The sequence below is a fragment of the Malus domestica genome, chromosome 11 (assembly GCF_042453785.1).
Source record: "Malus domestica chromosome 11, GDT2T_hap1".
In the NCBI taxonomy this organism is placed as follows: Eukaryota; Viridiplantae; Streptophyta; class Magnoliopsida; order Rosales; family Rosaceae; genus Malus; species Malus domestica.
In genome coordinates, this window is record NC_091671.1 from 29,175,804 (window position 1) to 29,319,046 (window position 143,243).

General features: G+C 37.4%; 11 protein-coding genes and 3 long non-coding RNA genes across 14 annotated transcripts in view; 4 read left to right on the plus strand and 10 right to left on the minus strand.

Annotated features, from left to right (window-relative positions):
* Positions 1-10,858: 10,858 nt before the first annotated feature.
* LOC114819610 (GDSL esterase/lipase At4g26790-like) lies at positions 10,859-12,517 on the plus strand. The gene is made up of 3 exons (XM_029088883.2): positions 10,859-11,281; positions 11,630-12,119; positions 12,223-12,517. Exons 1-3 carry the CDS (start codon positions 10,916-10,918, stop codon positions 12,414-12,416), a joined length of 1,050 nt encoding a protein of 349 aa, XP_028944716.1. The 5' UTR covers positions 10,859-10,915; the 3' UTR covers positions 12,417-12,517.
* An 8,492-nt stretch (positions 12,518-21,009) lies between these two features.
* LOC103422966 (EH domain-containing protein 1) lies at positions 21,010-26,442 on the minus strand. Its single transcript, XM_029088884.2, has 16 exons — positions 26,198-26,442; positions 25,985-26,064; positions 25,412-25,480; positions 25,263-25,320; positions 25,017-25,075; positions 24,854-24,896; positions 24,712-24,773; positions 24,156-24,269; positions 23,894-23,996; positions 23,743-23,792; positions 22,745-22,873; positions 22,411-22,662; positions 22,215-22,294; positions 21,965-22,091; positions 21,634-21,777; positions 21,010-21,558 (listed from the first exon to the last, which is right to left on the minus strand). Exons 1-16 carry the CDS (start codon positions 26,280-26,282, stop codon positions 21,370-21,372), a joined length of 1,644 nt encoding a protein of 547 aa, XP_028944717.1. The 5' UTR covers positions 26,283-26,442; the 3' UTR covers positions 21,010-21,369.
* Positions 26,443-27,368: 926 nt separating this feature from the next.
* LOC114819611 (uncharacterized) lies at positions 27,369-31,315 on the minus strand. Its single transcript, XM_029088885.2, has 4 exons — positions 30,703-31,315; positions 29,697-30,152; positions 29,162-29,477; positions 27,369-28,775 (listed from the first exon to the last, which is right to left on the minus strand). Exons 1-4 carry the CDS (start codon positions 31,117-31,119, stop codon positions 28,639-28,641), a joined length of 1,326 nt encoding a protein of 441 aa, XP_028944718.1. The 5' UTR covers positions 31,120-31,315; the 3' UTR covers positions 27,369-28,638.
* A 7,466-nt stretch (positions 31,316-38,781) lies between these two features.
* Positions 38,782-41,996, minus strand: LOC139189642 (uncharacterized). Its single transcript, XR_011573462.1, has 4 exons — positions 41,815-41,996; positions 41,394-41,466; positions 39,640-39,974; positions 38,782-39,564 (listed from the first exon to the last, which is right to left on the minus strand). It is a non-coding gene; the product is annotated as an uncharacterized lncRNA (long non-coding RNA).
* A 2,216-nt stretch (positions 41,997-44,212) lies between these two features.
* Positions 44,213-47,246, minus strand: LOC103430105 (uncharacterized). Its single transcript, XM_008368236.4, has 4 exons — positions 46,833-47,246; positions 45,520-45,975; positions 44,822-45,125; positions 44,213-44,557 (listed from the first exon to the last, which is right to left on the minus strand). The coding sequence occupies exons 1-4, from the start codon at positions 47,244-47,246 to the stop codon at positions 44,421-44,423; spliced, it is 1,311 nt and encodes a 436-aa protein (XP_008366458.3). The 3' UTR covers positions 44,213-44,420.
* Positions 47,247-48,379: 1,133 nt separating this feature from the next.
* On the minus strand, positions 48,380-51,990 carry LOC103430082 (nascent polypeptide-associated complex subunit alpha-like protein). The gene is made up of 5 exons (XM_008368215.4): positions 51,788-51,990; positions 51,137-51,197; positions 49,659-49,740; positions 49,039-49,166; positions 48,380-48,929 (listed from the first exon to the last, which is right to left on the minus strand). The coding sequence occupies exons 2-5, from the start codon at positions 51,194-51,196 to the stop codon at positions 48,597-48,599; spliced, it is 603 nt and encodes a 200-aa protein (XP_008366437.2). The 5' UTR covers position 51,197; positions 51,788-51,990; the 3' UTR covers positions 48,380-48,596.
* A 1,068-nt stretch (positions 51,991-53,058) lies between these two features.
* LOC139189223 (uncharacterized) lies at positions 53,059-53,617 on the plus strand. The gene is made up of 2 exons (XR_011572929.1): positions 53,059-53,213; positions 53,315-53,617. It is a non-coding gene; the product is annotated as an uncharacterized lncRNA (long non-coding RNA).
* Positions 53,618-69,908: 16,291 nt separating this feature from the next.
* Positions 69,909-70,954, minus strand: LOC103448367 (ethylene-responsive transcription factor 3-like). Its single transcript, NM_001329002.1, is given in 1 exon segment — positions 69,909-70,954. A coding segment is annotated over 1 exon segment (693 nt). The 5' UTR covers positions 70,796-70,954; the 3' UTR covers positions 69,909-70,102.
* Positions 70,955-77,605: 6,651 nt separating this feature from the next.
* LOC103448369 (glucan endo-1,3-beta-glucosidase 7-like) lies at positions 77,606-79,692 on the minus strand. Its single transcript, XM_029088886.2, has 3 exons — positions 79,537-79,692; positions 78,049-79,335; positions 77,606-77,826 (listed from the first exon to the last, which is right to left on the minus strand). The coding sequence occupies exons 1-3, from the start codon at positions 79,604-79,606 to the stop codon at positions 77,792-77,794; spliced, it is 1,392 nt and encodes a 463-aa protein (XP_028944719.1). The 5' UTR covers positions 79,607-79,692; the 3' UTR covers positions 77,606-77,791.
* A 19,885-nt stretch (positions 79,693-99,577) lies between these two features.
* LOC139189515 (uncharacterized) lies at positions 99,578-100,815 on the minus strand. Its single transcript, XM_070808479.1, has 4 exons — positions 100,641-100,815; positions 100,201-100,344; positions 99,959-100,107; positions 99,578-99,826 (listed from the first exon to the last, which is right to left on the minus strand). Exons 1-4 carry the CDS (start codon positions 100,813-100,815, stop codon positions 99,578-99,580), a joined length of 717 nt encoding a protein of 238 aa, XP_070664580.1.
* Positions 100,816-106,954: 6,139 nt separating this feature from the next.
* On the minus strand, positions 106,955-107,541 carry LOC103448468 (putative EG45-like domain containing protein 1). The gene is made up of 2 exons (XM_029089404.1): positions 107,442-107,541; positions 106,955-107,226 (listed from the first exon to the last, which is right to left on the minus strand). The coding sequence occupies exons 1-2, from the start codon at positions 107,539-107,541 to the stop codon at positions 106,955-106,957; spliced, it is 372 nt and encodes a 123-aa protein (XP_028945237.1).
* Positions 107,542-108,443: 902 nt separating this feature from the next.
* LOC103448370 (small ubiquitin-related modifier 1) lies at positions 108,444-109,660 on the plus strand. Its single transcript, XM_008387623.4, has 3 exons — positions 108,444-108,766; positions 109,159-109,308; positions 109,393-109,660. Exons 1-3 carry the CDS (start codon positions 108,686-108,688, stop codon positions 109,456-109,458), a joined length of 297 nt encoding a protein of 98 aa, XP_008385845.1. The 5' UTR covers positions 108,444-108,685; the 3' UTR covers positions 109,459-109,660.
* Positions 109,661-118,138: 8,478 nt separating this feature from the next.
* LOC103422989 (endoglucanase 11-like) lies at positions 118,139-122,448 on the plus strand. The gene is made up of 5 exons (XM_070808165.1): positions 118,139-118,378; positions 118,575-118,787; positions 118,974-119,174; positions 119,372-119,626; positions 121,627-122,448. The coding sequence occupies exons 1-5, from the start codon at positions 118,172-118,174 to the stop codon at positions 122,281-122,283; spliced, it is 1,533 nt and encodes a 510-aa protein (XP_070664266.1). The 5' UTR covers positions 118,139-118,171; the 3' UTR covers positions 122,284-122,448.
* Positions 122,449-135,051: 12,603 nt separating this feature from the next.
* Positions 135,052-143,243, minus strand: part of LOC103413186 (uncharacterized) — an 11,589-nt gene continuing 3,397 nt past the window's right edge. Inside the window, exon 5 of the long non-coding RNA XR_003766439.2 lies at positions 135,052-135,433. This is a non-coding gene — a long non-coding RNA (uncharacterized lncRNA). The remainder of the gene's footprint in view (positions 135,434-143,243) is intronic.

Genomic DNA, 143,243 nt, shown 5'->3' on the forward strand with positions numbered 1-143,243 from the left:
TTTGGCCAAAAACCAAACTGAATCAAACCAACCTACCCCTAATTGAAATTATTTCAAATTTTTACTAGTTTTCAATTTTCAATTTTGACAAAAACTAAACCGAATGAAACCGAACTCACCCATAATTGAATTTATTTTGATTTATACTATGCAAGTGTATAGTACACACATGAATAGTGAAATAATTCTTTTTTTTATGTCTCCTGCGTGTACTTGGCGGGAACCCTAGAGCTATCCGTTTTCAGAATCTGGTGGTTGAAAAAGTAGACATTTCTTTCGAGAGGCCGTTGTCGAGAGTTAAGAATTTGTCCTTGCTTGTTGCGCACGCCAAGGTTAATACTTTTGTCATGGTTCAGTATGCATCCTCCTTGCTCGTCGCCTCAATGGTGTATCCTATGTGTAAACAAATATGGAACAAGTTGTTTACACACTTTTTCATTGCCCATTGAATTAGGGTTTGTGAGTGAAATTGGTAAAGATGTAAATTAGTTGAAGGGGCAAGACCAAGGTTATGTTTTCTTGACGTGAATAAGAAAATTGCGTTAAAAATTTTCAAAATTACGCCTAAACTTCTAAGTTCGTTTCTGTTCCCGTAATATCGTTTGTATAAAAAAAAACAAGTAAATTGCGGTTGTCTCACATGCACATTATTCATTTTAACACAAAACTACAAATCGCAAAACACCATCGAATGATAAAACAATAACACCACACTCATTAGTTAAATCGATCATTGCACAAAAAAAAAAAACAACATTCAAGGTAGGCAATTGAAAATACTCAGAATCCAAAATTTCAAGCTAAAGATGATAGAAACTACAACGGATGAACAATCTCGTCATATATTTCAAATTTCAGGTTCCAAGAGAAGAATTAAATCAAAATATAGAAAAGCTTGTAGCATGAACCCAATGTTGTTGAATATATGACCAAATTGTAGTGGACCTTTATTTATAAGCCTAGCAGCCCATTTAAAGGGCCTTTCTTCTTTGGCCCATGTGAAAAGCCACGACTGTGGCTAAGGTTTTAACTGGCAGCAGCAGCTGCCTTCATTTTTGAGCAATCGAAAAAGAAAAGAAGAAAGTGCCGCAACCCCTTTTTGGAGAGAAAAAGAAAGTGTGCACCTCTCAGTTGGTTAGTACTCATTCAATCAAAGTTGTATTTGTGTATTAGCTTTAAACTTTGTATAGAGAGGAAATTATTCATTATATTTCCTTATCTATTTGTTTCTTTGGAGAGTGAGAGTTATTAGGTGTATTGGGGTTTTGGGTTGTGAGATTGCCAACACTTTGTAAACTCCTATTTGGTTGAAGTGGATTATTGGGTGAGCTCCTACTGCTCCAATGACGTACTCTAGTTACACTGACTATTGAGGAACCTTATTAAAATCTTGGTGTCTTTTTTCTATTTTTGTTCTTGCATTTCATTTGATATATTTCTTGTGGGTTAGTTTGAGTTGGTTCCATTTGGTTTGGTGCTATCATAGCACAACAAATGTACCTACTGAATTGCTACAGCTGCTTCGATGTCGGAAAAGTAGTCATGCCTGTGAGTAGTAGGAAAGGCGATTAAAAGCATGAAAAGAACACAATTGTGAGCATGTTCTGATAATTTTGCAAGAAAATCTCCCTTTCCCTTTCCCAAATCATAAATGTTACTTTTCACCAAAGATAAATTTAATTCCCAAACCATATACTGAACATATGAATATATATATTTTAGTAGAATCCGGCTTACGTGATTTTGCAGGAAAGTTTTTGACAATAACGATCGATAGTATTCATCATTGGTTGGAAAACCCAATCTGGCTTTAGTTCAGGTAGTACATCAAGAGTTAACCAAAAAAACTTCAAAACTAAGAGGTTACATGCAATCCTCGACAAGAAGATTCAAAATAAAGTTCGGGGCCGGGGGGTTGCAGCCCACTCACATTGACTACCAATTGATAAGTTATAGCGGGCTAGCCGATGTGCTGCAGTGTTGGCTGGCTTGATGGCGGACATGGTTCACTAAGTCTTCAGTGACCGAGGGGAGAAATGCTTTCGTATCTTCCACTTGTCCGAGAACTGAACAATTGGGGGAAGTTGATACAAGCCTATCCCAGCCATTGCAACATTTAACACTAAACAAATATTCCAATTTTTCTGCAATTTCAAAATAATATTAAGGAAGCCTGTTTTGATACAAGCTTGGGTATTCCTACTCTCGTGGCTCGAAGTAAGAAGGCTTGATTTGATCATATTAAGGAACGAATATGGAAGAGGTTGCAGGGGTGGAAAGGCAAACTCCTTAACGCGGTCAGCCACATGCTTCTTGTTAAAGTTGTGGCACAAGCCATCCGCTATATACTATGCATTGCTTTCTTCTTCCCAATAATTTTTACAACGATCTAAACCGAATGGTGGCTGCATTCTGGTGGAACGGGGTTGATGATTCCAAGAAGATTCATTGGCTTTCTTGGGAGAAAATATGTGCTCCTAAGTGGGAGGGTGGCTTGGGTTTCAGAAATATGCATGCTTTTAACCTTAGTCTGTTGACGAAACAGGGGTGGAGATTGATTTATGAGCATCACTCCCTGGTGGCATGAACTTTGAAGGCAAAGTATTACCCCCAATGGATCTTTTATGAAGGCTAAGGTTAAAAATAATGCTTCGTATGGTTGGAGGAGCATTTGTGCAGCGAGACCAGTTATTGCTCGAGGCTCCCGTTGGCGGGTTGGTACTGGTAATGAGATTAAAATTTGGGAGGATCCTTGGATTCCAATTCCTTCTCGATTCAGGATATTCTCAACAAAACTAATGGGCTGCAACATTACTCTTGCCAACCGACTGATTTGCCAGCAGTCACACATCTGGAATTTCCTGATTCTGAAGTCCATATTTTCTGAATGGGAAGTTGATGCTATTGTGTCTATGCCATTGAGTATTCCCAAACCTGAGGACAAGCTTACTTGGCACTTTGATAAGAAGGGTAAATTTTCGGTTAAAAGTGCTTATCAGATTGCGTGGAGATGGCAAAGTAGTGGTGAAGTGGCGGCTTCTTCATCAGATCCCAACACATCCGCTGATCTCTGGAAGAAAATATGGGCAGCGAGGATCCCTCCCAAAGTAAAGCTATGTGCATGGAGGTTTTGCCGTGACATTATCCCTTCAAGGGCAAATCTGAATATGCACCATATCAATACCGAACTGTCATGTGTTCTATGAAATGGGCATGTGGAATCCTCCATTCATCTGATCAAGGATTGCTGCTATGCCTCTTGTGCGTGGTTATCTACTGCCATCGGGAAACCTCCCTCGGGAGGGCAGTGTTCATCTGTCATGGCCGAATGGGGTTTTTCTTGGCTTCCACCCTCAGCCCATCAAACTTTGATCTCTGCCTTTGTTGTGCTAGGATAGCACCAAACCTTATGGAACCAACTCAAGCTAACCCACAGGAAATATATCAAATGGAATGCAAGAACAAAATATAAAAGACACTAAGATTTTAACGAGGTTCCTCAACAATCAATGTAACTGGAGTATGTCCTCAATCAGTGTAATTGGAGTACGTCCTCGGAGCAGTAGGAGCTCACCTAATAATCCACTATCAACCAAATGGAAGTTTACAAAGTGTTGGCAATCTCACAACCCAAAAAACCCAATACAACCAATAGCTCTCACACACCAAAGAAACAAATAAAGAAAGAAATATAGTGATTAATTTCTTCTCTATACAAAACTCAAAGCTATTACAACAACAACTACCTTGGTGGATGATTACTAACCAAAGAAAAGATCACCTTTTTCTTCTCTTCAAAATGGGGTTGCTGCCTTTTATTTTTCTGCTTCTCTCTCGGTTTCTTTCATTACCAAATGCAACAAGTGGGAGCATAACAACCAATTCTCTCCCTTTCTTTATTTGCTACTCTATGTTTTTCTGCAGCCATTCCCGTGACTTTTTACATATGCCAAAGAAAAAAACTTTAGACAAAATGCCCTTTTTTTCTCCCCAAAACAAGGAAGAAACATAATCATGTTGTCTTTTTTTTTCTTTTGATTTGTTTAATAGCCAAAAGTTTTTTTTGTTTTGTTCTCCACTTGGCCACTTATTCAACAATCTCCACCTTGGCCAAGTTCCGAAAAACGCAATGATAAGCCAACCAACACAATTAACACACAACATCACTCCCAAACACTAGCAAGAGAACAACTCATGCCGAGCCAAATGCTCCAAAACTCCTACTGTTCAACGCATTCTTTATATAGGCAAAATGTGAGCCAAGTTCAAGCAATGAACAAGTTTGGCTACACCAACAACCTTAGTCAACATATCAGCGAGGTTGTCTTTAGTTGGAATCTTCTGGAGAATGATTTCCCCTTCACCAACAATTTCATGAACAAAGTGATAACGCACATCTATGTGCTTGGTCCTCGCATGATGAACCTGATACTTAGCCAAATAAATGGCACTCTAACTATCACAATGTACCTCCACCTGCTTCTGATGAACCCCCAAATCTCTAATCAGCCCATGTATCCAAATGGCCTCCTTTATAGCTTCAGCAACTGTCATATATTCAGCCTCTGTAGTAGATAAGGCAACATACGACTGCAAAATGGACCTCCAACAAACTGGCCCTTTAGCCATAGTAAACATATAGCCTGTAGTAGACTTCCTTCCATCTAGATCACTTGCATAATCTGAATCAACATAACCAACTGCAAAATGGCCAATGCTAGAGTCATCTCTCTCAAAGCATAAACCAACATCTCGAGTACCATGGAGATACCTCAATATCCACTTAGCTACTTGCCAATGCTCTTTACCTGGATTATGCATATATCGATTCACCATGCCAACTGCATGAGCAATATCCGGTCTAGAGCATACCATTGCATACATCAAACTACCAACCAAATTTGCATATGGTATATTTTTCATTTGCAGTTTCTTTTTATCAGTTTTAGAACATTGTAGAGAACTCAATTTAAAATGAGGAGCCAAAGGGGTACTAACCGGTTTGGTTGAATCATGAACTCCAAACTTCCGAATCAACTTCTCAAGGTATTGTCTTTGATTCAAATTGACCAAACCCTTCTCTCTATCTCTAGTGATCTCCATGCCAAGGATCTTCTTCGCTTCACCAAGATCCTTCATCTCAAACGCATTCTTCATTTGCTTCTTTAATTTTTCAATCTCTTCAACATTCTTTGATGCAATCAACATATCATCAACATATATCAACAAATAAATGAAAGACCCATCTTGCAACTTTTTGAAGTACACACTATGATCATATTGACTTCTAGAATAATTTTGGCCTTTCATAAATTTATCAAACCTCAAATACCATTGCCTTGGAGATTGCTTCAAGCCATAAAGTGATTTCTTCAATTTGCAAAACAAATTCTCCTTCCCTTTCACTATATACCCATCCGGTTGACACATATAAATCTCTTCATTCAAATCACCATGTAGGAAAGCCGTCTTCACATCAAGTTGCTCAAGTTCAAGATCATACTGTGCAATAAGAGCTAACATAATGCGAATTGAGGAGTGTTTCACAACCGGAGAAAAGATTTCATTGTAGTCAATGCCCTCATTTTGTACATACCCTTTAGCAACTAATCTTGCTTTGAATCTCACATTGCTTTTCTCATCAGCATCTTCCTTCTTGGCATACACCCATTTGCAACCGATAGCTTTCTTGCCCTTAGGCAATTTAGCTAACTCCCAAGTCTTGTTCTTCAAGAGAGAATTCATCTCATCACCCATGCCATTGCACCACCTCTCCTTTTCTTCACTCTCAATAGCTTCCTCAAAATTGGATGGAATCTCATCAGTGATAATAGGAAGAGCAAAAGAAACAGTCACTATACCGAGCTGGCTTGGTAATTTGTCTCTTTCCTCTGTTCTTGGCAATAGACTCTTGAGGTGAAACTTCCTCTTCAACTTGAATAGAATCTTCAAGTTCAACTTGTTCAACATCCTCATGGTCTCCAACTTCTTCACTTGTAGTGGCTTCAACATCAGCGAAAATAGGATTTGAAGTACCAAAGGCAACTTTCTCAAGCTCCACCTATTGGACATCTTTCACATTCTTCTCAGAGACTTTGTACATACTTTCTTCATCAAATGTCACATCTCTGCTGATTACAAGTTTTTTCATCTCTGGGCACCACAACCTGTAACCTTTGACACCACTACTAAAACCAAGAAAGATAGCCTTTTTGGCTCTAGGATCAAGTTTATTTTCAGTCACATGAAAATAAGCAGGTGAACCAAAAATACGGATATAGTCATAATCAGAAGAAGGTTTTCTAGTCCATACCTCCATTGGTGTCTTACCCTGAACAGCAGCTGAGGGTAACCGGTTGATGATGTGACATGCATAATTAACTGCCTCTGCCCAAAATGACTTGCTTAAACCCGACTGAGACAACATACATCTAACCTTCTCAAGCAAGGTTCGATTCAATCTTTCTGCAACTCCATTTTGTTGTGGAGTTCCCTTAACACTGAAATGTCTTACAATCCTTTCTTCTTTGCAAACTTTCAAGAAATGGTCGGATGTGTATTCACCACCATTATCCGATCTCAAAACCTTAATCTTTCTCCCAGTCTGGTTCTCAACCATTTTCTTCCAACCCAAGAAAATGCTTAATACCTCACTCTTGTGCTTCATAGTGTAGACCTAAGACATTCTTGAATAATCATTAACAAAGGTCACGAACCAATGTCTACCACTCAAAGAGGGAGTCTTGGTAGGACCCCAAACATCCAAATGCACATAATCAAGAATGCCATTCATCTGATGTACAACAGTACCAAACTTCACTCTAGTTTGTTTCCCCAAGACACAATGCTCGCAGAAATCAAGCTTACAAGTCGTGGCACATTTTAGAAGACCTTGTTTCACAAGCCCTTGTAGAGCTTTCTCACCGGCATGACCTAATCTCATATGCCATAGTCTAGTAGTATCAGAATCGGATGTGCCCATATTTTCTGAGACTACAGATGCTTCACCTATCACAGTGCTTCCTTGCAATAAATACAAATGGCCACATCGAGGAGCTTTCATCACAACAAGTGCACCATAAGTAACTTTCAATGTCTATCCATCTGAATGAAACCTGAAGCCCTTGGATTCCAAAGTACCCAAAGAAATAAGATTTTTCTTCAAATTCGGTACATATCAAACACCGGTCAACTCTTTAACCATGCCATCATGCAACTTCAAACGAACTGTACCAATCCCTTTTGTTGTGCAAGGATTGTCATCTCCCATGAACACAACGCCACCATCAAACTCTTTCAAGCTTGAAAACCAATCCTTGTGAGGAGTCATATGATAAGTAAAACCCGTATCCAACACCCACTTAGTAGCACAATCAAATGATGAGCAAGTGGTTAAAGCAAAATCAGAAAAATCTGTTTCAACCTCAGCAACATTAGCTTCAGAACTTTCTTTGCCCTTGGTCTTCAATCTAGGACAATCTTTCTTCCAATGGCCCTTATTACGACAAAAGGCACATTCATCCATTTCCAAAGGTTTTCTACCTTTAGAGTTTCCTCTAGGTCGAGACTGTGATTTTTTCCTACTAGAAGATGATCTTCTCTCCGATGATCTACCTCTAACAAATAAAGCTTCAGAGGTACTAACATGGTTCTTATCTCTATGCCTTATTTCATAATTCATCAAGGCATTTGACACATCTTCAAATTTTACAGTTTCTTTACCATGCATAATAGTGGTAACAAAATGCTCATAAGAGTCCGGTAAGGAATTCAACAATATTAAAGCCTTATCTTCATCCTTAGTATCCTCATCTAAATTTAACAAGTCGGCAATCAACTTATTAAAAGCATCAAGTGTCTAATCATTTTTGTACCTTCTTTGTATTGGAAGCGGTAGAGCTTTTTCTTCAAGTGTAGCCGATTCTCTGCACTCTTCGTCATATACTTGTCTTCCAATTTTTGCTACAACACACTTGCTAATGTCTCCCGCATCACAAAATACTTCTGAGTTTTTGCAAGGCATAACCGAATTGAAGAGCAAGCCCACAAATTTAATTTCTCCTATTCCGGCTTCGACATAACTTCCGGCTTCTCTCCCAAAGCGGCAAGTAGATCTTGTTGAGCCAGCACATCTTTGACCTCACATTGCTACATCCCGAAGTTGTTTGTGCCATCAAACTTTACCACTTTAAACTTTGCATTTTGCATCGTAGTTCTTGCAAACCCGGAGTTGCTTCCAAAAGGATTCTCATCTTGCCCGTCTAACATCTTTGGCAACTAGACAGTACCCAAGAGCAACCAGTGCTCTGATACCAATTGTTGTGCTAGGATAGCACCAAACCTTATGGAACCAACTCAAGCTAACCCACAGGAAATATATCAAATGGAATGCAAGAACAAAATATAAAAGACACCAAGATTTTAACGAGGTTCCTCAACAGTCAGTGTAACTGGAGTACGTCCTCAGTCAGTGTAACTGGAGTACGTCCTCGGAGCAGTAGGAGCTCACCCAATAATCCACTATCAACCAAATGGAAGTTTACAAAGTGTTGGCAATCTCACAACCCAAAAAACCCAATACAACCAATAGCTCTCACACACCAAAGAAACAAATAGAGAAAGAAATATAGTGATTAATTTCTTCTCTATACAAAGCTCAAAGCTATTACAACAACAACTACCTTGGTGGATGATTACTGACCAAAGAAAAGATCACCTTCTTCTTCTCTTCAAAATGGGGCTGCTGCCTTTTATTTTTCTGCTTCTCTCTCGGTTTCTTTCATTACCAAATGCAACAAGTGGGAGCACAACAACCAATTCTCTCCTTTTCTTTATTTCCTGCTCTATGTTTTTCTGCAGCCATTCCCGTGACTTTTCACATATGCCAAAGAAAAAAACTTTAGACAAAATACCCTTTTTTTCTCCTCAAAACAAGGAAGAAACATAATCATGTTGTTCTTTTTTTCTTTTGATTTGTTTAATAGCCAAAAGCTTTTTTTGTTTTGTTCTCCATTTGGCCACTTGGCCACTTATTCAACAGCCTTATGGTTTGGTGGGCCATCTGGGGGGCTTGGAATGCTATGCTTTGGAACGGAAAATCGAAAAAACCTGATCATGTTGTTGCCAGAGCTATTAGCTAGTGGATGGACTTTTAGGGATCGGTGGCAGCCACCAGCTATAGTTCCACCTCTCATATCGTTTCCCGTTGGATTAGACCCCAGCTGAACCATATCAAAATCAATGTCGATGGTGCGTGGAGGGAGTCTGTGAAATTGGGTGGTGTAGGAATTGTGATCCGGGACCATCGGGGTATGTTTGTAGCAGCAAGATTTGCTATTTTTAAGTACGTTTCCTTGCCCCTCTATATCGAAGCTCTTGCGGTAAGGGATGGGTTGTTGTTGGCAGTTCAAAGGCGATTTCTTAATATTGTTATTGAGAGTGATGCACTCCAGATTGTTTCAGTTCTTCATTGTGAGCTTCTAAATGACTCCCCCATCAGGATCATCGTGGAAGATTCAAAGGTCTTGCTGTCTTTGATCACTGGAGCAACTATGGCCCATACTCGCCCCCAAAACAATGAAGGTGCTCACCGTTTGGCACGTTATGTTGTTGCAAGTTTGGTTTCTTGTTCATGATTTGAAGAACCACCTGATATCATTTTGAATATTTTGTTTTCAGGCTGTAATTCTCGAGCTTGAAATGGCAGCTCATCACTTATAGTACTCATTTTATTATTCTATGAATTAATATCGTCTCTTAAAATAAAAAAAATAAAAAAATAAAGAATAATATTACGAAAGCCTTGGGTGCAAGTAAAGTTGCCAGAAGCATCATAAGTAGTTTTCATGAGCTTTTTAACATTTATAGGATGGTTAACAGGGTTCCCAACATATTCTAGACAACATGACCACTAGCATTTGGGCCTAATAATATACTCCAGTATGTGGGCCAGTATAGTATAAGCAATATGTGGATCCATGGTCCATAAATTTGGGCATGAAAAAGAAAAAATAAACCCAAAGAAATTCCATGACTCGAAAACACTTCTCAAGTTTTTAAGGGAACAACGTTGAAAGTATTTTTGGTTGGCAAATGATTGAAAAAGTCACTCTCGGAGAAGTTTACAATGAGTCAGTAGGTTTCAATCTTTTCACGTTCGTATCAATTTGTGTATTTTTTCTGTTTGACTTTATGATCCTTCGTTAAATTGATGACATGACAAGCGTGTGAATTATTTCTGAGTTGACGTGGAAGCTACACCCAAAGTACAACCAATCATACAATTTGGTCTCAATGGTGCAAAATTTGCTTGTATACAGCCTAGAAACAGATTCCACATCCACCAAATCATTACTTTAACGTACAATCATAACATTAAATAAACTGAAGACATAAATTAACAAGACTTTGAAACTTTATAGTGCAATTTGAGAAAATTAAAATCCTACTACTCATTTTGAAAATCTGAAAATCACCTAAAACGCAGAAAGCGTAAATACAACGACACCAACAAAATTGTTTTTCCTATATCTCTCTCTAGCCTTGTTTAATCCTTCAATCCTTTTACCTTTCTCATTGGGGTTTAAGAATTAAACAATTATGACAAGGCCAGAGTCATGATCTATATTCACCTTTTTGTACCATCCCTAAACCAGAATCTCCAACTCATGACTCAATTATCTATTAGGTTTCAGATTCAGCTACAAATTAGGTCATTCCTCCTATTTTCCTTACCAGTTCCTCTACCATTGACTCTCCCACATGCAACAACCCCAACAGAAGTTAAACCTCCAACAAACTTCATCAACCTCCACTTCTACGAGGTTCTTCCATTTCATATATATTCAAACCATCCCTACCAACAACCTGCACCATTTTTATACTCTAAACCGGTGAGTTCGAGAGAAGAGAAAATATGATAGTTAAGGCCACTCAATGGCTCCTCCTAGGTCATCTCCTAGTGCAGGTTTCTATGGTGTGTGCCAGAGTTCCAGCAATCATTGTGTTTGGAGACTCTACTGTGGATGCAGGGAACAACAACCAGATATCGACAGTCCTAAAGAGCAACTTTGAACCCTACGGTCACAATTTCTATGGAGGCTTGGCTACTGGCCGGTTTTCCAACGGTAGGCTTGCAACGGACTTCCTTTCTGAAGGTTTTATGATCAAGCCGACCATACCTGCATACTTGGATCCTGCCTATAGCATTTCGGATTTTGCCACCGGAGTTTGCTTTGCCTCTGCCGGAACTGGCTATGATAATGCTACTTCTGATGTGCTAGTAAGTCGCATTATGACTCAACCTAGTACGCCTAACATGCGGCAATGACCTTCGGGCCAAATAACATCTCCTTCCCCCCTCAGGTATGGGGTGGAATGGCGAGTTCGTAGGTTCAATACCTGATTGATGCATGAGTGAATCAACAAATTGAAAACAGAACAAGGAAAACTAATCTAAAAACATAAAATAGTTGTTTCCAACAATTTTCAGAAACTCAGTTAATTCTGAGTTCTAATCATTTCAATCATCTTATTGCTTTCGTGTCGTTTCAAATCAGAATAGTTATACAAAGTTAAAATAAAGACATACAGGCTTGTTTTGTTTACAGCTGCTAAACTAATCTTGCAGTCTGTGATACCTCTTTGGAAAGAACTGGAGTACTATAAGGAATACCAGAAGAAGCTGCGACGCTATCTAGGCAACGACAAAGCTAACGAGGTTCTGGGAGAAGCACTTTACCTGATTAGTATAGGAACTAATGATTTTCTAGAAAACTACTTTGTATTTTCACGCAGACGATCTCAGTTTTCCATTGAGGAGTACCAAAACTTTCTACTAGGAATTGCTGGAAATTTCATCAGAGAGCTTTACCAGCTTGGAGCTCGGAAGATGGTTATAAGCGGCCTTCCTCCAATGGGTTGCGTGCCACTGGAGAGAACTACAAATATCATTTCTGGGGGTGTTTGTAATGAGAAGTACAATGATGTGGCTAGGAGTTTCAACAAGAAGTTGCAGGGATTGGTTGAAAAGCTCAAGAAGGAACTGGTTAAATTTCAACTTGTTCTTTCAGACCCATACGATATTGTCTCAAAAATCATTCGAAACCCAGCCTTTTTTGGTGAGTTCTATGGTCTTGTCTTCACTATGATTCCAATTCTATTGTCACTTACAGATTTTGTGCATGACATAAAAAACAATCCGGTAAATTTCCTATTTTGCAGGATTTGAAAATGTAGCAAAAGCCTGCTGCGGCACAGGAATGTTCGAGATGAGCTATCTGTGTAATAAGATAAACCCGTTCACATGTTCAGATCCAAATAAATATGTATTCTGGGATGCCTTCCACCCCACAGAGAAAACAAATGCCATTGTTGCAGATCATGTATTTAAAACTGACCTGGTTCAATTTCTATGAGAAGTACAAAGTATAGAATGCGGTGTATGTAATTTATGTTCTAGTAGTCTTGTCTGTGGCACCATCCCATTATTTATATAAAAGATATGATCGTTCATTTTTCCCGAGTCTAAGTTTGACACCGACAGAGATGCCATACAGATGAGATGAGTATTTAAACAAAAACATATTACCTTATAAAACTACCATTAAGGTCTACAAAACCATATTGAATACCAAGTACAAAGGGCTGGACATGAAATAGAACATAACTTAAAACGGATGACTGAGGCTGCAATTACTCATGAAATGGTTTCTTACGACATACGGTACCAAGAATTATACAATGCTTCTTAGAGAAAAGATTACCGTGGGGTGAAACCTCAAGCCCAACAAAACACTCTTCAACTTTTCGTCACAATTGACCCAGTAAACTATTACACTATTCATATACACAACTTTCCCACCACTCGATTACCCAGTTCAAAGAGATGTCTATAATTTGAACATAAACTTCATATTGCACTAAACAGATAAAAAAATGCATAATTAAGTACCCATCTTTCTTGTGTCTACTTATCTAAGTTTGTGCAACTATGCGCATGAGATAAGTTCTCCAAAAAAGCGTTGCACATAAAAGTGCAACTTCCGTTCTCAGAACACCAACTCCCACAAGAACACACAATCTAAAGGTGTAGAGTTAAAAATAATAGTTTAACTCAAAATTGGTATTAAGGAGATCGCAAAGTTAAAAATAACAATGATCATGGCAGTGATTAATTTGGTGAGATTTGGTATGGAAAAATTGGAAGGTAATAATTTACCTAAACGTGCAGAGACAGACAGAGGATGTCTAGTCTAATTGCTTGCTGTCTCTAAATCCTTCACGCTAGGCAGTACCGTACCTTGACCTTAATCCAGCCAGGCTTGCAATTTATAGGTTTATTATTTGGGAACTTTATTGGAATGTATGAAGTTTCAAGTTCGTATGATCATATAAAGAGCAATGCTTGGGGTACTCAAGGATGAGCGGGAGACTTTACTCAAAAAATTTCGTGTTCGATTTACAGAACTTTGTGCTTCTAATGAAAACCGGTCATATTATAAATCATTTTGTAAATATTATCCCTATAAAAAATGAATTAAAACTAAGATCATTAAGTTGATCAATTGTAGTAAATAGACAAACGGTTCGTAATGTTTTTACCATTTCCGTCCATTTGTTCTTATACAATTCGATGACTAAACGACCTTAGTTCTAATTGAATTTTTGTAGACATGATCTTTATAGAGAAATTTATAATATGAATGATTCTAATCATAAACACGAAAGTCTATAAATAAAAAATGAAGAGTTTTAAGTATGAACTCCTACTCATCATTTAAGTGGTCAAGTATTATTCTCATATAAATACTTCTATTATTCTCCCTCGCTTTTCTCATCCTTTTCTTCGCAAGCTATATTAGAGAAAGGGTAGGGCTATTCACAAACACATTTCTATCTCTCACACATCTTTGTTAATTTTGTACATTGATTTTCTTCAAATCGTTCAATCTGACAGTCAAATCAAGAAAAATATGTAAGAGGTAAAAATGGATGTGTAAATAGCACAACTTTAGGAGAAATTTTTCAAAATACTTGGAATATATGTTGTGTGTGTGTATATATATATTCACTATATATTGTTATATATTATTATATTAATATAGCTTGAAGTGAGACATATTCATGGAAATGTAACATCATGTGACAAGTTTTTAATACACAGAACATATTTGTCGCAATATTTAGAGGGGTAATCAGGTAATGTGAATTCAAGACCTCAGGAGCAAGAAGGTGCTTAATGGCCCAACCTAACTAGACCTAAACCATTAAGATTGGCTTAATTGTGTTTTGTGCCAAAAAATCTTTGACCCAATTCGAGCCATGGTGCATGTCGTGCTTGTCCCAACCCACAAAAATTTAAACGGGTTGGGTTCATTTTGTGTTGGGTTAGCTCAACTTGTTGTACATCTCCATACAAGGGTTACAACTTGAATCTATGAAGTCCCAATTATAGCATACAAATGTGAGGCATATAGTGATCAACAAGTTTCTTTGGATTAAAATTGGCTTGTGATGAGTCAATATTATATTATACATTTTACCCTATTCTTAGTATAATTTGGTAATTATTTTGGTAGAATTTTGATACTTTGCTTTATATTTTCAATATAGGATATATGACTTCCTCTGGAGCAAAACATGATCAAACAGATGAATTTTGGAGCAATTCAAATTGGAGGACTTTCGTGTGTCTCTTGGCTTGTTTGTGTTAAAATTTGGGATTATCCTACCAGGTGGTTATTTTCTGGCGATTAAATGAAGGAGCAGTGCGCGTAGCTGAAAAGTAACGTTTCTGGACTTAAACTGCGTTTTTGGAGCCCAAGATGACATCAGATGGGTTCGTGGCCTACTGGAGAAGTGTTCAGAATAGTCCAAGCTCTAAATCCAGCTATTTTGGCCCAGTTTTGGAGCTGATACGGGTCCAGAACGTGGCTGTGTAGATTTATAGGCAAATTTACCAAGTCAATTTAGGATTATGTTTCCTATTTTATTTTAATTTATTTAGTTTCCTAGTCTTATTCTAAGACTTTTTATTTAGGAGGGTTTTATTTAGAGTAGTATAAATAAGCCTTTTGGCAGACCTAGGGTTTCTCGGGGAGAACATACGGAAGATTTGAGAAGAAGACTTTGGGAAAAACTTAGAGAATTCAAGACTTATACTTTCAGGTGTTTTCATTCTTTTTCTAGTTTAATATAATTATGAATATGTGTAGCTAATTTTCTTTTGCTAGGGTGAGGCCATGATCCTTAGCAAAAATATGTAGCCTCTTCTTAATTTTCTTATGAATTTATGCATGCAAGTTTTGGATTGTTAATCACTGTGCTTTAAACTATCTATTTGTCTTAGTGATTCGCGACCTTTAGGATAATTAGAAAAGTAATTTGATGCAATTTTGGCGGAGGGCTGTCCCTAAAATTGACTAAGGCTTCTTGTGGTTAACATGTGTAACTACTTAGGATAGACGACACGTCTTAGGAGTTATATGGTTTTTCAAAAGGTTTTCACAAAACTTAATGAGTCTTAAATGTTTACATTCGATTTGGACGCCACGGACGGATTGCATGATTAGATATACGTTATATGTTGGGGGTTCCAAGTAAGGCATACTTTAGGAAAATCTAACCTTCAAAGTATGCATGTGTAATTCATAAGGAATTAGAAGAATTACGTAGGATTGTTAGGATGACGGCGGAACCCTAGTGCTTTTCCAAATTTGTTTCTTAAAATCTCTTCTCTTGTTTTGTTTCCTTTTTAATTGGTTATTAGTTGCTTTCCCTAAATTACTTTTATTAAAAATTCGTTTTTATTATTTTTAAATTTAAAATCTACATTTTCCAATCTTTATTTTCAATGAATTAACTAGGATTAGGATTTTTCATAAATTGTTTAAAATAATCCCTACGAAAAATGACCTTACTTGAGCTGTTTATACTACGACTACTTTGTTCTCTTGCATGTATTTTTAAGTGTTTTTTATCCTTACTTTTGTAGGTGGTAAAATCCCTATCAGCTTGCAATGATTGAAATAAATATTGGCACTAAAAGCATGCTTGCTACATTAAGGACACCGGAATAAGGTTCTCGTACTTGAAAGACCTTAACGTACCAAGCATTGTTATAGGTGGATCTTGGCTTGGTTCTAAGTTGTCTTCACCAAATTGCTTCCATAGTTTCCAGGGTTCTGTCGTACCATAGAGATCGAACATTGAAATAAAGCTCCCGTACTTGAAAGGTCTTTGTATCGGCAAAAAAAGAACAGAAAAGAGAAAGGCCCTTGTAAAACCTTGTTAGGCAGGTAGTACCCAACAAGTCGGACTCTATAGGATGAAAGTAACAATCTGATAGGAAGATCAAGATGAGTTTGCAAAAGTAGAGATAGGGTTTCAAGTTTAAGGATTAGAGAGAGAGAGTGCGTGAGTGTTTAAAGAAACACATTAAACAATTTCGTAATGTCAGAGATCAATAATAGAGATTATTTTATTCAAATATATATTTCTCACTTTATATTGTGATGTGTGTGTGTATTAACATAGCTTGAAGTGAGATATATTCCAAAGTAACATTATGTGGCGGTGTTTTTAATACACAATATATTGAGAGACGGGTGATGTGAATTCAAGACCTCAGGAAGCAAGAAGGTGTGGAATGACCCAACCTGGACCATTAAGCCCCAGTTTGGGGTTGAGGTGATTTTAAAAAAAGCTCCTATGAAAAAAAGCTGGGAGTGTTTTTGGTGTTTGGTAAACTTAAAAAAAAGAGCTTATTTTGGAAGCTGCTGTGAGAATAAGCTGAAATCAAAGGAAAAAGCTGAAGCTGCAATTTGTAGCTTTGGAAAACTGGCTTTTTTTCAAAGCACATAGAACTACAGTGCTCCTTTAATGAAAAGATCCACTATCAGACTGCTTTTTTTTCCAAAAGCACTTTTACAAAAAAGTTTACCAAACACTCTGCTGATTTATTTCACAGCCGCTTATTCTCACAGCACAGCCGCTTATTCTCACAGCAGCTTTTTTTCAAAGCACAGCAATACCAAACCAGCCCTAAGATTGGCTCAACTATGTTTTGTGCCAAAAAACCTTGACCCAATCCAAACTACGATGCATGTCATGTTTGTTCTAACCCATAAAAATTTAAACAGGTCGGGTTGTTCTGTGTTGGGTTAGCTTGACCTGTTGTATATCTCTATGCAAGAATAACCACTTGAATCTATGAACTCCCAATTATGCATATGTCTATTTCCTTTCAAGGCATGAAAAAATATGGAGCTAAGAAGCTTTATTAAGATATACATAGTCCTCATTGTTATGATAATTAACCAATAAAGAACTCTCTTATTGTTTTGATTGTTTTGAGAGCCTTTTTATAGCCTAAGTTTTTTAGTATTAGAGTGATTCATTTATCAACATTGGTCACCTCCATTTTTTTCTCCTAGAATCTAAAAAAGAATATTGTTTTTGTAGTTTGACTATACATTTTCACTTCAAAATATCTCTAACATTCGTTAAAATACAGCTACCTCGAGTTGATTCAATCTGAGTTATGATTCATGTGGTGCTTGGTCCAACCCACAAAAAAAGAGCATTGTATAGTTATGGGATATCTTTAAACAGGTCGGACTCGTGATATGTTGGTTAGCTCGACTTGTTGTACATCGTTATTCAATGGTAATAACTTGAAAATAAGGTACCTTGAATCTATGAGGCCGAATTATAGCATGCAACTGTGAAGCATATAGCAATCATTAAGTTTCTTTGGGTTGGGGTTGTGCTGTGCAGGGCGTGCTCGGTGTTCATATGGGTTTGGGGGCTAGATAAGCATTAATGTTTCAAAAACTGACTATCAGTACTAAAGCAGGAAAACAACTTTATGCAGTTTCTAGTTTTACTAGTTTGGCTGAGGCATTTCCTTCAGTTAGTCCAAACTTTGTTGGTGGTGCATCAATGTTGTTGAAACCAAAAGATTACCTTCTAAATACCACTTATTCGAATGGTGTTACTTTGTTGGAGGCTGCTTTACCAGAAGCTTATAGAATGTACACAATTTTAGAGATATCGTTCTTAAAGATAAAATATCGAGTATGATTTAGTGCAGTAATGGTTGAGATGGGCCAATCGGGACAATTTGTTGCCTTTGAACATTAGTGTTACTTTTGACAAAGATGAAGGTCGTAAGAAGAGAAACCGGAACAAGGGGAAGTGGTTGCTAATGGGGAATGCTCCTGAAGATTTTTTTTCATATTTTTTTCATAATGTCGTCCACTCATATAATAACACATGAAAATATAACATTATGTGGTGGTGTTTCTAGTACACACAACAAATTGTTACAAATTGAGAGAGGAGCGATGTGAATTCAAGATCTCGAGAGCAAGGAGGTGTGTAATGGCCCAACTTAGCTCGACCTGGACCATTAAGATTGGCTCAATTGTGTTTCGGCCGAATTTTTTTGACCCAATCCGAGATATAGTGCATCCTGTGCTTGTCCCCATTGAAGAAAACCTAACAGTCACAACCCACAAAAATTTAAACAGGTCGGGGTCATGTTGGGTTGGGTTAGCTCGACCCATGGTACATCTCTATGCAGGGATACCACTTGAAAATTTGGTATCTATGAACTCCTAATTATAGCATGCAATTGTGAGGCGATTAATAATCAACAAATTTTTTTGGATTATAATTAGGAATGGGCAAAATATCCTGGGTATGGGTAGTTACAGTTATCCACCCTTTTAAACTTTACAATTATAGTTATGGAAACCGTTTAAATAAATACCGATTACGGGTAGACCCACTTACCCGTGAAACATAAATGAATATAAGTATTAGCCACCTATACAAACAAATACTTGTTTAACCTTTTTTTTTGTCAAATTAAAAACCCTAAAAATTGTTCGACCACCGAGATTTCTCCTATCGCCGCCCTTCTCTCTCATATCCATTTAACTTGGAATGATAATAGAATATTGTACAAAATTGCAAATAGTTTTCAACTTGCATTTCTATTTCTTTGTCGAACAATTTAAAATAGTTTTCATTTTTCCTTTTTTATGTACTCAGAAATTTGAAGGACAGATGACCAACAATTGGCAAGTTCCATTTCATCCCCAACCCATAAAAATTCAAACTCAATTTTAAGGTCAAGGGTGATCCTCCATGTCCCTAAAGCTTAGCTATCTCTGGTTTCTGACCATTGCAGACTCCCGAAAAATAATTTATATACTTGATGGAAGAAACTACATATACTTACCTTAGAATTTGACCTAGCTAAAAACCCCTTCTCAAGTAATCCTACATGTCTGACACACCGAAACCAAGGGGTAATTATGTGTTTTTCTATTGTCAACTTATTAAAAAAAAAGGAATAAATGGGTATGCCGTTACAGTTAAATGGGTACAGTTACCCGTTTATAATCGGTTATCTGTATAGGTATACTTGTTTATAGAACTACCAACGGATAAAAGTTAAACGGATAATGACTTGAAAAGTTATAAATAAATAACCGCGGTTATCCACCCGTCATAACTGTTGCTGATCTCTAATTAAAGTTGGCTTGCAATGAGTGAAATGGATATTGGCGTAAAAGCATCTCCCAAATTGCTTGCTACAGTAAGACCGTAACTTGTTGTCCCCCATTTTACATTTCAGAAGAATAACGGAATAGGGATCTCGTACTTGAAAAGCCTTACTCTAGCAAGCATTGTTGTAGATGGATCTTAGCCTAGTTCTAGGAGCATACACAATGGAGGCTTTATCCTTCATGAAGTTGCTACATTTGAAGCCCTAATGAGAAATTTTATTCCCAATGAATCGGAAAATGAGGCTAGATCCATCATTTGGGCTAACAACTTTTTTTATTGGGTAGCAAAAAATTAGGCTATATCCAACTCCAAAAATGAGTTGGGTCCACAAGAAAAGTAGCTATCCATGTGAGCCAAATTTTGTCTCTCTTTCCCCACTTACGAATACACATATACTCTCCTTTTATTCTTTTTTTAATTCTTTCTCTTTGCATATTTTTGTTCAAAATGTCCACCATTTTATTTGTATGTTTAATGCTTAAGACATAAAATGATATAAGATGTTCTACTAAAAGGGTTTACTTTTGTTATTTTCTAAATTAAAACACACTACAGATTAAAATGACATTGGAAGTTTAGAGACATAAACCGAAAACATAAACAAACAATACACCTAAATTGCAAGGGCATTACAATTTAGTTATGAGATAAAATCTGATCTTGTCTGATTTCAAAGAAACAAATCAACGGATAAGATTGAGATAAGAGAACGTAATCCAAAAGTTCATAAGTGATGAAATCTAATTTAGTCAGAATTTGAATTTTTTTAGCCCCATATAAAAACAACTCATTTAAAAATCAACTTAAGAAAAGTTTACACAATTTTTTTTTTATCTCGTAATCAAATTATTACATAAATAAATCTATAGAGTCAAAAGTAACAAGGCTCTCATTGGAAGAGATTCTGTTATAAAGTCCCAAAGATTTTTTGGAGCTCTAAATTGGGAGAATTTTTTAGGTGTTCCCGTCACCCCACATCACCATGGACACTTGTGTACCCATCCAATTAGGGGATGCCACGTTTCCCATTAAAGAATTTTTCTGATTTATTTTTTAGGAAAATCTTAACAAACACTTTAATGGAAAACATGACATCACCTGATTGGATGGGTACACCAAGTGTGATGGTGATGTGGGGTGACGGGAACACCTAAAAATTTCTCCTAAATTGGGCCCTCTCCCACAAATTGCTTCCATTTCCATGGTACCGTAGAGATCAAACACCGGAATAAAGCTCATGTACTTGAAAGGGCTTCGAAAACCCTTGTTAGGCAGATAGTAACCATCTAACTGAAAGATCAAGACGAGTTTGCAGAAGTAGAGAGAGGGTTTCAAGTCCAAGGCTTGGAGAGAGATTAAACCAATTCGAATCATAATCTACGTAGAACAGGAAGAAGATGAATTCACAGTTGCTCCATGAAACTACAATTGGACAAAGAATTCAACAAATACATAAATCCGCAACTGTGACAATAGAGTTCGTAAACCTCTCAGGGAATAATAGTGCACATAAAATTTTCATTCACTTTCGATCGTTTAGGCACTTTGATAATCGCCTGCCCTTGGTCCTAAATCATTCCCCAACAATATTAACATTATAAATAAGGAGCCCGCTCGCGAAACCTTCTATAGCGATTGGCACCATCTAAATCCCGGAAAAACTGTAATACGAGTTGAAACCATATTATGCTACAACAAACACTAGGATACTCAAGACGAGCAACGCTCCATCAACATGTGCACTTCAAAGCCACCGTAGTTCATGATACTTCTCAGAACTGTTTTTACCTATTGGTCGTATGGATTTCTGAAATTCTTCAAGAGTTCTGGGATATCATAACCCAGCATTTCATCGACGGCATCTATCATCTTAGGCTTTAACTTCTCGAAATTGTCAATGCTGTAACCACTCAAGATGTCCCTGAAGTGGTCTACGTCTGGGAAATCCCCTGGAGGTAGATGGTGCTCCCTCTGAACCTGTATAGTACGTCAAAGTGTGAGCATTATAGAGTAGAGAGTGTGCATACGACAGGGGGAGGGGGGAAATAGTACCTTTTTAAATTCATCTTCCAAATTATCAATAAGCCTCTGTTGAGCCTTAGCTTTCCCCAATATGGCAGGCATCTCCTTCTTTAAATGGCTAATTATGTAAGCATGTATCTTGGCAGCTCTGGCACGCTTCACAAATTCATTGATCTGCGAAAAACAAAGGTCATCAAAATTCCATTCCATATGAATCTCTGCAAGAAATATTCAGTTTCTAACAAGAAATAAATAAGGGGCCCAAACCTAATATCACCTCTACATAAAGCTTGCAAGTTTGCAAATAAAACCAGAGAGCAACTTGGTAAAGATTCAAGATACGTAAATATAACAAACTCACTCTGCGATCACAAGCCTTCTTTGGAATATCCTTTAAATCAGCCAGAAGATCCTCCTGTTCCTTTTCAAAGAGTTCTTTCCCAACTGGACCCGTAGCAGCCTCATTTACAGGTTTGTCATTGAAGGAGCTGCAAAAGAGAAAATTAGCTTGCAACGATCGAACCAAGGTATATGCAAGGAACATTGGAATATATTTGCAACTACAGGATTTGCTTCCAAGGAGTTAATGAATGCAAGGATGGAGAGGCTACCCAATATAAACTCGCATGACCTCAGGAGTATTAAGAACCTTCCCAAGTGACCACATCAATGCTCCATAAACCCTCATCAACTGCATACCAAGAATGAAAAATGACTTAAGCGCAGCATCCACTGACCTAATTAAGTTCCCACAAAAATATGTAGAAGGATAATAATCAAAGAGATCCATGTATTGCCTATGCTTACTTGTTGGGTATCAATTTGATCTGCCTTGTTCAGAACAACACGAATTTTATCGTCATGGCCATGTAAAGATGAAATAACGCGCTTGAACTCATCACTGACATCAAGTTTGTGAGGATCAAACAGAAGTAGAATGAGGTCACACTTTGCAGCAAACCACGAAGTTACCCCAGTAAAATCGTAGGCTCGTTGTGTCCGTTGCTTCTCTCCGGATAAAACTCCAGGAGTATCCACAAATGTAATGTGTTCTAGCAGCTTGGATATAAAAATGTGTAAGCTTTAGGTGTTTCAAAGGGCAACTCGGAGAATTTCAAGGTGATTCTGAAAAATAACTCACAGAATGTGGCATTTGAGAACACTCAAACTTTGACAAGAATGCTGTTCCAAAAGTTGTGAGACCGCTAAATGGCATGTCAGCTTGGACAGCAATGGTATTCCCAGGAACACTTCTTTCATCAGGTCCAGACTACATGCAAGAAGAATTAACTAGTAAACAATATTAATTTCAGAAACGTTAACAGAAAACAAAAAACAAAAGACAATACTGCAAATGGAATGTGGAAAAGTTTAATATCTACGAAAACCAACAGAGTATATAAGGGTAACAAGTGAAATATTGTTTTATTGACAATGACCAGAAACACAAAATGTCCCTCAATTTCTCTCCAAATTCCTAGAACTAGGCTAATAACAAGCTTAGTACCCTATCCATACCCTTGGCATTCTGCCACACTGCTCTGCAATCTGTCTTCCAATTCCAGACTCATGACTGGTATGAGAGACTATTTCAACCAATAGAAACCAGACAAAATACAACTGTCTTTTTTCTATTGAAATTTAAAATACAACAGTCTCTAATATATAGAACAAAACGCAAGATTACATTGTCAAAAGTGCCAATGCACCCTAGTTTTAATGAAATGTTAAAGGATATATACCCCTACTGAAAATTACCAAAAAGGGTGACACATAAACATAAAGAAAAAGTTTCTTTAAATTGAAAGCACAAAAATTTAAGGCAAGCCATGGATGGCTATCTGTTTAAGAAGTATAGGGATTTTTGGTATCCTTCTCGAATCCAACTTTTTGTTTTCGAAACTAATGAATGTCAAGTAATTTAGCTACATTTGTCATTTTTGAAAATAAAAAATTGGATCCAAGAAGGATAACAAACAGGCTCTTAGTTTCTACCTTCTTACTGAGTCCCTGTAAAGCCTAATTATATGGCTTTTTAACTTGCATGCAACCATATAAAACATTTAGTTTAACTTTGAATTGCTAAGCAATTCAGAACTGTCTTAATGACAACATAAAAGAAGATAAATTGGCAATTACCATAACAACAACAAATCTATCGGTTGTAGGCTCGGGACCAATGTGAGCTCCTGTCAAAAGTAAAATAAGATAAGGGATGAAATAGATGAACACACTTTCTGTGCAAGAAAAATAATTACACAAAGACACACTTTCCCAGAGGATAACTTGCCTGGATAACTACTTTTAAGCAAATGTTTAATGAATGTTGTTTTCCCAGTGGAGTATTGACCCAAAAGCATAACCATGGGTTTAGCATCAAAATCACTATTTGTCTGCAGAATAAAGCAAATAAATATCAATTGATAACTAATACATGCCACAATTAGATATATGTTTGAGAAGATCCAATAAAAAAAAATGAAATAAAACTATGAGGGACTGGGCATTAAATCTGATGAAAGAACTAGAAGCAAGGAATAATTCTCACTCACCAGTAAGGGGGACACAAAATCGTTGAACTTGTAAGTAACTTCTAATGGCTTCAGCTTCTGAACATACAGTCTCTTCAACCCATCAATAATTGATGTCACAGAAGAAAGCGGTACCTAAAAATATGCCAAAGATTTTTTTATAAGGTATTAAACGGAGTGAAAAACTCATGTCTACCCAACAGTATTGCAAATTTCATCACAGAAAATTGATAACCAACTCTGACATATCACGCATAAAAAACCTAAAACTGACGTATGCAAGGTTCTCTCTCCATTTTTTTCACTATGTAAAATGGCCCCTTCTAGCCTTTCTTGTGGACGCAGAGTCTTAATTGACTCAAAGCTTTTGCATGACCTTGATAAACTTAACCTAATAAAAACATAAGTATTTTGCAATCATAAATTTCTCACAAAAAATGAAAAAATAAACTCAACTTATCCAAATAAGAAAATTCAAGTTCGTATCCAATAGAAACAATTTTAGGATAAATCCCTTTTTCTGAATACCGTGAAAGCAAAAGGGCAAATGCCTCCAAAACTAAGAAACAACATATACCTTTTTTGCTGATTTTGAAGAAAACCAAAGCGCTGAAGGTGATTGTTGCACCACAGCAGTTCCTGCGTCACAGATTATATGTGAATCGACAGCCAAAACCAAAAGTAGCAGTACACATCTCATAGTTAGAGAAACTCCTCACCATTTACTTCGTTTTCATTTGACTTGAGCGTATGCTTTTTCTTCTGAATAAATTAAGTAAATGAAATCAAATTGCTTCAGCCATATACAATGAATCAATTAAAAATAAATAAATCCATAACAATGAGTAACACAAATAAGAAAGGTTTAAAAAGCATATGTACCGCTGATAATAATGAATCCAAACCCTCCATAACAGGAGGCTTCAGACTTTCCAAGTCAACTGAAACACAGCATTCAAAGTTTAAGTTACATGTGTTGCTAAACAAGAAATTAAAATTAATAAGTAAATAAAAAATACTTGTGCACTATTCATATTTATGAAGAAGCAGGCATTACAAGTCACCAACTTATACATGAGTATCTACCAAGCATGCATTCCAACACAAAGTTAAACAAACGAAACCCACCATTGCTATTCTGTAAACCGTGTGTAATGTCATGTCCAGCTTGTGCAAGAGAAACTAGCTAGAAACAAAACAGTAACATGTCAGATTCCTATCAATCCAATATTGATTTTTGATAAATGGAAAAGAAAAATAACAGTTTATAAAATAACCTGCATAGCGGCAACGAACTCACTAAAACCAAGATATCCCTGCCTCTTTGAATCGGCAATGGCCCAAACCTTAAGAAAAGTAACGAACTTAATAAATAAAAAAACCTCTATAAAGCAGGCTGGAAGCCACCAAAAGAAAAAAATGATATTTGACAAATGTATTGTAAACCCAATTCAAGCAACAAAGTTTAACCAAAGTATAAAAAAAGGTAGGGGCTTTGCTACAAATGCATTGTGATGTTTGGCATATAGATAATAATCTTAAGCTTGAATTAATCAAAGTAACCCAATCTGCAAAATCAGATGCCAACTTCAACGGCTCTACTCGCGTATTACATGTCACAATAAATCCGCATTGCTCAACGGAAATACAAACCCACCATCCTAACAAAATGTATTTCTGAAATGATACGACAACGCATTAACTGAGCTTACACTAACCCCTACATCAAAAACAAATTCACCAAATACTAATAGTATTGAATTACAGCAAAAACGACAAACAAATGAAAACGAGACGCACTAATTTGATAAAAGAAAATATCAGATAAACAAAATAAAACGCAAATTAACCTGCTTGAGATCCTGCCGATTCAGATTGGACATGCCGAAGAACTTTATAGCATCGCCCCCGGTAATGCGGCCATCACCGTCTGAACAAAACCACAGGAAAAAAAGAAACTCAATTACAGTTGCTCAATTTTATCGGGAACCAAACAGAAAACCAAGAAATTTTCCTGGAAAATGCGTGTTGACAGACTGACAGTGTAAAATGTAAGCACGCACCTGAATCAGCGAATCGAAACCATTCCTGGTAGATTTTCTGATGCTCTTTGGAGCACGAACTGATCGGAACTGAAGAAATTTCCATAAATCGTAACCCGAGAGAGAAAGAATCTGATTGAAAATTTGGGATTTTCCAGATTTAAATTTTCCAAACTTCCTAAAAACGGAGACGCTCTTTGATGGGTTTGTTTTTGTTTCTCTTTCCCCCAGGGTGTCCTACTCCTTCTTACCGACGTAAAGGCGTTAAATCTTGTCTCACACGGCGTCGTTTTGATGAGTTGACATGACGGGACGTTTTACTTTAATCGGATGTCATGTGGAGGTCAAGGCCTGAAACGGCGACGCATTCGTTTCGTTTTCGTAGTTGTGTGTAGGCCTGGCATTTTGGACCCAACCCGTTAACCCGACCCGACCCGATCCAACCCGTTAATATTTGTATTTGGGTGGATGCTTAACGGGTCGGGTCGCTAACGGGTGAACCCGTTAACAACCCGTTAAATAACGGGTCACTTTGGGTCAACCCGTTAGACCCGTTAACACCTGTTAGCACCTGTTAGTTGAGGATATTTTAGTAATTTTAGTAAAGTCTTGATAACAAAAAATAAACTTTATGCAAAAAAAAATAATAATAATTGTTAATGGGTGATAATGGGTGAAACGGGTGACCCGTTAGCTTAACGGGTCGGGTTCGGGTGACCTGTTAGCTTAACGGGTTGGGTTCGGATGACCCGTTAACTTAACGGGTCGGGTTGAACCCGATCCAAACCCAATAAACCCGACCTATTTACAGCTCTAATTGTGTGCATCACAAGTGGCACGCGAAATAATTGGCAAGTTGTCACTTCTTCTTGTCGTTGTGACTAAATTGCGAATGTAATGGAAATGGTGACTCCTTGTTGTCAATGTGTAACATCCAAATCTTACAACAGCGAAATTCTGCTACTAAATGTCTTTTTCTATTATTCGTATTGGTGGAAGCCGGCCCGAAAGCACAATGGAAACAGACTAATTACAAGACTCTCACGATGGAGATCTAGGAAAGAAAATGACAGATCTATACGACCATTTCGCAGATGGACACATGACTTTATACAGTTTGCGGCTGGAAAGAAAAATTCATGTGGTAAAAATAAGTTGGCAAACATTTATGACTGTAATCTTCAAGATACTGTTGATAACAAGCATTTTTATTGGTAAAAAATAATTAATTTCATTACAGTCCTATATAAACAAAACAGACATGAAAGAGTCAAAGGAGAGTGACAATCCAAAACAAAGAGGGAGACCCTCACAAAATTTAATCCTAGAAAAATTAGACAACAAACCATAACAAAAAAGAAACCCTAATTTCCAAAGAAAGATGCAAAAAGTAAATCTGATAGCCAAATAAAGTCATCAAGAGCTGCACCATCCACAGCCACATTTCCAAGGGAGATCAGATGAAGTAAAACACCCTTGTTATGACGTGAGTTGGGTACCACACTTGGCCTAATTTTGTTGACATGCCAATTCGGCAGTGAGTAGGGAGAGATGGATCTTGTTAGAGGGGTTACGTTGGGGATGGGGAATGGGGTTGGTGGGTAGGCATTTGGAAATTGAAATTAGGGCTTCGAGAGAGGGTGGAGTAGATGAGGAGATGGGGAGAAAAAGCAAAATAGTGGAAAGGGAGCGATGATGAACGTCGGAATATCATGTCATCGACTCTCAAACTGGCAACGGAGTCGGTGGTGGTGAGTGAGGCAAGGGAAAGTGAGTTTCTAGAGAAAAGGAGATGCTTTCTCTCTCGAAGCATCATCTCAGAAATAATACTTTTGTCAATACCAAGCTTGAAAAGTTCTTACATGATAAGCTTGTAACTATATGAATCCACGATGCACAGCTCGCTCAATGTGAAATAGTTCGTGAAAGTTTCTATTTCATAAGCGTGTAACAAGGGATTTAACACATTTACATTGCTATTTTTCCAATTTTCTCAACTAAGGATAAAATATTGTTTCTTACTTTTACAAGGATATGAACGACTGAAAAAGAGTTATGTTTCTCTTTACGTAGTGTTGTTGGTTTTCCACAGTGAGGTAAGTGTTGGCCTCAAATTTTTGAGTCGAATTCGACATAATTTCTCTTGATGGAGGCTCTCAATTCCCTGTTGACTTCTCTTCTAATCTACTTCCTCCTAGCTAATCATTCATTTATTCCACCCTGACTTCTTTTCCTCACTATTACAATACAATTATAATTACAACTTACAAATTAAAGAAAGTAAGAGAACAACTATAAGGGGAGAATTACATACAGTGGTGAAAACTAATGGAAATATTATATTAGACCAAATATATACGTCTCCTAAATGCACCCTTCAAATTCCAAAACCCTATATTTTCCAAAACTCCATTGGGTTGCAATAATACACATTCCTACACAGTTGCTGTTGGACTATTGTCTCAAGAAATTCCAACTGTTTTACCCAACAACCAAAGAATCAATGATAGCTCAAGCATAAATATGGTGTGGAGTGTAGTCCTGTCCAATGTAAATCCATATATAGTAATACCAGCTCTATTATTTTCCAAATATGTCACTGCAACAACAACAAATATTCTATATCAACAAATTAAGCGATACAAAAGACTAATGTGTGTATAACATGGGAGGAATTGCACATGACCACTTGCAAGGGAATAAAAAATGTGTCGATAACATGTTGTCGCATTTTGTTAACTACAATGTCATCAACACATTATCTACGACTTATCGACAGCTTGCTCTTTATTCAAGAACGACGCCCCTTCCATATATGGTCAAAATCTCTATGTAAACTATCCTAAAACATTATTTTCTCCATCCCATCATCTAGGGGATTATTGTGATTCCATTCTTGACTATAATTTATGATCAGTGCAAACTAATCAATGAATAAGAGTTGTTAATGACATGCATATGTGCTATTTAATTAGGCTGGCTTACCTAGAGCTTGTCTCTTTTGATAAGAGATTGTACTATATGCATATGATGGAACAAACTTGGCGTTTTCCAGTTCATCTTGATCATCACTTGCCAAATCACTGTCTGATTCTCTGTCACTACTGGCACCAGAAACCACTCGGCCATTCCCCGTCTCATCAGGCGGCGGAGAATCTCCTTCGTTCGCATCAAAGGATTCCAATGTGGCGCAAACGTGCCACTTTGTAGCAAGGCATGTGACTGCTTGGGCCTTGTGTGTGATTTTGGTTGCACTGCGCAGTAAGATGAGGACTCCAGTGACTAAAGTTATGGAGCATAACTGCACCAAAAAAATAAAACATCATCACTGAGATTAGTTTTTGTTCATAAAATGATTCTCTGAGGCTGGAAAGTAACCCAGTTGATTATCATCTCTCTCACTCATAACCAAAATAGTCCTTTTTCTTCTTGAAAAGGAACAGAAAAAACATTAAAACGGATCCTCTGCGGATTCTGAGCTATACAAATCAACACGTGAAAACTGGAAATGAAGGCATACCGCAAGTTCACCGGATCTATAAACATCAAGATTGGCAGTGGCACTAGACCTGGTTGTGATGAGCAACAAGGAAAATTGGCTGCCCGTGACCAAGATCAATGACCATAGGATGAAACCTCGGTATCTATGACTTATGATTGTTAAGTGCCTTCGGATCCTAAGGTGCTCGGACAACACTGACCCGACATCAGATTGCTCTTGGAACACAGTGGCAAAGTCTTGGAGCCGTAGGATTTGGAGGTAGCATATTAGACGGAACAGAACGCACACGAGAAAAAACACAGTTGTACGATACAACCACGAGCACAACTCTAGCGTGCATGCTACCACGTCACTCACGTAAACATTGCCCAGAAAAGGCATTTGCGAGGCTCTAGATGCGTACCACCAAATCTTATATGCACTCTCCGCGGCAAAGCATGGCATTACAAAGATGCAGAGAATCTTCAATGATCTCTACAAGGAACAACATATGTGTGAGTTCGAGAAACAGAGAAAGAAGATACAAGACGTACCTACCTTGTTGTCTACTTTTTGCATAGTGGAGTAAAATGTCAAAAGCATTATTCACATTTTACTCCACTATGCGAATAAAAACCCAACAACATGTATGTTCTACGTTCAACCGAGCTCATCGAGTCTGCCCAGCCCACATCTATGCAAAATCCTGGTTTCGCCCTAACCACGCTTATTAATTTGATTTCTACTCATTGTTTTACATTGAATCAAATTCTGTAGTTTCATAATGTTAAGTTTTGGTGTCATTCGATTCAGTGGTTAGTTTTGTTAGGGTTCCTTAATTATTATAGTGATGAATTTCTACATGGTTTCTATTAATATACTGCTTTTCAGATGAGGTGGTTTTGTATCAAATCGTTTTCTTCTAAAAAACTAAACCTAATTTAATTTCCATTCTAAGCACAATTCAAATTAGTAAAACAACTTGTGAAAAAAAATACCCATTAGAAAACAAAAATCAATGGAGAATTTGAATTAAATAACTCACATTGAGCTGTTGTGTGTATTCCCTCCTGACCGTCTCGCTCTCATTATAAAGCTTATCGAAAAACAAGAACCTCCGGAGCCCAAACTTCCTCACAAACCATGACAGGCACAAAAACGACACCGTCGCAACGCTGCTCAAAGACAATTGCACTACACTATCATAAGGCCTCTTGTGCTTGCCATCGCATGATGCACATGTGAACACAAAATGGGAAATGGCAGGAACAACGATTGCAAACAAGATGAATATGGACCAAGAAATGCATGCCCTCCATGCATTAGATTGGTCCACACACATCCATCGTACATACGATCTAAAACTCTTTAATTCATCTTGTATGTGTGAAACGCAGCGTCCTAACCCTGTGTTTGTCTTGTTGTTCTGGTTTAACAAGCCCTCCATGACATCGTTTCTCATATTGGGGGTTGATGAATTTGGTTTTTAGGTTTGAATTTGTTTTCCAGCTTGAGAAGAACATGATTGGTTTGAGCTATATTTAGAAAGTGTTTGTAGAGAAATGTGGAAACAATAGGTTTGTGTTTTGTGAGTGACATGATGTGGAACGATCCATTGTGGATTATATATTGCACGAGGTCAGTTGATTGTGCGATTTTTCTTTAGAATGTCTTAATTTGTTGGAAGTTTGAATGAAAATAAACTATAAGTTCTTTTGTCCCGCATTGACGAAACAAGGTTTTTCCAACACCAATTTATAAGGTTATGTAAATAAGATTTAGTAAATTGGATTACACAGAGAAGGTCGGGACTTGGGCTTAGCTATATATTAAACGTCAAAAGAGGGGCCTTGGGCTTAGGCGAGTTCAAATAAAACATGTTTGGTTTTTATCCTTTAACAGAAACAACATAAAACATAACAACGAAATACCTCATATTTTCTATATCCAGTGTTCTAAAAATCGGTTTAGGCGGCGCCTAGGCGCTAGACTGTGGTTTGTGATAGTGATTTTACCAGTTGTAAAACAAGGGTTAAACCATAGAAAATTCTTGTAAGAGAACAAGTGTTTGTAGTATAGAATGGCTCAAGTAAGATCAATCTCCTCAGGGACTGATATAAACAATTTACTAGTTTTTGTGTATTTAACTTAGTTAACTCTAAGAACTACACTAATTCGACAAAATTAAATACTAATGTACATGACTTAAACAAAAATTTAAAATGGGAATTGGCTTATAGGAATAGTGATCCAGCTAAACAACATAAGTAAATATAGAAACTCAAGATAATACAAATAATTGAAGAAAATTAGATTGACAAGGCGCTAGAGTTCAACCTTTACCAACAACACTCCTATGTAGCTTTTCCAATTGCTTAAGTAATCGAAAACACACATGCTTTGAAGGTTGGGTTTTCCTTGTGTATGTTTTACTTGTGACATTCAAGATAAAACGCATACCACTACATGCAATTTATCCATGACATTATATAAACATGAGTGATTCATTAATCTTGGTGAAAATCCTTATGTTAAACCATGTAATCCCTAAAAGTATGATATTTACCTTAGGAGAAATTACAATCCTCAATCACAAGAAGCATAACCAATTTTAACGTGACATTCATTCAAAATTGTATCCGATGACTTTTCTAAGTATCCTAATGGTGATTAAGCATCAAGGCACATAGATAATTTAATTCAGTGATTGAAAATATCAAAGCAAACATGTAACAACACTTAAGCAATTGAAAGAGAAATCTACGTAATCATGTTGAGGCTCATGGCCTCACTCTAGCAAAAGGAAATTAGTTACACATACTTGTTTTAATACATAACGATTATCCATTAAAAATCAAGGAAAGAAAGCAACCATTTTTTACAAGATGAGCTCTATGATCATCTTCTCCTCAAAGATAGGAGCATGCTTCTTCTTCTCTTCAAATTTGGAGTTGCGGCACCCCTTCTGTTTCCTGCTATGTGCTCTCCCTCTGTTTTCTCCCTCTGTTTTCTCCCCATTTTTCTTTTCTTTGCTCTCCCCTCTGCCGTGTTCTTCACTCTCTGCAAAAAACTCCAATCAGTTTATTCCTCTTCTACCCACCTCTCTATTGCCTTATATTATTAGTCAATGGAATGGGCAGTTGTGCTCTTCACTTTCTCCTCTCTGCTTTTCTTCTGCTCCAAAGTCCAATGAGTGGAATTAAAAACCCAATTTTCTGCCAATTGTTGATGACAAAGCATTTACTTTCTTATTTTATTAGCTAGAGTGGGCATAATTGGCCATAACGTTTGGTTGACCAAAAGTCCTTAGATTTATGAATGAGATGTCCTTAGAAAGCTTGAAACGTCTACTTTCTTCATTCTTAAACTGGGAACAATTGGCTGGGAATTCTTGAGCTAAAAACTTGATATGATCATCTTCAGTCTCTTGTGAATCAGCTCCAATTGGAATTACTTAAAACTTTCACTGTTTGCATACTTTTCCACCAAACTCGATCCTGCTGCTCCTAGAAACACAAAATGGTAAAACCATCACACAAACTTAAAACTTCCAACTAAACTAGACAAGAAAAGAAATATAAAAGTGAGGAAATATATAGTATAAATATTGGTTCATCAGTTTGCCACCGCAATTAAACCAAAATCGTTGAAGAAATCGGCAAGGGTATTAAGCGGCGCCTAGACGGGTGCTGGGCAGGCTAGGCGGTCACGCTTTGATAAGAAGTCGATTGCAATGTCTTTCTTCCATTGCGGTTTGGACGGCTCAACGACGGTCTCAACAATTTCGATCTATAACTGCAGGGTAAAAAAAAAGGCGATTTGCTGGGATGAGAGAGATAACCTCGATCTACAATTGCAGAGTTGAAGAAGAGGGACGGCTTGGTTGTGGGGAGAGAGAGAGAGAGGGGGTAACTACAATTGCAGAGAACAAATGGATCGACGGTAGGGTAACTAATTAGTTAGGGTTTTTTTTAGTTAGGAACTTAGGTGGCAGTTATTTAAAATTTAGGGACTATTTTTTCTTTAATAAGAAAACAAGCCCAATTCTTCTTTTAGTGAAAAACAAGGCCCAATAATGATTAAAACAAATGGGCTGACTAAATGTTACAAAATTAACATTAAACGTCCTAAAATTTTACACATATACTTAAATCCGCCTAGGCCGCCTAGGCACTAGGCCCCAGCCGACCGCCTAACTAGCGCCTAGCGTCTTTTAGAACCTTATAGACTATATCACTCTAATTTTTTATTTATTTATAAAGGATTGTTAACGCGAATTTCCTGCGACAAATGAGACAAGAACATGTATACAAAATAATTGTTTGTATTAATGTAAATTTAGGGTTATAATCTCTTTACAACTTAATCCTCTTATTCAATCTCCGAAATGTAAGGTGTGTAGTGTTGTTGATCCAAATGACTTGATCTTGGATGAATGGATATTGTAAGGTTTTGGCTCTTGGCAATGGAGGAACCGGCACGTGTAGGGGTGCTTAGTGGTTCTTCACGGGTTTTACGAAGAATGTGGAGAGCTATCCAAGTATTCTTGTGTGTTTGGGGAGTTTGAGTGCTTGAGAGCTTCAGAGTTTCAAAGCTTTAGCGTCTGGGCGTGAATGATTTTCCAGACCCTTTTCTTTATCTTGGAGCCTCCTATTTATAGACTTTCCAAGCCTTGACTACGGATGGATTTAGCCTTGATTGTGGGCTCGATTAATTGACGAAAGAACCAGTACTCGATTTATGGGCCGGTTCATGATTTGTCTCCATCAATTAATATTTGATTTAATTAAATTAAAATCAAATAATTTATTTCCGCCAAATGTTGACATGTGTCCTTCTTGATGACTTGTCCAATTTTGATGAGTCACATCCATGTGTACGATTTTGTGGGACACATGGCGCATGTCACATATGCCCTGGCCTATTAAAACTTTAATACGTTGGAGAGCATTTATTTCACCGAAATTTCGATGTCTACAAATGCCCCCATTTCAAGGCACGTCGTATGCATGTGTTTGTCAGGTGTAGAATATGTGTTTTGAAGTCTCTTTGCATAGTGAATGTACTTTGACCACTGTGATTTGAAGTCCTTCAATGTAGATGTCAATTCAAAAGCCGTTGAGGCTTGATCTTGAATTGGGCTAGAAATTTCTTCAAGGCCTGTAGAGGGTTGGTCTTAAATTAGGCTGAAAGTTTCTTCAAGAGCCATTGAGGCTTGATCTTGAATGAAATTGGACCACGAATAGCTTCACGTGGTGAGTGCTCTTCGGCTTTGTTGGAGTTGAATCGGCACATGTAGTTGTGCTTGTTGATTCTCCGCGAGCTTGGTGAAGAACATGAGTGTTTCTTCTTTGGCCAGAGAGCTTTCTGGTTTCCTCCAAAGGTTTAGCTTTGCTTCATTTCTTTGGAGTTGAATTTGATCCAAGGATGGTTGGCACTTGATCTTGAATCAGACTTGTCATTTCTTCAAGGGCCGTTGAAACTTAATCTTGAATGAAATGGGACCACGAGGAGTTTCACGCAGTGTGTGGTCTTCAGCTTTGTTGGGGATGAATCGGCACGTGTATTTGTTGTGCTTGTTGATTATCCACGAGCTTGATGAAGAGCACGATTATTTGAATTTGAATTTGGGTTTGGTTGTTGTTGTGTCTAGAATTTAGTACTAGACTACCTTCATACCTTTTGTGGGATCAAACCAACGTCCATTGGAGAATTTGAATTAAATAACTCACACTGAGCTGTTGTGTGTATTCCCTCCTGACCGTCTCGCTCTCATTATAAAGCTTATCGAAAAACAAGAACCTCCGGAGCCCAAACTTCCTCACAAACCATGACAGGCACAGGAACGATACCGTCGCGACGCTACTCAAAGATAATTGCACTACACTAGCATAAGGTCTCTTGTGCTTGCCATCGCATGATGCACATGTGAACACAAAGTGGAAATGGCAGGAACAACGATTGCAAACAAGATGAATATGGACCAAGAAATGCATGCCCTCCATGCATTAGATTGGTCCACACATATCCATAGTACGTAAGATCTAAAGCTCTTGTTGTTCGGGTTTAACAAGCCCTCCTTGACATTGTTTCTCATATCGGGGTTTGATGAATTTTGTTTTTAGGGTTGAATTTGGTTTCCAGTTTAAGAAGAACATGATTGGCTTGGGAGTTTTGAGTTATATTTAGAAAGTGTTTGCAGAGAAATGTGGAAACAATAGGTTTGTGTTTTGTGAGTGATATGATGTTGTGGAACGACCCATTGTGGATTATATATTGCACAAGGTCAGGTGATTGTGCGATTTTTCTTTAGAATGTCTTTGTTGTAAGTTTGAATGAAATTAAACCTAGTTCTTTTGTCCCCCATTGATTAAGGAAGGTTTGCCAACACTAATTTATAAGATTATGTGAATAAGATTTAGTAAATTGGATTGCACGTAGAGAAGTTCGGGACTTGGGCCTAGCTATATATTAAACGTCAAAAATGGCCTTCGGCTCAGGCGAGTTCAAATAAAACATGTTTGGTTTTCATCCTTTAACAAAAACGACACAAAACATAACAACGAAAAACCTCATCTTTTCTCTATCACTCTAATATATTTTTCTTGAGAGAAATACTTGTACATTCGCCAAATTCAAGTTCCTGGTGCTAAGAATTTGGATTGATAGAGTAGTTTTGGTGGACAGAGCCTAAAGGACTTCAAGAACCCGAATAGAGGTGAAATTCTATCTATAAGGTAGCGTTTGGTATGCAGATAGGACGAGACGGGACGGAACAGAGAGGGAGTAAAGATGCCCTCGGATGGAAACAAGGAGGAAGAAGAAGGAGACGGAGATGTTATAATTTTGTGTTCCACGGATGTAGAACAAGTCGTTCCAGGGGGTGAGGCGGAACAAAAATTCACCCAAAATTCGTCCCGTGGAACAGCACATTCCACCCGTTTTAGGCGCACCAAACGTGGGACGGAACGCCTCGTCCCACTCCGTTCCGTCCTATCCCACGTACCAAACGGCACCTAAAGGACATTGCAAAATTTGCAAGCCTCTATCACTTCATATTGTCAGTTCCCAAAATTTTTTTCTTTTTTATATTGTTGGTTTCATTTTTACTGTTATATACTGGTATACGATTTGTATATCTGAATATTTATGTTCGTAGAAGTTGTTTGAATTAGTTGTAAGTATTTGAAATTATATACTAAACCATATCAATTAGTTATTGTTGTACCAAACTTATTTTGTTATATCATTAATAAAGTTGTTATAATGTTTGTTTCGATTGTTATATTGAGTTACGATTAAATTCTGGTTCTTTTAACATACACATGGTAAGGAATCATGGGGGGTGGTTCCAGATCGGAGGAGGACACGGTGGATTGTTGGCGGCTTTTAGGGCTGGTTTGGTATTGCTATGCTTTGAAAAAAAAACTGCTGTGAGAATAAGCGGTTGTGTTGTGAAAATAAGTTGCTGTGAAATAAAGCAGCATAGTGTTTGGTAAACTTTTTTGTAAAAGTGCTTTTGGAAAAAAAAAAGCAGTATGATAGTGTTTGGTAAACTTTTATGTAAAACAGCTGTGACTATGTGAAATGACCAAAAATGGTATAATACTAGATGTGCTATTAATTTAATTTTCTTAACAAATAAAAGTAAATTACTAAATATATTTTATTTTTAGAAGAAAAATATTTATCAACTTTATCTTAAATATTAATTAGTATGACAAACTACTTCAATTGAAATATTTTAGACTGAATAACTAGGATTCATTAGTACAATATTGTTAATGTACTTGAAAGTAGTCTAATTAGATGCATTCATCAAACTTGTTGCTATTCTATTTCTTAATGCCTCTATCTCATGTGATCCTTCAACTTGATAATTTTGATATTCATCATTATCATCATCACTACTATCGCTCTCTTCACAAACGTCCCTGGGGTCATCAAAATGACGATCACGTTTAGAATATCTCCGTATGTAGTTATGAAGAGCCATTGTAGCAATGACAATCTTCACTTGCTTATTGAACAGGTAATTAGGCATATCCCTTAAAATTGCCCATCTTTTCTTCCATACCCGAAAAGTTTGTTCAATGATGCTCCTAAGAGAAGAATGTCTGTGGTTGAATACCTCTTTATGACCCGTTGGTTCGGTACCCCTACAAAAGTCCGGGAGATGATATCTTTCACCTTTATATGGTCCCAAATAACCTCTCATTTGTGGGTACCCCACATCTGACAATTGAAAATTTTGTTTTGTATTGTAATAATTATACAAAGCAAGTATGTAAAATGTTATAATAAAAGTATGAAGATTACCATTTGGAGGCTTAAAAAAGTTTAAATTTGGATTCCGTAGCACGGATAGAAAAACCCTTGTATCAAGTGCAGTGCCTTCCCATCTGGCACAAGCAAATGTGAATTGCATGTCAAAATTACATGCAGCCATAACATTTTGAGTTGGTATTCCTTTCCTACCAATGTATGGAACTTGATCCGGAGGTGGTATTGAAGCCTCAACATGCACTCCATCTATGGCACCAATACAATCCTAAAAATAATAACATAGAAGAAAACCGTCAACCTACACTTATAGTTTGCAAATAAGTTAGAAGATGAGTCAAACTTTACCTTAAAATAAGGCATGTATCTTGTATCTCTCCTTATTTATTGGGGAATGCCACGAAACTCTGAATCCATCGGTTTGATAATATCTATTGCCATCTTACATACGATATCCAACATAGCACCAAAATATCTACTAACAGTCTCACCATAATGTTGAAATCTCTCTTGAGCTAATATATTTTTCACACCATGTCCCAACATATGCAAGAACATTCCTAATATTTTAGTTGCATTCATTTTCCTTGAACCTTTCAATCCATAATTAGTTTGCAAGTTATTGGATAATCTACAAAAGATATCTTTGTTCATCTTAAACATTTTATATCATCGCACATCATTTCCTTGTAGTACTTCCATCAACCAAATATACATGGAGTTTTGTGAACATATTTTAAATAATATGTTTCAACAGCTCTCGCTACAGCGCATATAATTAGACCATCCTCCAACTCCTCAACATCATCATCAGAGGTGTTCATATTGAATATACATGTAACCTAACACATAATTCAACATTCCACAAGTCATAATCCAACAATCACTAAGAAGTCATAATCCGACATTCAAGAACAAGTCAATCCAACGTTGAACAAGAAATCATAATCCAACATTCAATAAACACAAAATACAAGCAGCATTCAACACATAGTCTTAATGCAAAGTACAAACCACACAAAGTCATAATTCATAGTTATAACTTCTTATTGTTCTTTGTTGAACATATATTTCAACCAAGTCAGTTGGACTTTAGAATCTTGCATCGTGGTAAACATCTCTCGCTTCTCTGCAGAACAAAATAAATATGTAGCAAACAACCATAACTCGCTAGGTGGCTCACAACCAGGCAATTGTGCAACAACCACTAACACTTCCAGAATACTACTACCTATATGTAGTGACCTCATCAATGAGTTTGCAGAACTCCTGGTTTCATAAGCTTCAACAAGACGGTTAATTTGACCACAAAGTTTTGCAGCACCTCCAATTTTTTTCCTTTTCTTATCAACTTTCTTCTTTAGCAATTCTCTTTGGTTAGCCGCTCTTTTTTTTCCCTTCCTACTTGCTTGCCTTAGATCCTGCATAGTCTCAGTTTCTTCCTCATCATATGAATCAATTTGTCCTACAGATTTCTCTCTTGACTCTAGTGGTAATACTCTAGATGAAGGTGCCTATGCATGTTTACCGGTAGCAACTATACTCGAGAACATCCTATCTAACTTGTCCTCCATCTCAGGACTAATGCCTTTTTTTTTTGCAATTTTCCATATTCTTTGTTTATCTACAAGTAAGAAAGAATATGGTTAATACATATTGCATGATATCAGAATACATATTAAAAGATAAATACACAAACCTGAATTTTATTATTCCACCACTCATCAGAGGCATCAACAGTACCCTTGCTCGAATTCCACCCTAGTAGTTTCTTTACCAACTAGCTCTTTCCACAACTTCCACTCATTTTTAAGTGAATCCCACTTATTTTTCAGTTGCTTTCTTTCATAATCATGCCCTGTCTCTACCTTGAAGTTAGCTCTAATATTTGCATATCCATCTTTGTCAAAGTGATTGCCCGGACGATGTCCGGCCTCAACCTCCTTGATCACAAAATATAGATATATTGTGGGCATTCCATGTAGCTACAGGATTTGACGAAGATGCCCCCTTCTTTGCCATCGATACCAACTACTGATTTGTGTATATATATATATATATATATATATATATATATATATATATATATATATATTAAAACAAGAACAAATGCTATTATAATATAACCAAGAAATAACCAATAAACGATCCACATACAACTACAAAAGATTACAGCACAATTTGGGTTCAAAAAGTTTGGCCTAGCCAGTCTCAAGACGGAATTCTACTGTCCACAATAGATCAGTTTCCAACCAAAGGTCATTATTAGTTTAAAACATGTAGACCTATATAGCATAAAGAGCAAGATTTTGCAGCATAATTCGTGAGAAATAACAGGTCTGTGTGAGAATGGGCAAAGACATTTTCTCCCTACTCAAAAGAAACTGGATCAAGCTAAAGGAAAGACAACACACTTTCTCCTACTAAACAAACAAAGAGATACAACAACAACAACAACAAAGCATTTTCCCACTAAGTGGGGTCGGCTAAATGCTATGGTACATGATGAAATCGAAATATACTAGTTAATGCTATTGAGAAATTACTTCATTATAATGATAAGTTACAACTACTATTTATATTTATAATTTAAAGAAGTCAAAATACAACTAAGGAAAGGTTCCATAGTATGAGAACGGTTCCATGTTCGAAAATGCATAGTTATTCTATAATCATAGCAAAACCCTGCAAGCAAATGGTACACCACATATGGTTCTGTTTAGGCATACATTCATTGCATTGCATTGCATTGTTTGAAAAGAAACCGAATGAAAACCACAAACGAAAACACAACCATGACTCAAAGATTTAAATAAAAATTAATCCCTAAATTCTATTTGTATGTGACATGCTAATTTAAGATAAAACCGCTATCTAAGCTTATGTTTACTTCTAAAGTACATATTAGTTTTCCTTGCATCTGCTGCCGAAGACATTTTGATAGCTAAACAGTACACAACTCATTAACATGACTTTACACTGGAAACTACGGTGTGCATCCATTTTCCAGGTACATTTATGTTTGTACCACAACTATATACTTCTACATTGGTGTATCTGTAGTAGCTACAACAGTGACATATACTTACTGGGTGCTAGGGTTGAGGAAAAAGATGCAATCTAAGCTTGGCCATCACCATTAAAGATAGAGCTCGACTGTGGGAGCAATGCTAGTTTTGTTCGCGGTAAACCAACAACACACACAGACCATAATAGACACATTTGGCAAAAGTGTAATCCTCACTATAATGGTGATCTGTTAGACAACTACCAAACCAAGTTTGCAGGAGAATTCAGAAACTCTCCATAACCAAGTTTCATGTAATGGTGGAATGAAGAATTCAGAAGAAAAAAAAAAGAAGACACATAGCATAAATGAAGAATTCAGAAAAAAAAAAAATATATATATATATAACACGATAGCAGAGAGAGAGATAAGATACAAGCACTGACCTGGAGGTTGGAGTTTCAAAAAAGACTGCGAGAGCTTGAAGAAGACGATGAAACTGCGTCGTAGAAGGGTGAGCTGAATCGCAAGAGACGCATGACAAATCAGAAGCACAGTTCACAGATCAGAAGCAGAGCAAAGCTTTATAAGAAATTATCCCTTACCTAAACCCAAATCAGATGCAGACCTTCTAAAAAAATGAATAGAGAAGTAATCAAGCTTCTCTCTTAATTTTTCTTGTTTCCTCCACAAACCCTAATTTTTTTCCCCAATTAATTTTTTCCCCACCCTTCATCCCCAGTTGTTCTTCCCGACACCCATACCCTCATCCCTTTGCTCTTCCCACCCCTTTTTCCCTTCAATCTCCCATCCCCAAATTGAAAAATCCAAACAAATAAATAACAAATTTTTACAAGAGAAGCTTACCAAAGGAACCTGGAGAAACCTGGAGAACGAGAGAACAAGAGAACGAGAGAGATCGCTGGTTTTTGGAATGAGAGAACGAGAGCGCTGAAGGCGAGAGGGAAAGGAGGGCAATTTTAGGTTATTGAAAAATTCATTAAACACACCATTGTTCACCCGTGTTTTCTAAAATAAGCTGTTTTTGGAAGCTGCTATTTGCAACTTCAGGTCAGCTTCAGGTTTTGGGCTTCTTTTCACCCCAAACTTTGAAATAAAGCTGCTTTTGAAAGTTTACCAAACACCAAAAACCCTTCCAGCTTTTTTTCATACCAGTTTTTTTTTAATCACCTCAATCCCAAACTGCACCTTAGTCTGGTTGTTGAAGTAGAGGCGATACGGGATGCTATGGTGGTTTGTGTGGAGGAGGGATATAAGAACGTGATCATTGAGATCAAGCATTCATGTGCTTAGTAAAGAGGTAGTAGCATTTGGGGTGACAATAATGAAATTTTCCGGGTAAGTCGGCACAGCTCTTGCTTACTGTCTATATGTAATAGGGTCTGGTCAACTGCCCGGCCACCTCTTTAGCACATCTCTTGTCAACACTAGCACTTTTTAATAAATAATGTCATTCCCGACTCGCGAAGTGAAGCTCAATTTCTATTCATTAGTTTAGCGCTACAACTATATCTTTTCTTTTTCTTTCTCTCCTCTATAGAAAAAGAGGATGATACGTGGCGTGGTATACTTGATCATTTTGTCAACAAGACGTACACAAGTTGACATAGCTCCATATATATGTTCTTTTGAGCTTGAATTCATAAATAGAATGAAATAATGGTGAGCCTAGTGGAGCGACGAACTCGGCTCAAGGGTTTCTATACAAAGTTGTTCTCTTCTTCACTCAAGGGGGCAATGCACTCTTTGTATGGTACTTTATTCATTAAGAATGAATCTTTTTTTTTTAGAAGTTATACGGACTTTATAAAAGTAAATGCCACGTTCCGTGTGTCAGATATGGGGCGTTCTAATTGAAGGGTCATACTTCTCGTCTTGGTCCTATTAGGGTAAGGCCAATGCACCATCCAGCCGGTGTGGTGGCGAACACGAAGTGCTGTAAGCTAAGCTATTCACCTTATAGACGGAGGAGATATAGAAAGTGTGCCGTGGGTGATTCATAAGATTATATAGTAACACCAGTATATTATTTTATTTCACTTAGCTTGCCTCTCCCATGATTTTGTGGACCAACCAACCTCTCGCGAGTCTCTCTGCATTTTGGGAGCAGAGCATGCAGTATGCAGCGGCGGCCAGCGGGGGAAGGGGGTGAAGAAAGATAACTCTAGCAATATAGACCGAGCCTGCTTCCCATTCATTCTTTTATAAGGATGGTCTTCGGTTGGTCAACAAGGCACATCCCTTTCGTTTGTGTAATAGAGGCATTGTAATGGGCGTACGGAAACAAAATCCAAGATGATGGTAAGGGACGGGGAGGCCCTCGAAACCAAACGAGACCAAAAGGAACATGGGAATTAGCACCATTCCTATGATTTGTCTCAAAAAGTCAATAAGCAGCCCTATCTCTATCTCGGTCTCGATTTAGCATCGTATATTAATCTAGAGAACATTTTTATTGATTTTAGTGCAGATTAAGGAACCCTTCCCCCATGCTTTGATTGCGGACGTAGGGGCTGCCCACTGCCGCCTCCCTTGGTTTTTGGTGGGAAGTACCCCAATTCTTTTTTACGAGCCTGCCGAATCCTGAAAAAGGGTTCTTGGGGAAGCGTGGTAGGGGAAGGTAGGGTATATCGCCGCCTGATAGAGGCAAACTCATCTACCTTGATATGTATGCTTCGTGGAGAGATAGAGAGACGTTGATGTGTCAATTGAATGCAATATTTTGTACATTCTACAATTAGCTACACAAATGGAGTCCGTTGAGTTTTCTTATGTCCTCGTCGATGCAACGAGCGCTGCATTTAATGGCTTCTTTTGTAAGTCAAAATATAAGTAGTCATAGATGAGGTTTGCTTTTCCCTGAATTTTTATTTAATATTATGGTGGATGATGTAAACATTTCATTACAAATTTAATAAAAAGCTCTGTCATTTGACAAAAAAAACCTCAATTATTACTATCTATTAGAAAATTGACCCAGACCTTTTTTTTCTCCTATGGAGCCATGAGAAAGTCACTGGCGTCAGGTTAGTACGGTTCTCATGCTGCTGATTTGGCCCCGCACTGATTTAGGAGCTTCTTCTTTAGTATAGAATTCAAAATAACAACAAAAAATAAAGAAGCGGTTGGGTGAGAACAAGAAGCGGTCGTCGTCCAGCGGCCGAAAACTCCGAATATAGGCCTAGATCGTTTGTACACCGGCCGAGGAATCCCTTGTTCGGCATTTCTCTGAAGTTTTAGTGAATATGTGGACACAATGATAGTAATAAATAGATAAAGGAAATAGAGGCTCACCAAGAAAAAAATATTCCAAACTATGAAACATAAAAATTATAAAAGAGAAAAACGAAAGAAAGAAAATTGAATGAATATACATCCCCAATTGCAGTGCAAAATTCCTCTCCCGGCATGGGCCTAGCAACACAAAGACAGTCTGATGTAGGACCCTTCTGTTAAGAAATTCCGACGGTCTTTCCCAATAACCAGAGAACCAATGATAACTCCAGCATAAATATGGTATGAAGTGTAGTCCGGTCCAGTGTAAACCCAAAAATTGTGATTCCCGCTCTATTATTCTCAAAATATGTAACTGCACAAGAAATATACACGAATACAAATGTCAACACCACGATTGATACATGTTTCAGTAATGTCACACGGATAAACGAGTTGTGTGTTTGTTCTATGTCACACATGTAAAAGTTATGTTGTGTTCTAGTTGAGAGATTCGACGTATGATTGTATCGTGTTTATGTTGATCCTAGTCACGTTTGAGTGTACCATCAATATGACACAATCATGAAGTTTTTAAATGTGTGTAAACCGATTTGATGCATTGAAGTAACTGGCTTACCGAGAGCTTGTCTTTTTTGGAAAGAGATGGTACTATATGCATATGACGGGATCAGCTTGGTGTTGTCCAATTCATCTTCATCGGCATCACCCTCCTCACTGTCTGATTCTCCACGTTCAGTACCAACGGCCTCAGCCAGCACTCGGCCGCTGGTAATCTCAGCTGCCGCTGCATCGAACGAGTCTAGTGTGGCGCAGACGTGCCACTTGGCTGCGAGACATGTGACGGCCTGCGCCTTGTGAGTGATTTTGGTTGCGCTGCGTAGTAGGATCAAGAGGCTGGTAACCAATGTTATGGAGCATAACTGTACCAAAACCAAATCAGAATATAAGCTTGATTTCAGTTTAAGGAAAGTTGTATAACAAATATTCCTGAAGGGAGTGTGAGGACAAGACACTTCAACTATATAACAAATATTTCTCTAGTTTTGGGGTCGATTAAGGGAGTATGAGGATGAGACACATCAACTCTATAACAGACACAAAACTCGCTCATATTCTATAAAAGGTGAACAACACCTATATTAAATAATAAATGAACAAACTTGTACCAACTAGCTATTGGTCTAGCAATACTTTCTTTTTCCAATGTTGGAAGATTTCAAGTTCAAATTTCTCGACTCGTAGATAAAAGACAAAATAGTTATATTAGTAAAACATATATCAATCAGAAAACATTAAAAGCGATATATAACATACCACAAGTTCACCAGCTCTGTAAACATCGAGATTTTCCTTGGCGCTTGACTTGGTAGTGATGAGCAACAAAGCAAACTGGCTCCCTGTGACCAAAATGAGAGACCATAATATGAACGCACGGCACCTGTGGCTTATGATCCTCAGATGCCTTCTGATCCTAAGGTGCTCAGACAACACTGATCCAACATCAGAGTCCACTTCAAACATTGTTGCAAAGTCTTGTAGCCGTAGGATTTGGAGGTAGCAGATCAGACGGAACAGAACGCAGACGAGGAAAATCATGGTGGTCCGGTAGAGCCACGAGCACAACTCCATGACGCAGACTACCGCGGCACTCGCGTATACACTACCCAGAAAAGGAATTTGTGTGGCTTCAGATGCGTACCACCATATCTTGTACACACTTTCAATGGCAAAGATTGGAATGACAAAGAAGCATAAAAGTTGCAATGATCTCTACAAGAAAATTACCACACCCTATATAAGTCCAAGAAATTAAATTGAGCCATTTCGTTTGATAAATTTGTTCATTGTCGAATTATGTTATAAAATGATATATAAAGAGCGTTGATAATTATTTCGTTTTCAATTTCTGTTTTCACTTTTCTTTAAAACTCAAAATTGAAAACCCGTTTGGTAACTATTTCAATTTTCAAAAGATTAAAATTGAATACCAAAAGTTAAAAAAATGAAACTACTTTCTTGAGTTTTCAAAATGGGTAGTGATAATATCTACGCACCAATTTTTACTTTTCACATACCCTTCTCAATTTCCAACCATCGGATTGCATGAATTGTAGAAGATCAGTGGCAAAAAATAGCAAGGGTATGTGGGAGGGAGTGTGTGAGTAGCACTATCCTTCAAATTTAGCTTTCAATTTTTAGTTTTTCATTTTCATTTTCTTTCTTGAAACCTGAAGATGGTTACAAAACGGGCTTTCAATTTAAAAAAAAAAATTAAAAATTAAAAAAAAAAACTAAATAGTTATCAAACATCCTTAAGTATTTCGTTTATTTAAGTGTGCTACAACTCTTAACAGCTCGCATAAGCAAGAAAAACGGCACAGTGGTTAAAAAACACAACATATAATAAAGGGTAATGTAAGGACAACCAATTATTTAAACTAAATTTACTAAATCGTATAACGTGTTTGTTGATGATTAGATTATTACTGAAATGTTTATTTCCTATTAGCGACACATCATGATTTGTAAATTTTGATCTAAAAAGTTGGTTTACCTGACATTAATCAATAATAAATTAAAACAAAAAAATAATTAATAATGTAGAAAATGAAGCTTGTAAAACTTACATTGAGCTGTGCTGTGTACCCCTTCCTTACCGTCTCGCTCTCATCATAAAGCTTATCAAAAAACAAGAACCTTCGCAATCCGAACTTCTTGACAAACCTTGAGAGGCAAACAAAGGACAAGCTCGCAACACTGCTCAATGACAATTGCACCACACTATCGTACGGCCTCTTGTGCTTGCTATCGCAGGCTGCACAACCGAACAGAAAATGGGACATGGCCGGGACAACAATCCCGAACAAGATGAACATGAACCAAGAAAGGCATGCCCTCCAAACACTGGATTGGTCCACGCACATCCATCGTAAGTATGACCTAAAGCTATGCAGTTCATCTCGTGCGTGTGAGACGCAGCGTCGGAACTTGTTCTTCGATCTGTTTAACAAGGCCTCATCGACCACGGTGTCGTCTTCCATGCGATGTCGAGTAAGTTCTTCAACGTGTTTGATTTGGTTTGAATGAATGTGTGTGAGTTTGAGAAAGGAGGGGGGCAGAAAATAACAGGGAGGGTGCGACAGAACATTTGTGTAAATAAATTTGTCATCTTTGGTTTTCAATTTGTTGGTTAATTTGTTAAGTTCGAGTTGTTTCGGGAGTTTTAAGTTATAAATAGAAACTATAAAGTGCTGCAGAGGAATGTAGAATATATATAGTACTAGTCTAGAAGGATTACGGTACAATGTAAACCCTAATAAAACCCTAATGGGGAAAAAGAATAATTGTTCCTTATTCTTTGATTTGTATAAACGAAAGGCAGCTCTGTTGTTCAATGGTCCATTCATCTAAACTACCTATTAACAAAACCGTCCTTGTAAACCAAAAGAGAGTTGAAAAGACAAGTTAGTTTTCGATCACAAAATAATTTCATGGGCAATAATGTAATTTCCTACAAACCAAGTTTTATTTTTTTATTTTAAACATCATCCACATGTAATCCTAACATATCTTGAATATTAAAAAATAAAAATTTCTCTTCCTACTCCCACGTTCTCTCTCTCATTTCCATCTTAAAAACAAAGATAAAAAATGTTCACACACACAGCGTGTTAAAATACGCTAGTATAAATTAAGGTATAATAAACTAAGGGGTTAATCACCAAAAGAACATGGACAATTTTTTGTTGAAAGGGAAACGAACATTTCATTAGGGGGAAAATTAGTGTTCGGTTAAAAAAAGAGGTTTATGATAACACGTGGAGAAATTTTTGAGTCCGGAATCCCGACCAACACAACCAGAGGCATGAAAATACACTTTGGTCCCACCCCCCTCTGTTTTGCACTACCCTATTTGATGAGCCTAGTCCAGAGCGCCGGACATGAGAGAGTCGTGTCTTGGCATCTAATTTTGAACATCTCCCCAACCATGGAGGCTGTAATTTTCCATGCTTGAAAATGACTCCAATTACAATCGGATCCAACCACTATCAAATACACATCGATGCATTCAATCCGACAATCCGTATTATGGTCAACGCATTCAATCCGACAATCCGAACAACGATAGTATGATTAGCAATGGATTTAAATTTGATCGAGGTGAAACCCAATCTGACCCAATCTAGTCCATTTACCATCCTACATCATGCAACATCATCCAAACCATTCATCACAACATAGTTATATCATACAAATACATTAAATACTTTATAAAAACCAAAAAACAAACCCGAAATTTGAACTTCAAAGGTCTCAAGAAGACACGACGACGACGATGCAAAAGAAAGAGAAAAATTCATCAAAAGTAAAGTTACATACTGCGAGGCGACTCAGTTTGTTAATTCCATAATGGCAGAAACAATGTCACCGTTTGCTGCTTTGAGTGCCTTAACTGCCCTTGATCTTGAAACCCCAGCTTGAGTCATCACCAACTCAATGTCCTTGGGTTCCACACCAGTTTCGTCTACATCTTCATCGTCTTGAGCCAAAGTTGATGGCTCAGGGTTTGCTGTCACAGCACTTACATTAGGAGCCTTGAACTGCTCCGCAGCCTGAGTTTGAAGTTGTGAGCTCAAGTCCTCAATCTTTGCTTCCCCAAAAATGACATATGTGTCGGATGCGGGGCTCTTAAAAACATCTGGCTTTGAGATGACGAAGAGAATCTGAAATAACAACCCTTACTAGATGAATTCCATAAATCAATCTCATGGAAGCTGACACAAAATGCGTGATAGCAATAAAATAATAAAAAAGCAACAAATCAACACTTACATTCTTGCTCTTCTTGACAGTCACACGGCTGACACCTGGAATTCCTTTCATTCCAAGTTTCAACATCGCTTTGCGACTCTTCTTTTCACTTCTGCTCTGCTTAGACCTACCAGTTGCATCTCCTTGTCCTGCCACAGTGGCATTTTGACAACAAATTACACCAGTGATGAGCAAAATAGAATGGCTATACAATAACGTACAACTTCCCGATTACTACCCACAATTTATATATAGCAGGAGGGGTAAGCCAAAATTATTTTATCAAGGTGGGCTTAACGGCAAAACAAAAGAATTCAGTTAAAAAGTTCTACTAAAATTGTCTCAGTATCTCATCTCTAACTTTTGACATTTTCAGCCACAAAACCAGACAATATATAGGCATATTGCTTCCCAGAAGGCACCAGAAAGAGAGACAAATGAGCTAAACTAAGAAGACAAAAGCACTGCATAATAAATTGAAGACAGAAACACCACCTTTTTCCTATGCCTTTTACGTCAGTCTAGAGATGGCATTCACTACGATATTCAACCAAACTATATGCTTGAAAGAGCGGGAGCATTTGAGGGGAAAATCATAAAACAGTTTAGCATCACATTTAAGTCTTCACAGTGCAATTTACCTTCAACATCTTCATCTTGGTCATCATCTTCATCATCATCGTCGTCATCGTCATCTTCGTCCTCGACTATTGGCTCATCATCCTACAACCATTTCACTCAAAAATTCATGCCCCATAAAAGAAAAAGGTGAAGCATCTTGAAGAATTTACTCACTATCCTCCACAAGTAAACATCAACTCACATGTAAGGAACAAATCATATTAAGGAAGGGCATAGCCTACGCACTTCCATTATATTGTGCATAAACTTGACAAAGTATGCAAACAAGTTAAAGATAGAACATTATGAACCTCCAAAGACTTGCCACATTCTTTCTCCACTAACCTCTAGTAGATAGGAAAATCAACTTAGATTAGTGAGTTGTTATGATATGTTTTGCAGTTCAGGATTGATTCCATAGTAGCAGGGCCCAAATTAAGTCAACATATTTGGTACTAAGTTACCAACCCAGCCAAAAGGTGACAATGCAAAATAAACACATCTAATTAAATGTAACCAAAAAACATCCTATATGCTTGAGGGCATGAGGCATGAACTAAAGTAAAATACTCCCATTAAGGGAATTAAGGCAAAGACGTAACAATGTCAAATGAGTGATCAAAGTTCAAAAAAGAGTAATGATGAAAGATTGTTTGATATGGTATCTGGTATCAGGATCATCCACACAAATTGATGAGATAGATATAGAAATACCGATTTGCAAGTGATCCAATAGGATAAAAACAGAATGATTACCAGGTTGGTACAAACTTAATGACAGGTGCAGAAATTAAAACAACGAAGAACCTTAAGAAAGAAATTCGGGTCAACTGCACCGATCAAACTGGTTCAATCTATAGCCAAAAACAAGTGTTGCAGTATTCCACCTGGGTATACCGCTCATTTAAGATGATATGAGAATTATCTGAAATACAAATAAATGAATAAAAAAACAAACCGTTGCCATCGCCAGCCAAACCAATATAGAAAGAATGACAAAGTTGATTTCTCCAATATTGTAAAGAAAGGTTTCCATTTAACCTAATAGCTACTAAATAACCAACAGAAGCAAAGTAAACTGGATATGACTCCATTAAAGATAGACACCATACTAAGTTTAAAAGGCTGACAACAAAATAGCCTTCATAAAAGCTAAACCCTTCTTGGGGTTACAGCTGACTTCACTTGGTAGATATCTATTTCACATTTGTTGGTCACTGGATACAAAAAATCAAACAGCATCCCAGCTAAAAAGCAAACACGCAACAAATAAAATCACACTTCAACCGTTAAATCTTTCCAATTTAACCTAATGCATAAGGCAAATAAGAAAAATATCACATAAAACATGCCTCTACTCAATTGAAACAGTTGGTAAACTGCGCACGAACCCCATTAAAAACAACGAGAAATGAATATACATATATATATGTGTGTGTGTGTGTGTGTGTGTGTGCGCGTGCGTGCGTGTGTGTTTGTAGAGAGAGAGAGAGATTACATGAACTTTTTGCTGTTCGAGTTGGGCAGCAAGGAGCTCTTCTTGAGTTTGGGCAGTCATGCTGTCACAATTTGATAATAAAATTTTAAAATGTGTAATTCCAGTAGAGAATTATTCTTATTCAGATCAAACAAAAAAAAGGGATGAATTTATAAGATCAATTAAAAATTTTAAATTGAAAACCATTCAAATTAAGTCCTCAAATTTCAGTGGAGAAACAGAAATTAGAATTCTAATCTACCAAACCTTTTCTATTCTAATCTATACATTAAGATAATCGATTCGGCACTTAACTTCATGTTATATAAATACATGAATACTGGAGTTGCAAAGTTTCGAAATGACAGAAATTCCCAATTTGAATGTAGAAACATAAATTAAATATAAACCCTAATTCGAATTAAAGCCAACATTCTGCAATCAATTAAACAATTCATGTAAAACAATAGATTTAATCAGATTCACTAAACAAATCAAGGAAGATAAGAAATGAATTTGCAAAAAGAAACGATACACTGAGAGAGAGAGAGACAGAGAGCGGTAGAGAGGGAGGGAGGGAGGGAAGGAGAAACAGAGAGCGGGAGATAAAGAGAGAGAGAGAGAGAGAGAGAGAGAGAGAGAGAGAGAGAGAAAGAGAGAGAGAAGAGTTACCTTGGAGTTGGGGCAGATGAAGTAGAAGCGTAAAGGGGAAGAGGAAGGAGGAGCCAAAGCAGCTGCGCAACACGAACGAAGTTTTCAGGGTTGAGCGTGTTTTTTAGGGTTTAGCGATTCAGATCTCACCCTGCACCGTTTAGTCCTGACCGTTCACGCTGATCGTGCGGCCAGGAATCCATTTTATATTTTTCCTTTTCTTTATTATTTTCATGTCAGTCTATTGTAAGTATAGTATAAAATATCGATAATATCAGAAATATTGGTAGTTCAAAAACATGGAAATTTGGATGGAAATATCGGGATATTATCGATATCGATAAAAATTGAATAAAAACCATGGAAATTGTAAAAAAAAAATTGGAAATTTTTATTGAAACTTTGGAGAATGTTTATTTAGTCAATTATCTATTAATTTATCAAAAAAATTAGAAGGAAATGCATTACATGGATTTAACTGATTTAAGTTGATTATACAGCGAGTTGGCAAACACTGTGAGTGTAGAAAATATGTAGTAATTAATGAAAAAAAAGATTAAACACACCATAATCATTTATATATAATGATTTACTACAATATTTTACACTTTATACATTGCATGGTAAGATACATGAGTGATTTAGTACCACATAAAGTTCCTATGAGGTTCAAAATTTTCACTATCTTCATCATCTCTATGTGTAGAGTAAGTTTATTGTGAAGAGTAGTCATAAAATGATAAATCTCCAAAATAGTTTTGCATGTAATTGTTAACATGTCACTCATATAAATATAAATATTTTAGCATATCATATATACTAAAACTCAAACCCCCTGGTCACTGTGGATGACCAGTGTGTCGACCGTTTTACCCCTCCATTTTTTCTCTGTTTTGGTGTTCTCTTCAGTTTTTCGCACAGTAAAAACCCTATTTTGCCCATTCTGGACAGGTGTTGGTCATCGGAGTCAGTTGGTCCACCTACTTTTCTTCTTTTTTTCTCCCTTTTGTTTTCAGAATGGTGGACAGGTGTTGGTCATCGGAGTCAGCTGGTCTACCTACTTTTCTTCTTCTTTTCTCCCTTTCGTCTTCAGATTTTTCATTGTTGTTTTCTCTCCTTCTCCCGCTCTTGCCAATCGCTTTCTTCCGTTTTTGAATCTTTCCCGATTTTCGTTTTAAGCCAGCCACTGCTTCTTCTTTGTGTCTAGTAGCGTGGTGTTAGTTTGTTGGGAAAAAACACTACTGGTGGTTTGCGCTCTTTCGGTTGTTTGGTTGGGTTCGAAGGTTTTTCTATCTGTAAAGGGTGGATTCTCCTGGTTAGTTGTTTGCCTTTCTCATATTAGGTATTTCTTTTTGTTCCTTACCGTTTTTCATTTTTGTGGATGGGTTTCCTGTTTGCAGCTGTGTTTTGGAAATTTGGGGGTTTTGCTACCATCTTGGGTTTTTGGGTATGGTTCTTCGTTCTGGTTGAGTCTGGAATTTTTCTCTTTTTTTTTTGTTTGGTTTCGTCCCAAACTAATTTTTAGTTGTTTGGTGCTTTTGTGTGCAGGTTTGCAAGCCGTGTTTGTTATTGGTGAGTGTTTTCCTTTCGTCCCTTCAAGGGTTTTGGAGAGATGAGTTTTGGTTTTTCCTGTGGTGTAAGAATTGTGTTATGCTGTATTTTGTTTGTGTTTAATGCTTTCATGTTTTCTTTGATTTAATTTGAAGGAAATTTGTGTTATTTCCAAGTTATGTAAAAACAAAAACTGAGTGATTGAAAAATGTAAAGATCGATTGACAGGCAAGAAAATGAAGTTAAATTTTGATTATCCAAAAATGAACCTGCAGAAAATTAAAAAAATTTGACAGTGAATTTGTTTTAATAGTTAAACACACTTTAATGGGTGATTGCAAAAATTTCAGATTGTGGACTCGATTGTGCCGGTGATGCTTGACCATTGTTCTCTTCTTTTTGCCACAACAGAGTGCAAGTTAATCTCATGTAGCCAATAACGGTGTTGGCATTTTGTGCTGAGATTGATTAATGTCTTGATTTCTTACCCATTGTTGAATCATTTTGAAACACAAAATGATTAACTTCTCTCAACGTGTAGTGTGTGTTATTATTAATACATTTTACAGGTTCTTTGAATGTGACATTAAAGTGTATTTCGTTTTAGGTGATGTCGCTATTTTCGTTTGTTTTATTTTTTTGGTTCTTCAGTTTGTTGTTTTGATCTTAGGTTAATATGCTTATACAAATGTTGAGCAATGGATGTAATAGATTGGATTAGGTAAACATTTTTGTGATGGTAATCATTCAGAAGTGATAAGGCAGTTAATAGATCAATAAGCTGTTTGAATAAGAGATGAAAATGTGTCTGTCGTGTTTGGCTGGAAATTACAAAAGGGATTGGATTTTAGAAAAATTTAATGTTTCCTAAAATTTGTTTATAATTTTTGGGAAAAAATCAGAGCACCAATTGGAGTATGTGTTGAAACTGTTTTTTATCCGTTTTTCTAATGAGCGTGGTTTCATCTGCTAGGTTAATTATGTATGATTTTTTATTCCAGTTGATGATGTTTGTCTTTTTGCACTGTTACATATTTTGCACAGATTCTTCGTTCATAATTTGTATCTCTTAATTCAGTTGTGTTTAGCTAAGTATGAACATAAATTATGTGTAGTTGGAAAAGTATTGGTGGAGCTAAAAAAAATTTGATGGATTTTGCAGCATGTTTAATAGCAGTTAAAAATGTGTTTTCTTTTAGCTGACGACATAGTTTTTCATTTCTTTGATTCTTTTGGTTGTTTTCTTTGCTGTTGTAACCTCAGGGTAAAATGTTTATACAGATAGTTAATGACAGACTTACTAGATTGGATTATAAGCGTTTGGATCATGGTTAATCTTGACAGTTAATTTTACAATGTGATAACTGCTACAATCAAATGGATAACTGTAATATCTATCTTAATGGTCTCCAAATTTAACCTTTTATGTATAATGATTTTCCAATGTCTTTACTATTATTGGTATTCCCCTTTTGTAACACAACTTTTCACAACCCGCGGCAACGCGCGGGCACTAAAAACTAGTTACCACTAAAACATAAGTGATATATGGTGATTACGATTTTGGATGAGTAAAATGGGAGGGGTTCAAATCCCCTTTGTGTTTTTTTTCCTCCCTTTTTTCTCTTTTTTTTTCTTTTTTTCTTTTTCCTTCCTTTACATCGATATTTTCGATATTTTTGATATTTTAGTGATATTACACCGATATTTTGACAAAATATTGCTGACGTATGAGCGAAATTATCAACATCGATATTTTTCAATATTATTGTCGATATTGTCGATATTTGTACGATATGTATATGGATATGTTCTGAAATATTCGTGATTCGAAAAAACCGAAATAAACTCGATATTTTGTCGATATTATCAATATTTTAGACTATGATTGTAAGCTTACGACAAAAAGAAAATTCATTTCAGCATTTTTTTGAGTAAATTGTAGCAATAGTAATTTAATGTTAACTCAATTTGAGTAATGATCCTTCAATTAAAAATTCATTACTATTGGTCCAATCAACTCATCAAAACGTGCAACTATGGTTCTTCAACTAAAAATATATTACCACATGTCCCTCAACTTCAATTCAACTAGAGAAATGGTCCTTCAACTTTAACTTAATTGTAGCAATGGTCCTTCTAACATAACTCACTTTGACAAAATTCTGACGAAAATGACCATAGCTACACGTTTTAATGAGTTGATAAACCCCAATTGTAGCAATGGTCATTCCAACATAACTTATTTTGACAAAATTATAACAAAGTTGGTGAAAATGACCATGGCTACACATTTTGATGAGTTGAGGGCCCAATGGTAATGGATTTTTAGTTAAGGGACCATTGCTCCAATTTAGTTAAAGTTGCGGGACCATTGGTACAATTCACTCGCCTTTTTTCTGGAGAGTAAATCGTACCAATGGTCTCTCAACTAAAAACCCAATACCATTTGTCACTCAACTCATTAAAACGTGTAGCAATGGTTCTTTTAGTCAACTCCATCAGAATTCTGTCAAAATGAGTTATGTTGGAATGATCATTGCTACAATTGGGTTAAAGTTGAGAGGTCATTGCTTCAATTGAGTTAAAGTTGTGGGACTGTTGCTCCAATTGAATTAAAGTTGAGAGACGATATAATTTTTCTTATGTAATTTTCCATATTTGTCTCTTGATTTGACACATGACTCATTTTGACCGAAGTTCTAAAGGAGTTGACGAAAATGACCATAACTGCACGTTTGGATGAGTTAAGAGACCAATGATAATAAAGTTTTAGTTAAGGGATTATTGCTACAATTTACTCTTTTATGATCAAAGTCAATTAGGCCATTAACGAGGAGATTATTTTCTTAAATTATATTTTGAAAACCACTCTAAAGAAGAAATTCAACTGTCAAATCATGTGGTCTACAAAAAAAGAAATTCAACTATCAAATCATGTGGTCTATAAAATATAATTTAAGTAAATAGTTTCTCTAGCATCAACTATAACACTAGTATAAAGAGTGCATTCATATGAAACTCTTTGATGGATGAATCTTCGCTTACGCATTTGGTAGTCTTGGTAGCTAGCTCATAGCTAACTCAATCAACCCATAACCACAAACCAACAAGCTTGAATAAATTACTATTAAATGATAATAAACCTATTCATTACATGTCTTTAGGAACATAGATAATTAGGTGAAGTTCATAATAAGAAAATTAAGCTCACAACATTCATTCATGCATTGAATCAAACACTCACACTCTAGGAAGAAAGAAAAACAAAATGAGAGAGAAAGAGAGCAATTAATCACCAAGCTAGAATAAATAGGAAAGAAAAGGGGTGGTAGTCATTTCTTATCATACAAGTTCTTTTTTTTTTTTAACAGAAAGTCAACTTTCATTAAAATACAAACTAGTACAAGGCCCAAAAATGATCAGGCAAACAACTATAAGGAAAGTAAAAGACCCAAGCAAAATGAGAGCAGTAATCCAAGATACAACGGGAGGCTCACATAAGTTTAGGCTCGAAGGTAGTAGAAAACAGAAAATAAAAAACCTAATCTCCAGCATAAAAGACCACATCGCCACCGCTGTGACATCCTCGGATGAAGCCAAACTCCGAACTGAGAAAATAGATGCCAGATCCAAATCCCCTTCACGAACCTCTGCAAATATATACAAACAAAGTATCATACAGGTAGAGGGTGAGGCTAAGGGGATATGTAAAACACCCAACACTTGGCCTCGAAGGGGATCCAACATAGGTATGCCAAATGGGGGCATGGAAAGTGAATGAGGGTAGTAGATTTGGTATCTTTCTCCCAATCGGAGCCCGCCTATCTGAGTACATGGTGGGTTAGGGATGTAGTATCACATCTAAAAAGAAGGGAGGACAAAAAGTAGTAAAATTAGGCAAAAGATGTCGGATAAGGGGCATAAAGCCCATATCTGAGACAAGCTTAGAGGATAGTTGAGACCCAACTCAAGGAAAACTGAGATAAACTCATAGAGAACCGGGGAAAAATGAAAGAATGAGACTGGAATAAGGAAAGGAAGAGATGGATCTAGGGAGGGGGGGATAGAGCAGAGGGAGTAAGGAAAAGTAGAAAAAAAGGCAGATGAGGTAATGAGAGAAAGAGAGAAGGATGAGGGAAGAAGGAGACTGGAAAGAGGAGGAGGTAGCGGGTTGCTGCCTACCCCGAGCAAGAGCAAGCGGCGGTGGCTGAAAGTTGCAGCTAGAGAAGAGGCTCTGAATTTGGGGTTCTAGAGAGAGAAACTAGGAGTAAGATAGAGAAAGAGAAAAAACGTGTTTGCTTTCTTTTCATACAAGTTAAATAGAGTGAGGACAATGTGAAAAAAGTAACTAAAAAGCGGTATAATTAAAATTCTGTTGTAAATAGTGGGTATGTATGCCCACATGCATACAGTAAAATTTTCATATGCTTAATAGTGTAATTTGTTTGTTTTCAAGGTAGTTGCTCTATAAATAGAGCATTACAAGTATTCAAAAGACACAGTAAGAAAAGAAAGAGAAAAATAACTAATAACAATAATATTCATCACTTCCTCTGCAATATTTTGTTAGTGTAATATTTTGCAACAACCTCGTTCTTGTCCCTAGCAAAGGTTATCTCTCTAAACTTTTGCCTATTTATAACAAATTCTTGAATAAGATCTAATTCTCATTAAAACCATATGTAAGATTGAATATTGATTTTGGTCCTTGGAATTTATATCCATCTCAGCAATTGTTACCTAATGATTTAACTAATTTCAAACGTAGTTTCATTAGTTCCTAAATTTCCCATGTCCTCCAATCTAGCTAGTAGCTACTAGTTGGTTTTCCTAAGTTACCCACATGCGGCATCTATCGGCAAGAACAGATCAGCAACTAATGTTGGTTGCTCAGTTGCACCTTCAACGCAGAGTATGCTAACTAGATAATCATCGAACTCAATTCAGTATAAGATCAGGCAGTAAAGTGGTAGACAACTTGGAGGAGATCAACATAAGGGATCCTAGAGCGGCAGAGCACTGCATGGCAATTCACATAGAGTTGCTAGAATTTGTGCACTTCCCGATTTAAGGGCTTAGGCGAAGCTTGACATGATCATAGGTACATTGGGTTTAGGGAACTAAACTGTTTTTAAGGGGGAAAGATGTGAAATTCCTTCATCATATTTCACTATTCCATTATCGTATGTCGTGTTTCTATGATTTTATTTTATTTTGTTAATTTTAGAGGTTTTGGTTTGTTATTTTAAGTTCAAATTTTTGTCACTAGCCAATAAAAATCTATAGACCTTTTAGGGTCATTATTGGACTTTTTAGACAGAGCTCAATTCCATGAGCATGTTGAAAAAAATTGTTTGCGAAACGAAGTTTTAGCAAATAAGTTATAAGCAATCAAAGTTAGGGCATTTATGTCATTTAACACCTTCATATATAGTACGCCCCAAAAGAGCTGGAGCAGCCTTTCCTCATTTAGAACCCTAGCTCGTGGGTTGACCAATTTAGCCCTCTCGACCAACGATTTGATCTTGTTTTTAGGCAGATATTCCGACGGATTTTTGGGGCATTTCTATCTCATTAGTTCCTAAATTTCCCATTTCCTCTAATCTAACTAGCTACTAGTTTACTTTCCTAAATTACCATAGGCCTACAAGCGGATTATCAACTAGTGTTAGTGGCTCAGTTGCACCTTTAGCGCAGAGTATGCTAACTAGATAATCATCGGACTTGATTCAGTATAGGATTGGGCAATAGAGTGGTAGACAACTTGGAGTAGGTCAACATAAAGGATCCCAGAGTAGCGAAGCACCGCAAGGCAGTTCATAGATAGTTACTAGAGTTTGTGCACTTTCCGCTTTGGGGGCCAATATAAAGCTTGACACGATCACAAGTACACCAAGTTTAGGGGACTAAACTGTTTTTAAGGGAGAATGATGTGAAATTCTGTCACCACACTTCATTATTCAGTTACAGATTTTGTGTTCCTACGATTTTATTTTATTTACATTAATTTTAGAGGCTTTTGTTAGTTATTTAAGTTCGACTTTTTGTCACTAGCAAATAAAAATCTATAGACCTTTTGGGGTCAGTCTTGGACTTTTTAGACAGAGCTCGATCCACAAGTGTGTAGATAAAAATCTTTCGCTGAACGGAATTTTAAAGAAAAAGTTATAAGAAATCAATGTTAAGGGCATTTATGTCATTTGACACCTTCATATATAGTAGGTCTCCATAGGGTTGAAGCAACTTTCCCCATTTAGAACCTCAGCTCGCGGGTTGACCGTTTAGCCTTCATTCACTAGCGATCTGACCCTGTTCCTGGGCAAATTTTCCGACCATTTTCTTAGCCAAATCCGGTCATTAATTCCTAAATTTCCCATTTCCTCCAATCTAACTTGTGAAATCCCGTTCTCGAATTTTACTATTTAATTTTACGTATTTATGCAAATTTATTTTTTTAATTTGAGAATTTTAGTTGACTAGTTACAAAGTTTTTTTTTTCTGTAAATAATCATTAAAAATTCGTAGATCTTTCGGAGTCAATATTAATACTTTCAAGTAGAGCTCGATTCCACAAATGCGTAAGCAAAAACCTTTTGCGAATCAAAGGTATAACGAATGAGAAATAAGCAAGCAAAGATAAGGCAAAATGATCATTTGCACCTCTATTTATCGAAGGCCCCAGAATCTAGGAAAGAACCCCCTCCCCCTGAATTGGCAACCTGGCAACCCGGTTCTCTGCAAATGACATGGTTGCATGGGTAATTTTTCGACATCATTTAAGTTCCGGCATAGCCAGTCATCATTGTAAGAGTATAAACAAACATAAAGATGAGAATCCAAGTGAAGGGAATTTAAGGGTCTAGATGATGACAAGGGTCACAAGATCCAAGGGAAGTTATAAGGCTGTTAGAATATGTTGGTTGTTAGAATATGTTGAAAGAATATTAGCTTATGCATTAAGCAATGTAATCATATAAAGAAATATAGCAAAGGTGTAGGTAATGTAACTTGACACTCAAGTAATATAAGAAAGTTTTTTTCTCTCTCTCTCTTCTTCTCTGCAAGTATGCATTTGTTAATTTTCTCCATTGAAGCTACTGCTTCAATCTTCACATGGTATCAGAGCCAAGCATCAATCTAGCGCTTCCGCATCAAAGCATTTCTTTCTCTTATTTACCCTCTAGTTTGCAATTTGTTATGTGATAAACAAAACAATTGGCTTCTTTCGATCTCCATAGAGCTTTAAGAAATTGCTCTTCTTTTTTGCATATCAACTGTTCAATAAATTGTCATAATGAAAGAATTCTACACGGCATCAACAATGGTTACTGCTGATCAGCTCAAGATTATTCAGTCTCCGATCACCAGTCTTATTTCCACCATCTCTACATCTGTTACAGTCAAACTCGATGATTCTAACTACCTCACATGGAGTTTTCAGATCACACTCCTCTTCAAAAGTCATGACATTATGGGGTTTGTGGACGGATCAAGAAAATGTCCTCCATGGTTTGATGATGATTCTACAAGTGAAGGGATTAAAAAAGATGACTACCTCATTTGGAAGATGCACAATCGTGCCCTTATACAATTAATCATTGCAACATTGCCTACAACTGCAATGTCCTGCATCATTAGGAGCCGAAGTTCTCATGAAATGTGGGTTAATCTTGCTGAAAGATTTTCAACAATTATAAAAGCTACAATCTTTTAGATGAAAACTGAACTCCAAAACATCAAGAAATGGTCTGAATCTATTTCTGTATATCTACAAAAGATCAAGGATGCAAGGGATCATATTGCAGCTGCAAGGGTTCACTTTGATGATGATGATATAATCATTCTTGCCCTGAAAGGTCTTCCTGCAGAATTCAATACCTTTAGATGTGTCATACGAAGAAGAGAGAATAGTATTTCATTTAAGGATTTCAGGTCTCAATTGTTGGCAGAATAGACTACAATTGGTCAATACTTTGAGTCTTTAACATCTTTTGGGTCTGTAATGGTGGCTGGTACTGCAATCAACAAAGGGAAAGCTTTGGTTCTTGATCAAAATTCCTCGCATTCTGTTGAAATTGGTTCAAGCTCTGGAATCAATGATCAAGACTATAAGAGCAATGGTAATGGGTTACCTTCTGGTCAATTTCACAACAATGGTGGTCATTACAACAATAATGTTCAATTTCACAACAATGGTGGTCATTACAACAATAATGTCAGTCAATTTCACAACAATGGTGGTCATTATCAAGGTTTCTCAAGTAATGGCGGTTACAAATGCAATAACTTCAGAGGCAAAGAAAGAAACAGATCATATTACTTTAGACCAAAGCCTTATAATCCTCCACCAAATGCAAGTCCTGGAATTCTTGGTACTCCACGACCATTTCAAGCTTATTATCAAGATCATCCTTATACAATTCCCACATGCCAAATTTGCAACAAAAAAGGGCATGTTGCAGTTGATTGCTTCCAGAGACATAATACACCAGTCATAGGTTCTCATCCTCCGATTCAATGCCAAATTTGCTGGAAATTTGGTCATTCAGTTATTCAGTGCTATCACAGAGGCAATTTTGCCTATCAAGGCAAGTCACCACCCTCGAATCTTTCAGCAATGCATGTCAATCATCAACCATCTGCACCTATATAATAGTTTTGGGTTGTAGATACTAGTGCAACCTCACACATGACTTCTGAACTAGCCAACTTGGAACTAGTGAATCCATATCAAGGAAGTGACGCAATAACCACAGCAAGTGGTGAAGGTTTGCAAATTTCTCACAATGGAACTTCCAAATTACACATTTCTACTCAGTCTTGCATTGAAGAATGTGTTACATGTTCCAAAAATACCTCAGCATCTATTATCAGTTTATCAGCTATGTAAGGATAGTAGATGTATGTTCATATGTGATGATGTTTCTTTTTGGGTTCAGGACAAATTCATAGGGACAATCATACTCAAGGGGCTGTGTAGGGCTGGCTATTACCTTATACATTTCCATATTAATCAGAAGCCATCATCTGCATCATCCCAATCATAAAAATGCTTCATTGCACGACATGTTAGCACAAGTTTATGGCATCAAAGGCTAGGACATCCATCTAATGCAATCACCTCTACAATGCTTCATCAAAATAAAGTCTGTGCATCTTTTGACACATGTAAATCAGTTGGTACATCATGTCTAGAAGGAAAATTCACCAAGTTACCTTTTGTTTTTCCTACAACCAAGTTTATACATCCACTAGATGTCATACATAGTGATGTATGGGGACCTGCCCTCTATTGTCATATGAAGGTTTTTGATACTATGTAACCTTCATAGATGAATGTACAAGATTTACATAGATTCTCCCATTGAATAATAAATCAGAAGTGTTTGCTCTATTTGTCAAATTTCATGTTTTTTTGTGTACTCAGTTCTCTGCCAAAGTAAAAGTTTTACAAAGTGATGGAGGTGGAGAGTATTCCAATTCTCAATTTCAACTTTTTCTAGCTCAAAATGGTATTATTCATCAAAAATCTTGTCCATACACCTGTGAACAAAATGGTTTAGCTGAGAGAAAGCATAGGCACATTGTAGAGACTGCAATTACCTTACTTCAAACTGCAAAATTACCTAATCTTTTTTGGTTTCATGCTTGTGCTACCGCAACATATCTAATCAATAAAATGCCATGTGAAACTTTGAAAATGCACTCTCCTTATCAACTGTTATATGGTCAAATTTCCAGTATTAATCATCTCAAAATCTTTGGTTGTGCTTGTTTTCCTCTCCTAAAACCATATAACACTAGTAAGTTACAACAAAAACAACAACATGTGTCTTTCTGGGTTATGCAAGGAATTACAAAGGCTTCATATCTTTAGACATTGATCAAAATAAGTTATACATATCTAGACATGTCTTATTTGATGAATCAGTTTTTCCATACAAACAGTTTTCAAGTTCTATCAAACCTTCCCAATATACAATCACTTCTCCTTCATTGTACTCTTGTCCATCTCTGCCATGCATTACATTAACAAATCGAGTCACATCACCACTTCATTGTCATGTATCTCTATCAAATATCACATATTCCATAACTACAAATGCATCTAGTGCCTTAGATTCATTGGCTGCATCTAGTGACTCAGATTCTTTGTCTGCATCTCGAGCCTCAGATTCCTTGGAAACACATGCATCTACTAACCCACTTTTCAATCATTCATCATCAAGTCCTATTTCCAATCATTCATTTCATCCTGAGATACCAGAGAATACACCTACACAGCATCCAGTCCCTGTGGATCCTGATTTCCAACATGAACAACTTCATATGGCTTTTCCAATACCCATGAATGTGCATCCTATGGTAACAAGATCCAAGAATGGTATTATCAAAATGAGAGCTTTATCTGCCAGTGTTAGTTCTCAGTCAGTTATCTCAAAGCCTAAAACATTCAAAGTTGCTTCTAAGGCACTAAAATGGAAAAATGCAATGCAGGAAGAGATAGATGCATTGCATTCTCAAAATACATGGTCTATTGTTCCACTTCCAAGTGGTAAAAACCTGGTTGGGTGTAAATGGGTGTATAGAATTAAAAAGAATGCATATGGTATTGTGGCAAGGTATAAGGCAAGGCTTGTAGCAAAGGGCTATAGTTAGGAGGAATGTGTATACTATGGAGAAACATTTAGTCATGTAGTTAAGCCTACAACTATCAGACTCATTTTTGCTTTAGCAGCTCAGTTCAAATGGCAACTAAGGCAATTAGATGTAAAAAAAATGCCTTCTTACATGGATTTTTACAAGAAGAAGTGTATATGGAGCAACCTCTAGGATTTCAAAGCACACAACATCCATCCACTTATGTCTGCAAGCTTCACAAATCACTCTATCTGCTTAAACAAGCTCTAAGAGCTTGGAATGACAGATTCACCAGTTTTCTACCTGCCCTGGGATTCAAACCTTCACAGCTGATCCATCTTTATTTGTTCAACATTCTAACCAAGGCATTGTAGTATTACTGCTCTATGTTGATGATGTTATCTTAACTGGAATCTCATCTAAGTTGATTTCTCAAGTCATCGAAGAACTTACTACAGAGTTTGAGATGAAGGATTTAGGTATCTGCATTATTTTCTGGGGCTGCAGATTAGTCACATAGATGAAGGGTTATTTGTTTCCCAGTCTAAATATATCAGTGAGTTGGTTAACAAAGTAAATTTGCAGGATTGCAAACCTTGTGATACTTCATGTCTGCCATATCATAGCCTTGATCAATACAAAAGTGTGGTTAAAGCTATTCAGTATCTCACATTTACAAGGCTGGATATAGCATTCTCTGTGAATCAAGCATGCCAATTCATGCATAATCCTATGGAGTCCTATGTCATTGCAGTCAAAAGGATTCTCAGGTATCTTAAGGGTACATCAAATTATGGAATTCGCTTTACACCAGGGCTCATACATCTTCAATCTTATAGTGATGCAGACTTGGCTGGGGATCCAAATGATAGAAGATCTACCTCAGGGTTTGTGATCTTTCTAGGGTCCAATCCTATATCTTGGGCATCGAAGAAACGGCACACTGTGCTGAGGTCATCCACAGAAGCTGAGTATCAGGCTCTAGCAATCATAGCAGCTGGAATAGCTTGGATAAGACAATTATTTTATGACTTACACATTCCTTTTTATCAAGCACCAATGATTTACTGTGACAACATCTCAGCTATATCTCTATCAGCCAATCATGTGTTTCATGCAAAGTCTAAACATATCGAGATTGACTATCACTTTGTTTGTGAGAGAGTTACAAGAGAAGATCTTCAAGTGCAACATATTTCATCTGGAGAACAATTTGCTGATATACTCACAAAGGGTTTATCTGTAGCCTTATTCCAGCAGCATTATAGCAATCTCATGCTTAGTTCACTCATGCATGCGATTGAGAGGGGATGTAAGAGTGTAAACAAACACAAAGATAAGAATCCAAGTGAAGGGAATTTAAGGGTCTAGATGATGACAAGGGTCACAAGATCCAAGGGAAGTTATAAGGTTGTTAGAATATGTTGGTTGTTAGAATATGTTGTTAGAATACTAGCTTATGCATTAAGCAATGTAATCATATAAAGAACTATAGCAAAGGTGTGAGTAATGTAACTTGACACTCAAGTAATACAAGAAAGCTTTTCTCTCTCTCTCTCTCTCTTCTTCTTTGCAAGTCTGCGTTTGTTAATTTTCTCCATTAAAGCTACTGCTTCAATCTTCATAATCATGACCGCCACCAACGTCTCGACCCCACCCTAGCTTCCTTTTCCACCCTAGCATCATTTCGTTTGGCCACCTGTCGTGGCAGAGCAAAGTTCCAATTTTCCCGAGCTTCTTTGACGGCGATTTCGTCGTTCCTATTCAATCGACGTCATCCACCACCACCAATCAACTCACTTCGGCCCCAACTACAAAACCCATAACTCAAATCAAGTGACAAAGCTACAGCGAGGCAAAGATGGGGGAGTGCGCCGTTTATGAAATCTGATTGTTTCTGACAAAATTCGAGGTCCTCCAGCCATTTCCAGTCCTTAACATAGGTTTAAAAACTTTTCGTCTTGTTGTGATTTGAATTGCGTTGATTTGCAAATCCAAACCCTTTCTACTTCCTTTTTTTAGGGTTAATGAATCGTTTTAACCTACAACCCGATTATCAAAAGAAAAAACATATTAAGCTAAATCAACAAATAAAAGCAATAAATTTACAGTTCAATTCGTTAAAAACATTTAAGTCATGCACTCGAAATTCCAAGCTCAATTCTTCTTTTCTTGACCTCGCTAGAATAAAAAAACAATAAAAAAATAAAAGAAAAATGCACAAGAAACGCTAGACCGAGAGCGGCGAGAGGCCCAAAGTTTATGCACAGCCCGCAATAAACATTGGGCTCGTTTGGATGTGCTTTTAAAATGGCTAAAAGAGCTTTTAGAGAAAATATTTTTGGGTTCCAAAAGCACTTTAAGTGCTTTATGCAAAAAGCACCAGTTATGTGCTTCTTCTAAGAAGCACTTTAAGTATTTTTCCTGGATTTATTTGCATTTTTATTAAAGATTGGTTTAAAAAACATTTTCACCAAAACGCTTTCAATTATTTTAAAAGTACGTCCAAACGAACCCATTGTTTGCTACTGCTTGTATTCTATTGCTAATTTGCATATCTATTCCCCAATCGCTGACTGCACTACCCACGAAATCTACATTACCCAGACTGAGATGGATGGCCTTGTGCCTGCATCCAAAGCAAAATTAAGTTGACGTTCAACATATCACACCAGTCATGTAATAATACAACTTGAAGTGAAGAACATATTTTTTGAGAAAATGATAAGTACAACCATTTTGTAGTTTCTTAAACATGCACTCCTGTTTAATTTTGACCGTCTTTTATTTGATTTAGTCAATTTGATGTCAAAAAAGTAAAAAAGTAAGTGAAAATAACTTCTTTATCTTTTAATGTCCTTTCACGTATATTATAGCACTTGGTATATCGTTTTTGTGTTCCAATTACATTAAAAAATCTCTAACCTAAGTCCAATTTGAAAGTGCAGGGAAGGGCGGTGCCATCTCTCTATGCAAAAACAAGCCTATATTCATGGAACTCTCTCTTTGAAGCTAAAGCAAGCTGAAACATCACAATCCCCTCTCTTCAGCTACATGCCTACAACCTCCAAATATGGCTTATTTAAGCTTACGGAACTCAATCTTCCTCTCACGTTGCCCTATAAATTTCAAAATGTGTCACTTATGTGAAAGTTAACCTTGCCTCACTTTGTCTTATTCCATCACTTCCGTTAAACGTTCTGTGACAAATATAAGGCCCATTGTTTGGCTGACATGTTAACCATGTCATCGCCACATTTAATAAAAAAAACGTGTAACACTTTGAAAACGTTAAAAGAGTAATGTTATTCTTATCACAATTTTATACTATATTTATTTACCATATTAGGTGGCAGATAAGTTGGACAAACTACATCATTTAATTTCAATCTTTTTATTAATTAAAACACTTAAATAATCTTATGTGAAAGAATGAGACTCCTAGTATACCACAATCATCATTTAATTAACAATCTTTTTATTAATTATTGATTAACATTTTGAAATTAAATGCTAATTAATTTAGATGATGTGATTGTCCACATCAGATGTCACCTAAGGGGTATATAATTATGGTACAAAAATATGGTAAGAATAGCATTATTGATGTTAAAAATACTTAAACAGAAAAAAAAATGGAAAGCCAGCAAACCAACCCTCGGCCCACTCCACTCATCTGCATCTCCCTCCTTTGTCGGAATCACATCTGAGGCGGGTATGGATGGGAGGCCTGGGTTGGGACGGCGGGAGTGGGGGTAAGGGTGGGTCAGCGGCATGAGGGATTTGGGAAGGGATTGTGCTGGTGTTTGGGGGAAGGGCGAGGCTTTAGGTTTCGTTTGGTGTGATTAATGAGATTGAGTTTTGGGGATATGATTGGATTAGGCTAGATAACATATTCTATTGTGAATTCATAACCTATCATATCCAGTCTTGTCTACTTACATTTTAATACAACAAACAACGAACTAGACTCAATATTTTAATTTATCACAACTTATCTTATCCAGTTCACCAAATAAAGCCTTCGGGTTTACAATCTTACTTTCTTCAGTTCTTGGATTTATAAATTGATTTATTTTCTTTTTCCACATGGCGTTATTTCAATGGATGTGTAGGTCACATACATGCCATGTCAGCAAACCAAACGAAAATTTTAACAAAATTGAATGGCATATGGACCAAGTGTAACTAAAATTAAGTTTCAAATATTATGGATACATTTTGAGTTCCATGGAGCAAAACGAGAGGATGATTGAGTTTTAGGGGCATAGGCATAAATAAGGTCCTTTCCTTTCCTCTTACTATTTGCGTATGAAAAATTCAAAGTCCAAGTTCAAAGGTCTTTGAATTTGTAAAAGTCCAAGTTCAAAGATAGCCTCCACTAATTTTGAGTGACTGCCGTGCAATTTTGTTGACCCCTTTTCCATGCCTTGCCCTCTTACTAAGCAACATGCTGAACTGCACTAATAACCCTCCAAGTTTACTCAAGTTTGTACCATCATCCTTTCCTTCTAATTTACTCAAGTTTCTACCATCATCATCATCATCCTCCTAGTTTTTCTGTTGTACTATTGTGTTTGTAGTTTCATTATGTTAGCATTGTTAGTCCAGTCTGTCAAATGAGGTTAAATTCCTTTTAGCTTGGGTTTTATAATGGGAAGATTAAAATTGGATAAAAAAAATCTGCCAAATTGACGGATTGAACTAAAGTGAAAACAAATTAATCTATTCGGACTAAAATGTAAAAAAAAAAAAAAAAATCTTATATTAACATACGTGAGAAGGGAGCTGCTATTGCTTGCCCCTTCACATTTTATAAAAGAGAATTTACAAAATTATTGAAGAACAAATGCATAATGATATTTTTAAAGTGTCAATATATAGTGCCCAAGTGAAAATTTTGAGTAAACTATAACATGAATAATGGGTTTTGCTTTACACTCCAAGACATGTCAACATGAAGATGCATTCAACGCAAGGTTAAATGGAGTATGATTATTTCCTCATCTATTCTCATCCGTTTCCTTTCTCTCCACCCACACTTTGTTTTTTGTTTTTTTCTCTCTATTAAAAATCAATATAAAATGTTGACATATCTTAATCGTAACGGTTCAAGTAAAAAGGGAATTAATGACAAAGATTAGGAGGAAAGAGAATGCTCCTCCTGCTTAAAATGAGCCCCAAATTTTCACATTTATGACATAATTGAACCGAAGATTAATTTCTTCTCAATGAACAAAATCGAGAAAATTAAAGCAATGATCCTGAACTTTGGCTCAATTGGAGCTTCTAGACTAAAAATTCATGAGTTTTGATTCCTAAACTTGTTATAATGTGAAGCAATAATAACTCCGTTAAAACTTGCATTCAAAATAAAGTTTAAGGGGGGCAAAAAAATAAATGAAAATTCTAACATAGTTAACTAAAAGAACTATTGCTCCGTGGTATTACAAGTTAGGAACCAACACTCACAAACTTTTAGTTCAGGAACGAAAACTTCAATTGAGCTAAAGTTAAGAGACTATTGCTTCAAATATCACACAAAATCACATCCATATGGAAAACTGAGTTAGGCCAATGATTCATTTTACTCCATTATAAACAAAACAAAACAAAAAAAGGTTATGAGGAAATGAGGTTTGTATAGAAATGGTGACACATCACGCATACCAAACGTACTTTGCCTTCTCTTTGCCTACCCCTTTCTAAACGTAGACAATGCAATCAAAACTAGACAAACAAACTACAAAATTAGCAACTCAATCATACATTAAATCTTTTCTACAACAATATCAACAGCTTGGTAAGACTCAAGAAACCCAGATCAAACGTCGCGTTCCGGATTGAAACTCTGTAACTTAGATTAGTAATATCGCTTTGTAATATATTAAAAAACCCAGAACAATAGTCGTGCACAAATCCTAATGAGGGTTACATAAAAACAAGATTCTCATAATTTTTTTTTTTTTTTTTGGTTTATAAAATGAGAAAATTAAAAAAGTAATTCTCATCAAACACCATGCTTGTTATCGTACAACAAAAATAAAAGGAGAAAATTTAGAATTTTAGAAGTGAAAAAATCGAATCATCGATCATCATGCTTCATCAAACGATCAACGGCATTAAAATAACAACGAACAATCAGAGGCATAGAGCCGTACATCGAAGATCCTGACCGTCCACCCCACCGCCCATCTCCCCATCCACATCCAACGGTGGGAAATTTAGATCGAAGGGCAGCGGGGCCTTGCGAAACGACGACGACGCGACGAAATCCCCGTCGTCTTCTACTACCGATGAAGACGAGTCGCAGTCGCTGTGGCAGTCCTCGGGAACCACGGGCGGCGTCCTCGGCTGTCGTTTCCGCCGCGTCAACTCGGCAGCGACCGTCGTCGATTGAAGCGGCGGGCGGGGCCCACTGAACGACTCCACGGTGGAGCTCAGGCTGCTGGATGCGGGTCTCTGCGGATCTACAGCCGGATGGTCCTGAAACCCGTAACCCGACCCAAAAAGCTTAGCCTCGATAGCCGGGTCGGTAGGGTTGTTGTAAAAGGTAGGGTAAGCACATGAGATCTGGAAGTTGGTCTTGGCCTTGGGGCCGCGAAGGATGCGAGCGGCGGCATCGTAGGCTCGGGCGGCGTCTTCAGCTGAGTCGAAGGTGCCGAGCCAGACCCGGGTCTTCTTCCACGGGTCACGGATCTCGGCAGCAAACCGGCCCCACGGTCTTTTCCGAACCCCTCGGTACCGGACCTCTTTTCCAATACAGGGTCTGGATCCGGTGGGTTCGGCCGGCGGCGCTGCGGGTCTCGTAGCGGCTCCTCTTCCCCTCCTCATGGCCAAGAATCGGGCTTTTTAGAGTCTGATGGTCATAGAAAGAATTGGGTGTTTGAGATATTTGGATTGGGAAAATTGAAAGATGGGTTTTGCAGAGATAGGAAGAGAAGAGAGAGAGAGAGAGAGATATGGGGGAAGGTTTGCTTAGAGGGATGGGTGGGAGAAGAACTGGATGGCACCAGCACCACCTTCCCTTCTACACAAAAAATATATAAATAATAATGATTTTTTTGGTTTTTGGTTTCTGGGATTATTTTTTTATTTATTTTTTGGGGTTTCTGGCTGGGATAAAATTGGCTTTTTTTTTTTGAACTTTGAACTTTTTTTCGGGTCAAAGAAAAGAAATAGGGTATTTTGGTTGTTTCTTTTTCTTTGGTTTCTTTGTTCCTTCCTTTCTCGATTGGTGTAGCTTCTGTTGCCCCACCCAAACCGACCGAACTCATTTCTTTGCTTCTTCCTTTATCATTCTCATCTCCCATTTTTTTTTTTTCAAGTTTCGTAAATTATGAATTTTCGTTTCTTCTCTTTTTGGCTTTTCCATCGCGTTCCAAACTAAAATGTTTTATGTTATTTAGCAAAACGATTATTTTTTGTTCTTTGTATTTTTAAGTCAAGTCAAACAGTGTCCTAAGTTCGGCATCAAATTATCACGAATTCAATATCAATTTTGTTTTGTTGGTTTTTTTATGTGTTCAAGTTTACATATTACGATTGAATGATAATCGTCTTTATTTGTAAGTTAATAAAGTCTTAAATTGAACGTTAATTTATCACAAATTTTATACTAAATTATCAAGGTTAGCACTTGTGTGGCATGACCAAAATCCACACTCCTACATTTTTTTTGTTTTTAAATTCCAATTTTGTGGCTCTGGGCAGAATAATAGATCTCCTTTTTCTTGGTTATTAATTTATGATATGATTTACTTTCTTTGTTGGTGAGTTATATTCACTGCTTTGGGTTGGGAATTTCGGTTTGGGTGGATGAAGAGAGGGGTTGAGTGTTGAGGGCCAATGAATAATGGATGTAGGTAAGGAGGCAATGATTTCATAGGGTGGAATAACAATAAAACCTTGTGGTGACTTTATTTATTTTGTTTCAATTTTGTTGGTACAAAGAAGTTATCATTCCAATTCATTTCAAATAGTTACATGATATTCTTAGCCTCATCATCTAGATCTCACATTTCTTTTCAGTATTAGTTAAAATCGGCATAACTTCTCATTTTGGTATGTACCTGAGATTTGAAATCAGTAGAAGTGATTCATGAGTTTGCCTATTATCAATCATTTTGGCTATTCTGTGAAATTTTTTGTAAATAAAGATCAAAATGATAAATATACCCTCAAAATTTAATAAACAATGGCCCAAAATAATTTGATAACAATTGAGGGTATTTTTCTCATTTTGATCCTTATTAAATGGAGATTTTTCACGAAATGATCAAAATGATTGATGGTGAGTAAACTCAGGGAACACTTCCATCAATTCTAAATCTCAGGGATCAAAATGAGGAATTGTGTCAATCTTAAGAACTATCTTGCTTATGGCTCAATTTTTCAGGAAACATAATAAAAAATGTCGTACCCAGTGCACAAGGCTCCCACTTTACGCAGGGTCTGGGAGAGGTGAATGTCGGCTAGCCTTACCCCCATTTATGGAGAGGCTGCTCCCAAGTCTCGAACCCGAGACCTACCGCTCATGGGCGAAAGCACTTGCCATTGCACCAAGTGCGACCTCTTCAGGAAACATAATAAGGTAAAAAAAAAAAAAGGTTATGTGTTCAACCTTCAAAGATGACGGAGAAAAAAACTCGAACAAGTTAGCAGCTTTCACTCAAGGATTTCCACAATTTGATCTCACTTTAGTGGGATAATGAGATTCAACAGTAACTACGCACGTACCACCAATATTTAGAGATGAATAATCGAAGGGCAACCATTTTTCGTTTTCAAGAATTTACTGTGTGGTTTCCGTTCATTCCAAACAGAAAAGGATTGACAAAATCGTTGACATATCCCGTTTTTTGTTGTTGGCGTTCTGGGTTATGTGCTTTGCAAGTAAGGGGGCTTTTCGGTATAGCACTTTCTAGAATATGTATTAATTTTATTTGTGGCATTGATTTCAATGGAATTTTGATCCCACATCAATTACTTTGTAAATTTATTTTTTCTTTGCCTAGTATGACGAATTCAAGTAACAATTACTTTGTAAATTTGTTTTTTCTTTGCCCACTATGAGGAATTCAAGTAACAATTACTTTGTAAAATAGTTTCTTTGCCCACTATGACGAATTCAAGTTATGAGTATGACGAATTCAAGTAACAATTACTTTGTAAATTTGTTTTTTCTTTGCCCACTATGAGGAATTCAAGTAACAATTACTTTGTAAAATAGTTTCTTTGCCCACTATGACGAATTCAAGTTATGATTTAGAAGGGTGTATTCAATTGAGAATTTGAGAGATTTTAATAGATTTATAAATCCATGGAATTTTATGGAGTTTAATTGATTTGTAGATATTCTATGTAAAATTTTGATTCAATTACCTCGAAATCTCATGGGGAGAGGTGAGATTTGTGGATGCTTAAAATACACTGCGAAATCTCTCCAATTCCCTCGAATTCCTTAACTTTTTCAAATCCTTTAAAATCAATTTTTAATTGAATACACCCGAAATGTTATAAACTGCTTTAAAATCCTAATTGAATACACCTGGATTTCTAAGGATTTTAATTCACTATCTTAAAATCTTGATTGAATACAATTTGAATTTCAGAGAATCACTTAAAATCATAATTGAATACACCTAAATTCATTAAAAGAATTAAAATGCCTCAAAATCTCATTTGGATACACCCTTTTAGTTTACAGTCTTTTTCCCCATTTGTATGGAGTTTATTTGTATAGATTTCACGTAAAATTTTGATTCAATTCCCTCAAAATCTCATGGGGAAATGTGAGATTTGTGGATGCTTAAAATACTTACAAAATCTCTCAAGTTCTCTCTAATTCCTCAACTTTTTCAATTTCTTTAAAATCATATTCGAATTTTTTTTCTTGAAAATCAAATTCTAATTGAATACACCTGGAATGTTATAAATTTCCTTAAAGTCTTAATTGAATACACCCAGATTTCTAAGAATTTTAATAAACTATCTCAAAATCCTGATTAAATACACATTGAATTCCAAAGAATCATCCAAAATTCTAATTGAATACCCTTAGATTCATTAATAGAATTAAAATCCCTCCAAATCTCAACTGAATACTGACACACCCCGACCCGAGATGTCAACTAGGACTTTGAATCGAGCTGTGATGGCCGACACCTGGAAGGTGACGAAGCCATAAAGTGCAATGATGTGAAAAATGTGAATAAATTTAAACCTAAAAGTACCTAAATACAAGAGTATGCTGTGGGCGGGAATGAACCCAATTCACATGTGATGACAGAGCATAAGTACAGTACAGTAAAATAGGGTGAGAATTATACCATCGATGGTAATCGTCTACACCAAGTTTTTTCAATAATCCTCGTCGATATGCAATCACTACTACGTAGGTATGAAAACCAATGCACAAGACCAGCGAAAACTGAGATATGCCATGTCATAATATTTCAGCACTAAAAGATGTAAATCAGATGTGCAACTAATATAAAATAGTATGCCAGTCGGAGTCACCTTGCGTGACATGTACGACTGGATCTATAGCTCATCAATCTAGGCTAGCACATGAGTCGAAGTCACTTAGTGTGACCTGTACGACAAGCTGGGTATAAATATGTACTCTCAAGTGCTTTGATCATGCGAAGGTTGTGCGATAAATCGCTGGTCACCTATGAGTTGGAACCACCTATTGTGATATGTACGATAGGCTGGCACCAGACTTGGATCCAAGGTGAGCGTGCGGTGCGAGAGGTGAACAATCACGTGAAGGCTGGCCCTGACCCCGGGCGGGAGTACTAATACTGGGGTGCAGCCATGATGAACTCTAAATGAATATATGCATGCTCATATAATTCAACCATTTCAATCACATAATAACTCATCTGAACTTACCTGCGCCCCCGTAGGATCATTTGGCACAATCACAAATCTCATCATAATGCAATATTTAAATATAACACCTTTAAATCATGGCATGCTATGCATAACTCAGTTCAAAGCATTTGTGGAAATTATAAAGTTTATATATATAAACTATAAAAAGGAAAAATACCAACTCACCTGAGGTCCACGTTACAACTCCCTAGCACGAATATTGAGGCATCATGAACGATCGTCGCCTAGAACAAATATTTAGTCACATCTCAGAATTCTTATCTATAGAACACATAACTTACATAAAAACACATCCCCAAGGACGTTCTAGAATGATTTGAGACCCATTGACCAAAAGTCAACCATCTGTCAAAGATCGACGGTAGGGTCCACAAACCTATGTAACTCGATCCGGAAGATCTGCATCACAGATTTACGATCCATAACTTCCAAATATCCACAATATGCTTCTCAAAATATCATACTAAAGTTTCATTACAATCCAACGGTTGGATCTTCGCCAATTGTAAATTCGAGTGGCGGTCAACGTTTTATTTTATGAACTTACAAATTCAATTCAGGAAGATCCGTACGTCAGATTCTTGATCCGTAAATTCCTATGATCCTAAAAAATTACGTACTATAACGTATTAAGGTTTAGTAACGATCCAACGGTCGGATCGTCGATTGCTATACTATTCAAGTGGCGGACCTTAAAAAAAAAACACGTGTCAAATCCTTGATACAACACGATGAGTTTATAATTCAGCGTTTAGTTTAGATATTAATGATTGTACATGTGTTATATATATGGAAAATTTGGAAAAATAACCAAAATTAGAACTCTATATAGAATTATAGCCACCCTTTTAAATTTATGATAATTATAGCCAAAATCTAATATAAAAGTACTAATACACCCTTATGATTAAAACTTTTTACAAAACAAATCCAAAGAAATTCAAAGCCTCACTTCAGCAACCTAGACAATTCTAGCCTTCTCAAAAAGCTCAAAAGCTCAGCCAATTTCTTATGAGAAGTTTTATTAAGCTCTTGGTTATTCTTCCATCTGATATTAACAGTTACTTTTCTAAATTTTTCAAAAATCCCAATCTTTGTCATCTTCTTCCCATCCCAGCAAAACCCAGAGGTTGGAGCCTCACGCAACGTTACAATTTGTTTTTCGAAGACAATCATATCATTTATTCAAGGTAACCACTAAGCAGTAAGCTCTCCCCCTTTCTTTCCCTCTTCCATTTCTCTTTGTTGAATATCAAATTGGATAAGTACACGTTAAAATCAAATTGGGCTCTAATTTGTAGCAAGATTTATAGAAAAAGGATTGTGCTTTTTGTAGATCAACTGTTTGCGGAGTTGAAAAGGTGTTGGAATCAGATAACACCGAAACGGGTTTTGTGGTTACCGCTCTAATCTTTGCAATGGTGGGCGTAATTGCTTACCTCATTGTTAAAATGGTATATTAGTATTTTTATATCAACTTTTGGTTCTAATTATAATAAAATTAAAAGGATGACTATAATTTTATATGGAATCCAAATTTTGGTTATTTTTTCAAATTATATATATAGTAATATGATAATCAATAAGTCTAATTCATGTTCTTGGAAACTTCACGTTCGATAACTTTGCGAATGAAGCTGATTTTGGTATTTGAGGATTCAAACTTGATTGGCACTAACCTAGTCTTTGGTGTGAGAGGTTCCTTTCTAGCTGTAATCATTTGAACGAGAAGTTCAGGTTGTTCCCACCCAAAACGAAGTTTTCATTTAGTCATTCGGTCCTAAATTTGAGACATGTGCGTCACGAAAATTGTGTAAATTAACACGATATGTTAAGGTTGAACCGTAGTAATAAATTACAAAAACATAATCAGACACGCTTCAATCCCACAAGATTTGCCGAAATCGTAATTGGGATTCTTGACATTTAATTGCGGAGGCCTGAGTTGGCCCAAATGTTTTGGGTATGCAAGCTCACGCCCATTACCTGAAGTGCTACACGAGCCCTCCAAGCCCAATCTACATTGCAGCCTTTCTACGAGTTACTCCAATTCAGCACACCTAAAGATCCTTGAAATCCGCTGCTAGTGTGGAAGTCAGACTTGTGGTTAGTGAAAGGCTAAAATGCATCCGTGAGTCTTCCCAGGTCTTGAAAAAGGTAAATAATTGTGGCTTGGCACCAATTGTTCCCCTTTTAAAAGAAAAAAAAAAAACAGATCCTCAAAATTCTTTTTCTTTTTGAAAATTAAAAAATAAAAAGATTAAAAGGATTTCCTACCGCCATACCAAAGCTTTAAAGAAAAGATAATACGAGGGAGACCAAACCAAATATAATAGATCTTTTTTCATGACCACTTCAACCGAGTCTATTAGCCCCTATATATATTCTTTATTTATTAGTAGCTGCTATATTCACTCCTCGATATGTATTTTTGTGTCGTTTCTATTTGAATTTCATAACAAGTAAATGTAGACATCGTCGATAAATATGATAATTAATTTAACTCTTTCACAATAATTTAATTTTTTAAATAAGTAATAAGACAATTATGTCACATATTTTAACGTAGGCTTTGTAGCCTACCATAAGTACATAACCCCCATCAAACCAAATTAAAAACTCAATGATAATTGACGATGTAACAATACCAACAAAAACAAAAGCCAACGGAAATGCAGACTGAGAAATCTAGAAGAAAAGGAACATGCAAGTAATTACAGATAAATAAGTCGAACCAAACACTACCAATCCAAATTACTATATTCATTAAATAATAGTGATGACAATGAATAAATACAAATACAAATCAGATAGGTGCCCAAACTGCTCTAAAATCTATAAAGGTGGCACCAAAAAATAGGTGAAGTCCCAACCAATATCCGAATAATAATTCACCAAACCAAAACAACTCCATCTTAATTTCTTCATTCAGTAACCTGTTGGAAACTCGCACGTTCCATAACCTGCCAACAATATAAAAAAAATAAATTAGTATGCATATTACTTTCGTGTTGAGGATTCTGTGTTAGATTAACGTTCGTAAAACAAAACCATCACCCTTTCGAGTAACAATGGATGAATTTTAGTATACACCATTAATTTGGTATGCTAAAAATTAAATCATAAATTGAATAAATTAAATCAAGAAATTTAGAGATGAAATAATAAGGGAGTGTGTTACGTACTTGGAGGTTGAGCAACAACGTAGGCAGCACCACCGAAATCGCACGTGCCGGTCCGGCGTGCTTTCTTCTGATAAAAACTATTGAAAGCGTACGAAGCGTGCGCCTCAAGCGTATTAGGATTAAAACACGTGGACCCTTCCTGAATCGAACGGCAGTCAGCTCCTCCTTCTCCGCAAGCATAATCCAGCGCGGCCTGAAGCTTCTCCTCCCCTGCCTGCCCATTCGCCACGCACCACGTATTCCCCGCAGAGGGCGATGCTGCCGGGACCTGAACCTTGTTCTCGTTGGCCGGCGATGACTGGGCCCCACTTTGCCCAGCCACCGTAAGCGGAATATCGTAAACCTTCGTTTCGTCCGGATAAAACAGACCGTAGTTCCTCTCCGATGTGGGCCCTGTCTTCTGATCCTCGTTAAACAGAGCAAATAGATAGACGTTGAGCGGGTCGTTAGGCTTCAAGGGGGTTCCACCTCCCGTCAAAACTCTCTTCACCAAGTTTCCGTTATACGCCGCCGCATTGGCTTTCCCCGCGCCAATCTCGTTCTCGTCGCCGTTGGAGGGCCACCCGGTCTCGGTCACCACCAACTTTACGTCGCCGTATCCGACAGCCGACATGGCGGCGAAAACGGCGTCGATTTGGGCCTCGAGCAAACTGTAGTACTTCAGCCCGTTACCCGAGTCCGGATTTCCCGGGTTGGTCCGGAACAGAGCGTAGTCGAGAGAAATCTTATCGGAGGTGGACTCGTACGCGAAAAATGGGTACGCGTTTATCATTAAATACGACGACATTTGGGTTAAAAATTCCAGTAACGGTTTGATGACGGGTTCGATTAAGTCGGGTTTGAAGACCCCGGCAGAAGGCGGGTACGAGGAATTGAGGGCACTGAGGGCGAATGGGGACGAGAGTTTGATGGAGCTGAGGTTGTACTTGACGAGGGAAGACTGTATGTTTTTAATGGCGGGGACGAGGAATTGGGTGGTGTTGTTCGGGTCGGCAAAGACCTCGTTGCCTACGGCGATGGCTTCGATTTGGGTTTTGGGGTGGTATTGGGAGATGTTGGATTGGACCCATTTGTCGGCGAATGAGGGGTCGCTGGCGGCGGAGGAGAGGAGCTCGTTGGGGAGGGCGACGACGACTCCAATGCCGGAGTTGGCGAGGGCGGTGAGGACAGCGGCGTCGGTGTCGTAGAGCTTCACTTTGTTAATGCCTTGGGATTTGAAGAGTGCCACCACCTTTTCGGGCGGTGGTAAGTTGTCCGCTATCCTGCCGTAGTTTATTCCAACAGTACCTGTTTCCGCAGAGCCAAAAACAAACCCATTAGATACAATGAGTTCAAATTTAACATCTAAGTAACTAATTAGCACAAAATGTACACAAGCTCTAACACGACATGCACAATGCATTTGAACAATCAATAAACAAGCATATCAGATAAGAATCTGGGTATATACTATAAGCCGGTGCATGTTAGAAAATCTCATAAACGTACCAGCAGCAGCTGCAAAAGCGAAAAGTGGGAGGAGGAGAGAGAGAAAGAGAGGGAATGTGAAGGTGGCCATGCTGATGCTCTGGTTCTGTTGAGTGTGATTGTAGGGTTTATTTATAGAGCCAAATATTACAGGGCGGTGGGGATGGAAAAAAATGGGTATAACCGTGCAACGGGCGGAAGCGCATATTTACACGACCGTTATTTGTTACGTATTGCTATTTGCTAATGTTGGGTGTTTAGATTTTTTAATAATTCTACTCTGGGTTGAATCATTGCTTTCTTTTTGTTTTGACCGTACACGTGGCAGTTGATTGGATCAGACGGATGGAATATTTGGCTTTTCATTGAGGGGTTGTTCGTCGGTTGACCGACTAGTCAGTGTCACGATGCGCCAGGTCCGTTGCTTGGTGCATGGAGCATGATATGGTATTATGATGTTTTAGGGGAAAATGAGTGTTAATTCAATTATGTCCCAAATGTGAACGTTGGTTTGTCTTATATTGTATGCTTTATTTTCTTGCTTTCTAACTTAGAGAGAAAAACTTACCTAAACATTGGCTTGGCTCTAGTTTCTTACTCCCAATAAATAAGATGTTAGCAAAAGTATGTAATGTTAGGATTCACGGTACTACAAAATGGAAAAAAAAAAAACACAAAGTAGAAAGATCGACAATAAGAATTTAGTTGATTCAACAATTTGTGCCTACGACCACAGAGCATCGATCAAGCTTTCATTATATCAAAGTAATCGGTACAACAAGAACAATCTTACTAAGGCAAATACAAGGCTTGACGAATACAAGAAAGTATAATGCGCTCTCTCTAACACTCTAAATGAGTGGTATGCTTGCTTTTGGATGATCTACAATGGTGAAATGCCACCTCTATTTGTATGTATGGATGAAACACCCCAGTGAGTCCAAGACTTAGCTCCGCTACTATAATTGGATGTCGAAAATTTCATGAGCCATCCAATTAATTAGCCTTGGAACTTCATATATTCATGCACCACATAGAGTTCTTATGTTTGATTAATGTCATTTGCAATTCCAACGTATAAAGTGAGTAAACCAACCATTACATTCCTTTGAACGTAGTATTCTACAAAACTTTATCATGAGTTGGACCCATGATATACCAAAATTTAGAATTATCATACATATACTACTACAAATTAACTCGTGTTAAAACTTTAATCTATATAATACAACCTAGAGCAGTAACACGTAGCAATACAACCGTCTTACATAAAAGTGTTCAGCAATTTTAGAACTCATTAATATCTCTGTGAAGTGAGCAATATGGATGGAACTCTATGTATATACCTTTATTCTATCATCAATCACTCTCATGATGAAATATAATAATTCGGCGGCAATCGCGTCCAACATTTTGTCAAGAAAATAATGTAAGAAGATTTCTAAGGATTCTTCTTGTCAAAATAAGTGTTTGCTAATTGGTAGCAATAACTAATTTACAGGTTTTCTAATGTGGTACACCAAGTATATATGTATTATATAATTAACATATACTGTTCAGATTGTTGAGCTAATTTATTAATGCTGATCACCATAAACCACAATCACATGTATTAGAAGAGAATTCGATCTTAATCGAGTTGTATATTAATTTTTTAAGACAGAAATGAAAAGAGACAAAATCAAATAAGTAACTCAAAATCAAATAAAGGTTGTATTGTCACTATCAAATAAGGATAATACTTGCACCTTTTATTTGGGAATGAGCTCAATTTCCCATTTGCAACTAAAATACATTTACCGTAGAAATTTCATAGTCAAAATCATCCAATTTTTAATTTTCATATGAAGATAATTCCTACAAAGAATTATTATTCAAATTGGGAATTGTAAGTCATCTTAGTGTGTCTCAAATAAATGGATGGTGTAGGTACCAAGTAACATACTAATGGTTCACTGTCCATTTATTTAAAACATTTGGATGATTAAACGATTTCTGATTCAAATAAAAATTTGTTACCAAGTAACATACTAATGGTTCACCATCCATTTATTTAAAAGATTTGGGTGATTAAACGATTTTCGATCAAATAAAAATTTGTACAGATTATCTTGGACTAAGAAATTGAATGTTTCTGATTAGAAAACTTCTACAACAAAAATACGTTACTTGTAAGTGGGAAATGAGTTCATCCCCTAAGAGGGTATTCAAGTATTATTGTTAATAAACTATACAACTCAAATTTAGTGGGATAATTACTAGATATATTAAGAGCACCAACTAGAGTATAAAATTGTATAAAAATAAATTAGATATTGGCCCCTTTTAGAAATATCTTCTTACTTTATATTAAAACAATCAATTATTATACTAAGAAGCTGCTTAATTTCGTATGTATTATCTGCATGCGTACTACATATCGCATTACTTAAATATAGCCTTTGTGTGAAATGAAATCAATGAACTTATCTAGCCCATATGGATAGGGTTGAGAGATTGGAGAACAACAAAGTCATCAATTACAACGACTAGTTGGTTTGAAAAGGAATAAAGAACGCGGCTGGCTAGCCACTCTGTTGACCCTTTGTGTTCTTAACAAGTCTCTCATAGTCACCATTCATTTGCGACTATGCCAGACATATCAATCACTTCTACCCCCAAGTAATTGAGGATATACTCTGAATCTAAATCTCTCAGAAACAAAGAGTGATTTGCCTGCTGCTTGATTGGCTATCCCAAAGCTAATTCGAAAAACGTGGGCTATTCCCAGAGTGCATCTCTCATTTCTCTAGACCACGTGATCAAAGGTTACATGCTGGGAGCGACAGAAAGAGGGAGATATAAATCGGAATGCATACACAAATCTCTTAACATCTTTTGGATAAACATGTTCTCTGATGAAATATTGTTGAACGAAAAAGCTACAAATGGGCCGTGTAGGTTTGGTTTTGTGGTGATTGCTAGGATTCTCTTTTCTCCGAGAGAAGATTGGCACTAAATGCATTTAGACCAGAACAAAAAGGCTAACCTCGCATAATCAATTATTTAACCATTACCAAAAAAACAAAAAACAAAAAACTTTTGATATTGTACAAGTGTGCTACCTGTTTCTCCCAAGGTGAGAAATGTATATTGCAACTCTAAATCTTTCCTGCCCCCATTGATTAAGAAAGGAAAAACCAAAAGTGCTAGTTTGAAAACAACGCGCGAAGAGGTCAACCCATTCCCATGATATGTACATATACATTTGGTTTTCTTACTGAAAACGTTACAAGTAGGTGGTTTAGTTGGGAATATGGTAGTTTACTTGTTCATCTAGGAAAGGGGAGACAAATGTGACTCCATTATTTTGACTTGCAACCAATCCTCATTAGGTAGGGCAGTAAACAGTGAATAGGCAGGTGGCATGGACTATTGTTTAGTCCCAACATTCATGAATCTAGATCTTAAATAATTATTCAATTATCAACAATTAAGTCATATGATTTATAAAATTTAGTTTAAAAATATAGTATTCCTAACATTAATTACCCTTTTGTTAATTATGTGGACTTATACACTATACACGTAATGTGGTTGGAAATAATTAATCTTTATATTAATTGGGATGATTAATTAATTGATTAATTTATAGATTAATTGGGAATTTTATTACAATTTGTCGGCTGCATGCAGGATGTTTCGTTGGGACATATCTTTCCTTCTCCGTTAAGAATTCGTTGGAGATGATTCAATTTCAACGAGCGATGACTATTTTGTTGGTTATTTCGTATGGCTTGTTGCGTCTTGGTATTTGGACAAGGCCTGGGCTTTGGGAGGCAGATTGTCTGCCCTCGTTTTTGGGTGCTCTTCCCATCTTTTCTTATTTGTGCGGTTACGATTAAGTTACGTCAGCATTTTATGTTCTTATTGTTTTTTGTCTTATTATCTCTATAACAAAATTAATATAAAATGTTGACGTGGTTTAACCATGACCGTACAAAATAAAAAGGGATGAGAAGGGCATCCAAATAGGAGGGCAGACGATCTGCCTCCTGGGCTTTGAAACCCTAGGAAACAAGAGTACAATTGTGGATATATTTTAATATTTTTTGAGCAAGATCTTTTATTCTATGATCTATCGACGTCTAGTTGTTTGGCCTCATGACATTTTATTGTAGTTTTATGTTTTTTTTTCTTTCTCAATCTTAATGCTCATTTGTTAACTAATACTAGCAATTGTACATATGCTATGCATGTGTTTATTAAAATTTTGAAAATAAAATTTAAAGAAAATATAAAATGGTCGCTAAAACTTTTTGCTGACAACCTTCAAATGATTCTTTGTCATTGAAGATGTTGTTTGTAACAACTCGTCCTTAATTTTTTGATTTTAATATTTTTAAAGGAGTGAATTGATAAAAATGTCCCTAGAGGCGAGATTGTTGACTTTCATCTACCGTCATTTAGTGACGTGTGCGAGCTACTATTTTATCATATTCTCGATGTACTCACCGGTACGAACACGTATGTGTAAGCGGAATCGAAATCGGAGCTATGGTTAAAATTTTATGAAACTACGAATGTGAAGGGCGTTTTAGTAATTTCATGTTTTCAAGATATTTTCTGTTTTGTCTTTTATGGCTTTGTTTTGTGAGCTAGTGGGTCCCCCACTACTCCTCCCCTCACTTCCGTGTCTCCTTTATTTCTGGAGCACTATCTCTCCCTCATTTCAAACTCTCTCCATTTTCTCTCTCTCTCTCTCGTCTAACTCTCTCTTTCTTTCTTCAATCTCTTTATGTAAACACAAAGATCACCCGTCATCACCACAACTCATCCGGTGAGCTTCATTCAACCGCCACCTAAATACTACTACCATGTCATCCTTCCCAAAACTCAAAAACAAAGGGATCGAACTCCCTCACTCTTTCATCTCAAACTATATCTCTCTCCTTTCAGTAAGACATCACCGACGCCACCACCTTGCCTCGTCATCTTCGGTAAGTTGCACCACCCAACCCAAACATGCACCATCGTTTGACCCTCGGCGTCTCAAACCCAGGCCAAGACCATGGAGTCTAAACGTCTCGACGTAGCCACTGTTCATTATCTTCCCACATGGATTCTAGGCGAACCCTCAAGATTTCTGTGCAGGGTAAGCCTCGAAACCGTTGTAGGTTGTCCTAAATCACAGTTTCATACTGTTTCTAGCCTCATTACAACGTTTGACATAGAGAAACAACTCAAGAAGCTTTTACCCAGTTTTCGGCAAAGGATCTGGCAGCTTTCGAGCCATTTTCCGGCCAACTCCGACCACGGCTACCCACAGGATATATATATTCCTTTTCCTTGTTTCCCCATCTTAAAAAACATATATTATGCGTTGGTTTTAGTTGAATTTTGAAGCTGATCGGAGCCGTGGAAGTTTCCCAGCCAAATCCCTAGTTTCCGGCATTTGCAACGGCAATCGGAAAAAAAAAAGAAGGGGCCAACCCAGATTTGTGGGCGAGATTCGATCTGGTCCAAACCCGGATACGACCTGAATCCATTTCATATTTGGAGGGAATATTCCTTTGGAATCTTCTGTTAACCTTTCAGTTAACTTTAACAGAATATTCCATCTAAAAATGGAATATTCTGTTAAAGTTAATTGTTCACCGTTAGTTGACTTTTTTGAAATTTTCTCAGAAACCCTTGTTGGAAGTATGCCCACAAAGCCACTCATTTGATGTAATAGCTTTTGGAATACTTATTGTATTAAACTTTTATATGTTTAATGAAGGGCAAAGCTTATTGTTAATCACTATTTATTGTATCATGTGTTTAAGCAATAAGGGAATCCAAGGAATGTATTTGATCTAAGAGATAAGTGATTTAAGTAAGTTAGATTATCGAGACATTTCTCTTATGTTCATTCCTAAAACGTTCCTAGCCATAGGATTGCCAATTGGGCATTGAAAATCCGCTAAGGTTAGTATGTGTTATGTCGACTCAAGCGCGAGTATGACTAGTCTCAAGTCATTTAGTGTTGGACACTAAGGCAAACACATAGGTGCTCAAAAGAGTGATCGAGTACACTGAACAACGATCAAAAGAGAGTTCGAACATACATGTCATGTAAGAACTCGAGAGTTGCAATATGCAAAGTAGTCCTTTGACCTGAGGCATCATAGATGTCTAATGGTTAGGTCCTTGATCTTTGATCATGTCAAAGGCATTCCATTGAAGTGTCCACGGCATTGTTGTGGTCAAGCTACCTAGTCAGGTAGGCATATGAATGCACAACAAGGAATCTCTAACCTTCCATGGTGGAAGGAGAATACTCTAAGATATGATTTGAGAGTCTTTGGCCAAAACATATGAATATGACTAAGGAAGTTTGTTCCAGATCATATTCAATTGAATCATATAGATAAGTATCACATTGGATAGTAGACATGAAACAAACTATCACTTAAACAATGTGATTAAGAGTATTGTATTAGAGAAGGACCGTATTGCATTGTAGTTGTAACTGGATAGGTTCTCCAACCACTTCTACTTAGCTTGGGTAACCATGATATGCTGCTAGGTGTCACTCATGGTTTGTGGAAGCCCTAAAGATTAGCAAACACTAATTTTAAGGGAGAATTGAAATGTGGTTTCAATTCACAATCGATCGTTAAGAGTAACAATCGCCCACTACCTCGTTAAATGGAACCTAATGGATCGTACACCGAGTAAGGATGTTGGTGAAGAAATTATATGAAATGGATAAGCAATTAAATGGTTTAATTGAAGAATGGTCAAGGTTAATTAATTAGTTAATTAATTATACGAAATGTTCATATTGGGCTTATATGTTGGTTTTGGGTTTCGGGGCCCAAAAGCGTTTTGGTCCACAAGGCCCATTATGTTTAAGTTGTATGACAACTAAAACAAAATGGGCAATTAGCCCAATCAATTTGATATGGCCGGCCATTAGGGTGAGTATTATCAAACTTGGATTAATTACAAGTTTGCCACTCACAAGTGATGAAGTATAAATTCAACTTTATAGCTTTATTTTCTTTTAGGGTTTTTCTTGGTGAAATGAGGTGAAACATTTTCTCTCATTCTCTCTAAAGAGGCCGGCCACCCAGGGAAGAAATAGCTAGCAATCTCTTCTTCCCTAAGTCATCCATTTCATCTTCACATCACATCCTTGGTGAAGAGACTTAGAGACATCAAGCTTTTGATGTTTTGGAGAACAAATCTTCAAATCCTCAAAGAAGCAAAGGAGCACTAAAAGGAGGAAAATCACAAGGAAGATCCAAGAAGCAAGGAGGTGACTTGAAGGCCCTTCACTTGGGTGAATCCCTTGTGTAATCAAGGATGAGCTTCAAGGGTAAAGAAACTCTAAATCTTTCCTTCTCTTTAATGTTGTTAAAGAGTTTATTGGTTCACCATATACTAGGCTTTGAAAGTCATGGGTTTTATGAATTGTTTTTTAATGCATGCCTACTTTAATGTGTTAATAGTTTGCATATGTATTCAAATGTTCTTACTTGTTCTTAGTTAGGACAAAATTTTTCCTTCAACCCTCCTAGGCTAATTTTGACTTCCCGAATCCGTTTTGACATCTATTTAGTGAAATTCTGAACATTTAACATAGTTGACGACTTGGCATCTCGGTTGACTTTTTTATTGACCGTTGGTTTTTACAAAATTTACCTAGAACCATTCTTAGCGTATTTCGACGCGTTTATTTCGAATTTGTTGCCTGTTTCTCCAAATTTAATCGTTTTAGTTGAGTTTTACTAACGGGTCATAATATTATGCTTAGGTGCGATTACTATCAGAGACTTCGGCTTTTCTAGTTCGAAGGGCTGCGACTTCGCAAGTAACTGTGAGTGAGTCTTCTTTTTTATATAGTATATATAAACATTCTAAAAAATGTCCTAGGTGGCTTCCTAGGCAGTAGGCAGTGGTAACCCGAGGCGTTTTCTTGCAAATCGGTTGGAAAAATCACCTGGGCTTTAGGCGGCTAGGCGGTTTTTTTTTTTTGAAATTAAAAAATAAGAAAAATCCTATCTACATTACTATATTTCCTTATTTTCCTCCTATTTTGCATTTTATGTGGTTTTAAATTGTGAACTTATTGTACATGTGTCATCCTACAATACTCACTATGATTATGTGGTATATATGCTTAATGTGTTTTTAAATTTTGGACTTGTTGGATATTTTTTTTGCATTTTATTATTCTTTTATTATCTTATCCATGGATTTCATACAAGTATAATTTTTTGTAAGTGTTAATATGCACTTATTTACAAGATATACATGAAATTTACCTAAATCCACCTAGGCCACCTAGGCGCCCGCCTAGACCCTGCCTAGCCGCCGAGGTGCTAGGTGCTAGCCCGCCACCCGACTAGCACCTAACGTTTTTTAGAACATTGGTATATATATAATTTTTAGTTTCCATTTATATATTTCATAAGGAATTTACTACGATACGTCTAGATTAACTTAATTGTTATAAGATTTAGCACACTGATAGAAATTATGAAATTATGCTACGTCCTAAGGGATGGACAGGTATGCGTATTATTATTAATGTCTTAATTATATGTATGGTTGTGAATAGTATTATGGTGACGTGATTTATCGATTTACCGATTTATGATTTTATTTACTTTTTCTGCTCATCGTATGCTACACTGGTGTCAGTACTCGCTCGAGTCAGAGCTATGCTTCACGTATATGTTCACATCGCACCGCACTCTCACTTTGGCCATTGTAGGTGCCAGTCATGTCCTAGATTGCTATAGGCAATTAGGAATTGTATGTGATGCGCATAGCGCCAGTCTTCATGTGATTGTAGTACTAGAGTGTAAATCATTATTACATCCAATCTTGTTTATGTCAGAATATATTTGCATGAACTCGTGTGTTAGCATATGTCTATTTATGTTTTTATGTGAGATTATGTGATCATCGGACGTTAGATGGTTATTTATGAAATATTGTGACGTATTGAATTCTGGAGATATTGTAGGTTATGGTAAGTATTTTCATACTATACGTAGTATGTATATTTTGGAAACTATACTTGTTTTTACGGTGATGGGTTATTACATTTTGAAAAGATTTCTACAAAACTTATTTTCAAGACCACTCACCTTTGTTTTTCGCCCCTTCAGGATTTAGTGGCAGTATTTGTGTCAACAAGGATTTCTGGCAAACGCTGATATCGGAGACTACTCCCGATGGTATAATTCTTATTCTAATTTTACTATATTTTACTTATGCTCTGACATCATGTGTGAAATAAGTTCATTCTCGCTCACAAGCGCACTCTTACATTTAAGCACTTTTAGGTTTAAATTTATTCATATTTTCCACATCACTACATTTTATGGCTTCGTCACATTCGGGTGTCGACCAACACAGCTTGATTCAGAGTCCAAGTGGACATTTGGGGTTAGGGTGCATCATTGTTCATATTTTTAGCCATTGTTTCTCATATTTTTAGTTATTTCATTTAGTTTTGTTGACATAGTTAGTTTAGTTTTTTCACCCTCTATTGGTTAACAAAAATCATTTTGTTAATAGATTATTTAAATAATAAAACATAAAGAGATACAAACAAGTTAATGCAGTTAGTTGAGTTGGTAGACATTGTTTCTAATTTTTTATTGAATATATAAGCCACCACCAATCAAGGTAATTGGAAGTAAAAATTTTCGATGATTGAAAATTTTTCTAATTTTTTATTGAACATTTTTCGGCAAGTATTTCGGCGCTTATGATGTGTGGGCTTTGGGTCATAACCAATAAAGGTGACCGGAGGTAAAAAATTTCAGAATCTCTGCAGCTAAAAAAATTCGTCGAAGATTTTGGCGGCAGAACACTTTCCAGCTAGTATTTCGACGCTTATGTTGTGTGGGCTTTGGGTCATGTGGTACAATTGTAAATGTAAAATGTTTACAGTTGTCTTGACCCATAAAGTGTGGCTTAATCCAAATAAAAGGATTAGGTTTGGTACTTTTCCTTAAAGTTGATATTTTCCCTTAAAATCTATATCTTAGTTGAGGTCGAGAGAGTCGAGACTGATGTGAAGTAAATAGGTGTTGAGCGAGAAAGATGATATCATTTCAACGGTTGAGATTAAATTTCAATCGATCTTGATGGCTGTAACAATTTATAATCTTATAAATTATATGTATAATTAAATTTATGCATCATAAAAGTTAAATCGATTTGGTACAATCTTACCGAATAAACACGTATTTTATACCGATTCATATACCGAAAGTTTTGGTATCTGTTTCATTTTGGGTACTGAATGGTTCAGTATTTTCCATTCAGGTACCGAATGATTCGGTATTTTCGGTTCAATATATTTTATGTTGGGCTTCTGTACAGGTCCGGTCGATTTCGATATTTTTGGTATTTTTTTCTACCCCTGCGTACAAGGATGTTTCTCAAATAACTTTTTTTTTGGACAAACTAAGTTACTTTTCCATTAAACAAAGAGACTAATACAAGGAAAAGAGAGCCCAAAAAGCATCTCACAACCGAAATACAAGCCCAGTAGGAAAAAGTAAATACAACACAAAGCCGAAAAGGTATAGCTAAAAAACAACATAAACCCTAAAAATAAAGAGGAAACTAGTAGCCACCACCAAATCTGACGCGTCTCCATCAGAAGGCCACCACCACAAAAAATCGAACCAAAAGCAGCAACCGGATCAACGGAAAATGGGGGTGAGTGAGCCACTGGCTCTGTGAGCGCTCCCATAATCCTACCAAATAGTGCAAAAAGCACTTTAACAGCCACCCAAAATCCAAACACGTCACCGAGGAGAAGCACCCAGGGCTGAGTAGCAGTGGTTGGTAGTTGTGGACTCACGACGAAAGGAAACATGGAGCAGGAAGGTGTCTACAGGTTCCGGTTTTAGACAAGCTCAGAGAATTAAGACAAAGCTCAAACAAAGCCAAAATGAAAACAGATAAAAGCACTGTAGGAAAAAAACAGAGGAGGGAAAGCGTGACAGGGGAAGAGGGAGGACTTGATGCTATAGGTAGTGGGTTGGGTTGTAGCAGGAGAGAAAATGGCGGAATGGGAAGAAAAATGACTAGAGGGCGAGGGTAACGGCCTAGAGAGGAGAAGAAAATGGGTAGCAGCAAGGGAAAGCCGGCCGACTCCAACCAGATGAAGGAGTTGGCGGCGAAGGCTGGGAATTTGAGGGGGTTCCTGCGAAAGAGAAAAGTAGGAGCGGCTAGGGTTTTTTTTCTTTTCAGAGAGAGAGATTGACATTTTACTACATATTTGTTCTCTCAAATAACTTTATTCGAGAATTGAAGCTCATATGCATAACCTCTCCGAAAAGCCATAATTAATTTTGAATTGCACAGTTCATTGCATTAACTACAAGAGTCTTCACTTGATTTGAAAGTTGAAATTTGAGAAAGTAAAGGATAAAATTTTCATTGTGACGGGAACACGGGTGGTACATCATGTATTTTTATGTAAATGGTGGGAAATTTTATTTTTTAAGTTATTAATTTTTTAACACACATATCTCACCAATTGTATAGTGACACATGGTGTAACATCCTGTATACTGATCACACTGAAAAATCTCTCACAGTAAAGAGAGAGGCACATAGAAAAGCAAATCGTTGAAGGCTTTGAAATGGGGGCGAGTCGCAAAGTTCTGTTAGACCACATAACAATATATTGGGAGTCGTCCACCCCATGATCAACATCAAAGTCCACGACCACCCGTCTTCCCAACCACTGCAAGTGGCCTAATGGTTCTGTTTCAACGCGTTTACGTAACCGTAATAAAAATATGGTGAATTATATTGAGGACAAGTTGAATTAAAGAGGAGTTGGAATGAAGAGAAGTCAGAATCGGATTCCTGTTGGAGCTAATTATTTAAATATTCTGGAATCGGAATATAAATAACACTAATTTCATAAAGCTTTTTACTAATTCAGTAGAATCAGAATATAAACTAGTATGATTACTAAAATGCCTTTGTCCCAAATCAAATATTTTATATACTTTTTTAATAAAATTTGATATAATATATATTAGTAAGAAGTTAAGCATAATTAAACTAGGGTTAATGGGTTTATAAAGGATAGTAAGGAGTTGTGCATAATTAAACTAGGGTTAATGGGTTTATAAAGGATAGTATTGGAAATAAAAAAAGTAAATGAGGGCATAAAGGGAACATAAGTGTCATTCTGATTGCCCAAGTAATCAGGAATCCAAATACCATGTTAATCTAAGAAATCCAAATCCTCCAAATTTTGGAATTGAATTCCCAAATTTTGTGTGGGTCTCACCTTTTCTTTTACTCCCCAAGTTTAGTAAACAAATGTATACTCGTAATCAGAATTCAATTCCGTATTTTAATTTCGATTACAGTTATGTAAACCCGTCCTTAGAGTTTTGTTTTTGTCCCAGAAACGAATCCAAAACATATATTTCATTTTACATAGTTAATATATATTTAGTCTGATATGCTTTTTATTTATTCTATTTAATACATGTGCTCCATTATTGATCATTTTATCTGTATATTATAGATCTATTTTCTGTTGGATATCTGTATATTATAGTTAAGGTTTGCTATTTCGCAATTCATTGCGGTTTGTAAGGCTAGACTAAAATGTTATTCAGGATCAATGACCAAAATATCGATATTATCAGCGAACTATCGCCAATAATATCGTTTTTTTTAGAAGGCGATATTTTCAAACGTATCCATTTAATTATCGTCAATATATCGCGATATTATCGATAATATCGCCGAGGCTCCGTCCGTCGTCGCAACTGCAGCCGAGGCTCCGTCGTCGCAGCTGCCAAGGAAAGGAATGAGGGAGAAGGTTTGAGGGATTGGGGAAGGGGGAACACATAAAACCTTTCTTAAGGGTTTCGATCTCATCTCCAGAGCGGCGAGCGGCGTTGACGGCTTTCTCATCCTTCTTGGCGGCGGCGTTGGGTGCCTTCTTCCTGATGACGACGGGTTCCCAGTCCTGCGTGATGGGTCCTCTTGACATGGCGATCGGCTGTGGGAGAGGTGTGCGCAGTGGCGAAGCTACGTGAGGGCGAGGAGTGGTGGCAGCCCCTTCCTTCGTCGGAAAACACGCCTATGAGCACTAGTCCAGTTGGTGTTCGTCTATCTGCTCCCATCTCCACCTTGGTCTCGTCTGAGTCCTCATCCTCTCCAACCAATAGTTTCATTAACTTCATAATTTTATATGTTTTCTTGAGAAAATATCAAAACAAAATTTCTTGGCAAGGATTGGGGAAACGGTGGTGCAGGCGATGAGAAAGGAAGGATGAAGGGATGTGGGTGGGATGATGGCAGTCATGGTGGTGGGTGAGTGGTGAGTGGTGAAGATGTGAAATTGAAGGAGTAACTATGCTACATCATAGAGTTTTTTTGGTGAGAAAGAGCCCAGCTCGGCCGTCGAAATCCTTGCTGCTGCGTTCTTGGTCGGTGGTGGCAACCCTGTTCTGGAAACCACCACAGGCGAGAAGGCAAGAGAATTCGAGGATGTAAACAAGTGTTTTTTTATTCCCAAGATGTAAAAGAGTTAGAGAATGGGTCTTTGTTTTGCGTGAAAAGTAGAGAAAATTCATGGTCGTAAGATGTATTTCGAACGGTTAGGATTTGTTGATCCCCGAATCCGGATAGAGTTGATTCGAAGAGGATCTCGTTCCTTTTTTTTTAATTTTTTATTCTTGAATGTATTATTATTTTCTTTGTTAAGACTCCCACCATATTTATCTTAAACTTTCACATTATTTATAAATATTGTATTACTTTTTAAAAACAATGTAAATATTGTTTAATGCTTATTTTACGATAATTTAAATTCATCTAGGCTCCTGCCTAGATTTTGCTTAGGCACCTAGCTGCTAGATCACAGTCTGCTGTTTGACTGGCGCCTAACATTTTTTAGGATCTAATCCTAGCCAATTTAAGCTTCTTGCATTGACTTTGATATTATTGCTTACAACCGCTTTGGTGGAGAGACTATCTTCTGCTATGAATATTGACTCAAAACTTTGTACTCTCCAATGTAAAAGCAACCGCTTCGATTGAACCTTGCACTCTTTTGTATTTTCTCACCTAAAAAATACTGAAATAATAATTTTTTTTCTCTAATTTATTAAAATATTAAAGAAAAATATAAGAATTAAGATAATTTCACGTAACAAGAATTTTACTATTTCTTTTATTTCTTCACTTACATGTTATCAAAGCATGTTCCTAATTTAAAAAAAAAAAAAAAACCCCCACATTTTTTTCTCTTTTGCCTTCTCTCTCACATTTTTCTCTAACTTCTCTCTTTCATATTATATTTTTTTTTTCAATTTTTTTTTATATTACACATAGAGTAATGTATAAAGTGTAAAATATTGTACTAATTCATTATATATAAATGATTATGGTGTGTTTAAACTTCTTTCATTAATTACTACATATTTTTTACATTCACAATGTTTGACAGCTCGCTATATAATCAACTTAAATCAGTTAAATCCATCATGTAATGCATTTCCTTCCAATTTTTGTGTGATAAACTAATAGATAATTGACTAAATAAATATCCTGCAAAGTTTCAATAAAAATTTCCAAGTTTTTCTTACAATTTCCGTGGTTTTTATTCAATTTTTATCGATATCGATAATATCCCAATATTTCCATCGAAATTTCCGTGTTTTTGGACTACCGATATTTCCGATATCATCGATATTTTATACCTTGTTTAGGATGAAGCCAAGCACTCCACTAAAGATGCGTATGAGTGCTTACCGTAGTGAACTTTCTGTGGCCCTCGACGATGTTATGTTCTTGCATGGTGACCGTAGCCTTGGATTCGATATCACTCCAGATCAGGTCATTTTTCTACTGTTCTCTACCTACGTTATATATTCTTTCTATCCGTGTGAATGTGGTTCGCACTGTTGAATTTTTGAATTGACTCAAAATCTTTCGAATTGACTTCTTTACAAGAATAAGGGTGACACACAAAATTGCATGAACTATAGGGGTATTAAGCTAATGTGTCATACAATGAAACTCTGGGAGAGAACATTAAGCATAGATGGAGGTAAGAGACACGGGTTTCAGACAACCAATTCGGGTTCATACCAGGGCGCTCAACCATGGAGGCAATCTATCTCTTACGAAGATTGATGGAAAGATATAGAGATAGGAAAAATGATTTACTCATGGTCTTTATAGATTTGGAAAAAGTGTATGATAGGGTCCCAAGAGACATTCTTTGGAGGATTTTAAAGAAAAAAAGAGTACGAGTAGCATATATCTAAGCTATAAAAGATATGTATGATGGAGCAAAGATTGCTATAAGAACTCATGAAGGACAAACCGAAAGCTTCCCCATAACTGCAGGGTTACATCAAGGCTCATCCTTAAGTCCTTACTTTTTTGCATTGGTAATGTATGAGTTTATGGAACATATTCAAGATGATATTCCTTGGTGTATGCTTTTCGCAGACGATATAGTGTTGATAAATGAAACTCAAGAAAAGGTAAATGCGAAGCTTAACATTTGGAGAGAAGTGTTGGAATCTAAAGGTTTTCGCCTAAGCCGATCGAAGACAGAATATATGAAGTGCAAGTTCAGTGCAAATGGAGGCCCAAATGAGTTAGTGGTGAGGATCGAAGATCAGGAAGTACTAAAGAGCGACTGCTTTTGCTACCTAGGATCTATTTTGCAAAAGAACGGAGAATTAGATGGAGACCTCAACCATAGAATACAAGCTGGATGGATAAAGTGGATGAGCGCATTCAGTGTGTTGTGTGACCGCCGTATGCCACTGAAGCTTAAGGGAAAATTTTATAGGTCGACAATAAGGCCGGTGATGCTGTATGGCACGGAATGTTGGGCGGTGAAGCATCAACACGTACATAAAATGGGTGTAGCGGAGATGAGGATGCTTCATTGGATGTGTAGGCACACGAGAAAGGATAAGATTAGGAATGAGGATATTCGAGGTAAAGTAGGAGTAGCCGATATAGAAGGAAAGATGAGAGAAAATTGGTTATGGTGGTTTGGACATGTGCAAAGAAGGCCTACTGACACTCTGGTTAGAAGATACGACTACGGGACAGAGGTCCAGGGCCGAAGGGGTAGAGGAAGACCTAGAAAAACTTTGGAAGAGACTCTAAGAAAAGACTTAGAATACTTGGATCTAATGGAGGACATGACACAGAACCGAGTGCAATGACGTTCTAGGATTCATATAGCCGACCTCACTTAGTGGGAAAATGCTTTGTTGTTGTTGTTGTTGTTGTTGCAGTTGGTATTCGTCTGGAGGAATTTTCGATGGGGACGTTTCCTGGCCGACGAGCACACAGCTTCCGAAGAGGTTGGCGCCGGTTGATATTGTCTGTCGGGCTTCTGCTTATTGGCGGGTTGTAAGAGAATGACAAAGTTAATTCTGAAATGTGCCTTTGTAGGGCCTTAGGTGTAGGCCTTGAGGCTCACAATCAAAATTAACTTTAGGTGTTTATGTATGCCATTGCCATCTTTAGTTTTAATTGTATATGCCCGAGATACCAAATTAGCTATGAAATGTGCCTTTGTAGGGCCTTAGGTGTAGGCATTGAGGCTCGCAATCAAAACTAACCACGTACTCGAATATATAGTGGTTGGTTCATTGTTGTAGAAGTATTACAACTGTTATACTTTAATCACCCGAGCCCGAAGAGCAGAACGAACCCAGATAGGTGCCTTTGTAGGGCCTTAAGTATAGGCCTTGAGGCTTCCCATCAAAATTAATTCTATACTCAAGCGTTCTGTGGCAATCATAATATAACAGAAGTAAAAGTAAGAAATAGGCTGATTACTTGTGCCCCAAGTAACTTAGGACTTCTTGTTATCAAGGATTGTCGTGGATGAGTTAAGTCCACATAAAGTTCTTTTTTATGCCTTGAGACCAAGGACTTTTGATTGATAAATCTTGTATGCACGAAAGGTTATAACTTAGATCTGGTCAAGCTATGAATTCGGATTCCAACTTTATCTTTTGCATGGTTGGGCACCATTAAAACGACCAGATCCAAAAACCAAGAAGCCTTTTAATAATAAACTTGCTAGAAATAACTTGGATACAGATGGAAATAAACATCATATTACTAGATTTATGAATGAAAAGACAGAACAAAGAAGGTCGGGCAAGGCTGATCGTCTTGCAACTTCTTCTCTTTGTGATTTACAAAGGGTTTGAATGCTAGAATGAGAGATTGGGAGATGAGTTTACAGGAGGGAATCGATATTACATCAAGATTCAGACAAGGTAGCAGAGCTTTTAGAAAGGTTTTTGGTGAGGGTTAATCCTGAAAAGGATGAAGGCTTGGTGCTGACTACAGCTTCATATGCAAATCTGGCTTGAGCAGAGTTTGTGTATTTGTTTATTTGATCGAGTGTCCTTATCTCTGATTTCTCTTTCCCTTTTTATAGAGGATTTGGCTTGGCTGCATGCAGCATCGATCTTGCCCGAATGCGGCTGAAGGGTAGTGACTCATCAATTTTTTACTTGTACTGCCATTGTAAAGTACTTTTGGGCTGATTAGCTAGCTAGTCTACACCACTTGACTTCTAGGTAGGTGAGCAAATGGCTCAAGTGATCGGCACTTAGTCGGGAAAATGGCTTCTTTCGCCTTCTGGGCTTCGGCTGAACCTTGGGCTTCCTTATTTCTATACCTTCTTCTGGGCTAACTCTCTATTGAGCCCAAAGTTTCAGTTTTAACCCAAACAGTGCCCCATTGGATTAATATTCAAGCTTGTATTCCAGGCGCCAATGTTGATTGAATAGCCGCATACGCATGTACACCTGTTCTCGGAACTTGTGTCTTCTGGAAGGGATTAATGCAATCTCGCGTTTCTTGCTCTTCCCATGACCTTTGAGCTATTCTCTGATGTTCCTATAAATTCCGGCTCAAATCTTCATTTTTGAACAAATAACTTAAGCCAAAAGTTTCTTATGCCGAGCCAACATATCATCTTCAACCTTCCCTTTTATCTCCCTCGGACGTTTCTGCCTTCTAAGTTTTCTTCTAAAACTAGGGAAATGGGTTTCTCAGGACTCACGTGGAGTTTCCTAAAATGTGAGAAAAAGGATTTTCGTCAAATAACTATTATCTCCAACACATTTGGTTAAACACACCGCTATCCCTAACACCTTTGGTCAGGCAGTTTCCTCATTCTGAGCTTGTTTGACTTTTACAAGTTTGGTCGAGGATCACCATCCTGGTAGTCGGCTCGATAAGTCGGACTTCACCATTATACCTGGTGAAGGTTCGCATTGAGGGTCCTCTACCAGGTTTATCTTGGCCGCACAACCTGATCACCTGATCGGGTTTTATCCATAGAGACACTAGAAAACTAGTCGAGACGCCACTGCAACTAGAAGGAATTGAGCATAGCACATTGGAGCTGAATCTGATGAAAATTTCACCAATTTGTCGAAATGAATAAAACATCATTTTAACAACTTTTATCTTTCTATTTTCTTGAATGGTTGATGAACAAACACTGCACTCCGGCACCCCGAAGCCTGCTTTATCTTACATCTTCTTCAATATAACAATCCCTAACATCCTATAATGTAGGACAATACTTTTTTAAGAATTTGACATTGATGGGATGTTTCTGCCAATTTCCTTCGATGTCCGCCAAGTAGTATCCTCCATTGTCTAATACTTGACTAACAATGAAAGGACCTTCCCATGTCATGCTCCATTTCCCAAAGCCCCTAAGCTGAGCTCCTAGAGGGAGGACTGCCTTCCATACTAAATCTCATTCCTTAAAAGACTTCAGCTTTACTTTTTTGTTATAAGCTCGGGCAACAACTCTTTTCCCTTTCTGAATCTGGTTCAAGGCCTCAATTCGGGCTACATCTAAGTCTTCAATCCCTTGACACATGGCTTCTATGTACTCTTCACTGTGTAACCTAAATTGATTTTGAATTCTGACAGAACTTACATTGATTTCCATAGAAAGAACCGTATCTTGCCCGAAAGTCAAAGCATAAGGAGTTGTCCTCGTTCCTGCCCTCTTAGAGGTTTGGTATGCCCACAAAGTATTCCCCAGCTTTTCATGACACTTTTCCGAACTATCTGTCACCATTCTTTTGATAATGTTTATCAAAATCTTGTTGCTGGCCTTTGCCTGGCCATTTAACTGAGGGTAGTAAGGACTGGACTGGACCATCTTTATTTTGTATTTGTTTGCAAATTCTTCAACTTCTTTTGAAATAAAAGATAACCCACAATCCGTGACTATAGTTTCGGGCACCCCAAACCTACGTAGAATCTTGGTTTCAATAAATTTCTTGACTGCAGCTGAGGTTATGGTTTTTACAGCTGAGGCTTCTACCTATTTGGTGAAGTAATCCGTCACCACAATTATGAAAGTATGCCCCTTGCTAGAATCTGGATAAATCTGCCCGATGAAGTTCATTGCCCACCCTCTGAAGGGCCAAGGCTTGACCATTGGATTTAAAGGTACTGAAGGCACATGTTGGAAGGGTCCATGCCTTTGACATTCTTCACAGCCTCGGGCATAGAACTTGCAATCTTTTTCTATGTCGGGCCAGAAATACCCATACCTCCTAAGCAACCACCTCATCTTCGTCCCAGCTTGATGTGCCCCGCATATTCCTTCATGTGTTTCGGCCATTACTCTCATAGATTCCTCTTGGCATAGGCATTTCAATAGTAGTCCATCTGGAGTTTTCCTTAGCAGGTTCTTCGCCCATAAGACATACTTAGTTGCTTGCTGTCTATTCTTCTTGCTTGTGGGTGAAGAAAGATCTTTTAAATGATGAATGATAGGCGATCTCTAGTTTTTCATCTCGATTTCTAGAACCATTACATCTAGACTGAATCCCCTTTCTAGGATAGAAGAAAGATTTCTTCTTTGAATCTTAACATCTACTCCATATTTCCTTTCCTAGATTGGTACTCCTGAGGCTACTTGTGCCATCTCGTTGGCAGCCAGATTAGATCCCCTAGGGACATGATTAACTGATATATTCGAATCCTAGTAACTTAACAATTACATGGCCGCCAAATAATACCCAGCCATGGTGATATGTCTGCACTTGTATTTTCCATTTAGCTGGTTTATTTCTAACTCTGAATCACCAAACTCCATTGCCCCCAGATCTATCAAGATTTCCAAGCCAATTATTAAGGCTTCATATTTTGCCCGATTGTTAGTGCTCCCTTGGTAATCCAAGAGGAACGAGTAATAATGGTGAACCCCTTGGGGATTTATTATGACAATCCCAGCTCCAAAAGCCTTCTGAGTGCAAGAACCATCAAAATACAGCCTCCAAGGAGTAATCCATAGGCCAGTTACTCTTTTTATTTCTTGTTAAACCCAATCTTCTTTGCCTGAGATGCCCTTGCTTGGTGGGATCTAAACACTAGTCACCTCCAGGGTCCCCTGGATATTGATAATCTCATCTTGAGACTCTTGATGCTCTGTCAAGAAGTCGGCAATTGCTTGGCCCTTGACGGCCCTTTGGGGTTCATATTGAAAGCTGAACTCTGATAATGCTAGAATCCACTTCCCAATCTTTCCTGTTAGCATTGGTTTTGACAACATATATTTTATCACATCTTTTTTGGCAATGATATGCACATGACAAGGTAACATGTAATGCCTCAACTTACTAGCAGTGAAATACAGAGCTAGGCACAATCTTTCTACTGGGGAGTCTCTTGTTTCTACCTCAGTCAGAATTCTACTGAGGTAGTACACCGCCTGTTCTTTCCCACCTTCATTGTTTTGGGCTAGTAAACTCCCGATTGATTTCTCTGAAGCAGAGATATATAGTTTTAAGGGTTTTCCCCTTTAAGGTGGTACCAACATTGGTGGAGAAGTCAAATAGGCTTTGATGCTGTAAAAAACCTTTTAGTGTGGTGGTCCCCACTCAAAATTTCCTTTATCCTTCAGTCTCAGCAGAGGAGTCAGCGGCTGGATCTTGCCAGCTAATTGGCAATGAATCTCCTTAAGAAATTAATTTTGCCTAGCAGCCTCTAAAGTTGCACCTTGTTAGTGGGCGAAGGTGACTCCATTATTGCTCGAGACTTGTTCTTGTCCACTTCTACACCTCTTTGATAAACCAAGAATCCCAAGAAGTTGCCCGATCTCACTTCAAACGCGCACTTCTTTGGATTCATTTTTAGTTTATGAATCCTTATCCTTATCAAAGCTTGTCTGAGATCTGTCAGATGCTGCTCTTCTATTTTGGATTTCACCACGATGTCATCGATGTACACCTCCATGTTCTAGCCAATCAAATCATAAAAGATGACATTCATTGCCCTTTGATAGGTTACACCAGCATTCTTGAGCTCGAATGACATGACTAGGTATTCATATGCCCCCACATGCCGGGGACACCTAAAAGCTGTTTTGTGTATATCTTCCTAGGCCATCTTTATCTGGTTATACCCAACATTTCCATCCATAAAAGATAAGACTTTATGTTTTGCCACTGCATCTATGGATAGATCAGCCATGGGCATGGGATATTCATCTTTTGGTGTAGCACCATTAATGTTTCTGTAATCAACACAACATCATACTGCTTTTGTTATGGCTTTTAAAACGGGTACAATGTTGGCCAACCACTCCACATATTTGGCAGGTCTAATAAATCCAGCTTTTACTAGTTTTTCAATTTCTTCTTTGACTTTTCTTCTATTTCTTTTGACATCCTTTGTGGCGCTTGCTTAATAGGTTTATATCGCTCATTGATGGGCATTCTGTGTTCCACCAAAGTTGAATCTAAACCTGGCATCTCAGTATAATGCCAAGCAAAACAATCTTTAAATTCTTGCAGAAGACAGACAATCTTTGCCCGATCTTTAGTCTTTAACAAGCCACTGATTTGTATAGGTCTTGGATCTCTTTCTGTCCCCAAATTAATGACTTCCAAAGGATCCTGAACTTCTAGTGGTGGCTTGTCAGGCTCTACACACAAAAATTCAACTAAATTCGGGCTTTCGGGCAAATCGTCTGGCCCATACAAGTCATATATACACTCGGCCATTCGTATGGCCGCATCCAATTCTTTTCCACAAAGCTCTTCTCTGCTTTTATCCTGGTTGGTTGGAGTTCCTAGCTGCCATTCCTGCTCTTCTTTTTCTAAGAGCTCATTTTCTTGCTTTCTTCATTTCCCATACACCAACAGTCTTTTGATCAGGGACCTAACTACCATTACCTGATCCTTTCTCTTTTGTTCTGTCATTGATGGCGTTGGGATGTTGGGACGATGCAGGGTCTATCCAATTCCTCTCTAGAAATGAGCATTCCTTGTTCTAAGAGTTTTTGGGCCGTCACCTTGGTAGGGCTATCGTTCTTATCTGCTCCTAAACACTGCAGAATTCCTACATTAGGATTGTAGAAACTTGCCTCCGCAACATTGGCGGTAGGGAGAAATGGCCGTGATTCGGCCTCCACCATCTCCCAAAAACTTGGTCCCTCCGTCCCTGCCTCATGGTAAACAACAACTTGTTGATGTAGAATGGAAGGTATGGCGAGACTTTGATGGATCCAGTCCCTTCCGAGTAATGCTTCATAGGTTGAAGTGCAATCCACCATAAAGAACGCCATCATGATTTGTTTGGACCCCAAGTCCACTTCTAAGGGCAATATCCCATGAGTTTTGGTGATAGCGCCCGAGAAGCTTGAAATCGTGAAGTCCGTGGGAATGAGATCTTCTACACATCTCCCCATCTTCTTCATTTGCTTGGCTGGTAGTACGTTAACAACCTCTCCACCATCAATTAAAACCCTTTTGAAGGGCACCCCCTCCAAATGAGCTACGACATATATTGTCTTAAGATGGTTGGCTAGCAATATGTTTGGGCGACTGAATACCATTTTATCTATATAGATCCTTAATGGACTATCTTTGGATATCTCGGATGATTCAGCTTTTCCCAACTCTCTCTCTCTCCAGCTACTTCAACATTGACATGGGCCATCATTGGCTTTGCTGTCAAATAATCACCTTCCATAGTGGCGGGTTGATCAGGCTCGGTACCAAACATGGCAGATAACACATACGTCATGTTGATATGAAACTTGCTAGGCTTTGGAAAGTTTTCTTTCTTACTCCCGATTTGGCCCATAAACTCATTTAACCAGGCTATCGCATCTTTTGGGAGTAGTGGTTCTGGTGCCCCCTTCTGTTGATTTATGCCAGAATCTGGTATCCGCTTTGGCACTTCGCCGAAATGATCCACCAATGATATAAAAGGGAGTCTCTTTTCGGGCGAAACAGTTCCAAAGCAAATAGGTTATGTCCTCTATTCGGGAGTTGGCATCATTATCATATCTTCTTGAGCTCTCCTTAAGATCCTGTACTTCCCAGGGTGTAGGCTTTGTGGTACATGATTTCCTTCACCTTCTGTTTTGCTATTAGCCCTCTCCACCTCTTTTTTACTCCTCTAGTGGAACTGACTACTTCCCCCAGATGATGTTTTTTCAAACTTTTGATTCTTGGAGGCTTCAGATGTCGCGGGAGTCTTTAAAGAGTCCATGTAGGCTTTGTGCTGCCTATAGACCCTTCTAATCATGGAGGCTCCCATTTGTTTGGCGGGTTGCCCATTTTTCCCAACCACGTACCATTTTCGCCCGAGACGGGCAGGATTATCCTTTTTGACAGGATTTGTTATCATATCATTCATTTTGACTTCTTTTCCTGTATGGCCATATTGAGGATGCCCTATCTCCCTTTCTTTTGGACCTTTGGCCTCCTTGTCTTCCGTCTCCTCAGAAGCTTCATGATTTCAAAACACTTCTGATAAAGCTCTAGGTTGGGAATCCCCTCCCAACTGCTGAAAAACACTTCGGGAAGTATCTCTTCCTGCTGTCCGCCTATCTTTCTCACGGACTTATTTTCTTTCTTCTTATTATTTCCTCTTGATCAGCTCATGATCAATGAGGACTTCTGTTGGTGGTATTTCGAGCTCACATTCGCATTGGCATCTACTGCACATAACCATCCCTTTGATTATGGCTACTTTTGGATGTTCGGGCAATTTGATCACCCTTTTGTGGATTTATCCGCCGACCTTTCTTCTTCTGTCTCCCTTGCAACCTTTCCTTTCCCCTTCTCGGCCCATGCTAAATTAATCATATTTACTGGGGCCTCTGAAAAGGGATCTGCATGATTGTCCACCATTGCTTCGACTTGCCCCTGATCTTTCTGTAAGAATATTAATGGGCTAGGTGGATTTTTTACCAAGGTCATTTCTTCATCTGGCTGGCTGGCCTTAAGCTTTTTTCTTTCTTCTTCCCCATCATCTTTTTCCTCAAGTAGAGGTAAAGATATGGGAATAGTTGATCCCATAACCAGGTTTGTTTTCCTTCTGAAGCCTGCGGAGGATTTTTCCAATCTTTGCAACATTTGCAACAAGGTAGTTTGCAAGTCATCATTAATTATTTTTTCTGGAACAGCCGGCCTTTTTAAATCTTCAGGTATTTTTGACATATTTCTTTGACAAGTAAGATTTGATCAAGAGATCCCACCGGGCGTGCCAAAACTATGTTCGTCTGGAGGAATTTTCGATAGGGTCGTTTTCTGGCCGACAAGCACACAGCTCCCCAAGAGGTTGGCGCTGGTTGATATTGTATGTCGGGCTTCTGCTTATTGGCAAGCTGTAAGAGAAGGACAGAGTTAATTCTGAAATGTGCCTTTGTGGGGCCTTAGGTGTAGGCCTTGAGGCTCACAATCAAAATTAATTTTAGGTATTCAGACGTGTCATTGCCATCTTTAGCATGACATATGTAAAATAGATGTTTAGTTTTAATTGTATATGCCCAAGAGACCAAGTTAGCTATGAAATGTGCATTTGTAGGGTCTTAGGTGTAGGCCTTAAGGCTCGCAATCAAAACTAACCAAGTACTTGAACATATAGTGGTTGGTTCATTGTTGCAGAAGTATTACAATTGTTATACTTTAATCACTTGAGCCCAAAGAGCAGAACGAACCCAGATAGGTGCCTTTGTAGAGCCTTAAGTATAGGCTTTGAGGCTTCCCATCAGAATTAATTCTATACTCAAGCGTTCTGTGGCAATCATAATATAACAGAAGTAAAATTAAGAAATAGGCTGATTACTTACGCCCTAAGTAACTTCGGACTTCTTGTTATCAAGGATTGTCGTGGATGGGTTAAGTCCACATAAAGTTCTTTTTTATGCCTTGAGACCAAAGACTTTTGATTGATAAATCTTGTATGCCCGAAAGGTTAGAACTTAGATCTGGTCAAGCTATGAATGCGGATTCCAACTTTATCTTTTGCATGGTTGGGCACCATTAAACCGACCAGATCCAAAAACCAAGAAGCCTTTTAATCATAAACTTGCTAGAAATAACTTGGATACAGATGGAAATATACATCATATTACTAGATTTATGAATGAAAAGACAGAACAAAGATGGTCGGGCAAGGCTGATCGTCTTGCAACTTTCTCTCTTTGTGATTTACAAAGGGTTTGAGTGCTAGAAGGGGAGATTGGGAGATGAGTTTACAGGAGGGAATCGATACTACAACAAGATTCAAACAAGGTGACAGAGCTTTTACAAAGGCTTTTGGTGAGGGTTGATCCTGAAAATGATGAAGGCTTGGTGCTAATTACAGCTTCGTATGCAAATCTGGCTTGAGCAGAGTTTGTGTATTTTTTTGTTTGATTGAGTGTCCTTATCTCTGATTTCTCTTTCCCTTTTTATAGATGATTTGGCTTGGCTGCCTGCAGCATCGATCTTGCCCGAATGCGGCTGAAGGGTAGTGACTCATCAACTTTTTACTTGTACTGCCATTGTAAAACACTTTTGGGCTGATTAGCTGGCTAGTCTACACCACTTGACTTCTAGGTAGGTGAGCAAGTGGCTCAAGTGATCTACACTTAGTCGGGAAGAGGGCTTCTTTCGCCTTCTGGGCTTCGGCTGAGCCTTGGGCTTCCTTCCTTCTATACCTTCTTCTGGGCTAACTCCCTTTTGAGCCCAAAGTTCCAGTTTTAACCCAAACAGCTGGGAATGGAGATGGAGCTGAAATTGATGTATTACCTCGCCCTGGTAGCTGTTGGAGTCAGTGTATTGCTCGAGTGGTATGGATGGAGGGGAGGGTGGACGTGGGTAGATATTAGATAATTATGCGTTTCTTTTTGCTTTGTTGTACCTGTGTTGTTGCTGCATTCTGGAATTTGAACTAGTTAAGGGCTTTGAGTCCGAATGGGGTAAGTAGCAGCTCTTCTAGCTCTCTATTATATATGATTTTGTATGTAAATTTTCAGTGCGAACAAAAGACCAATCATTAGAGTAAATTTTCTCACAACCAAAGAGAGAGTGAGAGACGAGGGAATGAGTCTTCCGGTGCAAGGGTGAATGCCCTTAACAACTGAACTATATATAATAGCCTTTTGCACCCAAGATCTCATTTTAACTAGTGAATCATTAACATGAGACTGGTTGGCACGTTTAATTACGTATGTTCATCAAAGATGTGTAGAGGGGGTCATGGTGGCATGCGTTGTGCTTCGCTTGTATCTAGGAGGTTTGCAAGCAAAATATATTGGCTCATTACATGGAAGGATCGTTTTCGTCTTATCGACAAATAACAATTTGACACATGCATGAAAGCTTTTGTCATGTTCATTTTCATTTTTCTTTTGTCAAATATAAGGGAAAATTGCCAAACTGAAAACATTAAGCAATTCAAACTCCTCTAGGCTAAGATGATCTAGTTCAACAATTTTTTAATTTATTTGGGATGTTCTACTATAGGAATTCAGTTAATTAGACTTGCTTCTTCGTTAATTAATTCGTCTCAAAGAAACAAAAATGTGTGCTTGATCCAATAGAATTAGGTGTGGCAAATTTGGGTAAAAATTGTTATGTTGTTTTAGAGGAAAATAATTTAAGAGAGTGAGAGAATTCTATTCGAGAGTTTCATAGTAGTGTGTTACAAATGTGAGGCATAGCCACCTTTATATAGTGGTGTGGCTATCCTAGAAAATTACAAAAATAACCCTAATTCAATAGAAAGAATCAATTGACTAACATTACAACAATTATACCAATTAGTGGACAAAAATAAATATCATGCGACTTATACCAATTAGTGGAAGTACATAAATATCTTGCAACATATGTCAACTAAATTAGATTAATTAATTTTAATTTGTGGTACTCTTCTCTTCCACCTTTGGAATAAGAAACAATGAAATGTCTCATGTGCATCTGGTGAGAATTTAAATAACATATATATTTATTTTATTTAGTAATGTTGACGATATTACAATAATTTGTGTAATAACTGAAGATATTCATGCCCAGCAAATCGGCACGAAGAAGAATATTATTCATAAATTAGATACACGTAGAACAAATTTGGTAATGTCTAGCAAATAAGATTAGCAGTAATCAATGTTGATAATTCCTGCCACCGGGTTAGCAATTTTGGCGAAAGCCGGTTGAGAGAGGTCAAGTGTGGATTGACATCCAGGACAATGATCAACGATCTTTACTCTAACCGTCGAGTTGGTGCATGGATGTGGAACTGGATTTCGAGATCCAGTGCATTTGACGTTATAAAACTTTCCACATCCAGCACCATTGTTCCATATGGCATCACCTGCAGCAGCGATCAAAATGCCTTGTGGTGTATTCCCGTAGCATGCTGAGGCTGTAAAAACAAAAAAGATATCCACCTTTGATCAATTTTCCTTAAAAAGGTCGAATATTGTTAGTTCTACCTATATACAGTTTATGAAAAGGACATTTCGTTAATTATATTTAGTTCGTGTTATGTCATATTTATATACAATGTTTTCTTCGTCTCCAGAAGCTCAATATAGTGGTTCAAAGAAAAAAGAAGAGTGAAGAAGAAAGCAAGCTAACGAATATAGCTTGAGTAGAAAGTAGCAATTCCTGGTGTGCCTACTGATGCCCAGATAAAGCTTGCAACAATGCATAACACAACTAAAATGTTCTTCGGCATTTGTTCTTCTCTCTTACGTTGTCAAAACTCAGATAAATATTATAACTTTATTCTTTTCAAAAGAGTTCATGCGTACTATAATACGTTGGTATGGTCACATCCCTTTATATAATGGATTGTATATTAATACAATACATGAATGCTAGGCATTTCTTCAATCGAACAATGTATTTGTACCAGAATTTTTATTGGATGAGATGTACATATACCACAAGTTTTGGAAGGACAAAAGTTTAAGGTATTCAAATTAATGTAATTCAATATTCTAGAAATACCATTTATTTACTTTTTAATAATATCCTTTATATTGGTTGCTTTCCATTTCAAGTTTTTGAGGCTCCCATTTTTGGTAATCTTTAAACCTTTGAATGAAGATAATGATGATTTAAAAATAAAAAATGAAGGAATTTTCTATTTTCAAATTAAAGTGTTTAACCAATTTACGTAAGTAAACTTTAAAATTTTGTAGAGAGACGAGTGATATGATATTATTAGTTATGAATTTTTATATTCGATTGATGTGAAAATTAGAATCAATATCTAATCTAGCAAAAAATAAATTAATTACCATAAAGAAGCCAGAGATGTTGGACCAAATAACCGGTCACATATGAGGATATGAAAAATGGCAATCTCTCAAAATTTGAAAGTGGGTGTTACAAATCACCTTACGCGAATTAGCGATAAAGAAACTAGAGATAGGAAAAAACATATATGTTTAATAGGCCTTTTAAGGCAATTGGATTTAGGGTTCCGTACATTTGTTTTCATGTGTGAACGAGTGAGATTTAACTATACGATTTGTTTAGCTAGAGACTAGAAGCATTCCAATCCAATCCAAACCTAACATGAGCCCATTTGAGAAATTAATCTAAGATGACCCTTAGCCCAAATGAATATGTACGACGGTGTCATTATTGGATGTCGTACGGTTCCATCCTTGAAAAGTTGAAAATTTGGGTGGGGTTGTGTAAGTGGTGTGGAGAGAGAGAAAAAGAGGAGAGAGGAAGGCACAAAGCACCCACTTTGTTTTCATCGAGTCCAAGAGTTGGAAGTGGAGGTAGGTCTCTTGGTCTCCGTCTCAGAAGACTTGAACACACATAGTCTCCCTCTGCACTCGGATCACACAGAGAAGCAAGGAAGAATGTCAGGCGTCACGAACCAGGAGGAGGACAAGAAGCCCACCGATCAGTCCGCCCACATCAACCTCAAAGTCAAGGGCCAGGTCCCCTTTCTCTCTCTCTCCCCCCCCCTCTCCTCTCTCTCTCTCTCTCTCTCTCTCTCTCTCTCTCTCTAGGTTTTGTTTTTGTTCATGGAAATTATGTGTTAATCGTGATCAGAACATACCCTACAAAATTGGGGGTTTTTTTTTTTGAGTGTTTAATGAAGCATGTTTTGTTCTTCCTATGTTTGATGTCTGTCTTACCTTTGTTTGTTTTTTTTTTTTTGGTTGTGCCTGAAATTACTGTTCAATAAACCCTAAATTGACCTTAATTTCTCAATATTTTGGAGATTTTACTATATGCGAGTGTAAAGTTTGCTGACAATGGATACTTTGGTGCACGTTGTATGTGAATTATTGTTAATGCTGGAAATGTATTGGTTTTGGTTATGTAGGATGGGAATGAAGTGTTTTTCAGGATCAAGAGAAGTACCCAACTGAAGAAGCTTATGAACGCATACTGCGACAGACAGTCGGTTGAATTCAACTCTATTGCATTCCTGTTTGATGGCCGTCGTCTGAGAGCCGAGCAGACCCCTGATGAGGTTCGTTTCTTTATCTATCTCCCGATATGTCAGTATGTGTGTGAATTTTTTGACTTCTGACTGATTATTGTTCTTCTCCTGCAGTTGGAAATGGAAGATGGGGATGAAATAGATGCAATGCTGCATCAAACTGGAGGTTCTTTTGCCTAATCAATGAATATAGAAGGTTGTTTTCCTAGTAGGAGCGAAGTATATGTAGACTTTAAACTATCGCGAAGGCTGATGTTTGAACTTTGAGTATCTGTCAACACTTTGAGTATCTAGATGTTTGTCAGTACCTGGCAATTGTGTGTGTAATAAGTATGGTGGTATTGTTTCAAAGTATATGAGGTATGGCTTCTGCTTTACATTCTCTCTGTGTGGCCTATTCTTTTTATTCTTAGCACTAATATCTGGCTGTTCTTCATGTGACTTGTATTTTTTATGTGTGTGTCCTGAATGGTGGTCTACACATTTGTGAATAATGGTTAAAGTTTGATCATGAGGGAGCAGATGGATGCATTTTGAGACCTCTCTGTAACAAATCCTTGGCTGTCAATTGACTTGTCAAGATGAAATTGTTGCTTGACATGTCAACTGCATGCTGAATCTTGAGGATGATCGTCGTGGGTGAGTAGTGTTGGCTTTGGATATAATAGCATGAATCACATTAAAAATCAACAACATTGTGACACGAAAATGTGTCATCATTGACGTTGATGAAGTGTTATTTGCATTAGGAACCAGTTTGTCCTGTCTAAGCTTCTCTGGTGGTCAGGTCATCTTAGGATGTTAGGGGTCTGTTGGGTTCCTAGGTTTGAAGTGGATTGGATAACTCATGAAGTTCAAGGTATGTTGAAGGTGGAGGTGATCAGACATGAAGGAAACAATTTATCTCATTTCTTCCTTCGACATTCCTTGAAGTACAAGGAGTTAGCCAATCTATTCGATTACTGGACACCAAACAAGCTCTTAAATTTGAGTGTTTTTGTAGTTCTCGTGTTTAGCTTATTGCATTTGCTTGGTATGTTTGACTTGTTTGACGTTTATCAAGAATTCGCTGAGGACTCAAAACACACTTTCTGTTCAACATCGAAATATATATGAACTTTCATCTCTGCAACTCTCTGTACCACGTTAACCAGCTTACGACCATCGATTGTTTCCAAAATTAAGGGGTTGAGAGTGGCTGCATCTAACTGGGTGGACGGACTGTGATGGTTGCAACATCCTCTCAGGAAGACGTTGGCCTATTGCCAAACCAGGGGACCAAAATGGGGAAGGCATATCCCATACTCCACCAAGTTTTCTTTTGTGCAGCAAATTATGAGTGCGACTTTTGTGGGGGTCATTTTCCATTTGATGTGAGATGGAATTTTCTAGTCCAACTCTTATCTCTTATTCCATGTATTCACTTGTTACTTATTACAGGCTGTGAATTAAGATGCACCAGCTTTCCCATTTTAATTGTCTATTAGATGGATATTGCACTTTTCAAGCGTGTTACAAATATTTATTGATTGGTAACGCCATTGAGACTAAATCTTGGTTGAGTTTGATCAGAACCACTTTGGGTGAAAAATTGGTGTGGTCGAGACTAGTGTCAAATGACAATAAAAACGAACATCTACATTAATATCAACAAAAAAAAATGTTAAAAGAGGCAGATTGGCTCAAAGTCATCCCACTTATAAACACCATGTTGTTTAAAACGAAAATTAATGAAAATGGCTTGAAAACTTTGAGTTTTAATAATAAGGACAAAATAAAGGGTAAAGTGAATAGTACCAGGATTGACTTTTTAGTGTAAAAATGTGATTTTTCGTTAAAGTGAACAGTACTGAGTGCTTTTCGTTAAAGTTCTCTTGTTTAAAAGCAACATAGCCACATCGTGGAATGAGATCTAGTCCTGATCGGAACTCTGAGAGATCCAGAGCTTTCAAGAGAAAGATCTGTTGAATATTTAAAAAATATAATATATATATATATATATGTTTGACGGAAAGTTGGGTTATCGACCCAACAATTATATCTTTTCAAATTAGCATTGCAACCTTTTTGCTAATACCTAACGGTTGCTGCATGTTTTACAACATATATGACCTTTGGGTAATTGGTGTTTGTATCAGATATGTCCATTGGACATAATGCTGCAATGTGTTGTATCCCATGGTGAAAAGACATACTCAAATCAAAGGATGTGTCCAAAGGGTGTAATTCTCTCTATATATAGTGGTGACATTAGTAGAAAATGATCATTCAGAAATTTGTTGTCTACATAATTTCTTTGCTCTCTTTTCTCTCTACATCACATTCATACAATTTCTTTCTAGTTATTTCTAAGGGAATATAATTCGATTTTGCTAATCGAATATTCCATACTTTGTTGTATCCTAGAAGTGATTTGCCAAGAATCCTTTAGCAAACTCATTCAAGTGGGGGCAAATAACACTTTAAGGAAACGATTTAAGTCGTACCTCAAAGTCATTATTCGGATTATTCTCCATAATTCTACATTTACTCTAACAATCTTAAAGTGTTATTTTCGTCATGGATAACAAATCTGATAACATAGCTTTGAAGATTATCAATCAAGATGTCTACAAGTTAGACAAATTTGATGGATCAAATTTCACCCGATGGAAGGACAAGATGCGTTTCATGCTTACTGTTCTAAATGTTATATATGTGTTGGGCCCGAAATTGGAGCCTATTTGTGAACCAAGTGACAAAGACTAGGACAATATAGTTGTCGATCGAAAGAAGTGTGAAGAAGATGAATTGGTATGTCGAGGACACATCTTGGGCACATTATCTGATCGTTTATATGACCTGTATGAACACATTCAATTTCCAAAGGAAATTTGGGAAGCACTTGAACACAAGTACACAATGGAAAAAAGAGGTACCGATAAATTTTTAATGTTCAAATATTATGAATTCACTATGGTTGATAACAAACCCATCCTAGACCAAGTTCATGAATTATTGGTCTTGGTCTCAAAGCTTCGTGAACGTAAAATAGTTATTCCGGATCCTATGATAGTTGGGGCTATTATAGCAAAATTACCCCAAACATGGAATAACTATAGAAAGAAACTTCTACACATGGTGGAAGATATTAGTTTGGAGAATTTGCAAAAGGGTATTCAAATTGAAGAGGAAACTCGAAATCGTGATAAGAATTTTACAAATCAAGATTTCTCTAAAATTCACATTGTCGAAGGAAACAAATATAAAAAGAACTTCAAAGTCAAAATTGACAAAGGGAAGTTTAAGAAGACCAATTCCAACAACAATCAAAAGAATGCAAATGGTGTATGTTACCATTGTGGAAAGAAAGACCATTACATTCATGATTGTAGACAGAGAAAAGCAAGTAAGGAATATGCCAATAAGACCAATAGCACAAATATGGTGGAAAACTCTGGAATTGATAACATTGTTGCAATTGTATCAATGATGCATATTGGCATGATTACCGAACTGAATATGACAGCGGTAATAAAATCCTCCGATTGATGGCTCGACTCAGGGGCTACTATACATGTGTGCAATGACAAGGCATAATTCAAGACATATGAAGCATCAACGGACAATCAAGAAGTTTTAATGGGGAATCATAATTCCGCCAAAGTTCTAGGAAAATGAACCGTTGAACTTCAATTTACTTCTGGGAAGAAATTGACGTTGCTTAATGTACTGCATGTTCCAGAAATTAGAAAGAATCTTGTGTCTGCAAATTTATTATGTAAGAACGGTATAAAGACTGTTCTAGAGTCCGACAAGTTAATAATGTTGAAAAATGGGATGTTTGTTGGAAATGGATATTCTTGTGATGAGATGTTCAAACTAAGTATTAATAATAAAGTGAATTCCTTTATTTATATTGTTGAATCTTCCTCTCATTTATGGCATTTACGTTTAGCACATATAAATTTTAGATTTTTAAAATACATGCGCACACTTGGTTTTATTGCTTGCAATGATGATTATAATGATAAATGTGAAACATGTATTCAAGCGAAAATGACTAAGAAACCTTTTCCAACTACCGAAAGAAATACAAATTTATTAGACTTAATACATTCTGACATATGTGAATTTAATGGTGTTTTAACAAGAGAAGGAAAAAGATATTTTATCACATTTATAGATGATTGTTCTAAATTTACTTATGTTTATTTATTGTCTAATAAAGATGAAACTTTTGAGTGTTTTAAGCGCTATAAGGCTGAAGTTGAAAACCAAAAGGGAAGGAAAATTAAATGCCTCCGTAGTGATAGAGGTGGTGAATATTTTTCATATGAATTTGATATTTTTTGTGAGGAGCATGGTGTTGTACATCAAAGAACTGCACCCTATACACCACAACAAAATGGTTTGGCAGAAAGAAAAAATAGGACAATCACTGAAATGATTAATTCTATGATGATTAATGCTAATACTCCAAAATATTTATGGGGTGAAACATTGTTTACTGCATGCCATATACAAAATAGAATTACATCTATGAAGACACATGTGTCACCATATGAAATTTGGAAAGGAAGAAAACCAAATTTGTCATATTTGAGAGTATGGGGTTGTGTAGCTTTTTATAAGGCACTCGATCCTAAGATATCCAAGTTGGGTCCAAGAGGAATTAAAAGCATATTTGTAGGTTATGCAGAAAATTCAAAGGCATATAGGTTGCTTAATTTAGACTCGAACGCAATAGTTGAGTCTAGAGATGTCGAATTTATAGAAAATAAATTCTATAATGACTACTCAGTGTCTGGAAAAGAGAATGATCAAACACATTTCTCTAATCCGTCTACTAGTCAATCTCAATGTGAGAAAAGAAAACAGTCTGAAACTGTTAATGAACCAAGGAAAAGCCAAATGGTAAGAAAAGAAAAGACTCTAGACCCTGATTTTATTTCATCTCAATCTATTGTATTTTTAGTCGAAGGAAATAGAACAAAGGTTCTTAAGAAAATACCCATATTGTTGAATGTTGAGGATGATCCTAAAAGTCTAAGCGAAACATTGACTTCAAGAGATGCAGCCTTTTGGAAAGAGGCTATAGATGATGAATTTGAATCATTAATATCTAATCAGACATGGGTTATAGTAGACTTGCCCCAAGGATAAAAAGCAATAGGTTGTAAGTGGGTATTTAGAAGAAAATACAATACAAATGGGTCTATTCAGACATTCAAAGCCAGACTAGTTGCCAAAGGTTTTAAGCAAAAAAAGGGAATAGACTATTTCGGTACATATGCACCAGTAGATAGGCTCACATCAATTAGAATATTGTTTGCATTGGCATCTTTATATAATTTGCATGTGCATCAAATGGATGTGAAAACGGTCTTTTTAAATGGTGATTTAGATGAAGAAGTCTATATGGAACAACCAGAAGGGTTTGTTCTCCCTGAGAATGAAAAGAAGGTTTGTAAATTAGTAAAGTCATTATATGGATTGAAGCAAGCACCAAAATAATGGCATGAAAAGTTTGATTTTGTCATTTTATCATATGAATTTAGACATAATAGTGCTGATAAATGCATATACTCTAAATTCACAAATGATTATAGTGTTGTTATATGTTTATATGTCGACGACTTGCTAATTTTTGGTACAAACATGAAAGGTGTATCTGAAACTAAAGAGTATCTAAATTCAAAATTCAAGATGAAGGACTTGAATGAAGTAAATACTATCTTGGGAATTAAAGTAAAGAAGCATAGTGGGGGTTACGCTTTATGTCAGTCACATTATATAGAAAAATTGATTTTTAAGTTTAAGCATCTACAAATAAAAGAAGCAAATACCCCTTATGACCCTAGTGAGATTTTGCTTAATAATTATGGTAGGTCTGTTGCACAGCTTGAGTATACTAGTGTAATCGGAAGTTTAATGTATGTCATGCATTGTACCAGGCCAGATATCGCATTTGCAGTAAGCAAACTTTCTAGATACACTAGTCATCCAGGTACTGCTCATTGGAAAGCAATAAATAGAATTTTTGGTTATCTTAAAAAAACTATTAATCTGAGTTTAACTTACTCTGAGTTTGCAGCAGCACTTGAAGGATATTCAGATGCAAGTTGGATAACAAGTGCTAATGATAATAAGTCTACATCAGGGTGAATTTTTACAATTGCCGGATGAGCAATTTCTTGGGCTTCGAAGAAGCAAACATGTATAGCACATTCAACTATGGAATCTGAATTTATAGCATTAACAGCAGCAGGTAAAGAAGCGGAATGGATTAGAAATTTGTTATTGGAAATAGAGTTGTGGCCACAACCAATGCCATCCATTTCTTTATATTGTGATAGTGAGGCTACTTTGTCTAGAGCATACAATAAGGTATACTATGGAAAGTCTAGACATATTAGCTTGAGTCATGAATATGTCAAGCAATTAATAACTGATGGAGTTATTAATATTGTTTATGTTAAATCAAGTAATAACTTGGCGGATTCGTTAACGAAAGAACTTTCAAGAGCTTTGGTAGTTAGTACATCTAGTGGAATGGGGCTAAAACCCTTTATTGAAAATTAGCCACCAATAATGGTAACCCAACTTTCTCTAGAACATCACTAGTTTAAAAGTTTAATGGGTAATAACAAGTTATTGTTAAGTGGTTGTGAAAGCATTGAAAATTATTATATAGCTCATTCCAGGATGATCAGTGCACTGCTGCGTTTAGAATGATGAGTTTTATCTCTTAATGAGGTTATTTGTAGTTATATCTATAGTAGCATGGACATGGGAAGGAACCTCACCTATATGAACATAAGAAGTAGTGCCACTTCTATCAAGAGTTGGGTTTTTCTCTTATAAATGTTCATGAAACTAGGATGAAGCACAAGATCATAATAGTGCTTAATTAGTTCAGAAATTTCTTTAAAGAAATAAGACATAATCATGTGTGTAGTGATTCTGGTTTTAACATAAGAATAGGTGGTTTAAACTTAGGTCACCATCGCATTCGTTATAACTTTGAATTACTTACACTAATTAAAGGTTTAATTCGAAAGAAACCTTTATTGTATGCATGATTATATCGGTATGTTTGTGATAATTATAAAGAGAGAGTTGTAATATCATTTTCTATATATTTTTAAAATAGGGAAGGATTGTTGAATATTTAAAAAATATAATATATATGAGGCTGTTTGATGGAAAGTTGGGTCATTGACCCAACAATTATATCTTTTCAAATTAGCATTGCAACATTTTTGCTAATACCCACCGGTTGCTGCATGTTTTACAACATATATGATCTTTGGGTAATTGGTGTTTGTATCAGATATGTCTATTGGACATAATGCTGCAATGTGTTGTATCCCATGGTAAAAAGACATACTCAAATCAAAGGAGGTGTCCAAAAGGTGTAATTCTTACTATATATAGTGGTGACATTAGTAGAAAAGAATCATTCAGAAATTTGTTATCTACATAATTTCTTTGCTCTCTTTTCTCTCAACATCACATTCATACAATTTCTTTCTAGTTATTTCTAAGGGAATATAATTTGGTTTTGCTAATAGAATATTACATACTTTGTTGTATCCTGAAAGTGATTTGCCAAGAACCCTTTAGCAAACTCATTCGAGTGGGGGCAAATAACACTTTAAGGAAATGATTCAAGTCGTACCTCAAAGTCATTATTCGGATTATTCTCCATAATTCTACATTTACTCTAACAAGATCTGCACAGTTCAATTTTTTTAGTCTTTGTGAAGCAAATCAATGGGATGGTTAAGGGCGCCGTAAGATTGAAATTGATTGTTCCAGATATCTCGGTCCGCAGACTCCAGATACAGAGATCCAAAGTGTATACTAATTTATTTTCGCATTCAACGTAAATATATCTATCTATCAAAACAGAAAATAGAAAAATATGAATTTAATTGCACATTTCAATTAATACCCTCTTAAAATTATTCAATAATAAAAATTGTAGAATACGCTGGCTTTTCAAATTTAAAAATGCCCAGCCAACATCTTTATAAAACCAGATATCATTCCATGTACAGAAAGGCTATGCAGCTAAAATGTGGCCAACAAAATATTTGGGGTTGTCTAATTTCTCCTAGCCGTTTAATCAACTTTACATGGGCCCACATAATTACTATTTGGAGCAAAATTATGCCAGATATTATTACCTGAATTTGGTCAAAAACATTCATTAGGGAAATCTGATTTCACGTCCTTTAAAAGTTATAATAATTGTAACCGTTGAATAAAATTTCAACGGTCCAATAGGCTTGCTTAGAAGGATCCTCACCCTTAGCTCAGGAGAGGATCCTGATCCACGTGGGAGCACTTGATATGTATTTAATCAATTTCAAATCCAAAGTAAAGCTCAATTGGTCTGTTTTTTCTTTTTCAGGAATTTTTTTTTTTACAGATAACATGAAACTATTGATAGAAATGAGTTTCATCTTATAAGACATAGTGTAATATGTCTTATAAGATAAAACTCTTCAGAATCGTCAACACGTTCGTGAATACAACTATAACTTTTTTCATTTGATGAGTTTGTACATTTTTTTCGCACCCAACCAAAATCTTGTAAATATAATGGCTTATAAGTTATAGTCATTTATTTACTCACCTCTTAGTATAAATGTACCGTTGTATAAAAAAAACTATGGTCATTTGCTAACTAAATTCTGGTGTAACATGTCTAAATATTTTTGAATACTTTTACCATGGATTGTAGCCTTTTTGGGGTAATTTGTGATTAACCAATCAATGGGGGAATCCATTTATTAAGCTCGCGTGGTCTTGGCCCCACACTACTGAGCAGGAGTATAAATAGGGGCCTGTGGGAGGGGTAGGAAGAAAAGAGAGTGAGAAACACAATAATATTACGGAGGACATGAAGCAAGGTATTGTCCTCCAATGGGTTTCTCTACTCTCCATTTTCGCTCTCTTTTCCTTGTCTCAGACTCAGTCCTTCGACTACGGCGAAGCTCTCTCCAAGAGTCTCCTCTACTTCGAGTCCCAACGTTCCGGCCGCTTGCCCCACAATCAACGGGTCACCTGGCGTCACCATTCCGGCCTTGACGATGGCCTAGAACAAGGGGTCAGTTAACCATTTTATCATTACAATCATCAATCATATACAACGTGTTTGTAGCTCAGTTAGTTAGCATTCATTCGAGGCTCTGCATTCGATTATCCCAATATTGCTGTATAAAAGCAAAAACATCAATCCTAATTATGTATGCATGTGTTTGATGTGATGTATTTCGTCTGGCGTTTTCACGTATGTTTTTCAGGTGGACTTGGTGGGAGGGTACTATGATGCAGGTGACAATGTGAAATTTGGTCTGCCAATGGCTTTTACCATAACAATGCTGTCTTGGGGTGTCATTGAGTACGGCAAACAAATAGAGGATGCTGGAGAGTACAATCATGCCTTAGAAGCTATCAAATGGGGGACTGATTATTTCATCAAGGCTCATACTCACCCAAATGTTTTGTGGGCTGAGGTAATAGTAATAATGAAATAAAACTATCGAAAACTCTCAAAGTCTGACATGTTATTAAACTTTGATTTAAATGTGAAATAGATTCATAGTCTGTCAACATTGTCATATATGATAATTTTTAATACTTTAGACTGTCAATAGCTTGGGTCGGTCAATAAATTTACTATATGAGTCTATGATTGTTAGGTGGGAGATGGATCGACGGATCACTACTGTTGGCAAAGGCCGGAGGACATGACAACATCTCGACAAGCCTACAAGGTCGATGAGAACCACCCCGGGTCAGATATTGCAGGTGAGACTGCGGCGGCAATGGCAGCGGCTGCCATTGTGTTTAGGAAAACCAACCCACATTACTCTGGCCTACTTTTACACCATGCACAACAGGTAACATATTTAATTAGTCTGATGACGATATATACACAGAAATATACAAGGTTGATATACCACTATGCAAAGGTTGGTGTACTGGTTACCAAAGAACAATGGCTTTGGTTAAATAAATACGTACTCTTAAATATTTGATATAAATTTATTCAATCTATTTAACATATAATTAATTTGGGAATTGGATTTGTTGGCAGTTGTTTGAGTTTGGTGACAAATATAGAGGTAAATATGATGAGAGTATTGAAGTGGTGAAGGGGCACTACACATCTTGGAGTGGTTACATGGATGAGTTGCTCTGGGCAGCATTGTGGTTGTACACAGCCACACAGAATGAGGATTATTTGAACTATGCTTTGAACAATGCTCAGTCTCTTGGGGGCACCACTTGGGCCATCAAAGAGTTTAGCTGGGATGTTAAGTATGCTGGTGTTCAAATCATTGCTTCAATGGTACATAAACTCAAACTTGATCACCTATCTAATTCTCTTTAATTTCCATCTCATTAGTAAATAGAACTATACTAGGTTAGACGAGAAGCTGATTGTAGCCGGTGGCACATTGTGAGACTTACAATTTATCAACTATCATAATACATAGTTTCAAATCAAGTCATCGACTTGTTGACCCTAAAAACTACTAAACCTATGTGGCGCGCAGGCCGAGTAATTAGTAAGCTAACTACGTCCTTCGGTTGTATGTGAGGCGTGCCAACTCGTCAGCCAAACTCGGGCGAGGAGTAAAATTTGTTGATGTTGCGTTGAGCGCACGGCTGACTTCTTGATCTTGAACACTCTCGGCCTTTGGGTTTTAGAGCATGAAGACAAGGCTGCTAGTCTGCGAAGTTCACAAATCGTCGGCTCCGGATTCGGTCACGGTGATTATGTTCGTGAGAGTATAAGCACGCCGAATCGACACTAGAGTATAAGGACACAAATACTCAAAACAAATGTACGTCTTGATTGTGAAAGTGGTTCGACCGTCAGAATGCCGAACTCTAAAACCTACTTGCGAATACCCAATCATAAACAACTCGGCGTTCGATGTGCCGAGCCTTAGTAAGACCTCATTTCGCCGAGAAGGCTGATGAGATAACCTCTGCCAACAAGGATCCGAAAATCCTTCTCGACTAAGACTTAGATAGATAACCAGTCGACCCTGTTGCAGTGCTGTTTATCCAAACTGAAGGTGCTTCACGGTCGGCTGATTTTATGGCAACAATGCTGTTTATCCAAACTGAAGGTATGTCAGCGGAAAAAGAAAGTAAAAATCTCAAAGTTGTTGAGAGGTTTCGTGTAAAGCGAGAGTTTGCACAGGGCAATTTTTGTGTTGAATTGGAGGGAGTTTGTTTGATGTCCACCCTCCCTATTTATAGTAGCCAACGTGCGTTGAATCCCAATCATTCTCGAATTAGAACTCTTTTCCTTGATCCAACCTTATCTCGGCCAATCTTACTCCTACTATGACTTTGAACTTAACTCATTATCAGGCCGCATTAAATCTCAAACTCCAGCATCTTTTTCTTGTCGAAACTCTTTCTTGTAATAGGACTCACTTGCATCCCACAGGTTCCTGACGGGATATGGCCAGCTTCGACTGCGTGGCCCATGAGCTGGACAACCCCCAATGACACCTAAACACGGCCTCTGGGCCGAGAACAATTCTAAACTCGGCCCGACCAATACTGGGCCGAGAACAATTATAAACTCGGCCTAAACCAATATTTTTGGGCCTAAACACGACCACACAATTAATGCATCACTGACTCAAGATTTGTTTGAAATTACTTGTTTACAAAATACTACTGCTCATAAGTATTCTAGTGAAACAACTTCTATTAGAAGCACATAAAAAATTTCATGAAATGCACGTGGTTCATGAAAAAGCACTTGAAATGCATTATTAAAAAGAAATAAAAACAAGTGCTTAATTGTTGAAAGCACTTCAAATGCCTCTCTTAACTCAAGAGCACTTTGAATTTTTTTCCCAAACATTATCAAAAGCACTTTCAGTTATTTCAAAAGTTTTTCCAAAGAGTCCCTCAAAGCTACCCACCCTTATATTGACTGAACTTAACATCCTTCTCTAAGGATAATACTTGCATTCCCTTCTTGGGGGATAAGCTCATTCCTCCACTTATAAATAACGTATCTAGAGATTGACATGGTTCTGATTATGAAATTTTTAGGCTGAAGCTACGCTATTTGCAAGTGTGGAAATGACTTCATTCCTCCAAGAGGAATTCAAGCATTATTCTTTCTCTAAATTTAAGTAAACTTTTTTATTCACACCATACAACGCACAACATTCTAATACAACTAGTGTGTCTCAAATCTTTATTAGATCTCACCTCTAGCATCAGTCATGTGATTAACTGTCTGATTTGTAAATTAACAAATATTTAGTTTATTTGTTTCAATTCCTTAACTCTCACATACGTTTTCTTTTTCAGTTGCTAAAGGAAGAGAGACACAAGCAACACATGCAAATACTGCAACAGTATCGTTCAAAAGCAGAGTTTTACATGTGTGCTTGCCTCGACAGAAACAACGTAGCCAACGTGCAACGCACCCCAGGAGGCGTGTTGTACATCCGCCAATGGAACAACATGCAATACGTCTCAAACGCAGCGTTTCTACTCACAACGTACTCTGATTATCTCCAAGCCACTCATGAGAATCTTACTTGCGACAAAGGACAGGTGAGCCCACAAGAAATCTTATCTTTTGCCAAATCACAGGTTGATTACATTCTGGGGTCCAATCCAATGGCCATGAGCTACTTAATTGGGTATGGACCAAAATACCCTCAAAGGGTGCACCACAGGGGAGCATCCATTGATTCGTATAAGAAGAACAAGGGTTTCATTGGGTGCACTCAGGGGTACGATAGCTGGTATGGGAGGCAGGGTCCAAACCCTAACGTGCTTGTTGGGGCACTGGTTGGTGGGCCCGATGGGAACGATGGATTCAGGGACGAGAGGTGGAATTACATGCAGACTGAGGCATGCACTTACAACACTGCAACATTAGTTGGGGTTCTTGCTAAATTGGATAGATTAAAAGGTGAGTGTATGGGGTTTAATCAATCATTAATAGCTTCAAGCTAGCTAGTTAATAGGATGTGTATGTATGAAAATGTCTTTCAATTGGGCTTATAATTTTGATAAACAAATCACCATACAGTCCTAAATCAATGTATAATCATGGTACTTGGAAAAAATGTATAATTATTATACAAAAGAAAGAAATACAATGAGGAATAAATTAATGAACTTTAATTTTGACAGACAACAATTAAGTTGACCAATTTTCCTTTCTATCCACACTCTTTCTTTTCTATTGATGAGTAATTTTGTGAACACATTTTAGTGGAACATGATCCTCTTCGAATTCAAACCATTTGAATTCTGCAGACCAAATAAACTCTTCAGGTAAAATCGTGCGGGCTGAGATCACTCTTCCTCTTCAACTTTCTCACTATTTCTCTTTCTCCTCAACATCGTTGCCTTTTTCTCCGACATCGATCGACGAAGCAGAACCGTAGAGAAAGAAAAGAAGCAGAAGATAATGGGAGGGGTTGAAGGTCAGAAAAATATGTTGTGGGAATTGGTGTGGGAGAGGTAGGGGGAGGTGAGTGATGGTACGGAGGTTCGTAGGATCTGTAGAGGTTCTGTACCCCATTTTAGTCATTTACTTGTTGTACTGATAGGATTTTTACCACACACACAAAGGGGTTAAAAACACCTATAATACTTGCAAGAATGACAAGGATATTGTAGTATAAATGTTTCTAGCAAGGTTGTTCTCCACAAGGATTATTAAATAATTCGTATCAAACCAAATTTCAGTTAATAATTGTAAAGCAAAGATTTGGGATGATTGATTTTATGACCTAATTTAATAAAAACAAAATTAATAAATGAGAGTGGAAGAATCTGCAATATTAAAGATGAGGAAAAAGAAATAGTTTTTAGAAGTCAATTTGAGAAAGCACTAGGGTTTCCCTATCACCTTATCAATCATATATAGTTTTCCCAATTACTTATGACCTATACATGCATATTTTGAATGTTAGGTTTTCTTAATATATTCCTACTTGAACACCCAATATAGAATGTATATCAAACATGCAATCTGTCTGTGGTATTCAAATCAAATATAAACATGCATGACTCATTAAGTTCTGTGAAATTATTTGAAAAACCATGCAACCCTTAAGATATAGTATTCATCCTAAGTGAACTTGCACATATTAACCACAAGCAGCATTCGTCAATTTCAGGGACCGACCTCCAACCAAAATTGCATCAAATTACTTTTATAAATATCCTAATGGCCATGAATCATCAAGACACTAGATAGTTTAAACCGGTGATTAACAATTCAAAACTTGCATGCATAATATCATAAGCAAATTAATATATATATATATATATATATATATATATATATATATTTTGCTAAGGCTCGTGGCCTCGCCCTAGTAAAAAGGAAATTAGTTACGCATATTCATAACTAAAATCAACATAAATTGTAATGAAATAATAAAAGATCGAAAACACCTTGAATGTAAAAGTTTGAAAATCTCTACACCTGGCCAATTTCCTCTCCCAATATCGCATGAAGAAGAAGAGAAAACTAGAGCCGGCCAAGCTTATTTATCCTACTAAATTAAATCCTCCTAATAAAAGGTCTTCCATCAAGACTAGGAAACCAAATAAATTAAAATAAAATATGAAACATAACCCTAAATTAAATGGTAAAATTAGCCCAAAATCTGCACAACCAAGTTTTGGACCCATATCTGCTCCAAAACCGGACCAATATAGCTAGATTTAAAACTTGGAATATTCTGAACAGTTCTCCAGAAGACCACGAACTCATCAGAGGTCATCTCAGGCTCCAAAAATCACATTTAAGCCTATAAACGTCAATTTCCTACAACGTGCACTGCTTCTTTACTCTAATGCCAGAAAATAACCGTTTGGTAGAAAAATCCCAATTTTGATAAAACACACCAAGGGAAACACGAACGTCCTCCAATTTGAATCACTCCAAAATTCGTCCATTTAATCACGTTTTGCTCCAGGGGAAGTCGAATGTCCTATATTGAAAATACAAAGCAAAGTATCAAAATTTTACCAAAATAATTACAAAAACATACTAAGAATATAGTAAAATATATACTATTAAATTGACTCGTCAGGTACCAAAAAGATTAATATAATAAATACTAATTAACTATCTCATCATAGGGTGAATGATAGACTAATCTAGCAAATGTGAAAAAAAAAGAGTATAGATTATGATTTAGTGACAAATCCACCATGAAGTCAACATGCCATCGACCGAAAAAATTGGTGGGAAGCACCTTTGATGACCCCCCCTGTGTCATTTGGGTAGTAACCAATTCATGCACATAAGGTGTTCGACAAATGCATGAGTGAGACATAATTTCGTCCGATCAAGATACAAAATTTGATCGGACAAATTGTTAGATTACATGATGTATTGTTAGTTGATAGAGTTGTTAGGCACTGCCATGTGTCTCTATTGTATTGGTTAATCTAGAAGTTAGTTGTGTGTGGTTGTATTTATAAATAGGGCAAAGGATGTAATAGTGAATGTAATGAAAAGTATCAGTTTCTCTCACTACTCTCTCTCTTCGAATTCTTTCTTGCTTTCTCTGCATTCCTCCATAGCTAAATCTCAGAGTTATCATGGTATCAGAGCCTGCCAAGGTTAACACCATTGGTTGATGATTCCTATGCTTCCGCTCGTCTTTGTTGTTCTGGTGACGGTTTGTTGGTGTGTGTCGGTGGAATTGACAAAACCCTAGAATTTTTTTTTTTGGGGTTTCTTAAGCTCGTCGGTGGCATTTCTTCTGTCGGTCGGTCTTTTCTTCGTCGTCGCTCGTTGAATTCATAGTCGCTACTTGGATCTTTGGTTGGATCCATCTTCAATTTGTCTCGTCGCTGCAGTTGAGGTGTTTTCTTTCGATTTCTCTGTTTGATTCGATTCTTTACTGGTTCTTGATTTGTTGATTCTTGGCCATTGTTGCTTTGTGATTCTCTGTCTTTTGGATTTGTTGAATCTCTTAATTCGTCATAGTGACTACTACACAACTAGCACTCACACAATCTCATATCTCTTCACTTATATCCAGTGTTGGAAACACTGTTACTGTGAAGTTGGATGATTCGAACTATGTTACTTGGAACTTTCAGATCGAATTGTTGCTAGAAGGGAATGGCATTATGGGGTTTGTTGATGGGTCTATTACTTGTCCTTCGAAATATGATGATTCAGGTTTTGATGGTGAATTGGTAGTTAATAATTCTTCAATCACTGATGCTTATAAAGTTTGGAAAATACATGATAAAGCTCTTATGACTTTGCTTACTGCAACACTATCTACTGCTGCTTTGTCTTGTGTAATTGGTTGTCAAAGTTCACAAGAAATGTGGAATAATCTTAAAGAGAGATTTGCAAGTATGACTCATACTAGCATTGTCCAAATGAAGATTGATCTGCAAAACATCAAGAAAGGGCCAGAATCCATTGATCTGTATTTGCAGAGAATTAAAGATTGTAGGGATCAATTAGCTACTGCTGGTGTTGTGATTTTGATGAGGATATTGTTATTGTAGCTCTGAGAGGATTACCTACAGAATATAATATCATTAAGTCTATCATTCGAGGGAGAGAAAATCTGGTTTCCTTAAAAGAGCTTCGATCTCAGTTGAAGGCAAAAGAGTCTACATTGGAAGAGGTCATCAAGTCACCATCTTTAATGGCAGCTATGCTTGCAAATACTTCACGTCCAGTTTATGACACTGGTGGCTCTTCTCATACTAACACTCATACTGGAAACTTTGATTTTGGGTCCTATGTTCATTCTGGTTCATATATGTCTCAGTTTCAGCCACTGCCCTTTCCTCCTACCAATGGTCCTGTAGCATTTGTCTCTCAGACTGGATCTGGGACTTACAACAACTTTAGGGGCAATAACTACAGGTTCAGGGGTAAAGGCAAGAAGTTCAATACTGGCTTTCATCAACCCTCTGGTTATCAAGGCTCTGCACAACCTAATTTTCAATCGCAATCTCAGTTTCAGAATCCTGGCTCTCAGATAGTTTCAGATCAATCATTTCACCCTTTGCTCATTTGTCAAATATGTGATAAAAAGGGACATGTAGCTCTCAACTGTTTTCAGAATGGTTGTCAAATCTGTCACCTTAAAGGACATACTGCTGCCACCTGCTTTGACAGACTCAATTCTGCACCTGTTTCTGTGCCTCAATCTCAGCACTTCTCTCAATCTCCCAATGTGATTCAGCAGCATCCATTTCAATCTTCACATCCATTTTAGCCTCAAGTACAGAATCCTAATATGGTGTCTAATTCTCAGTATTCCAATGGGATGTTATCTCCTCACCTTGGGTCCACCGGTGCCTTTACTGCAAGAACCACCTTCTCTCCAACAGCACCACAGCAAGAGTATTGGTTACTTGGAGCAACCAATCATATGACATCTGGTCTGTCCAATTTGCAAGCTACCACTCCTTATTCTTCATCAGAGACAGTTACTAGTGCTAGTGGTAAAGGTTTACAAATTAAACATATTGGTCAAGCTCATTTATCTAATTCATCACATACACTTGAGTTCAAATCTGTGTTATATGTTCCACACTTATCACAACACTTATTGTCTATGCATCAATTGTGCAAAGACAAGAATTGTAGGTGTATTGTTGATGAATTCTCTGTGTGTATATAGGACAAGGTCACCAACAAGGTACTATATCAAGGACTGAGTAACTAAGCTGTCTATCCACTTCCCATTCTCAAACAACCAAAGCCAACTTCTGCAGCTTTCCTTGGACAGAAAATAAATACATCTCTTTGGCATTGCAGATTGGGTCATCCAACCAACTCTGTAACTCAAGTAGCCTTTAGTAAGTCAGATATTAAAATTCCCTGTACTTCCTCATCTCAAACTTGTATTGATTGCTTACAAGGCAAGTTTACCAAGTTCCCTTTTCCCTTAATGGCTTCAAAGTCTCTTGTTCATTTTGAAGTCATTCATACTGATGTATGGGGTCCCTCTCCTAATAAGTCTTTAGAAGGGTATAGCTATTATGTGTCGTTTATAGATGAATGTACACGATATACATGGATATTTCCCATGATTAATAAAGTTGTTGTCTTTGAGATATTTATGCAATTCCAAGCTTATATTCATACCTACTTTTCTGCACATATTAAAGTACTACAGAGTGATGGTGGGGGAGAGTATACTAGCATTCTATTTCAAAATTTTCTTAAATCTAAAGGGATTGTACACCAAAAATCATGCCCCTACACTCCTGAGTAGAATGGTTTAGCTGAGAGAAAGAATAGGCATCTTGTTGAAACTGCTATTACATTACTTCAAAAAGCTTCCCTTTCACCTAAGTTTTGGTTTCATGCCTGTGCTACAACTACTTATCTTATTAATAGAATGCCTACCTCTGTGTTAAAGATGCAGTCTCCATTTGAGATGTTGTTTAAGTCTCCTCCTCATCTTGAACATTTAAGGATTTTTGGCTGTGCTTGTTACCCTCCCCTGAAACCATATTGCCACCATAAACTGGAACCTAAAACCATACAATGCATCTTCTTGGGGTATGCTGCTCAATATAAGGGGTATATTTGTTATGCTCACAAGGATAACAAGCTTATTGTGTCCAGGCATGTATTGTTTGATGAAACGGTTTTTCCTAGTGCTCATGGGTTGTCCACCTCTTGTCTCAAGTCTGATCGATTACCTCAACCATATCCAGTCTTGATTAGTCACCCTAATACCTTTCATCATCCTCCAATTATCCCAATACCATTTCCACATCTATCATCCTCTTCTCAAGTCCCTGTTACTCAGTTCTATTCTCACACACTTGATGATCTTATCTCTCCTGGAGGTTCAATTGTCTCAGATTCTACATCTTCGTTGGTGTCCTCTGAAAAACAATCCTGATGTGACTACCTCTCAAGTTCCAAATTTGCAACAAGTTCTTGTGCTCAATATTAACACACATCCCATGTAAACAAGGTCCAAGTCTGGGATATCTAAAAAGAAGGTATTCTCTGTTACCTTGCCACTCGATTCCTCTCTGGATAGGGAACCTCAGTCTTTCAGTGCTGCTTCAAAGTGTTCTCAGTGGAACTGTGCAATGAATGAGGAGATTGAGGCTTTTCTTAAACAGAAAACATGGACCTTAGTTCCACTTCCACCTCACAAGAACTTGGTGGGTTGTAAGTGGATTTATAAGGTTAAAAGACATCTTGATGGTTCTGTTGCAAGGTATAAGGCTCGGTTAGTGGCCAGGGGGTTCTCTCAGGAAGCTAGCCTAGATTATTATGAGACTTTTAGCCCTGTAGTTAAACCTACTACAGTCAGATTGATAATCCTTGGCTGCTACAAAGGGATGGAAACTTAAACAATTAGATGTCAAAAATGCGTTTCTGCATGGATTTCTAGATGAAGAAGTGTATATGTCTCAACCACAGGGGTTTATTGACAAGGATCATCCAGAGTTTGTGTGCAAGCTTGAAAGGTCTTTGTATGGCCTCAAACAGGCTCCCCGAGCATGGAATGAGAGGTTTTCCCGATTTCTTCTGAGTTTGGTTTTAAAGCATCATATGCTGATCCGTCTTTATATGTCAAACATAATGGTCATTCCATTGTTGTGTTGCTCCTCTATGTTGATGACATTATACTCAGTGGTGATGATGATTCCCATGTTCAATATGTGATACACCAATTAACTAGGGAGTTTGATATAAAGGATTTAGGAATTCTCCAATATTTTCTTGGTCTGCAAATTGAGTATCAATCTCAGGGAATACTTGTTCATCAGTCTAAATATATCAAGGACTTGTTGCACAAGAAAAATATGCTAAACAGTAAGCCTTGTACCACTTATTGTCATCCTCATCACAAGCTCTTCACTCATGGTAATCCTCCATTTCCTGATCCAGGTATTTACCGAAGTATAGTTGGTGCTCTCCAGTATTTGACTTTTACTAGACCTAATATAGCTTATTCGGTTAATCAAGTCTGTCAATTCATGCATTCTCCACTTAAAAGTCATTTTGTTGCGATCAAGCGAATCTTGAGGTATCTCAAAGGGACTATGCAGCTTGGATTGTGTTTTAAACCTGGAAATTTGGATATTAGAGCTTACACCGATGCTGATTGGGCTGGGGATCCCAATGACAGAAGGTCAACAACTGGTTTCGTTGTGTTTTTAGGTCCCAATCCTATTTCTTGGAGTTCAAAGAAACAACATACTGTTAGTCGGTCTTCTACTGAGGCCGAGTATCGAGCAATGGCAACTACAACTGTTAAGGTGGTATGGCTTCAACAATTACTCAAGGATCTGTCTCTTTCATCTTCAGTTACACCATTGCTGCATTGCGACAACATATCTGCCATGGCTCTAGCAACTAATCCCGTCTTGGATTCTAAAGCTAAACACATCGAAATAGACTGCCATTTTGTGCGTGAAAAGGTTCAGCAAGGCACAATTTTGTTACAGTTTGTGGCATCATCGGAGCAGTTTGTGGCATCATCGAAGCAGTTTGCTGATATACTTACCAAGGGTTTGTGTTTTCCATTGTTTAGTTCTCATTGTTCCAATCTTATGCTTGGGAATGCCTAGCATAAGATTGAGGGGGAATGTTAGATTACATGATGTATTGTTAGTTGATAGAGTTGTTAGGCACTGCCATGTGTCTCTATTGTATTGGTTAATCTAGAAGTTAGTTGTATATGGTTGTATTTATAAATAGGACAAAGGATGTAATAGTGAATGTAATGAAAAGTATCAGTTTCTCTCACTACTCTCTCTCTTCGAATTCTCTGTTGCTTTCTCTGCATTCCTCCATAGCTAAATCTCAGAGTTATCACAAACCTGGTCAGCGTTTAAGTTTTTGTCAAGGACTTTGCGTGATGAAATTCGAAGGTTAAAGTAAAGTTCGTCAGGTAAAGTAAGTTTTTCAGGAATGTGTATTGTATTGTGTCACCCTTTGCCCGACGAAAAACCAGTTCATCAGCTTTTGGAATGTTGCCCGATGAAAGATTTTGTTGGGTAAAGTGTTATATGTGTCGGCAAAGTTCCATGATGACCTATCAAAAAATCCACCGACACTTTTTTGCTTGACATCGTTGTTATTCGTCAAGCAAAACCCAATTCATTAAAACAGGCCATGCAGCCTTCTTTTTCTCTTTCTCCTTTCTTTCTTCTTCCCCCCTGCGCGCTACTCTTCATGCTCTGCAAGTCTGCTCTCTCTCTTTCACACATCTTACACCCTTCTCATACCAACCTCATCACCCATCTCTCACTCTCCCTCTCCCAATTAATTTAAGGTTTTTTTTATTTATTAAATACTTTTTGTGTAATTGTGTAATTAATTATGTTTGGTTTTTGTAGGTTTGTGATTGAATTGGAAGAAAATTAAAGGAAAGGTATGTATTTGTCTCTCAATTTAATTTTATAGGAAATTTTAATTTGTCTAATTGGGTTATATATATATATATGTGTGTGTGTGTGTGTGTGTGTTGAAATTGTGGGTTATGTGAAATTTTGGATTTGTGTGTTATTGAAACATATGTACTTAGGTGAACTTAATTTGTGTACCATTAGCCTAGGAATCGCAGTGTAAAATTTGTTGAAATTCATAATGGTTTATACGAAGTTTTGGACATGTGGTGAATGATGCTCGCTATTTTATGCATACAATTCCCTAAACAAAGCTCGTCTACACCTGATGGAGGCAAACAAGGTTGCTCATAGACTGGCACGATTGGGTCTAACTTTAGATCAACGATTTGGTTTGAGGAACCTCCTGATGTAATCACATACCTTATTTTGGAAGATGGTACAACTCTGTCATTTGTTGCGGGATGCTCATTTTCCTTCGATTGAGTTGAAATCTCAGGAAAGGTTTTTATCGAGACCCACATAAATGCACCCTATCCTCCAACATATATGTATTCTTTTCGTCATATCAATGAATATCCTACTTCATCTAAACAAAACAGGAATTTGAATATAATGTTTTTTTTAATAGTGGTATCAATCTTTTAAAACATTTCAGATAATGAATCTATATCTTTGATAATGAACATCCGTTAGACCATCTCCAAACCTGTGCTAAAAGCCAAATTACCTCCCAAATTACCCCCCCAAACACTCTCCAACCCATGTTAAAATTTTAGGCTAAATGCCAAATGTTATTTCTGGGCCAAATACCCCCCCCAGCTTTCCCCCTGGGCTAAATGCCAAATGTTTATCGGAATTTAATTTTTTTTAGATTAAAATGTTCATAAAATTAATTTACAATAATCTACATTTAAAAAAAAAATTGATTTAAGAAAAAAATTAGCCTAAGTTCATTCTTTAATAATTCCGGACTAAAATTTTAGGGTAGAAGGGTTGGAGCAGAAAAGATGTTTTTGGGCTAAAAGCCAAATTTTCCGGGCTAAAAAATTTGGCTTTTAGCCCAAGGGTTGGAGATGGTCTTAGGGGGGGGACAAATATTGAAGTTAATTTTCATTGATAGTCATCTTTCAAGCTCTAAATCTTTAAACCAACATTCAAACTGTTAAACTCGATAACCGTGGATAACCGTCCGAATGAAACAGATTTGGGGATGAAAATTCGGTTATATTTCGGATATGGGGAAAACCGAAAATATTATTTGGTTATGTTTATAGGGGTCCCTGATCCCTATATGTCCCCGAAACCGACCCAAATAATACATTTTATATATAATATAAATTATATTAATAAATATAGTATTGTATAATATAAATATGGGATAGGATCAAGGAACAAATATTTTTACAAATACTTTTAGACTCTTTTTAAGCCTTTTGATTACATGACATCCAAGGGTTCTTATTTATTCATTAAATTACATGGATGCTTATGTGGATTTTAACTAATATTAAAGATTAAAAAAAACATAAAATCTGGAAAATTAAAAATATAATTAAAAAAAGAAGATAATTTAACTAAAATTGGTTCTCCCATTCCCATTTCGATCAAGACTTGGATTCAGACTTTGAACCCTAATAAAAAAATCATGAAACTATTGTAACCGTGCAAAAGAAACCCTAAATAGACTTTTAACTAATATTAGTCGTGCAAAAGAAATCCCCCTCAAAAACCTAGGTGTTGTCGAAGGCCTGCAGCCCACGTTTCAAGTGGCTCACCATTATCGTCTTGGAACTGTCGCTCTTTGGTATGTTCTCAATTATGTTCAATTCATATCTTCCAAATCGTCTTCTTGAATTTTGTTGTAATAGTCGTCTTATTTGAATTTTGTCATCTGAATTGTGCTCTTGAATTTTGTTATATAACTTATGTTCTTTGAATTTTGTTATCTGAACTATGTAATCTCGTTATTAAAGAGAATAACACGGACACAAATCTGCAATTCCGACGTAATTTACTCATTGCCCAAAATTCTATACTTTCCTGCATTCTAAAATATTTGTTGTATCATTCTCTTTTATTACTTGTCATCTTTGACTACACCAGTCAACTCTGTTATTTGAATTGTTCCCTAATTGAATTTTATGATAATTTACAGTGAAATTCGAAAATACTAGAAGAGCACTGAACTTTTTACGTTCAAAATAATCTCACATCAGATATTGGAGCGGCACAGTGCCACCAGTCCTGTAGTAAATGTCAGGTTCATGCTGTTTTTGCACCCTGAGAATTATTCGAACTTCACCTTCCATAAGAGAAAGCCTGATGAGAGATTCCTGGATGGCTGTCGGTCTTCTATCCATTCCCACAACTAGTACTGCTCGAAAATTATCTGCTTGGAAAACGTTGCAATCCCTCAACATTGTATACGCACACACACAGATATACATTTTATGTTCATTTTCAGTTTTATTTTACTTTTATTATTAGTTAAAATCCACATAAGCATCCATGCCATTTAATGAATAAATAAGAACCATTGGATGTCATATAATCAAAAGGCTTAAAAAGAGTGTGAAAATATTTGTCCCTTGATCCTATACCTATAAATATATATTTATATATATTCACCACATCCATTAATAAATAAATATAGTATTGTATATAATATATATATATATATATATATATATTCACCGCATCCATTAACTTGAGAATTACAAAAGTTGCGTTTGGTGAGAAAGTTCAAAAGTTTTTGGTATCTACTAAATAATAATGCCTCAATTAAACAAATATATTTTTGGTATTGACGAAGATGAATATAACCGTTAACCGATGTGAAATCTGTTACCTGGTGGGTATGGTTATGAATTTTCGATGGTCAATTTGCAGTTATGGATATGGTTAATTTTCATGATTATAGGAATGGATATAACATTTCCGTCCCAAACCGAACCGTTGTCATCCATATGTGCAAGTGGATACATAGTATATATATTTTAATGTGCTCTGATATAGAAAATTGAGCTCTCAGCGCATTTGTGTTTTAGTCACCCACCAGAATTTCTTATTTTTATTTTTTTTACATTATTTCAAGGGAACTTTAACGAAAAATTCCCGGTACTGTTCACTTTAACGAAAAATCACATTTTTACACTAAAAAGTCAATCCTGGTACTATTCACTTTACCATTTATTTTGTCCTTATCATTAAAACTCAAAGTTTTCAAGCCCTTTTCATTAGTTTTCCTTTATTTGAATTTATATATAATCATAAAAATTAAAATGTAAAAGAAAATATAGCAACCAAAATGTTAGACCTTAGAAGAGCTTTTTTTTGGGTATTTAAAAGCAAGAAGGTTGGAACTCAAAACCATAAAGAATGCAAATAGGTGGTTTATCTCAATTTATACATAATCATAAAAATTAAAATGTAAAAGAAAACATAGCAACCAAAATGTTAGACCTTAGAAGGGCTTTTATTTTGGTATTTAAAAGTAAGAAGGTTTGAACCCAAAAACATAAAGAATGCAAATAGAAGCCACCACACTAAGATATATATATATATATATATATATTCATTATCTCTGTTTATACATAATCATACAAATAAATTTGTGTAAAAAAAAAACATAGCAACCAAAATGTTAGACCTTAAGGAATTTCGAACCAAAAAACATAAAAGATGCAAATAGATATCTAGCCACCACATCAAGAATTTTTTTTTTCTTTCTTCACATTATTCAAGTTATACACAATTATAAAAAATAAAATGTAAAAGAAAATATATCAACCAAAATTTTAGAAGAGCCTTTGTTGGAGTCTCACACAGGACCCCCAAATTCTTAGGACCGACCCTGTTTTTTAGCCAACTTGCACCTTAAATCTGCTTCACTAAAAAGAATCGATTTAGATATTCAAAACTCCATAAATAACGTGAGAGCTAATACCTACTTTAATATTTGCGGATGCCCTAATAAATGTCTAATCTTCAAAAATGTTTAGTTAGGTAGAACGTTTTTATAATTGTCTAATAATCGTTAAAATATTGTTGAATAAACAGTAACTTCTATTGCCTTTAGATAGATACTAGAAAGTTTTGCCCATGCATTGGTGCGGGATTAAAAATTGCGTAAAAAATTATGTTAAAAAAGTATAAGGGGTTTGTGTGACAGAAGATTAATGCTATTTGTGTTCACAATGTTAAGCAAATTTTCACATATGAAATATTTTAATGATACAATTTAATCAGAAATTGTTTGCAGCCTTCTTCTTTGCATCAGTGGTTTTGCTAACCTTTCAAAATTTTAAAAATAACAAAAACCAACCATTACTATTATGCTTCTTACTGTAATCAAGTTTCATGATTCTAAATAAAACCAGAGGAACATATAAACACAAAAAGAATAGAGTAAAAATATATCGTTTAAGAGTTTACTTCATCTTTGAATACTGAAAGTAAGAATATAGAGAGGAATTTCAGTATAGAAAATTTAAAATATACCTGCTAAGTAAAGCTACAATCCTAAGATGCATTCAGAATAAATTTGATGTTTTTACATTGTATATCAACGTTTAAAAGCTGTGCAACAAAAAGCAAAACAAAATTTCACAAATTATTGAAATAAAATTCAGCAACCAATTCCCTAAAAGCCGAAAAAGGTGAGAATAGTGTACAGGTCGATGTCCAAGTCGTTATCGAGAGCTTTGGTCACTGATTCTGGCTACTTGGGTAAAAGATCTTCAAGAGAAAAGTAGGCATTTTCACAACTAACCTGAGAAGTGAATTTGACATCCAAAATTGGAATTTCAAAACCCACCATAGAAGCAACATATGAAAACAACAAAGAAGAAATCTAGCGAAAGTTATTTTCTGATAAGTATTCTAACAACCAAAGCAATTTCCAACTTCAACATTGAAAACGAAAGCCTACAGAGCTTATCAATCACTCATAGTGATGCTTAGACCCAACAGTTTCTGACGCGACACGGTGACACGACACGAAAACGACACGAAAATAACGATTTTCGGGTCAACACGATAACTTATCGGGTCATTATTGGGTGGTCCGTTAAGAACCCGTTAATAATGGGTTCTTAACAGGTATACACGCAGGTAACACGTGGGTAATCCGTTTCAACCCACAACAACAACAACAACAACAAAGCCTTTTCCCACTAAGTGGGGTCGGCTATATGAATCCTAGAACGCCATTGCGCTCGGTTTTGTGTCATGTCCTCCGTTAGATCCAAGTACTCTAAGTCTTTTCTTAGAGTCTCTTCCAAAGTTTTCCTAGGTCTTCCTCTACCCCTTCGGCCCTGAACCTCTGTCCCGTAGTCACATCTTCGAACCGGAGCGTCAGTCGGCCTTCTTTGCACATGTCCAAATCACCGGAGCCGATTTTCTCTCATCTTTCCTACAATTTCGGCTACTCCTACTTTACCTCGGATATCTTCATTCCCAATCTTATCCTTTCTCGTGTGCCCACACATCCCACAAAGCATCCTCATCTCCGCTACACCCATTTTGTGTACGTGTTGATGCTTCACCGCCCAACATTCTGTGCCATACAACATCGCTGGCCTTATTGCCGTCCTATAAAATTTTCCCTTGAGCTTCAGCGGTCACACAACACGCCGGATGCACTCTTACACTTCATCCATCCAGCTCGTATTCTATGGTTGAGATCTCCATCTCATTCTCCGTTCTCTTGCAAGATAGATCCTAGGTAGCGAAAACGGTCGCTTTTTGTGATCTTCGCTAGATTGCTCCGGTCATTAGTGTGGATAAGTATATAAATGGATAGAGATAGGAAAGCAAACACAAGATGTACGTGGTTCACCCAGATTGGCTACGTCCACGGAATAGAAGAGTTCTCATTAATTGTGAAGGGTTTACACAAGTACATAGGTTCAAGCTCTCCTTTAGTGAGTACAAGTGAATGATTTAGTACAAATGACATTAGGAAATATTGTGGGCGAATGATCTCGTAATCACGAAACTTCTAAGTATCGGAGTGTGGTGTCGTCTTGACTTGCCTTATCTGTCTCATAGGTAGATGTGGCATCTTCTCTGGAAGTACTCTTCCTCCATCCAGGGGTGATATCTTTAACTGGTGGAGATGCACAAGGTAATGTATCAATTTCACTTGAAGCTTACTTGTAGTTTCAAGCTTGGTCAAGCGCGATACAAACCATGTAGTAGGAGTCCCCCAAGTCGCCGAGCTAGGGGGTCTGCTGAAAGAGGTGACAGACAAGGTAAGCAATCAGAGCTCCGACCGATTGTTCACCTTCTCCCCATCTTGCAGCAGCATGAAGGATAAAGAGAAGAAAAATGAGAAGAGATGATATGAGATACTTTTGCTTTTGAAGAAGTAACTTTCCACAGGCTTATTCTTGAACTGAGCTGGAGGGTTTTCTGGTTTCCTCCAGAGTATAAGGCCGACTGAAGAATTTGAGGGTCAAAACAAGTCCATCAAATCTAGAGTACGTTTCACCCTGCTGATATGGGATACTTTTGCTTTTGACAGAGTAATGGATGTATCGGCACGTGTGCTGTTACGCTTGTCTCCACATGCTTCCTTGTATCCTTCGCACTTGCCCTATCTGTTCCTCAAGCAGATGCGGAATCTTCCCTGGAAACATAAGATGTTGAAGATGAGTACTCGAGAGCAATGCCAGGTAAGTAATCAGGTAAGGGGTTCCAGGCAGTCAGTTCCTGGCTGGAAGCTTGATTCCAAGTGCTGACTGATTGCTCTCTTTCTCCTTGTCTTGCAGGTAAAAACAAGGCCAAAGGAAAAGACAGGGAAAAAGCATGATATGGGATACTCTTGCTTTTAACCTTGATGATATGAGATATTCTTGCTCTAGTATAGCTTGTTTGCAGAGGTATTATCGGGGGGAAAGAAAGCTGAATATTTCGAAAGGCTTCGTTGGGAGTGCCCTCTCAGATATGATGAAGGGTTGAGCATTTTTGCAGGTCTGCCTGTCCGTTGGGGATGGAGGTCGACATATATAGGAGTCTCCCTAACAACAAGTAGTAATGCTATTCATTTACCCTGCTTGGTCATAGCACGGTAGTGGGAGCTGCCAGTTTCACATGTTTTAACTCTGTCAGAGCACTTTGAAAAAGTGGTCTGTGGTATCTGGCTCTCGAGATTCGGAGAGCGATGCCTCTTCGATTTTTGAGAAAGCAATCATGCTGGGGGTCTGGCTCTCGAGATTCGGAGAGCAGTGTCTCTTCGATTTTTGAGGAAGTAATCATGTTGGGAGTCTGGCTCTCGAGATTCGGAGGGCGGTGCCTCTTCGATTTTGGAGCAAGCAATCCTGTTGGGAGTGTTGTCTCGAATGTGAGTAAAGGTTGGGCATGTTTGCTAGTCTACCTTGCCCCGAAGCACAAAGGTTGACACACAGGAACTTTGCAATTATCTAGCAATGGTACTGTTCCTTTACCCTCTCTTCGCTTTTGAGAAAGTAGTCATGTTGGGAGTCTGGCTCTCAAGATTCGGAGGACGGTGCCTCTTCGATTTTGGAGCAAGCAATTTTGTTGGGAGTGTTTTCTCGAATGTGAGTAAAGGTTGGGCATGTTTGCTAGTCTACCTTGCCACGAAGCACAGAGGTTGACACACAGGAACTTTCCAATTATCCAGCAATGGTACTGTTCCTTTACCCTTGTGGGTAATAATATGGTAGCTAGACCTTCAAAATTTATGTGTCTAAACTTTGTTAGTGCTGTTTCTTTGCTATTCTTTTACCTTTCTTGGTCAGAGCGATATAGTGGGAGCTGCAAGCTTCACGTGCTCAACTTTGGCAGAGAACTTTGGCAAAGTTATCTGTGGTACCCATGAGCTATTGTTGCGTGTGGGAAGTGGGTGATTGAACAGTAAGATTCATGTGCTTTCTACTTCACCAGAAGTCTTCGACAGAATGCCCATAATTTCTGCAAAGCTGAGTGTGCGTGTGACAGGTGCTGACAAGGCTAGAATAGTAGGTGCCTCTTCGATTTCTGAGATTGGCCCTCGTGGTCTCTGAGCAGCCCAGCTTTTGAGAAAGCGAGCGCCTCTTCGATTGATTTGGAGAACGATGCCTTATCAATTTTTGAGAAAGCAATCATGCTGGGGCTCTGGCTCTTGAAGATTCGGGGAGCAGTGTCTCTTCGATTTTTGAGAAAGTAATCATGTTGGGAGTCTGGCTCTCGAGATTCGGAGGGCGGTGCCTCTTCGATTTTGGAGCAAGCAATCTTGTTGGGAGTGTTTTCTCGAATGTGAGTAAAGGTTGGGCATGTTTGCTAGTCTACCTTGCCACGAAGCACAGAGGTTGACACACAGGGACTTTCCAATTATCCAGCAATGATACTGTTCCTTTACCCTCTCTTCGATTTTTAAGAAAGTAGTCATGTTGGGAGTCTGGCTCTCGAGATTCGGAGGACGGTGCCTCTTCGATTTTGGAGCAAGCAATCTTATTGGGAGTGTTTTCTCGAATGTGAGTAAAGGTTGGGCATGTTTGCTAGTCTACCTTGCCACGAAGCACAGAGGTTGACACACAGGGACTTTCCAATTATCCAGCAGTGGTACTGTTCCTTTACCCTTGTGGGTAATAATATGGTAGCTAGACCTTCAAAATTTATGGGTCTAAACTTTGTTAGTGCTGTTTCTTTGCTATTCTTTTACCCTTCTTGGTCAGAGCGATGTAGTGGGAGCTGCAAGCTTCACGTGCTCAACTTTGGCAGAGAACTTTGGCAAAGTTATCTGTGGTACCCATGAGCTATTGTTGCGTGTGGGAAGAGGGTGATTGAACAGTAAGATTCATGAGTTTTCTACTTCCCCAGAAGTCTTCGACAGAATGCCCATAATTTCCGCAAAGCTGAGTGTGCGTGTGACAGGTACTGACAAGGCTGGAAAAGTAGGTGCCTCTTCGATTTCTGAGATCGGCCCTCGTGGTCTCTGGGGAGCCCAGCTTTTGAGAAAGCGAGCGCCTCTTCGAGATCGACCTTCGTGGTCTTAGAGCAGCCCAACTTTTGAGAAAGCAAACGCCTCTTCGATTTCTGAGCAGGCGCCTCTTCGATTTCTGAAGCTCCGTCGAGTGCAGATTTTTATAGGGGCTGGCATTAAGTTCCAAAGCACACTTGAATCTCCACCAGTAGAAGCTTCATTCTTGCACTTCTAAGATCTTGATTTGTCCGACCTCTTCTCTCTTCAACACCTTTGAAAATGTCTGGCCCCTCCGACCGTCGTTTTGACTTGAACCTTGTTGAAGAGGCAGCCCCGCCTTCTCCAGACAACATATGGCGCCCATCCTTCGTCTCCCCTACTGGTCCTCTTACCGTTGGGGATTCCGTGATGAAGAATGATATGACCGCTGCGGTGGTGGCCAGGAACCTTCTCACCCCCAAAGATAACAGACTACTTTCCAAACGGTCTGATGAGTTAGCTGTTAAGGATTCGCTGGCTCTCAGTGTTCAGTGTGCAGGTTCTGTGTCTAATATGGCCCAACGCCTATTTGCTCGAACCCGCCAAGTTGAATCATTGGCGGCTGAAGTGATGAGTCTCAAACAGGAGATTAGAGGGCTCAAGCATGAGAATAAACAGTTGCACCGGCTCGCACATGACTATGCTACAAACATGAAGAGGAAGCTTGACCAGATGAAGGAAACTGATGGTCAGGTTTTACTTGATCATCAGAGATTTGTGGGTTTGTTCCAAAGGCATTTATTGCCTTCGTCTTCTGGGGCTGTACCGCGTAATGAAGCTCCGAATGATCAACCTCTGATGCCTCCTCCTTCTAGGGTTCTGTCCAGTACTGAAGCTCCAAATGATCCCCCTCCGGTGCCTTCTCTTTCTGGGGCTCTACCGACTGCTGAGACTTCTCCTAAGCAACCTTTGTGAAGGCTCCCTCTTGTGTGTTTATTTTGACTCATGTATATGTACATATTTGTAGCTTATCGGGGATATCAATAAATAAGCTTTCCTTCATTTCAACTTATTGTGTTAAATACACCAAAGCCTTCTTCGCTAAGTTCTTTGAATTTTCTTTTGTTGAAGCTTGTATGTTGAAGCTTTCTTAGTGGAGCATGTAGGTTGGGGTAGTGTTCCCTTAATTTCCCGAGTGAGGAAAACTTCTCGGTTGGAGACTTGGAAAATCCAAGTCACTGAGTGGGATCGGCTATATGAATCTTAGAACGCCATTGTGCTCGATCCTAAGTTATGTCCTTCGTTAGATCCAAGTACTCTAAGTCTTTTCTTAGAGTCTCTTCCAAAGTTTTCCTAGGTCTTCCTCTACCCCTTCGGCCTTGAACCTCTGTCCCATAGTCGCATCTTCTAATCGGAGCGTCAGTAGGCCGTCTTTGCACATGTCCAAACCACCGTAACCGATTTTCTCTCATCTTTCCTTCAATTTCGACTACTCCTACTTTACCCCGGATATCCTCATTCCTAATCTTATCCTTTCTCGTGTGCCCACACATCCAACGAAGCATCCTCATCTCCGCTACACCCATTTTGTGTACGTGTTGATGTTTCACCGCCCAACATTCTGTGCCATACAGCATCGCCGGCCTTATTGCCGTCCTATAAAATTTTCCCTTGAGCTTCAGTGGCATACGGCGGTCACACAACACGCCGGATGCACTCTTCCACTTCATCCATCCAGCTTGTATTCTGTGGTTGAGATCTCCATCTAATTCTCCGTTCTTTTGCAAGATAGATCCTAGGTAACGAAAACGGTCGCTCTTTGGTATTTCTTGATCTCCGATCCTCACCCCTAACTCGTTTTGGCCTCCATTTGCACTGAACTTGCACTCCATATATTCTGTCTTTGATCGGCTTAGGCGAAGACCTTTAGATTCCAACACTTCTCTCCAAAGGTTAAGCTTTGCATTTACCCCTACCTGAGTTTCATCTATCAACACTATATCGTCTGCGAAAAGCATACACCAAGGAATATCATCTTGAATATGTCCTGTTAACTCATCCATTACCAACGCAAAAAGGTAAGGACTTAAAGATGAGCCTTGATGTAATCCTACAGTTATGGGAAAGCTTTCGGTTTGTCCTTCATGAGTTCTTACGGCAGTCTTTGCTCCTTCATACATATCCTTTATAGCTTGGATATATGCTACTCGTACTCCTTTCTTCTCTAAAATCCTCCAAAGAACGTCTCTTGGGACCCTATCATACGCTTTTTCCAAATCTATAAAGACCATGTGTAAATCCTTTTTCCCATCTCTATATCTTTCCATCAATCTTCGTAAGAGATAGATTGCCTCCATGGTTGAGCGCCCTGGCATGAACCCGAATTGGTTGTCCGAAACCCGTGTCTCTTGCCTCAATCTATGCTCAATGACTCTCTCCCAGAGCTTCATTGTATGACTCATTAGCTTAATACCCCTATAGTTCATGCAATTTTGTACGTCGCCCTTATTCTTGTAGATAGGCACCAAAGTGCTCGTTCGCCACTCATTTGGCATCTTCTTCGTTTTCAAAATCCTATTGAAAAGGTCAGTGAGCCATGTTATACCTGTCTCTCCCAAAAGTTTCCACACTTCGATTGGTATATTGTCTGGGCCTATTGCTTTTTTATGCTTCATCTTCTTCAAAGCTACCATCACTTCTTCCTTCCGGATTCGACGATAAAAAGAGTAGTTTCTACACTCTTCTGAGTTACTCAACTCCCCTAAAGAAGCACTCATTTCATGTCCTTCATTGAAAAGATTATGAAAATAACCTCTCCATCTGTCTTTAACCGCGTTCTCTGTAGCAAGAACCTTTCCATCCTCATCCTTGATGCACCTCACTTGGTTTAGGTCCCTTGTCTTCTTTTCCCTTGCTCTAGATAGTTTATAGATATCCAACTCTCCTTCTTTGGTATCTAGTCGTTTATACATATCGTCGTAAGCCGCTAACTTAGCTTCTCTGACAGCTTTCTTCGCCTCTTGCTTCGCTTTTCTATACCTTTCACCATTTTCATCGGTCCTCTCCTTGTATAAGGCTTTACAACATTCCTTCTTAGCCTTCACCTTTGTTTGTACCTCCTCATTCCACCACCAAGATTCCTTTTGGTGTGGGGCAAAGCCCTTGGACTCTCCTAATACCTCTTTTGCTACTTTTCGGATACAACTAGCCATGGAATCCCACATTTGGCTAGCTTCCCCCTCTCTATCCCACACACATTGGGTGATTACCTTCTCTTTGAAAATGACTTGTTTTTCTTCTTTTAGATTCCACCATCTAGTCCTTGGGCACTTCCAAGTCTTGTTCTTTTGTCTTACTCTTTTGATATGTACATCCATCACCAACAAGCGATGTTGATTAGCCACGCTCTCTCCTGGTATAACTTTGCAATCCTTACAAGTTATACGATCCCCTTTCCTCATTAGAAGAAAATCTATTTGTGTTTTTGACGACCCACTTTTGTAGGTGATCACATGTTCTTCTCTCTTCTTAAAGAAGGTGTTGGCTAAGAAGAGATCATATGCCATTGCAAAATCCAAGATAGCTTCCCCATCCTCGTTTCTCTCCCCAAAACCATGGCCACCATGAAAATCTCCATAGTTGCCTGTCTCCCTGCCCACGTGTCCATTTAAATCTC

Excerpts from the sequence above, each read along its gene's own strand:
- LOC114819610 (XM_029088883.2), top strand. The coding sequence starts at position 10,916 with ATGATAGTTAAGGCCACTCAATGGCTCCTCCTAGGTCATCTCCTAGTG. Across the intron at positions 11,282-11,629 it reads ATGCTACTTCTGATGTGCTA|TCTGTGATACCTCTTTGGAA; the intron begins GTAAGTCGCATT and ends CTAATCTTGCAG. Across the intron at positions 12,120-12,222 it reads TCGAAACCCAGCCTTTTTTG|GATTTGAAAATGTAGCAAAA; the intron begins GTGAGTTCTATG and ends CCTATTTTGCAG.
- LOC103422966 (XM_029088884.2), bottom strand. The coding sequence starts at position 26,282 with ATGGAAATTTCTTCAGTTCCGATCAGTTCGTGCTCCAAAGAGCATCAG. Across the intron at positions 21,778-21,964 it reads AGAAGGCTTGTGATCGCAGA|ATCAATGAATTTGTGAAGCG; the intron begins GTGAGTTTGTTA and ends TGTTTTTCGCAG. Across the intron at positions 21,559-21,633 it reads TGGAAGATGAATTTAAAAAG|GTTCAGAGGGAGCACCATCT; the intron begins GTACTATTTCCC and ends CGTACTATACAG.
- LOC114819611 (XM_029088885.2), bottom strand. The coding sequence starts at position 31,119 with ATGAGAAACGATGTCATGGAGGGCTTGTTAAACCAGAACAACAAGACA. Across the intron at positions 30,153-30,702 it reads AATACACACAACAGCTCAAT|AGATCATTGAAGATTCTCTG; the intron begins GTGAGTTATTTA and ends TGTTCCTTGTAG. Across the intron at positions 28,776-29,161 it reads TCAAAAGAGACAAGCTCTAG|TGACATATTTGGAAAATAAT; the intron begins GTAAGCCAGCCT and ends TTGTTGTTGCAG.
- LOC103430105 (XM_008368236.4), bottom strand. The coding sequence starts at position 47,246 with ATGGAAGACGACACCGTGGTCGATGAGGCCTTGTTAAACAGATCGAAG. Across the intron at positions 45,126-45,519 it reads ACAGAGCTGGTGAACTTGTG|TTATGCTCCATAACATTGGT; the intron begins GTATGTTATATA and ends GTTTTGGTACAG. Across the intron at positions 44,558-44,821 it reads CCAAAAAAGACAAGCTCTCG|TTACATATTTTGAGAATAAT; the intron begins GTAAGCCAGTTA and ends TTTCTTGTGCAG.
- LOC103430082 (XM_008368215.4), bottom strand. The coding sequence starts at position 51,196 with ATGACTGCCCAAACTCAAGAAGAGCTCCTTGCTGCCCAACTCGAACAG. Across the intron at positions 49,741-51,136 it reads TCGAACAGCAAAAAGTTCAT|GATGATGAGCCAATAGTCGA; the intron begins GTAATCTCTCTC and ends AAATGGTTGTAG. Across the intron at positions 48,930-49,038 it reads CTGTCAAGAAGAGCAAGAAT|ATTCTCTTCGTCATCTCAAA; the intron begins GTAAGTGTTGAT and ends TTGTTATTTCAG.
- LOC103448369 (XM_029088886.2), bottom strand. The coding sequence starts at position 79,606 with ATGGCCACCTTCACATTCCCTCTCTTTCTCTCTCTCCTCCTCCCACTT. Across the intron at positions 79,336-79,536 it reads CGCTTTTGCAGCTGCTGCTG|GTACTGTTGGAATAAACTAC; the intron begins GTACGTTTATGA and ends CTGCGGAAACAG. Across the intron at positions 77,827-78,048 it reads CGTTGTTGCTCAACCTCCAA|GTTATGGAACGTGCGAGTTT; the intron begins GTACGTAACACA and ends TATTGTTGGCAG.
- LOC139189515 (XM_070808479.1), bottom strand. The coding sequence starts at position 100,815 with ATGGAGGTGTACATCGATGACATCGTGGTGAAATCCAAAATAGAAGAG. Across the intron at positions 100,345-100,640 it reads ATTCTTGGTTTATCAAAGAG|AGAAATCAATCGGGAGTTTA; the intron begins GTGTAGAAGTGG and ends TCTCTGCTTCAG. Across the intron at positions 99,827-99,958 it reads ATATCCAGGGGACCCTGGAG|AAGGCTTTTGGAGCTGGGAT; the intron begins GTGACTAGTGTT and ends TCTTGCACTCAG.
- LOC103448468 (XM_029089404.1), bottom strand. The coding sequence starts at position 107,541 with ATGCCGAAGAACATTTTAGTTGTGTTATGCATTGTTGCAAGCTTTATC. Across the intron at positions 107,227-107,441 it reads TTTCTACTCAAGCTATATTC|CCTCAGCATGCTACGGGAAT; the intron begins GTTAGCTTGCTT and ends TTGTTTTTACAG.
- LOC103448370 (XM_008387623.4), top strand. The coding sequence starts at position 108,686 with ATGTCAGGCGTCACGAACCAGGAGGAGGACAAGAAGCCCACCGATCAG. Across the intron at positions 108,767-109,158 it reads ACCTCAAAGTCAAGGGCCAG|GATGGGAATGAAGTGTTTTT; the intron begins GTCCCCTTTCTC and ends TTGGTTATGTAG. Across the intron at positions 109,309-109,392 it reads CCGAGCAGACCCCTGATGAG|TTGGAAATGGAAGATGGGGA; the intron begins GTTCGTTTCTTT and ends CTTCTCCTGCAG.
- LOC103422989 (XM_070808165.1), top strand. The coding sequence starts at position 118,172 with ATGAAGCAAGGTATTGTCCTCCAATGGGTTTCTCTACTCTCCATTTTC. Across the intron at positions 118,379-118,574 it reads ACGATGGCCTAGAACAAGGG|GTGGACTTGGTGGGAGGGTA; the intron begins GTCAGTTAACCA and ends TATGTTTTTCAG. Across the intron at positions 118,788-118,973 it reads CAAATGTTTTGTGGGCTGAG|GTGGGAGATGGATCGACGGA; the intron begins GTAATAGTAATA and ends TATGATTGTTAG.